The sequence below is a fragment of the Rhamphochromis longiceps genome, linkage group LG18, assembly GCF_057381845.1.
Source record: "Rhamphochromis longiceps isolate RC_006_pf linkage group LG18, R_longiceps_female_GT1.1, whole genome shotgun sequence".
Classification (NCBI taxonomy): Eukaryota; Metazoa; Chordata; class Actinopteri; order Cichliformes; family Cichlidae; genus Rhamphochromis; species Rhamphochromis longiceps.
In genome coordinates, this window is record NC_140574.1 from 17,976,341 (window position 1) to 18,094,293 (window position 117,953).

A 117,953-nucleotide genomic window follows, 5' to 3' on the forward strand; every position below is an offset into this window, starting at 1 on the left:
GCTGGATCAGTGAAAGCTAGAACACTAACAGCTGAGAGAGAGAGAGACACACACACACACACATAGTGAGAGCTAGGGAGGTGGAACAGAAGGCATGTGAGTGTCCTGGTAGCATGGTAGAGTGCTGGACTTTGGCACTGGCCATCAATCTGTCACTTTCTTACATCCTCTCTGGTACCGACGGGTCGTGGCAATGGCAGCCTGTGACGGATGACTAATCTTCTCCTGGTAATGAATGAGACACCACCCCCCTGAATGCCAAAAGAGTGCTGATTGTGAGGGTGGCTGCCTCATGGCAATACAGGAGTCTTATTATGAATGCTATGCAATCATGTTACTCTGTGTCTGTGCCAACCAAACGCAGTAGCTCCCAGTTTATGAGAGTATAGTCGTGTCTCGAACACGGTGACGTGCGGTAGCGCTATTAATTGCGCTTCTTTCTCTCATCTTCTGTGCTTGTGTGTGAGGGAATTAGGCAGAGGAAGGCAGCGCGTAAATGAATCAGAGCATAGTAAAAGTCACTGCACGGGCTTTAACGATGGAAACACGTCGTGTGCAGGTGGAAAAAGGAGACGTTGCTGTTAAGGATGATGCATGTGCTGTTCTGTCAGGCTGAAGGGGAGCTCTGTAGCCGCGCTAGTCAAATCGTCTTGACTGCGTGTGTTGAGTAGCCGAGACCTGTCTTATCTTCACCTCATAATGCGCAGGCGTGATCCTATCTGAGCCCCGCAAAAAAAAAAGAAAAGAAAAGAAAAAAAAGCTGTTACCGTCACAAGTAGACGACGTGCTCTTCAGTGGTGCTCAAGCGAACGCTGAATTCTTATTATAGTAATTATTTTTTAGTAGGCTACATGTATATGGCACATCGCCTGGAACACTGCTGGAAAATGAAGATTTGCTTGCCAGCTAATCTTTCCGGACAGCACAGTCCAACCTGTGGATAGTGCCGAGCGCGTCTGTGGCCACCGGCCAGTCTCCTCCGCTATCTGGGACGCTCTGCCTTGAGTCTGTTGTGCGCGTCTTTTTACGTTTGCATCCCGGGGTCTGTGTCGGCGCGGGATCCGCTGTTCTGTTTAAGCTAAGCTGTGAGCAGGTATTCAGTTTATGAATGGCACTGACATGGAGGAAATACCGTTTCAGAAAGTCAAAACCAGGCGGAAGAGAAGTCACTGTCCACCGGGTGTCCCTTTGACCACCATCGTATGCGAGGACGAGTTCGACTGCAAAGAACTCGAGTCTCTCTTCCAGAACTACAACCTGAAACTGGAGCAGACGTCCACTCTTAAAGCCCTGGCCGTGCTCATATTCTTGTCCTCGACGCTGGCTGTGGTGGAGTTGCTGTCCGGCCCCAGCATCACCATCTCCAAGGGGTCCCATCCGGTCCACTGTGTCATCTTCGTGTCCCTGTTTATTGTAACTAATGTCAAGTACCTGCAAGTGACTCAGCTCCAACAGATTGTTAACCTGACGCTGCTCTTCGGGTTTACTTTCTCCTTCCTTTGCTGTCCCTTCTCCCTGGGCGCCATGGGGCTAGAGCCCCCGACGTCCCCGGAGCAAGGCATGTGGCAGCTCATCCTGGTCACCTTCGTCGCCTATGCGCTGCTACCTGTACGGACGCTTTTGGCTGTTGTGTTTGGAATAATGGTGTCCATCTCCCATTTGATTGTGACTGCCACTTCCGTCACAGTGAAAACACAAAAACTATGGAGAACAGTAAGTACATGTTGCACATGATTATGGTGCCTCTAATACTTGGTAACCTTGGAGCTTATATTATTATGCGTGTGAATATAATAATCTATTCGTATGAGCTACACACTGCTGGAGTAGCCCGTATTAGGATATGAAGCTCAGGTAGAGAGAAGCAATTTAGATGTCAGTTCAGCACCAAGGATAGCTCCATGTGGTAAGACATGATGGGCTTTGCTTAGGTTTTAATCAAATCCGGCAAAACAATAACACGAGACAAGTTAGAGCATGTTTGCTCTCATAAGACAAAAAATGTTGAGAATTTGTAGCTTTATCTTGGTGGTATGTAGTGGAAGTGAATGTAACGGTGACTATCAGTTCACATAGTTTTTCTCCCTCTTCCACACAAATTCCATGCGTGTAACACATTTATGATATTTAGTGGTGTTAAGCTACTGTATATTATAGTGTGGTGAAACCAAGACTTCCCTGCAGGCACCCTGATTTAAAAATATATAGTAAAGCAAAACAGTCTACGACTGTTTTCTATGGGATATGATTCAATCCCAAAGGAGCAGGTCAGGAATGAAGAACTAGAGTGACATCCTCCAAGCACCAGAAGTAGGGCAAAGTGGAGGGACAAGCACACACACACATAAACACACACCCACCCACACACAGAGGAAGACCACTTTGACTACTCTACTTATGCTTCCGTTAAGAAATAGGGCAAAGTCATGCATGTCATTGCAGAGCCGGAATAGAAATTGGTACACGGCTCTCTGGAAATGTATAGCTTTTGTACCTTTTCCTGTCACAGTCAGACACATATGCTCACATTCCTGGCTGTCATCAGCTGTGGGAAAAGAAGATATGTCACATCAGTCAAAACCTACCAGGGGTATAATGGAACATGTCTGCCTACGTGCAACATATGACACAAATATTGGGCATTTCTTGGAAGTGAAACTGGGATTCTGTCGTTTCATCGTGCTCCCAAATGATGACAGCCTATTTACAGAGCTTTGTTTTCCTGTATGTAGGCTATGCGGTACCTGCATAGCCATGTGAAGGACACTGCTAGCTGTACTACCGGAGATAGCTAATCCATTAAGCTTAGAGATGAGCTGTGTGGCATGACCCTGCACAGTCCAGGCTTGCAACAACCACCCACCTAGGTCCCAAGCACTCAGCCTATGGTTGTGTCTACTTCTACATGAAATACCTTATTACTAAAGCAAGTGTTGACTATAATTTCAAATGCACCTTATTGTAGGGCCTCTTTGGTCTCATCATGCATCAGGTCCTTTTAGTAGCATAATTTATTCATTGTTGGTAGTTTAAATACCATAAAATGTTAAATGGGGTATGGGTTTATAGCCTTACCTGTCTAGATAAAGCTTAGATTACAAAAACAATAAAACTAAAAATAGGTACTTTATTAGACCCCATTGAAAGAAATGACAAAAATATAATTGTAAATAAACTCAGCAATCATTGGCATTTTTACTTATTAACTTATTGCTACTACTATTAATATGAAGTACAACAGCAAAAAAAAAAAAAAAAAAAAAAAAAAACTAAAGAAAAGGGGAGGAAAAAGCATTGCAAATAAAAACCTTGTATTGTATTCAGTGAATACCTGTATACATCATAATGAGACACCTTGGAATTAATCATGTCGCCGAATAAAAGTTAATGTACTCCTTTTATTTTTTTACTGCATCGTAAAAGTTTGAAGATCTTCATTACTGCCAGTGAATGGGTACAACAGCCGAGAATGAAAGATTTTGTTGCTAGTGCAGTAAGGTCAGTAATGAGCACACTGCGTTTAACACAACAGAGAAGCTCAAGAGTATTTTACACCAATTAACTCTGATGTCCACATTTATTCACTCCGGGCTATAAAGTTACTTGAGCATCGTTTGAACATGCTGATCCTTGCCAACAGTGCTGCCAAGCACAAAGCCAGACTTCTGCTGCCAAAAACAGCGTTCTCAAGGCAATCCGTTATTCGTCGCTCTGGGAAACGTGCCTGTCTGTGGCAGTAAAAGTTTCTTAAAATTTTACAAGAAGTGGATACATCATTTCAAAATATGACAGTGTTTTCATGATGCTTAGTTAAACATATAAGCTATATTTTAATAAAGTATAAGGTGTTTTGGGGTAACATTTCTTAAAGTCAAATAAGCTCCATCACTAAGTTCTACAACAGAAAATAATAAAGGTGAATGAGGATATGAGTTAACATATTTATTTTCATCAATATATTGTGTATTTATTACCTGCAGTGACTGCTTGTTAGTCTACACATCATAGGCAATCGCAGAACTGTGTCAAGTAACTCAGCCAGCCTCAACCAAGCAATAGGAATTATTATAAACAGTCATGCTGCTTTGTGTCTATTATAAGAGATGTCACAGATTTTCTCATAGAAAATATTGAATAAAAAATTATATATTTGAAAAATATCCAGGTAAATGAATTAACTGGTATAACACCCTTAAACTGCCATTCAGCCCGTTTAGGGTAGTGAAACTCCAGTTTCAGGTCCTTGAAAGCAGGGGTAACAAAACCTGGCAAACATCCACATGTATACATGTAGTTATATGAATGCCATGGATACTTTAATCAGTGTAGTGTATAGGCTGCTTGTTTTTATTTATTGTTATTCAGCTTTGATTTTAAGCATTATGATATGGGGTTTTTTTAACCATTAGCGTTGACTATATACACATCTGTTCAAGCAGCTTAGTGTTATAGTTCTGTGCTTGCCCCTTTTAAATAAAGTAAGAAATTGAAATAAATTACTTCCTGTGCTGCATTGTGCATCAATGCACACAAACAAATGCACAAAGATGCCAAATGACAAAACATATTTTACATTAGAATATTTACCATACATCCAATATATGGAAATATACATGAAAATACATTTTTCATTGATCATAACAACACACGTATAAATATTTGATCTAACTAAAGTGATGTAAATATTTCCTAATGGTTTCTTAAATATTTGGTCTTCAACAATGTACCAGAGAAGTAATAGTGTGTAATGTGTGTGTGTTTTTGCAGTTGGTTGCCAACACAGTACTGTTCACCAGTGTCAACCTGTCAGGGCTGTTTGTACGCATCCTAACAGAACGAGCCCAGAGGAAGGCCTTCCTGCAGGCTCGCAACTGCATCGAAGAAAGACTCCGCATGGAGGATGAGAACGAAAAACAGGTATAGACACCTTTTTTGCTGCACAAACTATGTGTAAAATTGGATGTCTACCCCCACCGCCCCATGCCTCAAGTCATTTTGCCACATTATTCATTTCTGTTAGATTTCATGCCTTTTTGTCTAGCGCATTTCTTATCACCGCCAACACTTTGCCCTATGATAACTTTGCCGCTTTCGACTGTATAAGTGACTTACTTTATCTTTTTTCCCCTCTCTTGCTCTGTTTCTCACACACAAATGTACACACACACACACACACACACACACACACACACACACACACACACACTCATATTCTCAGGAGCGCCTGCTAATGAGTCTGTTGCCCAGGAATGTAGCTATGGAGATGAAGGAGGATTTCCTGAAGCCCCCAGAAAGGATCTTTCACAAAATCTATATCCAGCGTCATGACAATGTCAGGTAGGACCCTATCATCAAGGCAACACTGCTGTGAACTTTTCCTAGAGACATTTGTGAATTAAATAAAGCCTTTCCATTTTAAAACAGTCATTTAGAGATTAGTATACTCATAAGAGATTCAGTGCTAAGAAAAACTAAATAATGTCCAGAGGAACAACTATAGAATGTTGGGGTGGTGTTTATGTTTACACTGAAGCCTTACTTGTATTTTTTACAGTTTTTTCTGAATGCTTAAACCCTAACTGTGATTCCTGTAGCACAATCTCTAAAACTATTCAGACTTATAGCAAAACCACTCACTGAGTTTGCAAAACTAAAAGCACAAAAACTGCTTTGCACTCAGTTTGCAATTTTGTAACACACACTTTGCAAAACTGTAGGCACAATTCACTGCACAACACTCAATTACCAAATTTCCAACACACTCCTAGCAAAAGTATACACATGTATGGCTATCATTAACACTAATTTGCCAACTGTCTGGCACACTTTCACATGTGAAAACTTTTTTAGATAATTCGTTCACTTTGCAATCTGCCTAAGCACTATAATACAGGTAAGCTGTGTGTGTGGAGTACAATGGAGGGAGCAGAAAGAGTGAGAAGAAGAGGAGGCCGAGGAAGAGGACGTGGAGGTGAAGAAGTAGGATGAAGAGGACGACAAGGACAAGGAGGAACAAGAGGAAGATGAGGAGGGGGGAGAGGAAAATGAGGAGGGGGGAGAGGAAAATGAGGAGGGGGGAGAGGAAGGGTAGGAAGAGTAAGAAATAGAATTACTGATGACATCAGAGCTACAATAGTGGACCATGTAATCAACCGTGGAGTGACCCTGAGGGTAGCTGGCCAATGGGTCCAGCCTAACTCGAGCCGCTACACTGTAGCAAGCACCATAAGGACATCTTGAAATGAGAATCGGTTAGTTGTGTGCTTAGTAGATGATGGCTTGTGTGTACTGTTTGATACGGAAACACCACTTTTACGAAGGTGTGAAGAGTTAGTCTAGCTGTGTTTGCTTTTGCAAGAGAACTACAATGTTTTGATGATTGGGTGACAGGTTTTCTTATTTGTGTGAAGAGTTTTGCAAAATTAGCCAATAGTTACAAAAAATGTGCTTAAGCAATCAGAAAAAACTGTAAATTGTCCAGGTAACACTGATGGCCTGGAAAAAGATTATGTTGCACTTTCTACTAAAAAGTTCCAAGCACTCATTCAAACAGTTCTGTTTGTGATATTTATTATATTACTGCATTTTTACATATGGCTGATGTGTTCACATCACTAAGGAGCATTTTAGTGTTCCAGCCTGTTGCTGCTTTCACAGCTTCATATGCTGGATAACTTAATCTGAAGTAACTAATTATATTTTAATGCAGAAATCTATAAAGTAACTATAACTCCTTCTAAATGTAATAATTCCCTTTGAAGTATGAAATTAATTTACATTTTATTTACGTAAATTTTCTTTTAAATAATCTGATTATTTTGTTAAGCGCGGTGCTTGGATATTATTTATTATATATAACTTCTTCCCTTTTCTTCCTCACTTTGTAGTTAGTTATGTCTGACCTTTAACCTTTGATTAGAAATGACTAAATATGTGTGTTTGAGAGTATGATTTTCACTGCTTCATTCTGTGGGGGGGAAAAAACAAAAACTTGATGTTCTGCATTCTCATTTTCATTACCCATTTTGGTATGCCTCGGTAACTGTTTTGCTACCTTTCCCATTTCATGCTCTAGCATTTCCTTGTTACCGTTTCATATCTTTTTCACTTCCTCCTTTCCTCTGTGTTCTCAGAGCAGCAGGGAGGCTTGAGGAGGAGAGTTTGCTTAGCCTTAGGATTAAGTTGCTACAGGGGATTAAATGCAATGGAGACCAAATTCTTGTTGCATAACACTTTGCCAGTGTGTGTGTGTTTGCTTTTGTGTGTTTGCTTTTGTGTGTGTGTGTGTGTGTGTGTGTGTGTGTGTGTGTGTGTGTGTGTGTGTGTGTGTGTGTGTGTGTGTGTGTGTGTGTGTGTGTGTGTGTGCTTTTGTGTGTGTGTGCTGGTTAAATATGGACAGATCTCAGTGGAGCTCTGCTGATTGCTTTTGTGCCTTGAACTTCTTCAGATAGCTCCACCCTTTGAGAGTGATCTGGACTGGATGCAGGCATGATTTATGTGATTTGGAGGGCTGTAATTAGAAACTAAACTGTGTGCAGCACAGTTTATGCAGTTTTATTTATTATGTTTTGAGACTGTGGCTAGTATCTTATTAAAACTAAGCCAGAGGGATATTGTAGTAATAGTCTTCAGCCAACCTGTGACCCTGAATTGATAAGCTGTTAGAAAAACGGATGGACGGACGGATGAATGTTTGGATATTGTAGTTATCAGCTACTAAAAAAGAATATATTTAAGTGTTATTTAACACAATACAAATTGTATTATAGAACCATACAGGTATACATTTGCAGTGAGTACAGTATACACAAACAGAAAATTAACTTACATAAACTTACAGTAATTCACTTTTTTTTTCAAGGTCAGTGATTTGTCAAGTCATTTTAATAAATTACCCTTTTTATTTTTATTTAGTGATAAATTATGATCAGAAATTAATACTGCCTACCTCTGGATCAAAGAGCCATCAGATTTATTAGGATTTAGCACTTAATTAAATATTTCTACCACTCTTTGTTTTTCCATATATAACATTTCCATAGAGTTGACATTTCCTTTATCCTTCCTGTATGGAGGATCAAAAGTGCCAAAATGAAACCAACAAATACATCTTTGGATAGTTTATCAAATGTGTCATGAATCAAAGTTATAAACAGGTAATTTATTAACACACAGTTAATTAGATATATAACTTAATTAATGAAAACATAAATTCATCATAATTTAGAACATATTTATTTATTTTACTATTGAATTAATTATTATTTAATGGTTCCTGATCAACAGACCTTAACATCTGATTAGCTATCCTGCAAGTCAAGACAAATCGTTCGCAGATAAATGATACATGCAGTATCACAGTCAGTTGGTGGTGGTGTGGATTTAAGACAGACAGGTATCCCAGAATGCTTATAAACCTAAAAATCACAATGGTGGAGGAAAACACCCCAAACTGTAAGTAAAATATGAAATACTGTTTCTGTGTCCATCTACAAGAGAAAAAAGAAGATAATTATATCTGCATTCATTTTTCATTCATTATTTGTCACTGAGAAGTAAGAGTTATGTATACATTGAGAGATTTGCCGAATAGTCTGTTGAATTATCAGCAATATTTAAGGAACTAGTATACAGCTTTTACCAACCTTTCCCAAATCAGCCCATTGTTTAAAAAAAATCACATAAATGGGCCTTTTATGAGCATTTATGATCAAATGTATTTTAAAACAACAAAGGTAATTAAGACTGTTGTGCTATTTTTATTGTAAATATTAATCGTAAGGGTAAAAAGACAGTAAAGGACAGAGTTAAAACGAACTGTTGTTATCAAGTGCACTGCTGTCTCACTGTAAGCTGTGCTTTTCCATCCAACCATCCCATCTAACCCTAAGTGTACTTACCAAGCAAGTATGCAACTCCAAACTCCGTATTTGGAACTAAGAAGGACCAACTGAAAGAATCGACTACGGACCAAAGTAACGGTTCTAGCTTTGGCCGGATTTGCCCCACACCCTGGCTTTGAGGTTGACAGATACAATAAATACATGATGCACTGCACTGCAGGAACTATGGAATAATTAATTAAATACTGAAATGTTTAAATATGTTTAAAATGAAATTAATTGATAATCAAATTAATTAATGATACATTGAATCAATTAATTATGTACATAATAATAATAATTTATATATCATTCAATTGTAATTCTTAATTCATTTAAGTCATGATTTAACAGTTTACTTATTTCTTTTATTTTGGCACTTTTAAGCTTCCAGATTTCCTCACCCCAAACACACACACACACACACGCACACACACACACGCACACACACACACACACACACACACACACACACACACACACACACACAGATACTGTTTATACAAAATCCTTATTAAGACAAATGTTCACCAGTAAACTTACTGTATCCAGTTTCATCTGACATTATAACTAATGATTCTTAGAAAAACAGCACGTGAGAAGAATCCAGGGAACATTGTGTTGCAATAAATGGCTTTGCTGTAAGATGACTTTTAAGGTCACCAATTAGAAGTTTTTGATGATGTGAAGTTTGAAGGTGCTCACTCACACTGAAGAAACTACAGTTTATTATTGCAAAATTTGTTGTAAGCATATTTCCCACTCCTCTGGGTTCACCCCTTTATTGGTCCAGCATCAGCACATCCACTGCCCACATGCTGTATCTCCAGATGGACCCATCCAAAATTAAACCTTGAGTTTTCACTTGGCTAGTGGCTTCCACTTTGTGATTAAATTGATATCACGTCATGCCATAAAGCAGTAATGACTCCCACAGGGAGAAATAAGAGATTAGCATCATTAGGGCAATAATTTTCTTCAAATATGTGCCATTGGAGAGAAAATGATGAAAGAGTATGTGAGAAGGATTGGATTACACAATCTTACATATAAAAGTTGCAGTTACCACCAGAGATGGGCAGTAACGCATTACTTGTAATGCGTTACTGTAATCTGATTACTTTTTTCAAGTAACGAGTAAAGTAAGGGATTACTATTGCAAAAACGGTAATTAGATTACCGTTACTTTCCCGTAGGAACGCTGCGTTACTGCGTTACTAAAACCGTGATTTTTTGCGTGAATGTCTCACGACAGTGACGTAAGCGAGTGCGCAGTTAGTGACAACAGCTGTGTGGAGATCAACAATGGATCACATATCGATTGTGGGAGAGAGTATGAGCGTGCAGCGTTTAAAGCGTGGAAGTACTGACCTTACTTTGAGTTTGATTCCATAAAAAGTGACAAAAACATTAATGTCCGTTGTGCGTGGGAAGAAAACTTCTTTTTACAGCGAAAAAACCCCCTAAACAAGCACCGAGTGCGCAACGACGTAATGGGAAATTCACAGAGAGAAATTCATAGGTTTAAATGTTAAACTAATTTATTCAAGTCAGAGAATGTTGCATATAATTAAATTTTTGCTTGATGCATAAAGTTAAAAGATTAAAACTGATAAAACAAGTTAAAAAAAAGAGACTTTTCCATTCGAATCAATCAAATCAAAGCACTTTTATTGTCACATCACATGTGCAGGTACATTGGTACAGTACATGTGAGTGAAATTCTTGTGTGCGAGCTTCACAAGCAACAGAGTTGTGCAAAATACAATAATGTAAACCAGCAAAATACAAGAATGGCTACATCTGAAACTAATAAATATATGTACAATATATAATAGTATACGCATTTCTGGATGTGTATACTAAATATTTTTCTACGTGTGTGTGTGTGTATACACAAATTAAATAGAGTAAACAATAAATAAAATATATAAAAATATACAGAGTTGAGACATGTGCAAAACAGTGGCATTACTGTACAGTATGGAGTGCATAATGTTAAAGTTCCAGTAGTGAAGCTGAGGTGTCTATGACGTGTTCAGCAGTCTGATGGCCTGGTGGAAGAAGCTGTCTCTCAGTCTGCTGGTACGGGACCGGATGCTGCAGAACCTCCTTCCTGATGGAAGTAGTCTGAACAGTTTATGGCTGGGGTGACTGGAGTCCTTGATGATCCTCCCCGCTTTCCTCAGGCACCGCTTCCTGTAGATGTCTTGGAGGGAGGGAAGCTCACCTCCAATTATCCGTTCAGAGCACCGCACTACTCGCTGGAGAGCTTTGCAGTTGTAGGCGGTGCTGTTGCCATACCAGGTGGTGATGCATCCAGTGAGGATGCTCTCAATGGCACAGTGATAGAAGGTCCTGAGGATGCGGGGGCTCATGCCGAATCTTTTCAGTCTCCTGAGAAACTGTTTTGTTTGTGTGTACTGACCACGTAAGATCCTCAGCCAGATGTACACCAAGAAACCGGAAGCTGCTCACTCTCTCCACAGCAGCGCCGTTGATGGTGATGGGGGTGTGTACTTCTCTGCACCTCCGGAAGTCCACTATCAACTCGTTTGTCTTTGCGACGTTGAGGGTGAGATGGTTGTCTTGACACCAGTGGGTCAGGGCGCTGACCTCCTCCCTGTAAGCCGTCTCATCACCATTGGTGATTCGATTACATTTTGTATGATGGATTATGCAGAAAAAGTAGAATTGGGCTGAAAGATCTATCACTTTATCACCTCTTCAGGTTGTAAATTGTGTTTTTAAAAAGTAACTAAGTAACTAAGTAATTAATTACTTTTGAAAATAAGTAATCAGTAAGGTAACGGGATTACTTTTTTGGGGAAGTAATCAGTAATTAGTTACTGATTACTTTTTTCAAGTAACTTGACCAACACTGGTTACCACAGGAGTAATTTTTTGTAACTTGCTTATTTAGGTTAATTTTAGCACTTTGCACTGAGTCAATGTGATGTGGTTCTGTAGGTTTTGGCAAAAGAGAGTTATAGCTGTTGATGGACATTTAAAATCAGACAGTTTGCAACCCAGGAGTAGCTAGCTAATTTAAAACTGAATGCGTTCAAAATGTCAAAACTTAACAAATATTTGGCAACATGTAGTGGTCCAATAATTACAGAACATATGTATGTTGTGACTGTAGCGTCTTTCAGTACAAATTCATACATTTCGTACACTGAGACTAAATGTATGTCATGTATTGTAGATATATTACAAAAAAAGAGATCTAAATCAGGATGTCTTCTGATTAGAATTCAATAAATTGATCCCCAGCTCCTCCAATCTGCATGCAGAAGTACCCTTAGGCAAGATAGTGAATAAAAAAAATGCTGCAGCTACATAGATAAAAAAAAAATGTGATACTTAAAAAGTGCACAAAATAAAGGACTGTGTTAATGCATCTTTGTGTGTGTGAATGAATGTGGTTTGTTTTGCTTACTCAATAATACCAGCCCATTTACCACATATATTTAGATTTTTCTTTTGATTTAGGTTGCTTGTCCATACAGATGTACAAGGGTTACAAACGTCAGTGTAATTATCCTAGTTACAGTTTTTTACAGTCGCTAACAAGCGCCTACCCATACTTCAGATACTTTTTCTAAACTCTTAACACAGACCCACACCTACAAAACACAATTGGCCAAATGGATAATATCCTTCCCAAAAATACACTTTGTTAAATATATACTAACTCCTCATTTCAAAATTAGAACACATCTTTCTCTGCACACACTAACTGTACAAAAACACTATAAATCTGACTCAAAATGAAATTAGTCTGTCAAAGAATAACACTTGTTTTCACTTCACAAGGTACATGCAGTCAATCAAAGTACACCAGGTTTCAAAATACTGGCTATTATTGACATTACAAAAACTGCATAGACTTTTATGTTTCAGTGTCACAGGTATTTGCATGCGAAACATGCAATCCACCATATTGACACCAGAAATGTCTTGGTTGGTAACTGTATGTCCACATGTACAGTAATGTTCACATTCAAAAGCATTCCAGTAAAAAGCAAACAAGTTTTTGTTTCTTTACTGTTTACCACAGGAGGTACAGTAGAAACACGGTATGATAGGACAGAGAAAGTTTTACAGTATTGCTTACAGTGAACAAAATATCCATGAAACACACAAGAGCATTCTGAACAAAAAAACAACAGCAAAAAGCCAAGATAAAAAGGGGGGGAGGGGGGCTAAAAAAAGGCAAAAAATTTGCATCTAATCTCTGCGATCTTCAGGGTTAGGCCACATGTTTTCATCAACATCACATCTGATGTTATCCAAGTCGATACACCTGGGATAAAACCGCCTGGTATGTCGGATCCACCCTTGGCAATCGTCAACTGTGATGTCCCTGGAGCCGGCATCCATGGCTTCAAGGAGGGACATCTGGTCATGTGGCTGATGGTCATAAACCTTCCACCTCCATGCAGAAAAGAACTCCTCTATGGGGTTGAGGAAAGGTGAATAGGGTGGAAGGAAGAGACTTACCAGTCTTGGGTGGACTTCAAACCATGTTGTTATTGCTTGCAAGTGATGGAAAGCCACATTGTCCCAGGTAATTACAAAGGTCCTCATGTTTTCACCCTCCTGACCCTGCTCTGGAACCAGGCACTGGTGGAGATCATTGAGAAAGGCAAGCAAGCACTCTGTATTATAGGGTCCAACCTGACATCTGTGAAGGAGTAATCCTGCATTTGCAATTGCTGCACACATGGTAATGTTTGCCCCTCTCTGTCCTGGCACATCAACTGTGGCCCTTTTTCCAATTACATTTCGTCCACGTCGACGCCTTTTGGCCAGATTGAATCCTGCCTCATCGATGTATATGAATTCATGAGGGGCCTGGTTGGCCTCCAATTCCATAACTCTCTGAAACAAAGTTTATGTAAGTCATGTTATTACTGTATACCATACTGTACTGTAACCTAGTATTGTGTAGGTTACCTACTTGCAAAGTGCAAAGCTTATAGAACTGGACATTGGATTGAATATACACTATACCTGGACATATTGTCGTCGTAGCTCCTTGACCCTCTCACTGTTCCTCTCAAAGGGAACAGTGTAGAGCTGCTTCATCCGCACTCTGTGTTTGGACAATGTCCGCGTAATGGTTGTGAGGCTGATTCTATCGATATTGTCAAATATCTCATGGTCCGCCACAATTCTAGTTTGAATTTCACGCAGTTTTATTGCATTATTTGCAGTAACCATTTCTACAATGGCAAGCTCCTGATCATTACTGAGGAGCTTTCCTCTTCCCCCAGAGGGTGGAAGACGTTGCATTCTTTAGAAAGACAAAAAATTCAACATATGCATTACTGTATGACCATATTGACATGTCAAGTGAGAATAGAAACAATCCATGTAAAATGCAATACTTACCTGTTGGTTTGTTGAAAGATGCGTATAATGGAGGCAACCGTTGACCGCCTCAAATTGGGCTGCACTCTTTCACCAGCCTCTCTTAGTGAAAGACCATGGTTGATTACATGGTCAATGATAGTGGCACGAATTTCATCACTGACTACTGTTCTTGCAGCCCTTGGAATGCCACCACCACGCATTCTTACACCTCTACCTTGCCCTCTCCTTGGGCCTGCTCTTCTCCCTGGGCCCCTTGCTCTTACTCTTCCTCGACCAGACATTACAGTGTTTGTCTTTTTTTTGTTTCCAAAAACATCACTCCTCAAGGTCTTGCCTTATAAACCCCACTGAGTCTAAGCCAGAATGGAAGAAGGTGTGGTTGGCCCAATTTACCCAACATAAATAAGCTGTGTCTCAATTATTCAGTTGTTTGTTTATTATCAGCTGAGATATATTTTTGATATTGATATTGTTTTTGTACTGATATCATTGCAGAAGCAGAGGCTTTTATACTGTATCTAAGGTTTGGAATATTGTTTTTGCTATTGTGGGATGTTGTGTGTTAACATTCGTAGATACTACAAGAACAGTCCATAGTTTTGTTGGGAGGTATAACTTGTCTGTTAAGAAAATGTAAGCATTGTGGAAATGTGTTCACTGACTGCATATTGGGTGAACACGACATGAAATGTGTGAATGGTATGGCCACAACAGACCGATCCTGTGCTAATTGTGTTTAGAGTTTTGCAAATGTGACAACTGTTTGGACAAACGCTTGTTAGCGACTGTAAAAAACTGTAATACATAATTAGATTTACGTGCCTTTATGATGTGCTAAGTGGAACACGTTCCTCACATTTTTCTGAACTGAGTATGTAGTTCCTCGTGCAAACAACATTTAGCTTATTCTAACTGCACCATCATATCTTTAACCGCAGTACACGTTAGCAATATATTAGATATTAGCAAATATCTTTATATCAGTAATGTTGTATGGTTTTATATCTGTATTGTTTGTTGCCTATAAAAAGGTCTAGCATTCTGATTTAAGCACTTTTCTGTCTTGTTTTTACAAGTAAGTGCACTGTGTCCTAAATGACCTGGACTTTGAACAGAACACAGGATTCATGCTTTGTGCATCAGTGCATGTGAGTGTTAAGATAATGGTGTGTGTGTGTGTGTGTGTGTGTGTGTGTGTGTGTGTGTGTGTGTGTGTGTGTGTGTGTGTGTGTGTGTGTGTGTGTGTGTGTGTGTGTGTTTCTGGTTGAAAGAAGGTAAAAATAAATAAATAAGTGACTGTAGCCAAGGATCACATGAGGTTATGAGTCATTAGGACTATGCAATCAATGGGATGCATGGCTGATTCATGCACAGACACTCATAGGGGCCACAGTGATAGATTCTTCATATGTCCTTATATTTTTTCAGGAAACATATGTGTGTGTTTTGAATATTAATTACCATAACAAGGACCATCTAAATAAAAGGGTACTGAAGGCAAGGAGACGTGTGCTCCAGGCAGACAGTTTAAAAATAATTAGCATTTTTGTGTACTCAGCCTCCGCTTCTAATACTCATTAGTGCATGTGTAAAGATGCTCGTAAGTGAGTGATGATCATGATAATAATAGCGTGTTTTGCAGCCTCTCTGTCACTCAACTGTTCTGTTCCACTTGTTTTTGTGGTGTCGTTTAAATTGAAACAATAGTGACTTAAAGGTTTAAAAAGCAGGTCACTGAATCAAGTGAGAATTCGAATCCTTGAGTAAAGTGTTGATTTTCACTCAGCTTTTCTACATTTCACTCCTCTGAAGGCGGCAAAAATGAAAGGAATAAAGGTGAAAATTCTTGCAAACAACTTAACTTTTAAGTGTTATTCAAAACTACTTGCATGAAAAATTACAACAGTTTTGGCTTGGAACTGAGCTCAAGTATCAAACAAAATTAGCTGTGTTAAGTTGAGGAATTAAATAACTGGGCATGTGTTGTGTAGGCTGATCACTCTAAATCAATTTGGTTCTTCTCCACCTTTTTCTTCAGCTGTTCTGTAATTCACTGCAAAAATTCCTCTGCTGGAAACACCTTTCCATTCATCAAAATTTGGCCTATAACTTCACTAATCCCTTTATCTTTGAGCTACCCTTGACTCCGTCCTTTCTCATATGTGGCACACAGCAGGAAATATTCAGTGTTTTCAGTGGGTGCGCTCTTGCTAGAGGTGAATGCATAGTTATGTTATACATCATGTCATGTTAGTTTTTTTTTTATCACATCTGAACAGTTCAGCATAGAAGAATTCTGTATATATATATATATATATATATATATATATATATATATATATATATATATATATATATATATATATATATATATATATATATATATATATATATAATCATAGTTGATGCATGAACATTTTACAGTTTTTTCTGATTGCTTAAGCACATTTTTTGTAACTATTGGCTAATTTTGCAAAACTCTTCACACAAATAAGAAAACCTGTCACCCAATCATCAAAACATTGTAGTTCTCTTGCAAAAGCAAACACAGCTAGATTAACTCTTCACACCTTCGTAAAAATGGTGTTTCCGTATCAAACAGTACACACAGGCCATCATCTACTAAGCACACAATGCGCCAACTGCACACTGATGGTATGAATACAAAACACATCTGGCGTTTGCCTTCCCTGTGCACAAGGTAGGCTATGTCAGTTTGAGCTCATACTTCTGTCATAGATCCATAAGCATGGAGGGATCCAAACTTCAAGTACTGGTGTTTAGTCAAACACATCAAAACAAACACAAGTGTTTATTTCCAAGTATAGGATTATTTGCAATCGCCATAATGACTATATGGGTTACGTGGTCTGCAGTGAACATGCTTCCTCTGCCCCCTCCTCGTCTTCCTCTTGCTCCTCCTTGTCCTTGTCGTCCTCTTCATCCTACTTCTTCACCTCCACGTCCTCTTCCTCGGCCTCCTCTACTTCTCACTCTTTCTGCTCCCACCATTGTACTCCGCACACACAGCTTACCTGTATTATAGTGCTTAGGCTGATTGCAAAGTGAACGAATTATCTAAGAAAGTTTTCACATGTGAAAGTGTGCCAGACAGTTGGCAAATTAGTGTTAATGATAGCCATACATGTGTATACTTTTGCTAGGAGTGTGTTGGAAATTTGGAAATTGAGTGTTGTGCAGTGAATTGTGCCTACAGTCTTGCAAAGTGTGTGTTACAAAATTGCAAACTGAGTGCAAAGCAGTTTTTGTGCTTTTAGTTTTGCACACTCAGTGAGTGGTTTTGCTATAAGTCTGACTAGTTTTAGAAATTGTGCTACAGGATTCACAGTTAGTGTTTAGGCATTCGGTAAAAACTGTAAAAGTAGTGAAGAGATGGGAGAAACACCCTTCACTGCATAGTTTGTCCACTAGAGGGCTTTCTGCAAATTACCTATTGGCTATGTATGTATTTGGAAATTCACAAACACAACAATCAGCTAGTCATTTGCCTTTATTAGGCAAATATCATAATAAAAACATGTTTTATATCCAAATTTGTGCCAACACACTTGACTGGGAAATGAATCAAGCATAGCATTCAACTTATTTATGTTCAGCCATGTTAGTAAATGACAAGAAAAAATAATCATAATGTCTTCTACTATTTTGTTCTTCCTTTTTGTAAAACAGAAAAGCTGAAAATTCGTGGATCACAACAATCATTATATTTTAGCATTAGCATCTACTGTAACCAGTAGATATTTATTCTAATGTGATTACAAATCTAGAATAAATGTAACTGATACTCTAACCTGCACTTTGCTCAGTTTAGTTCTCTTTAGAGTTTTAGTCCATTCAAGTTGAAGTGTTTACACTAACATGGTATTTAACATTGCAAGTATTTGTCAGCCCCAGATGGTTGCCAATTAAAACAGTAACACAAACTGAGTCCGCTGCCCCTCATTATGGTGACATCTGTGAGACAGCAAGATGACATTTAGCAGCTCTCTTCTCTCAGAGATCCAGCACTCTGTCACTTTGTGAAAACTCAAGCCTACATGAAAGCAACAGTCTGCCATCAGTATGAGATGCAGACATGCTGGTTGTTCGGGACAGTTAGTATTTGGTGACTGATCGAGTTCACACTCTTCACTGCCACATAGAACTCATTGCGAACACTTTTCATCACAGAGTTCTTTGGGGTATCTGCTCAAGCTGTATTAAATTATTAATGTGCACAACAGGATGTTAAACTCTTCACACTTTTGGAAAACAAAAATATAATCTGAAATAATTCTATGTCAGTTCTCTGACAGGGGACGTTTTGCCTATACACACAGGATGGACCTACCATTTGAACTACTATAGTGTTAATACAGAATATTTTGCGTTTTTTCTTTTTTAACCAAAGGGGCAGCAGGGCTGGTTTTAACCTGAACCATCCATCTAAACCATCAGGCTACTAAGCTTGTATCTCACTTACAAAGTCAAAACAAGTAGGTCTATGCTAACTACCTTACACTATGGAAATAAGTGCTATCTTTCATGATTCCTCTCACATTTTACCTGTTCAGTGTTATTATTGTCCAGGATTAGATAAAGACTGGGCCAGCTAAGTAAAGTAAGCTGTCTCTCTTTTCTGGGTCCAGTTGTGATGCCAAAAATCAGGATTAGACTACTCGATGATTAAAACACAGGTGGAATTATAGTTGTGGTTAGGTCGCAAACCACGCAAAGGGCAGAAAAAGCAACGACTGACATTATTAGTCTCGCCCGGGCTCACTGGTTTTCAGACTGTATCTGGCATGCATTACAGTTTTTTCTGATTGCTTAAGCACATTTTTTGTAACTATTGGCTAATTTTGCAAAACTCTTCACACAAATAAGAAAACCTGTCACCCAATAATCAAAACATTGTAGTTCTCTTGCAAAAGCGAACACAGCTAGATTAACTCTTCACACCTTCGTAAAAATGGTGTTTCCGTATCAAACAGTACACACAAGCCATCATCTACTAAGCACACAATGCGCCAACTGCACACTGATGGTATGAATACAAAACACATCTGGCTTTTGCTTTCTCTGTGCACAAGGTAGGCTATGTCAGTTTGAGCTCATACTTCTGTCATAGATCCATAAGCATAGAGGGATCCAAACTTCAAGTACTGGTGTTTATTCAAACACATCAAAACAAACACAAGTGTTTATTTCCAAGTATAGGATTATTTGCAATCGCCATAATGACTATATGGGTTACTTGGTCTGCAGTGAACATGCTTCCTCTGCCCCAGCATCTGGTCATCTAGCAATTCTGTAAAGTAACAATTTCAGTATTTTTACATCAATGGTATTGGTGTGTTTCTCATTGGCATATGGCAGTGCTACAAATCTTTGTGCGAAGTGACTGTACTAACCGACTCTCATTTCAAGATGTCCTTATGGTACTTGCTACAGTGTAGCGGCTCGAGTTAGGCTGGACCTGTTGGCCAGCTACCCTCAGGGTCATTCCACGGTTGATTACATGGTCCACTATTGTAGCTCTGATGTCATCAGCAATTCTATTTCTTACTCTTCCTACCCTTCCTCTCCCCCCTCCTCGTCTTCCTCTCCCCCCTCCTCGTCTTCCTCTTGCTCCTCCTTGTCCTTGTCGTCCTCTTCATCCTACTTCTTCACCTCCACGTCCTCTTCCTCGGCCTCCTCTACTTCTCACTCTTTCTGCTCCCTCCATTGTACTCCGCACACACAGCTTACCTGTATTATAGTGCTTAGGCAGATTGCAAAGTGAACTAATTATCTAAAGAAGTTTTCACATGTGAAAGTGTGCCAGACAGTTGGCAAATTAGTGTTAATGATAGCCATACATGTGTATACTTTTGCTAGGAGTGTGTTGGAAATTTGGTAATTGAGTGTTGTGCAGTGAATTGTGCCTACAGTTTTGCAAAGTGTGTGTTACAAAATTGCAAACTGAGTGCAAAGCAGTTTTTGTGCTTTTAGTTTTGCAAACTCAGTGAGTGGTTTTGCTATAAGTCTGAATAGTTTTAGAGATTGTGCTACAGGAATCACAGTTAGGGTTTAAGCATTCAGAAAAAACTGTAATTCAAATGCAAAAAAGAAATTTCACCCCCACCAAGCAAGTTTTTTTAATAAATTGGCAAACAATAAAAATGAGTTTAGAATGGAGTGTTTTTGTGAAATAAAATTTAAATAGCATCAAAAAAACCTCTGGGCCTCTAATCCACTGGCACTATAACTCACTAGGTGACCTCTATGACACTCTATTATGTGGTCTGGCCAGTCATGGGGTGAGAGGCAGGAAATGCCTTGGATAGGTGGACAACACAGGGAGACAGACAGCCATTAAAGATCCAATTCACACTCGACAGAATCACGAAAAAGAAAAAAAGTCAGGCACAGGGAGAACAAACAAACTGCACACAGAAAGGCATCACCCTAATAACATAATATTGATATAATAATTTGTATTTGATTTCTTTAGAAAACTGTTTAAATCAGATTCACATTTTGAATAAAATCCACACAAAAACACCCAAATGTGTTTTCAGCATACATTTAAAATGAGCTACTGAATCAGCTGACCTCAGGAAGGTTATTCCAATTCACTGACAATGCCAGAAGAGCAAGTGAAACTTAGATGGCTTATTTTGGGTAAAACAAATGCCAGACATGTCAGTTCAGGCACATTCAGTCCTATATGCAGCCTGTCAAAAGGGAATACCAGTACTCTTGATGGCTGCATTATATCCTAGAATGTCTCCTCTGTGATCCTCGTGAGAATGCTCTTGCTTCTATTTTGAGTGGCTCTGCTTGACTGCGCTGCCAGTCAGTTAGAGAATGGGGCAGGCTCTCTCTCTCTATTTATCTATCTATGTATCTATCTATCTCTGTATATCTATCTAGACTTAATTAATTTAAATGTTGCTTGCATCATTCCAAAGCAATACTCAAACTGATTTTAAAAAGTCATTTTAAGCACATTTCTTGCAGCTAATCTGACCAGGCTATTATTCTTGTTTCATTGATGCAGTTTGCTGTGATTAATTTCCTACATTGACTCAGATTGTTCTTTCCTTTGTCTTTTACAGTATCCTGTTTGCAGATATTGTTGGCTTCACCAGCCTGGCCTCTCAGTGTACAGCCCAGGAACTGGTTAAACTATTAAATGAACTGTTTGGAAAATTTGATGAGCTTGCCACGGTGAGTCAGTCTCCCTTCCTTGAAGACATATCCCTCACTTGCAGCCACTGTTGACATTGTTACAAAGTGGCTTTTTCTCTGTGTGCACACTTTTGCCGCAACACGACACAACTATAGTGTATTGTTGTGAGCATGTGGGGTTTTTGTGCGTATGTGTGTGTGTGTGTGTGTAATGCTTTGGCCACAAGCTGTTGGCACATTCCACTAGCTTAGCATGATGTCACTATGAATATTGGAAGCCCATATGATGCTTAATATGATTATCCAGTGCTTCATTTTGAGGAAGAGTTGACAGACCTCTTTAATCTGAGCCAGATTTACCCAGGGCTAAATCTTGCATCCTCTCTGGTTGTTTGAATGAACAAAATGAATGATTTTAAGAGCAAAGTTGTACTGGCCACAGTTGCTCTTGGTTTGCATGTGAAAAAGGTTTCAGCCAACCCATCTGTCGATATTTCACTCTTTTTGATTTTGGTGCTGAAAATCCGCTCGGCTTTTGTCATTAAGTTTTACTGCCACAGTTAATCTATTTGCTTTTCTATTTGACACCATCAGCACAAAATCTTTTAATCAAAACACTGTGCATACTCTGAACACATGCTTCCAAAAAGGTATGATATCACCTGTCATGTAAATTTGGTTAAAAATACTGGATGTTTGGTGAGGAGGTTGAGCCCCTGCAGATCACCCTGCCACAACCTTAGTAACATATAATCTGGCCTCTGTTACTTACACTAGCCACATACCCTTGTCAAATCCATTAATCCACGGGATTACAACCAACCCCTTTTTTGCTTTCATAGAAGGTTTTACTTGGCTGTGTTGAGAGCTTGTATTTTTAACTTGTTTGTTTACAGATTTAAATTTAGAACTGCCTAAAACGAGAGCTCCATGCATTTGACATATTGTCAAATAAATGTCATCGCCTTTCTAATTAATCTGTGTTCAGTTAGTTTCCCTTATTATTGTTGGTTTGAATTTCTGTTTTCATCCCATGGAAAGTTGCTGTTACTCTGCTATTTTATTAACAAAGTGATTCCTTGTTCTAAAACATACCAACTTGAAACGACGTGGCAGATACATTTTCATCACCCACAGATTTTTGGCTAGAAGACGTTTTTTCTACATTCTATATCTAGAAGATGCCAGTTTTATTGCTGTTGTGAGTTTTGCTGTCTCACTCATTTACTTACAAATAACGTGAATGGGCTGATCATCTTTCAGCCACTTCCTGGGAGCCTCATGTTACACCGAAAGGTTGTCCCCAGCCACGAAGCTTGTCATCAAATGCCCTGACCCAAAACCTCGCTCGTATTGATCGACTTTGGCAGGAAGTGGCAAAGCCAGTGACTCATAGCTGTGGTCACTGTGGGCACGCAGACTCCTCTTGCTCCATACGAAGAGCGGGCGATGCCACATGGCCACCAGGCATCATCTCATAATACCATTCCAGCACCATCCCCACACCACCTGTCCACGCTTTGGACTTGTCAAGCTGCACGGGAAGTGGGCCAGGAACACAGCGTTCTCCTAAAGTGCTGTGGATGTAGCAGACCAAGTCTTCTCTCTTCTCTCAAAAATTCTCAACACAAACGGAAATAAGGCATCAAATCTGAAGCACGCTTTATGAGAATGCCTATACTAACTGTAGTTTCATCTCCTTTTAACCAGAGGGAGCTTGGGAGTCTGAATTTTTATACCACATAAGCATTAGAGTGAAAGAAATACAATAAAATTTCAGCATGTCAGCTCTTTCACCACTTTTGAACTATGTCTTAAGATTATTTAGGACTAACATATACAGAAGTAATGGGATATCTCTGCTAGAAAGAGAGTGTAATTAAAGACGATAGCAGTGAGAATTGTTTTCTCAGAAAACGTGATAGGGAGTGGCACGCCTGTTTGGTGCTTTCATTGGTGCATCACCATGAAAAAAAAATTACATAAAAAAATTACATTAAGCATCGATTTGCTTCCACTTGTCTAATTCAGGGCGGTGGTCTGGCTGGAGCCCATCCCACCTGTCGCAGGTTGATGGGTGGGGTGCACACAGGACTGGTCACCGTTCTGCAGGGGTAGTGCATAGAAATACACAACCATTCAAGATCCACTTCACACTTAGGTCCAATTTGGATTTACCAACATGTTTTTAGATTGTGGGCAGAAGTCATAGTCCCTGGAGAGAACCCACACAGACATGGGGAAGAACATGCACAACGAGAGCCCCCGGCCAGCTGCTCGATGATGAATTAAATGTCAAAATTGATCATTTAATTTTTTTAAACAACTGGAGGCTATACTCTTTAGTGTAATTTGATTGGGATGGACTTTTATATGTATGTCTGTCGATATCAAAGGTGGACGTACCTACCATGAATCACCCATTAGTTTCTGAAGTTTTGTTTTGAACCCTTTGAAGCCATCTTGGTTTCAAAAAACCAGGTGTGACAAAAAAAGTCTGACTGTCAAAGTGGTTTCATTCATTGGATTATGACCTGTCAATCACAATTCACTAGCTAGCGAGCACACCACAGGAAATCCTCCATTTTAAAACACAGTATGGTCAGTATTTACAAAATAAACTTTTGTTTTTATTCAGTATTACCTAAAAAGACTGACTGAGCCCATTAACTCATCCGGAAAGTGTTTACAGAGGTTAAGACAGAAACCTATAGCCTTCTATAGAACCAGAAGTCTTTTTGAAACCACAGCTATCGCCACCTGGTGGTCCAGAATGCAGGTTTAAGGCACAGGTTGACCACAGTGGCATTAATTTTTCTTGATGCTCGCTTCTTGCTGGATAAAGGGTGACGAGAACAGTGAGGCTGAACAAAAACATAAAGGAGAAAATCCGAATGTGAGGCCTAATAATGCCAAGACACCGGTGACAGTTTTCTCTGAGTCTACAACCAACACCTATAACTGTGACAGTGGTCTGGGTCCCTTCATACTGTACCAAGGGCTGCATGTAAATAAGCACTGCCCAGATGGTAAGAAAATACAGTACATGTGTTGTCGCACAAGTTAATGGTAGTAATAATTTTTTTTTTTTTTTTTAAAGCTTCAGGTCTTGGATCAGGTCCAGATTTTCATTTTAAATTTGACGGTTTGACTGGAGCAGCTCTTGAAGCTACAGGTCAAGGTCAGGTTTAGGTCTCAGCTGTAGTCTTGTGCAGAATTCTGTGACCTGTCTATTTTATGACGCTACCAGATATTCGCCTCTTAGCGAGCTCATCTGTTACAGTACGCGTGCCGATAACACGTCATCAGATCTTTAAAGGTGTGATTCTTCGCTGGGCTGACAGGAGTATAACATATTTTATGCTCCTGTCCCCTATTTTTTTAAGAGACAAAGCCTGTATTTCTTGCGCTGTGTCATATTAAGTTGGTGTGTCTGTTGGAGGGGGTAGGGGGGTAGCTTGAAAATTGAAGTTTACAGGAAACCCACTCACACTGATCAGTATTTGCTGTTTGATTCCCACCACCCACATGAGCACAAGCTGGGAGTAATTATAACTCTTCACCACCAGGCTGACTACCACTGAGACCAAACACAAGGAGCGCATCTCAGGAAGGCTTTGAAACCTTATCGTTACTCAGACTTGGTGTTTGCTGAAGCTGTGAAAATACAACACACGATTGACACCCAGATTATTATTCCATACATAGCTGAAGTGATCAGATTTACTGTACTGTAGAAATCATCTAAACGTAGCTAGATGTTTTACAAATAATATAGAAAAAATATAGAGAGAGAGACAGAAAGATTGACATTTGCAGTGGTTGTTTTTTAAGGATATGAAGAGATGAGGGACATTTATTTCAAAGACACTAATGTCATTTGGCACACCAAATGGTCTTCTTGAGCCCCCCTCTCACTCTATAAACACTTCCTCTCCCTGGCTGAGTTTCCAGCAATCTGTCCAGCACCCAAAACAACAGTTTCAACTGTGAGAGGAACTGAGATTAATTTATGGTTGTTATGGGTGCCATATAACATTAATAGCTCTGTACTGGTTGAGCTTTTGTGCCCGTATGCGTGCGTGTGTCGTGGCTGTTTCTGCGACAAAGTTTCACAAAGCTTTTCATTCTTGTCTCCCTTTTCTCTCCTCTTGCAACACCTCCCTGCATCACAGCTTTCAGACTCCTCCGCTCCTTGTTTCTCAGCTTTTTGATTGACATGCAGCAGCCTACTTCTCTCAACTCTGTCTTTTATGCCCCGTGGTTCTCCGCACTCTCTTCCTCTTTCATGTTTCCATTTTTAGGATGGCTCAGTGATGTATCTATCTTCTGTCTCTTACTTCCTTGACAAGTTATAGGTTCCTTTTCATTCACTCATACATGACTGTTAGAGCTTATAAAATAACCCTTTTCTGCATGTGCAGGTCATGAATGCATATGATTTGAATGATTGATTATGATTTTAAGAGGATAGCAGTTCACCTAGCTGACAAACAAATGGCTGTACAATTATTTCCTAGTTGAGTTGTAGTAAAATATCTGCAAGTGATGACTCACCTAAGTATGCGTAACCTAAGATCCAACAATAACATACCTCAAAACCTGTTATTTTCTGAAAAAAATAACTTTAGAAAAGCTGTCTGTACGCCAGTTAGTATGAGCCAAATACAACTGAATAAAATATTAGCCAAAAACTGGATTGTTCTTAAATGGAGCACAGGAACTTGTCACTGCCCACATGATGACAGCTGCCTGCCAGAACGGAAAATCTGGGTGTAGACACAATTAAATAACACTGTTTGGGTTTGTCCCATGAGCAGATGCAAAGATTGCTGTCAAGTCCTGCTGCTTCCTTCAGACTCCTGTGCGCTAAACCCAAACCAAACAAGCCAGCGTGGGCTCTTGACTAGGAGAAAGTGGGAAAAAGTGTTTCTGTTTCAAGAAAAAAAATCACATTTAAGGTTTCTATTGCAGTTTTAACAAAAGCTAAACTTACATAATACCTGAAACACAGCATGGTGTAGATTTAACAGGAGGGTCAAAATGTAGCAGGATGAAGCTGAGATTTTGTGAGGTTTTATGATTTTTCTCACACTGTCTATAATGAATCTTTCTGTTGTCTCATTATCTCTGGTTTTAAACAAAGCAATACCACTTATAGAAATGTTTTTCTACTCTCCAGGATCATACACGGATCGTATTGTACTAGTTTACACATTTGTTTAACAAGCAAAATATCCCTGGTTCAGTGCCAGGAGGAGACACGAATCTGTCGGGGTCGGATCAGTGAGGTTATTTAGTGTGAAAAAAGAGCCAGCCAAATCAAACATGCCAAGCTGCCTGCTGTGGTGACCTCTTCCCTTGAATAAGCAACTGAAAGTAGCTCTCTTGCTATCATTTTGACCTAAGACCAGACAGAAAGCAAAAAGAAGCAAATGAATTAGGTAGGTCAAATAAAAGGAGGCTGTGTGCTACAAAATAAATGTAGCATCCTGTGAGCTGGATTTTAATTTAGTCCCATATATAATGGCTCTTACATTTTTTGTAACGATACTTCAATGAATGTTGTTTTCCTCAAAATAACTGATATCCTATGAGACTGGTCTTAATGTTGGTCTTAAAATGCTGCACGAGACTTAGTGTCCAAAACGACATTAGCTTCAACTCAGATACATTTTCACCAATTTCTTTATGTTAATTAAAGAAAAACGTGTGTGTTTCCAATTCTGATCAAACATTCAATAACACCAATGCCATCTTTGAAAATAAACCAGTCCTGAAACGCCAAACAGTTGGTATTTGCCATATCTGTTAAATGCTTCACATCTACATTAATAGATTTCTTTTTTATGCCCACTCACTCCAGCCCACAAGGCTGAGTTGGGAGGAGGAAGTGTTGATATATTTTTCATTTGTTGTTGCACAGAAATTAAATTCAATCATTAAAAGAGCTGGTGGCTAAAAGGGAAACATCCACGCATATGAAGGAGATGGAAAAGCATTAATGGGGCAGGGGAAATATTGAGTTACCCCTGTAATAAATCACTCCCTGTATTGATGAAATGTTGACATGAAAAACTTTATAAGCCAAAAAAAGGAACATATGTAATGGCCTTATGTAAAATTCATAAAACTGTTTGACTACTTCTAATTAGCTGCTGCAAAAACATTGCAACTACCAATATGAACAACCACAGGGCACATTCAGGAACACGTGTGGGGAGGGGCATTTGTCTTATGTCCTTTCAGCCCCCAAAAGTTGCAGGAATGGAATCTTTAGCTCATCAACACAGCAGTGATATTTGTCTTCGTACCAGAGGCAAAGAACTGTGTGTACTGCTCTTTAGGGACTTGTAGGAAATTAAGAGATGAGCTGGCTCATCTTTTTGCTTCATAATCATTTATTGAATGTTCCGCTTCCCTGTATTTGTGTCTCTCCTTCCCTTTGTCTGTGTAGACTGAAATGTGTGCTAAGTTACATTCCTGCTAATACTACCACACAATAGTTCTGATTGCAGTGCTCAGTATAAATCCTAATCACATTAAGACATGGCAAAAAAGGTTGTCTTAAAACTGCTTTTCTTTCTTTGTAAATTGAAGTAAGTGTCAAAATCTACCTAATGTTCTGTAACTAGTTACACTGATGACCACCCAGATTGCCCACAATGCTTCAGTCATATGACACTGGTAATCCTGCTTGGGTCTGAATCAGCTCCTAAGCCCTCACACTGCAGCTTAGCACAGGAAAAGTACAAAGTAGGAGACACTGTAAGCACCGGGGCTTTCCCCTGTTTCCTGTAGCTTCAGCTGTGTCTCACTATAGCCCCATCTGTTATTGCTCCACTTTGCCCAGAGTTAGGCTGAAGAGACCTCAGTGGCTCTGTTACAATATTTTTTTTTTTTTTAAAAGTTCTTAGTGGGAGTCTTTACAGTGCTGTGCAAAAGTCTTGAGTCACCTCTAATTTCTTATTTCTAATAGTTTCCTTCCAAGGAGGCTTCTAAGGCTGCTTTCGCTACTCATTTTCAGATGATTTTTATTTTTAAGCCACATTTCATTCACACACAAACACAAAAGCTAACACATAAATGAACCAGTGTTGTGGCAAAACAAAGAAGACAGCATGGCCACAAACTAGCTTTAAATCTTTAGGCACTCTGTTACTAGCAGCCTCTCCTTTTGTTTGTTTACAGATTTAAATTTAGAACTGCCTAAAAAGAGAGCTCCATGCATTTGACTTATTGTCAAATAAATGTCATTGCCTTTCTAATCTAAAAAGATTTGGGGAAACTGAACAAGTTGAGGGCTACTGTTTGCTGAGTCCTAATCAGAAATGGTCTCAATTGAAACGTGGCTGTTTGCAGTCATCCTTAAGGAAGGGAAACAAGGAGAAAAGGAATCCCAGCTCATACAAGAGCTGGACTGAAAATCAATGGCAGCAAATCTTGGAGCGATTCATCCAACTTTGATATTTTTGGTTCAAGTTTTGGAAATATGTACAGATGTTAGGAGACGGCACAACAGAGAGTGTCTAGTATAATGCTATATTTATCATTTAAAAAGAATAGAATTAGTCGCTGTAGAAGGGAATATGCTAGGATTCAAAAAAACAATTTTTTGTTGAAAGTTTCAAGAGTCCAGTAAAGGCTAGATCATGCTTCTTTCATAGTTGCTGTAGTAAATTCATGCTTTTCTTAATCAACTATATCAAGTGTCAAGAGCGACCAAGGCAGCAAAGGTTAATTGCAGTGCAAAAAAAGAAACCAGGAAGGCAGATAAAAACAGACCAAATTTAGAAAGCTATACATGTTATGTAGCACAATAATGTCATTTTATTTTCGTATCTATTTAAACTAGGCTATTTAAAATTGTAATCCTCATACAAATTAGTTGGTATTCTTTTGATCTTTAGTTCTATATATGGGGCTTTAATTTAAGAGAAAATGTCTTTCACAGAGCAAAACTGCCAAGAGCCGCTCAGCACACTGCTGCTGCATAACACTCGGTCTTTTGTAGGTTTGTGTCTAAGAATATATTTTGTACAAACAGCCGCCATGCCACTGAGTACTTAAAAAGCATGACCACAGCAGGTAAACTTGCACAAGACAAAGAGCAACTGCTAACGAGCCCTGGCTATCTTGCCGAATTTCACATGGCTCCCATGTTAAAAATAGAGCACCCGTCTTGTCATGTGCCCACCGATGTGCATAATTATGAGTCTTTGTGCTCTTCACATGCATGGCCAGCAATCCCATTACCTCCATGGAAACAATGAAGGGTTATGAGAAGGCACCCACGGTAACCTGGTCTCCCTGGTAAAATGAATGCCTGTTGCTCATATCCTGTAATAATGGGTTATATTTGTAAGCTGTTTTTTTCATGCCACTGCTCATTGTGTCTAAAGAGTGAGAGTGAGTAGAGAGTGACTCACCTTATTCCCTAAAATGAAACTGATCCTTTAATATATCACAGCATTGTGGGAGCCATTTTTAGTACGAGTCCATATTTTTAACATTTTTAATGAGATACCGATAAAGAAGCGCAAATATCTTTCTGTCGCAGTCTTGATTTGTTTGGCCACAGAACTGTCTCGTATACACCGCACAGTCAGTCTCATCCCGTCTTCACAATCAGCTTTTATGTTTTAATGTATGATTAGCACGACCATGTCACTTTCGTGACAAGCTCTCTAATTTAAGTTGCAGGACCATAGGTGGTGTCGATACTGAATGAGCATCAGGCAGTTTCTCTCAATAGCACAGAGGTTAAAATAGAGGGGAGAAAACTAAAAGCTGCTAAGCATCTCAAAAAAGATATAGAGCCACCAAAACATCAACTTTTGTCTTGGGAAGTTCTGTTTTAAAGCCTCAACTTCACTATTTAGTTGTTTTTTGACCTTCTCACCATGCAGTGCACCTTTGAAATGGTCAAAGACACTTAAGAACAAGTTAGAGGCATTGCAGGCCTGAGTTAACAAGGAGTTTCTGTAATGAATAGTGTATTTTGACATAATTTAAATGTACTCAAATCTTATATTAACGATGTTACCATTGCAAGTCTGCAAGTCTGAAACCACCTGCATCATGAACCTAATCAATCTTGGAAACCGAGCAGCCTGAAGCTACACTTAGAAATTAAACTGCTGGGTATGGATCACATTAATCAGTGTAAGGGAAAAATTATATTTGAATGACAGGATGTTTCAATCAAAGCATCCCTGCTCTTAGATGCCTCTCGTGTGACTTTGATTAAACTGGAGGAAAGTTGCTTTTTAATGTGTATTTTTTCAACATGACTAATTACTATTTTTTTGTATACGTTTAAAACTGCTGTAGCATCAGTTTGATTGTGTAAGTAAGGGTGATTTCTTTTCTTAAAAATTCTCCTTAAATTGTCTCTGTGACTGACAGGAGAACCACTGTCGCAGGATTAAGATCCTGGGAGATTGTTACTACTGTGTGTCTGGACTGACACAACCCAAGACCGACCACGCCCACTGCTGTGTAGAAATGGGTCTCGATATGATTGACACCATAACGTGAGTCTCTTATGCCTGTGGTTTTCATGTGTGACCCGAGAACACATTTACCCCTTCCAAACTCTGACGCAAAAGTCTTCAAAAAAACAGCAGTGTTCAAAGTCGGGAGGGGGGGGGGGGAGCTTTAGGGGGGAAGTAATAGGCTATGTTTTTCTTTTTCTTTTTTTTTATTTAATTAGAAAGTCGCTGTTTTCTTTGTATAGTTTGGAAGTGAAAAAAGATGCACAAGAAAGTTAGAGACGGAGAAGCTCCAGAAGATTACATCAGATGCTTTTCATGATTTGACTGTAAGTCTGTTAATTAAGATTAAGATCAGATTTCTCCACCAACACTGATTAAATAAAAATGCCCAGCTTTTCAGTCTTTTTGTTCTCGGTCTATTTTGGTATGTTAGAGCAGAGCAGAGCATTTCTGAACAGCTTCTGGTCCTTGAAGACATCGTGACAGATTGTTATATCTATTTATAAAGGACATTTGTGGAAACAGATTCTTAATTTTGGATGTGTGTATCACCTGCATTCGACCTCAATTATTTGTGATCTTAATGTTAATGAGATCGTTTGCTGAATGAATGAAATCAGCGCCGGGTGTACATTTCAAACCATGAAAGAGTTGGCAAATTAGTTGATGTAAACTTCTTATTTAATTACTATATGTGTTCATATACAGTCATACATACATGTAATACATTGTTATTGTAACACTGTGTTTTTTGTGCTGTTTTTAATGCTCTGCCAAATTATAGGCAAACTATTCGATTTAGACAGAGTTGGACAGTTGGGAAAAATGTAGTCACATTATTTGCCAATTTAAAAGATGACAGTTAAAAATTATGGAAGTGTTTGATATTGAAATGGTCCAGATATCATTTAAAAGTATTCAGATTAAAATACACATTGTTTTAAATCCAGTGGATTAGGTTATTAATTATTTTTTAAAGTAATCTGACCAAACTCTGGATATAGATAAAAATATATAGATATTGCCCTGCCATATTACCTCACTGAGACTCTCCATGTTTTTTGTCTGTACAGGTCAGTAGCAGAGGCCACAGAAGTCAACCTAAACATGCGCGTGGGCTTGCATACCGGTCGAGTGTTGTGTGGAGTGCTGGGTCTTAGGAAATGGCAGTATGATGTGTGGTCAAATGATGTGACTCTGGCCAATGTGATGGAAGCTGGAGGACTACCTGGGTCAGTACTCAGCATTTTAAAAGCATACAAGCCTGAACAGCTTCAGACTATTTGTCTCCGCTCTGTTATGGTACCCTGGAAAAAACATCTTGACACATTAAGTGATTTCTAACAAATAAGGTGTTAATATTTTTTGCTCTAGAATCAGTCTTGTTCCCTGTGTTTTTAAAGCATTAGTCGGTGATTTAAGCTAAATCAGGAAACAAGGCCAACTGCAGGGAAGACCCTTATGGTTGAATTTTCCCCACTGGACAAAGAAATAAAGAGAAGCACAGAAGCAGATTCAATTCATCCACAAACTTCAGGCAATGCAATTGTGTGTATCATTACAAACAAATTACCCAAAGAATCTTATTAAGACCCACCAAAGCAGAATTTCACAAGTTATTGTGAACACATCCTTTAGCTCTTGACTCTTCTGCTTATAAGACTTGTTTTAATATTTGCTCTGCTTCCCTTATCTGTACCACAGGAAAGTTCACATTACCAGATCTACACTCGAGTGCCTAAACGGAGACTATGAGGTGGAGCCTGGAAACGGCCATGAAAGGAGCACCTTCCTTCAAAAACATGAAATCGAAACCTTCTTTATAGTGCCATCTCACCGACGGAAGGTACCCAGTTGCACTTCTGTGTTTAGTAATATACTGTATTTATATCTTCAGTAAAAATGAATGAAATCACAGCAATAGTTTTCTATTTGTTTAAACCATTGCCTTGGATGAACCTTTTCGTACTGAGACAGTTTACTGTACATATTAGCTTCCATAGGTAATCCATATTAATTGACCTAACTGGTAAATCAGAACAGGACAGGTTGACAAAGCAGGTTTATCCTGGCCAGTCACTTCAGTAGAAGGATCTACTAGAAAACATGCTTCAAAGACTGTAGAAATGTAGTGCAGTTTGACTACAGAGCTCTCACCCATTTGTTGTTGAGCTGATCTCACGTTCAGCCTGTAATGGATTGGACTGGGGCTACAGAGAGAAAGAAGAAGGAAAAAAACAGCCCGTGGCATCTATCATCTTAAATTTGCACAGTCCGACAAACTTAAAGAGATATGTGTGTGTCAGTGCATCCACATAAGCATGCACATTTCCAACAGATGTGCCCCAAGCAGCTGGAGAGGGAATTTCAGTCTTGTTACTGTATAACTCTATAAAGCCTTCCTTCTCCTCTCTCCTCTCCTCTCCTCTCCTCTCCTCCCTTCTACCTGCCTAACAATATTTCTTGCAGCAGGTTTTATGTTATGCAAGCCCACGCTTGCACATAGGTTACATGGTGCCTTATATGAACCTGTTGTATCCCCGTTGCGTGTATTTTTCTTTGAAATGTGAGAGACTTGGCTAATCCTCTAGCTGATGGTTTAACTTCATCAAAGACACGGCTCAAAATAAGATAGGCACAGACTGTATTGTTGGATATGCTGATATTCTCACTTAGAGACATACGGTGGGGTTACAGATTAAAGGAAAAGCTCAACCCTTGACCCCAACAATTAAGGTTTGAAGTAGTTTCATAATGCTCATAATGTTGCTGGGGGCATTTTGCTGGCATGGTTTGGTTATTCTTGTGCCCTTACAAGGAAGGTTCAAATAGTTTTTAGCAATCACTTATAATATATATTAAATCATTTTGTATCTAAATAAGCGCGATCTCTCCCACAATTAGAGTGCCCCCATCCATTGGGTGTCACTGAGTGGTTTGATGAGTATGAAAATAATTGGCACCACCAGCTCTCAACCTTGTTGAATATTTATCAGCAATTTTGGACTGATTTGTCAGAAAAGGCTTGTCACTGTCATCACCTTCCAATAGCTTTTGGAAGAATGAATTTCTGTGTTTCCAGTAGATTTCCAGTGATCTGAAGCTGGTGGACAAATGGCCTTACTAAGAAATGCTATGTTGCATTTTCCCCTCAATTTGCCATTTGTCTCTATTTTCAGCTTTATGTGTTGATGATGACATATTTTTGTTGTTTCAAATGGTGCTTAAACACACGTTCTTCAACAGTTTACTGAAAGAGAAACGAGGGCATCAGAGTCACCAAAGGACTGATGTACCTTATTTTAACTGCATTGTTGAGCATGAGCATGATAATAATGACTGGATGCATGTGTCAAGTCCATAGTGCCTGTGCATGAATTATAGACCCTTACATAATATATATTACTGTATGGGATATCATGACTAAATACTTGTTCCCATTTCTTATCTGGTGGCAGATATTCCCAGGATTGATTCTTTCGGATATAAAGCCCGCCAAAAAGATGAAGTTCAAAACTGTGTGCTACTTACTAGTGCAGCTTATGCACTGCAGGAAGATGTTCAAGGCTGAGATTCCCTTCTCCAATGTCATGAACTGCGAGGACGGTGATAAGGTATAAACTCTCAGTGTCTGTGTTGACGTTTCTGTGTTTGTTCTTACTGTGATTTCCGAATAGACGCAACACTGAGTGAAAACCTGGTGAAAAAATTAGGCTTGTGTGTTCTGTGTCATAGGAAAAGGGGTAATGGAGCGTCCTTTTTTAAAGGTCCCTATCCAGTCAGTATGTTGGTCTTGGCAGAAATGTCAATGAGCCTGTTAACCCTTTCAGGCTCAAATTAAGTTTTTGTTGCTAATGCACAAAAGAATACCTGCAGTGGTACTTCTGAGTAAAAAACACTCATAAAATATGTATGTGGGGTAATCAGGTTGTTAGCTTTTAACTGTTGCAACTCTGCAACGCCTGCCTTGAGAGGGTTAATATGGCTAACTGTTAGAAGAAGTGTTGTGTTATTTAACCTTATATGTCTGTAAATTTTTGCACCTACTGCTTAAACAAGGAGTTTCCTGGGTCCGTGTGTGTGTGTGTTTGTGTGTCTGTTGTACATATTTTCCTGTTAGTAAGGTGTGTAGAATTTATATATAAACTTAAAGGTACAATAATGTTGGTTTGTGTGTAACATATTTTACAAGTGGCTTTTTTCCTAGAAATTTATGGAAGTTTCAGTTTTTAAGATGTTGGCCTTTTTAAGATGTTCAAATAATCTTTACCTCACACTGCATGATTATATGTCTCCCCATTAACGGTAATCACAGCATCCTCCCATCAGAGACAACAAGCAGATTAGCATAATACACAAAACAGTAAAAGCTTATGGCCTTTGTCATGGGCGGTTTAGTTGTAGTAAACCTTCCACTGAATGGTAAATTCAAATTCAGGCCACACACACTAGTGCTCAGTGAAAAGATGTATGCATTCAAGACACGAATGCAAGCAATATGAGGGACGAGGGATGAATGAATAGGATAGCTGGTGCAGCAGACACGGTTACATGATGTGTCCCGTGCCGCACTGAGCACAATATAGAACATAAGGAGACGTCAGGATCTGCAGGCCACTGTGTTTCTGCCTTATAAATAAACCAAAACAAGAGAGTGGGGAATGCAAAAAGAAATGGGGGGAGTGAAAATGGGCCAGATATAAAGACTGGACTGGTGAAGGGGATATAAACAGAAGTGAATATATGGAAGCAGGTAAGAAAATAAGGAAATAAATATGAAAAAATAAAGAATGAATATACATACGATGAGTGAGTAAGAGCAAGGTGAGGTAAGAAGATGGTATTACAAAAAAACTGAAGTTGAAAATAAGAAGTAAGCAAGTGGATACACTTAGAGAAGAGACAAAGAAAGGAGACAGTGGCACAGGAAACGAAGCAGAAGAAATCAGTGACATCCGTGAGCTGAGCACATCCATGTCATGTCACGAGCTCGTGAACACCGGTGATCCTTGATCATGCTCTGATCACCTACTGTGCTGTGTTCAGATAGCATGCTAACTTACATGAACAAACACACCTACACGTACACACACACATACCCAAGGTGTTTGCTAAGCTGCTCACTTTGGCTGCCGAGGACACAGCAGGGTGCTTTCAGTAATGAAGTTAAGTGTGAAGGCAATGTCCTAATTTGAAAGTATAATCAGCTGCCTGTGTTTATTGTTGACTCTTATTCATCCTTGTTCCTAATATGATAATACTCAGGCATTGCAGAGAATACAGGGTGCTGTATTCACCAAACTATTGTTGTTTAAGCTCTGCATTGTAAAGTGAGTGGAGATTTCTTTTCATTTTGTTTTCCACCAGCGGAGGGCCATGCGAACGGCTCCACAGAAAATGAGGAACCGCTCCAACGCTAACCAGGCTAATGTGATCCAGAGCAGCCCCAGAACACGGGTCAACCGCTACATCGGTCGGCTGATTGAAGCCCGTCAGACCGAGTCTGACACGGCAGACCTCAACTTCCTCACGCTCATGTATAAATGCTCTGAGCGTGAGCACAGGGTGAGGGATTTGAGAAACTGCACTGAGATGTTGCTCAATCATGTTACAATTCCACATTTTATTGTTTGGTTACTCGCTCTTTTTGGGTTTTGCCATTGTGCAGTACCACCAGGTGCCTGATGAGTACTTCACCAGCGCAGTGGTCCTCTCCCTGATCCTAGCTGCTTTGTTTGGCCTTGTCTATCTTCTCATCATACCACAGTATGTACCAAAAATGCTTCTGTGGGTCCCTTCTTTGTCTTTCTTTTTTTTTTTTTTCCCTTCCCATTATTTTATCTCTCCAGCTGCCTCTTTAACATACCGAAGTCTGTCTTACTAACCCCATCATTCCCCTCTCTCCTTTTTTCTTTCTCAGGGGCACAGTGGTGCTAGTTCTTCTCGTCTTCTGCATCTGTTTCCTTGTAGCTTGTATCATGTACCTCCATATCACTAGAATACAGGTAACTACAGATGCTTTCCTTATCCTATTGAAGTGAAGGTCTTTTTTTTTTTCATTTATTAGAGCATTAACCTACACCACAGATGCATCTACCTTCTGTTATCTGCAGTTTAGAAAACCTGGCAAGGGAAATGTTCTCCTGTATAGGTTTTTGCTGACCAAAGACAAATTATAAATGTATTTTGTGAAACCATGTAAGAACAATTTAATAACCACTAGCTTTGAGGTTACATCTATGCCCCTGTGTTGTATTTAAATTAAAATCGCTCTTCTAGAATTTGACCAGTTTAGAAGCTTTTTTAAGCTTTGTAGCTTCTCACATGCTTGTCTTTTTTCTCTTTTTCTTTCCTCAAACCCAAAAAATTCTTGTCCATCATAACATTTGTTCTTCCTCAAGCTGTACTTATAGTTATTAACACTCTGACAGATTATATTGGTGTTGTCTAAATGCATTCAAGGTATTCTAGGCAGTATTTATATAATAGTCTCTATATTTTTTTCTGTCAGTGTTTTCCAGGGTGCCTGACCATTCAGATTCGCACTGCTCTCTGTATTCTCATAGTGCTCTTAATCTACGCTGTGGCCCAGGCCTGTGTGGTAAGTGTAAATGCAACAGTAAAAAAGTGTCATCTGCCACAAACTACCCACCTGACTGGCCAGCCAGCTAGTAAGAAAAATCTCAGCGTGTTTTGAGCTGCTGCTGTTCCCTCTGATTTAACGGTGCCAGTGGGCTTATTTTAAAAATATGTTTAATTATTATTTTAGAGGTGTTGCTTTAGATGATGTGCAGTTGACTGTGAAATTAATAAAGCTAAAATTGTGGCGTTATCATAATTTAATTATCACATTTTTGCTGTGTTTACATATGTCATGTATAACATAAATCTGAAAGCATTCAAAGTTTGAATTATGGTCATGCTATGTATTTAAACAGCTTACACTATCCAGCTGTACAGTGCTGTTCAACTCATGTGTTTTGTTTTTTCTTTAATGAAATGTGCAGACAAGGCAGACCGTGAATGTAGATGAGCATTAAGCCTTTCTCCAGAAATATTTCTCACTTTGCATCGCTGTGTTTGCTTTTGACAGGTGGGCTGCATGCCCTGGCTGTGGGGTAGTGCCAATACAAACAGTTCCATCATCATCATTGATGTGGATAGCGGCGCCAACCACACCATGGCAGAACTTCCTTGTGACGGCGCCCGCTACGCCTTTCTCTCATGTGTGGTGGGCACACTTACCCTGGCGCTTTTCTTGCGCGTCTCCTGGATGCCAAAGATGGCGCTAATGCTTCTTCTGGGGGTGCTGTATCTCACCGTGTTGGAGCTCAGCGGCTTTCGCAAGACTGCAGGGTGAGAGGTTCACGCCACGACGTATTCAGAAAGCTCAGACACATTCCTGACTTTCCCTGAAGTTATATGACAACAATGAAGTGAGAGATCTCGCACAGTTGTTATGCATCATGCATTATGTGCGTCAGTCGGGTATCAGAGGTAATGCCTGGCTGTGTAATAAACAGATAGGCAAGAGTTGGAAGAGCATTTACAGTACATGTGCTGAGATGTATGTGTGTGGAGGAGTTGTTGCTTGTCTTCAGCCCACACACTCTTTCATTTTCCACCCTTTGAAGCAGCACACATGCTTATTAGTTCCAAATCAGAAGCCTAAAAGGACAATGTGGGCTGCATGATGGGACCACGTTAGCTATTTCAACCCAGTACTGAGGGACCATGCCAATTTTATTAGAGCTCAGATCCCAAATGTGCAACTGAAAAAAAATGATTATTCTGAATTTGTTCAGGTCAAGGTAAGGATTAGTTTTGAAAAAAAAAAAAACTTTTAGATTTAATCATGCACAAGTTAATAGTAATATTCCATGATTTCAGAATACGTTATAAGCACAATAAAGTTGTTTTGTTTTGTTTTTTTTGCTTGCTTTGTTTCCATGTCCTTCTAAAAAAGCCCTTGCTTTCATACTTTTGTAAAGTAACTCTACTTGTGATCACTCCCGACGCTGTGGGGGGTCCATTCAACCCTCCTGTGTAGTTTTCTGTGTGGTCTGGTCCAGTGCTGACTTGTGCAATTGGTCTCTTCCGCAGTGGGGGGTCCTTCCACATCCGGGGCTATGAGCCCATCCTGTCTCTGTTGCTCTTTGTCAGTGCCCTTGCCCTCCACTCCAGGCAACTTGACCTCAAACTACGTCTGGACTTCCTATGGGCTGTACAGGTCAGGAAGTGTGCAATGATATCTCTGTGCATATGAAAAAAGGCTATGGATATACATTTCTGGAGGATGTGCAACCATGCTTCCAAAGTAAACTCTGAAAAACCTTTTCTAGTTTTTGTTTAAAGGTGTTGCAGGGATCACATTTAAAATGAGCAAACAAATGTTTGTGTGCATGTTTGATCAAACACAACAAAAAAAACTTCCGTTAAAATGATTATTGAATCATTGCAATTGGATTTTTAAAAAATTATTTGGTTTGTTTTTTTTACTTTTTACAACGCAACCCAACTTCTTTTGGAAATGAGGTTGTATATTTATAGGCTGCCAGATGTCTGTTCTTGGCAACAAAAAAAGAGTAAGAAGCTTCTTCTAGCTCGGTTTCATTTGGCACTGAGCGTTTTGCATAGGGGGATAGAAGTGTTGAAGCTGAATTTAAGCCATTTAACCCTTTAACTAGCAGGATTAGTCATGTAATGTACCCAAGTCTATTAATCATACTCTGACGCTTACAGCAGTCTGATGCTCACAAGTCATTTTAGTGACACCATGTGGTGGAAATATGAAGCAAGCTTTGGTTCTCACAGCTATATCTGGATATTTTGTGTGCTACTTTTCCTGCCAGGCGGAGGAGGAAAGAGATGGAATGGAGAAAGTAAAGCTGGACAACAGGAGGATCCTCTTCAATCTGCTGCCTGCACACGTGGCTCAACACTTCTTAATGTCAAACCCAAGAAACATGGTGAGCCACGATAATAGACAGGCAGGCAGGCAGACAGACAAACAGGTAGATAAAAAGGCTGAAACCAGAAATGACTAATGATCACATCTAAGAATATTTTTTACTGTATTGTTTTTCTTTTCCTTTAGGATCTGTACTATCAGTCCTATGCACAAGTTGGCGTCCTATTTGCCTCAATCCCGAACTTCAACGATTTCTACATCGAGCTGGATGGCAACAACATGGGAGTGGAATGCTTGAGGCTACTGAACGAGATCATTGCTGACTTTGACGAGGTCTTAGTATTTTTTTATTTCTTTACTTTGTAAATTTGGAATTGTTTTTGCCTTGTAGTGTCAGGTGTTTATCGAATGTGTGCTTCACAGCTCATGGATAAGGAGTGCTACAAAGACATAGAGAAAATCAAAACCATTGGCAGCACATACATGGCAGCTGTGGGACTCGTCCCCACCATTGGGACCAAGGTTTGGATTTTCCTTTTTATTTATGTGTTTATCTTCTGTCCTAGTCTTTAAAGGGAATATGAAGGATCCTTTCTCACATGTACACTAACTGCTTGGTGCTCTTTCCCTCTGTAGAACAAGAAATCTGTGTACGACCATCTGAGCACGATAGCAGACTACGCCATTGAAATGTTTGATGTTTTGGATGAAATCAATTATCAGTCATACAACGAGTTTGTCCTGAGAGTTGGTAAGTAGACATACAATATAAACCACCTTGTTGGACTGTTGGGTCCGATTTGATGCTATATAAATAAAATTGAACTGTTTTGGTTCCCTGGCAAAGACAATTTAAATGTGACTGACTTTCAATGACTCTGTTTTAGTTTAATGTTTTTATGTCTGTGCACAGGAATCAATGTGGGTCCAGTGGTTGCAGGGGTGATTGGAGCACGGCGACCTCAGTACGATATCTGGGGTAACACGGTCAATGTGGCCAGTCGAATGGACAGCACTGGAGTACCTGGGAAAATACAGGTACTTGTTTTCAATTACAAATGATCCACAAATATGATGGAGTCAAGTGTAACCAGCTTGCCAAGCTCCGCTGTCACATCTACCAACACTTACAATAACAAATATCTATATTTCCTATGCCTCTATTATCCAGGTGACTGAGGAGGTTTATCGGCTACTGAATACCAACTATGACCTGGTTTGCCGCGGCAAGGTCAGTGTAAAAGGCAAAGGTGAGATGCTGACCTACTTCCTGGAAGGGAAGGTTCAGGGAGTGGGCACTGCAACCACTTCTTCGGTGATGCGTTCCGCCAGCCTGGCACGTCGGATCCACTCCTGTGGAAAGACGAGCGTCCCGACCAATCTGGCCAGCGTGTCCTCTGCTGCCAGCCTCACTGCTCATCCCGGCATGGGTAGCAACATGCAGATGAACACTGCCAACAGCAGCAGCAACAGCCAAGCCGCATGCCAACCCTCATCCTGTGTGCCCGCAGTGGGTAAGGTTGATGAAGAGAGGGCTGTAGAGGTGACAGAGATTGAAATTGAGACGGTGGCAGCTGCTGCAGATGTGTCAGTGTAGGAAGAAAGAAAATATATTCATCTTAAATAAAGCAAGAAAACCTGGTTGGAGGACTAGAAGCGTCTAGTCTGTACTGGCACAACCCAGGATACACCCATTCAGGATGTGAACTTCCAGAAATATGAAGTCATTGTATGGATAATCATACTTGCTTTAGGGATTTTTAACTGCTTGCCACTTTTCAGAGACAAAATGCAGAGTGCAGAGACGGGTACCCGGAATCTCAAATCCTCTTTTAACATCTCTGTAACAGATGATTAGATGTGTGGTTTTGTTGGGTTCCATCAGATCCAGGTATAATGAGCATATTTATTTTTTACTATGTTGTACATATTCCGTGTTCGGGGGATATGTGCGTTGATATCCAGAAAGAGACTGATCATGCTATTGCTTTTGCACTGTCTTTCTTATTATGCCAAGGATTCATTGCGTTATTTAGCGTAAAATGGTGTTGTTTCTTTTTGGTGTATGTAAGCATGCAAGTGTGTACTTGTGAGTGTGCGTATGCATGTGTGGTCAATTCTGAATTGTAACAAAACAGCACAAAACAGTCTCTTTTCTTTTTCTTTTTTTTACTTGGAGCTCACTGGATGAAATATGCTTTTTATGATACATATTTACAATTAATAGTGCATGACTTTTTAAAAGTTGACAGCCATAGTAATGATACTCCTGTTGAAAGAAAACCAAAGTACCGAGCTTTCCATAGATCACTAGCGATACTTATATTGCCTCAACAAAGATGAGAGAGAAAGTTGCAGTAGATGTTTACCACATGCTCGATCACTGGTAGAAGACAAAGGTGTGTTTTAAACCCTGGAAAGACAAAATCAGTTTTCCTTAATACATGACATTCTTTTGTATTGTAGTGCAATATGGCATGTACACATAATACACAGATAGGGGCAGCTTTGTTGATGAGGAGGCAAAAAGATAATACGAGGAAAAGACAAAGGTTAACAAACCTAAACAGAAGTCATACTGAGTTGGATTTGTGGTTCTATGGATGCTAGTTTATGCCAAAATGGGACCAGCGATGGAGTATTGTAGAACATCACACAGAGGGCCCACGCATCCTTACATACAGATATCTAAAGGAGTTAAGAATGGCATTCATCCACACAGAAGAGAGCATATACTATAAGCACATGACTTCCACAAATGCATGACTAACTCCTTTAGCCTAAACATTTCAAATGCTGTAAGTACTTTCAAACATTTCCTTGAGGCCACAGAAGATTTCCTGCAGTGTCTCGCTGCTGTCGTCTTTCAGGCATACACATTACTGTACTATTGCTTTTTGTTATCTAGCAGCTACATTTTTGAGTTTTCCTCGAGAAATTTTAGCTTTAGCACATCTCTCAGATATACTGGCAGAAACATGATGCGCTTCAGATTATCTTTATAGCCTGTATCTTTATCAGCACATAGAACTTTCACTCGATCTGCAAAAGTGTAAATACATCACGTTTCAAGTTCTTGCCTTACTCAATAAGCTTACAGTGATTGCAACTTGCCTTTTTAGATATATTCACTTTGATATGCAGATCATACTTTTTGTAAATAGTCAAAAGTTGTAAACTATGTTGTATCTTGTACAGTGTAAAGTTGGGTTATTGAATATTTTGTAATAAAGACAATATTGGTGTATAAAATATCATCAGTATCGCTATGATAAAGAAAGTAGTTTCTTGAGTTTTGGCTACAAATGTGAAAGATCACCTTTTTTATTTTTATTTTCTCAGACATTATTTAATCACTTTCGCTGTAAAAGTTTTCTTTCTCAACAGGAAACTATTTAAGACAATAACATGTTTATCATGTCGGTCAATGTACTTTGACAGCCCACGGCTAGATGGATGTCATCATGTGTCAAACACGGGGCAGGGGCCAAAACTGTTTTCCTGGTACTGATGTAAAGTTTGTTTAAGGTTCACTCAGTGTAACAGTTAAGTCAACAAACACTTCATTTGCTCACCTATTTAGCTCTTTTATGGGCTTGGAGAGAGGAAACAATGCTTCGTTTATGTAGTTTTATGTTGATTTACCTTGATGAAGTTCTTCATTTACTAAAAGGGGTGATATCATTGAGCTTTTAAGTTCATGTCACCTTCACTCTAATTGAAGTCGAGCTCAAACAGTAAAGGGAAACTACTGCAAATAATAGTTAAGGAGCAAGTCTCGTCATGGTGTCATCAGGGCCAAAGGGGATTGAAATGAGTAATTTGGTTGTTGCACTCCTGAATGGTTGGAATTACATAAAGACAAATAGCATATGTCACAAACAAGAAAATGTAACTTGATTATATATATATATATATATATATATATATATATATATATATATATATATATATATATATATATATATATATATATATACCCATAAATTAATGATTTATGTGAACATTTTTCTGTGAACAAAGAAAATACAATTTGCTAGTCTGTATTAAGAAAAAAAAAGAGCATTTGTAACACATTTCTACTTCAAAATGAATTTTGACCACAGTTTATATGCATTCATTCTCTCCTCATCAGTAGTCTATAGAGATGCAGAAATCCATGATAGTCAGACAAATTTAATCTTTGATGTGTTGGCAACCAAATGGAAATCTTGCACACTGTCTGCCTTCTGCCTGTATATTTATTAAATTACTGTGGTTAAGTCTATTGGACCTTAACCAATAACTCCACATCCTGGGTTATATACACAACACAGAATTATTATTTTATTTATTGATATTTTAATACATAGATCAAAATCTTCATTCCTGAACAATGCTGTAACATATTGATATATGACCTTTTTTGCTTTGATACCTATTAATATGTGACATGATGGAAAAGTCTGAAGTTAATGATTTCACTGATGCTATAAGTTTACAACTGATATATACCTGAAAGTATTCACTAATCAGACTAAGTAATTGGAAGTCATTTGATACGATGTTAGACTAAGGCATTTGCTATACTAACCTCAAGAATGCTTATTAGTTTCTTTTTTTAGCCAATTGGAATTAATTAATTTTTAAATGGTAAATGGCCTGTATTTATATAGCGCTTTACTAGTCCCTAAGGACCCCAAAGCACTTTACATATCCAGTCATCCACCCATTCACACACACATTCACACACTGGTGATGGCAAGCTACATTGTAGCCACAGCCACCCTGGGGCGCACGGACAGAGGCGAGGCTGCCGGATACTGGCGCCACCGGGCCCTCTGACCACCACCAGTAGGCAACGGGTAAAGTGTCTTGCCCAAGGACACAACGACCGAGGCTGTCCAAGCCAGGGCTCGAACCAGCAATCTTCCTATTACAAGGCGATTACACGGCGAACTTCCAACTCTTGAGCCACGATCGACCCGTAAATGGTAAATGGTGCAAAATGGTGCAAAATTAACATTGCTGTCACAATAATAGTCACAATAAGCTGAGTGACTTTAAGCTGCATTGCTTTATTTTGCATGTATATTGTAAAATTAGGCAATGCAAGTAATTTTCTCATGCACCTGCAATGACCTGTCAAAACATCTGTGAAAAATGTTAAGCCTCTGCACCTGATTTCAATAATCAACTGATGACAAGGAGGCCACACTCACACCAGAGACTGCAGTATCTTTACTCTGGTTCCAAAAAGCTCAGCCATCCAGCTAAATGGACATTCAACAGCCAAATGTAAGCCTAATCTGTTATCACTATTCTTTGAATAAAGCAAATCAAATGATAAAAATGGTAAATGTCATGAGTAAATAGGCTTTTTGATGGAACAGAGACCTGGTCTGGAGCCCATCCAGGAAGAGTCAGAGCTTGAGGATGAAACTGAAGGGAACAGAACAAGAGAAGGAAATGAGGGCGATTTTCCATTTCAAGTAGGTGTGGAGGAAGAGGATGCGCTGGCAGAAGATGAGAGCGATAAAGATGATGATGCTGCTCAACTGAGGGTTCTGAGACCTGGGAGGCTGTCTCGTTCCCTGAGCCAGTTTTCAAACCATCCACACGAAGGAACCGAGAGCTTTTCCGTGTCTGATGTGAGCACGCTTTCTTTTCATCTACGTGGTGAAGCTACAACACCAGGACAGCCGAAATTTACAAATGTAAGGAGATCCAATAGCAGTAAGGTGAAAATAAAGGTAGGTGTTACTGAGTATTTACTATTTGCTTCTATTTAAATAAATAATAATAATTTTTAAAAATCTGAAAAAAAGACTAGTTTATTTTTGCTTCAAGGCCTCCAAGATTAAGTGGCAGAAACCGAGAAGATCTAAACAGCCAGTCCCGAAGCCAAGGGAACGCTCTAAGAAGAATTTAATAGCTGTGAGTATAATTTTAAGCAAAGCTGTCTTGACTTAAAAAAAAATATGGACCTTAATTAAATCTCTTTTCCACTAATGCCCTCTAACATATTTCAAAGGAGGAACCGTTTCCCCCCTGGCTAGCGGATCTGATGGTCAGCATCGAAGAGGCAACAACTCATCAGCTAGTGATTGAGTGACATCTCGTGAGGTGAACGTGAAACATTTGGGACACACCAACCTGGGACCTCATTCGTGACAAACTGAACGTTGAACAAATTCTGCCTAATGTGCCTTATTTAAGGAAGCCACTGACAAGAGAGTGAAGTCCATGTGCGGGCCCGTTTCGTTTGTTGTTATACGTGAATAAACAAAAGGCACGATAGCTGGTTTCATTACACAAGAGTTCAATGCTTAGAGAGAACATGATGTGTATATTTTGTGCAAGAGTTAATTGTGTCATTGTGTTATCTTCAGTTTGGTATTTGTGCTTCTATCCCGCTACTGTCTTCGCTGTATTTTTATTTTGTGTATCAATCCCTTTTTCAACCAGCACTTGCTGCTGTTAGGTTCAAGCTGAACCCGTTTACCGTTTCTTAAGTTACTAGATTTGGATGCCAGTGAAGAATGTAACACGAAGAACCAAAGCTCTCTTCAGCAAGCATAGCAACGTCAAAGCTGACCCCTCCCCTGCTGTGTGGGAGCAACATGGCTGGTGCACTTTAGTGTACCGTCAGTCAGAGTTGACTCAAAATAAATCAATAAAATTTATTTTTCTATTTTTTACGAAAAGAAAGTGTTTTCACCCAACCTATGTAAGCTAAAGTAAATCTGCATTAAAATACATATTAAAGTTTCAGTTCATGCACATGCAAACGTAGTAACGCCGTGGTCCTTTTCTTACATCATGATTATGTTATTAAATTAGTAAAATGTGTGCGATTCACGCATAGTCTGCAGTACTTTAAAGAGGCGCTAATGCAAACTTCTTTTATATACTGCTGGGTGTACACATTTCTAGCAATTTAAAGGTATAAAGGTTTCATTTAAAAGCATATTTTTCTCTAGTTAAGATTAAAAAAAATTTAAGATATTCAAAGACAACATATTTTACTTTCCTATTAAATGCAAAATGTACACACACAATGTGCTCATTTTTGTTATTTCTCATTGTGCCCATATCCTCACATTCATCAGCATTTTATCTCTTTAACTTCATATTTTTATCCCGGGACTGTACACATAGTTTTGTTATTAAGACCTGTGTTTTTAGTAATTGGTCCTGATGACTGTATCTGTTTCCATGGTGAATAATTATTAAATTAAAAAAAGCAATTAAAAGTTTGCAGGGTAAAAGCAAGTTCTTCAGTGAATGAAAAGCACGGGATCACTGCCTATTGAAATTTGTGTCACACATCGTATGACTAAAGGTATGTGGCATTTGACTTAGGTATTTATGACAAATATTACAGCAAGGAAACGGCCATTTACTGCCATCTTTTCCCAGATAAATGTGTCGTTTCACCATTTCTGGGTTATGCAAGGCAGACTGGGTTATCACACAGGTCGATAAACAAGGTGGAGGACCTTGTTTGTTTGCATGTGTGATAAGAGGAACCTTCACCAACAAGACTAAAAGGACAAATAGGACTTTTTTCTGTCAAAACAGTGTCAGCACCTAACCTGTCAGAATTACTTCACAAGATAAAGTTTTGACAACACCCATAAGACAGTTTTTAACATTAACAAGCCATTGTAGCAAAGCCTAGAGCTCCTTGGATCACGTGATGCTCTCTCTTAAAGACGTTATTCACTATTCATCATTGTACTGAATTTCAGCAGCACTGTTCAGTTGTTTTCATAACTCTAAAGTTAAAGAAAGATGACTAATGCACGTCAAAAGTTGTTTTGATGTGCATTCCAGCGTCAATATTGACAAATGACCTCAAACTACGCAAGGCAAGCGGGGTCATCCACCTTTTACAGCAGCTTTGTGAAAAAATATTTTATATCTGTGCTGAGTCAATTATTAACCCTTCTGGAGGCCAAAGCTTTCATATAAATACTGCCAGTTCAGAGAAGACTTGTTAGAAGAAACTGACAGTTTTAAACAACGTCTAAAAAGCTAAAGAATTTCATCAGAAGGAAATGTTTGGATTAAGCGAGAAGCTGACGTTTGTGGCAGCGGCGGCTCTGGTTGTCTTGTCCGTAGTGAGGTCATCTCCGGTGGTGGGGCCAGAGCCCATCCGCTGTGCCCCCTGTACTCAACAGAAGCTGAACGACTGCCCCGCCATCCCAGCAGACTGCAAGCAGGTGTTAAGGGAGCCAGGCTGTGGCTGCTGCATGGCCTGTGCGCTCGAGGAGGGGGCTTCCTGTGGAGTTCACACAGCCCACTGTGCTGAGGGTCTCCGCTGCACTCCCAGGCCTGGTGAAGCAAGACCACTGCACGCTCTGACCAGAGGACAAGGAATCTGCACTGTAGACCTCCGCCAAGGTAGCCTGGCTGTTTCATATGTGCTCATATTGATATTCATTAATTAAAAAAAGTTCACAGCATTGAAATTACATCTTTAGTGCAACCCCATTCCATTTCATGTGCCATGTATGCTCTCTGTTTCCTAAAAATTCTACAGAGGAAGATGGAGGAGTCCCTGACCATGGCTCGTTGCAGCATGGTCCCTTTGATCTTGGTGACCTTCCCTTTGATCACCAAGATTTTGCTGAAGGCCAGGAGAGTCTCAAGGCTAAGGTCAATGCCATACGCAACAAACTGGTGCAACAGGTGAGGGAAAAAATAAACAATCCGACTAACTGGTTATTCAAAGTAATTCATCTCTCTTTCCACAAGAGGGAGTAGATGGCTCTGAGGGGGTGTAGATAATTTGCTGGTGCATTTGTGTTTAGGAGACTGTAGCTCTCATTGTTTCTCTTCCTACACAGGGTCCATGTCACACTGAACTGCACGAAGCACTGGACACGATAGCCACCTCTCAGCAGAGGTTAGGAGAGAAGTTCACAACTTTCTACCTTCCCAACTGTGATAAGCATGGCTTCTACAAGGCCAAGCAGGTGAGAATTTAACTTTTTGTTTGTTTTTTCAGAAATTTCACCATAACAAAATGAATTTTGACTCCCAAAAGGGATTTATTATAAAATAATGAGTGATTTATTTGTGAGAGATGCCATTTTTATTTCCTTTTCAGTGCGAGTCATCTCTCGTTGGACCACCCGCTCGCTGCTGGTGCGTCTCGTCTTGGAATGGGAAGAGGCTCCTAGGATCGAGCGACTTGGTCGGTGACTCAGAGTGCCATCAAGAAGTTACTCACTGAAGGATGGACTCTGTTGTCACTCAAAAACCAACTTTCACACACACAAAGGCACACACATTAACAGCAACAGGAGGTCAGCCGCCTGATGAGCCGGCTCTCCTTTGCAAAAATGAAACTGTGAAAACTTATTTGAGTGGAGGAAATTTCCTCCCATCTTATTTACGTGGTGTATGTATGATCAACTTATTTATTCGCTGCCTGTATATTCTTACAAGCATTAACCATTTGTCATTTTTAGATCTTTTATATGTTTGCCTGTTTTATTTTTTTCAGTTGTAAATATAGGGCGACACTGTATACATTTGTGTTTCTGACTAAATAACTCCATTGCTCAAAACCACAGGTCCATTACGGTGCCAAGCCCATTTGAGAGACTTCAGGATAAATTTTTGTTTAATTCATTCATAACTAGAGCTGTGCACGGCAGCAAACAACACAGCAGCTCATTCATTCATTCTGTTGACATTGTCTGAATGTATCTCCATTGGCGTTTCCTCAATGGGTATTGGGTGAAATGCTTAAAGTGCCACAAGTATGTGCATGGTGGCCTAGCACAAACATATCAGTGCTCTTCCAAGCCACACTGAGGTTTGGGATGGGTTGTTCATCATTCGTCTACCTCTGCTGGTCTCTGCAGGTCCACAGTTTGAGCAGAGGATTTCTGAGACCTCTTCTCAGCTACATCTTCTCACATTAGGGACTTTATGTGACCTTTTCTTTATCTGACTACCTACTCTAGTATTTATTATCATTCACTTGTGTTTAAAGATTTGTTTGTTGTTGTAGCTATGTGCAGTAGATCCAGTTTCAACTGAATGCTAATTGCCCTGGAATGCTGCTTTTTCCATTATTGGGTTTGTTGTATATACTCTAATTCTGTGGATGTGCATCTTAATAAAATCTTATTTTATCACAAAGGAGTTTTGTTTTGTGTCTATCTACAAAACATTAAAAACAACAATACTTGGGTAACTTTATACTGCCTTTATTAAGTAAAAATAGACTTCTGAGGGTTGCATTGTACATGCAAACAGCATATTTAAACTGACCACTTAATCCAAGACAAGTGCTAAAAAAATATCACTGGCTACACAGAGACTGGAGATAACTGTAAGGACCCCTTATCTCTTATATTCAGCTTATGCAAAGCGACAACAAAACAAACAAACAAACAAAAAAACCCACACACGCACACACAGTACAGATCATGAAACAAAATCTCTTTTTCCGTGGCGTGAGACCCAGAGTAAAAAATAACTTTCTATGCGCTGTGTTGTCTGAGCCGCACGGTCCCAACCAACTCCCTACTTGGAGCAGGAAGCAACCGGAATAATGGAATTCATACAAATAGGAGTTCATACTTAAATCACTGCATGCTTACTTATTCAAATATACATACATTGTCAAGACAAAACACAATGGCTTTATAACAAATCACAAGCATACAAATAATGATTACAAATCACAAGCATTTACACATATGCAATGCCATTTAATTGTGCGTAAATGAAGAGCTCTCTTATCACTGCTTGTGACATGTCTTTGTGCTTTAAAATCAGAATAAGGCCTCTGAGATAGTTTCTTTAGGTGTAACATTATTCCAAAAGGTGTCCGGGTTGAATCTGAGACAAACAGGTTATGAAGAATCCATCCATGTACAGAGGCTACAGGCTTTTTCTGCCCGGTACTCTTCTGCTGCGCTCTGCGCTGTGCCTCAGAAAAAGGTCCCACAGGCAACAGTTAGAAATAGCAAACATCCATATATCGGCTGAGCCATCTCTTGACCTCTCTTCCAATATCCTCGGTTTCTTCATTTGTTTACAGTTCTTGCCGTTCAATCTCAGCCTCCCTCCCTCCCATCCTGCTCTGCTCCTATTGGCTGTCAGAGTTGTAGTACTGGGTATCTCCTCGCTCCCTCCTATCAAGACCTGGCAGAGGCTGCCCATATTTGTCCACACACCAACAGTAGCCTCGCTTTCTGCCTTTGGAAGGACGGCACTGAAAGTGAAGGAGAGAACAAGGTGAAGCGAGGGAAGACCGGTGGGGGGAGGTGGGAAAGCTGAATGTACAAATCCGGTTGAATATGAAGCATTATGGATAACAGGCCACTTTAGTCAATGAAGCAGAAAAGCATAGTTAAGAGTCATTAATGGTCAGATTGTGCTGAGCCTTTGCTATCCAACACGCTGTGGTATTTTGAGCTGCTTTTATGGTCTACCTCCTGTTACACACACATATAGAGACCTTTAAGGTAAACAGAAACCTGGTAAAATATTTGCTTAGTCCCGTTTGTGAACAACTGTGAACCAAGATCTATTTTCAGAAGCTGGTGGCCAGTACGAATCATCTGTTGCTGATTATACCCCACAGCTCCAAATTATGGGTAGGCCTACTACAAATGACTTACAGAGTCTGTGGAGCTACCCAAGGGCTGTTATTTTACTGCCAATTTTACTAAAGGTCAACCTCCACTCTAGTTAAACATACAGCCATTCATTTCAAGGGCTAAAGCAACACTTGCTGCTGCACAGAAGAGACTGGTCACGCGGGGAGACATCCTTACTCAGTGAGGTCTGATCTTAGGTGGAGAGTTTCATAAACAGTCTTTATCATGATGAATGAAAAATTCTTAGTGAACCATAAATTTTGGCGGCAAGTTAAAAAAAAACAAAAAAACGCAGGCTGTCTATTGGGGAAACAAATACATTAATCAATTTATTTATTTATTTTTATAAATGCATCTTCTTCAACACCAAAATCATTATTGGGTAGTTTGTTATGTTCCCTCTAAGAGGCATTTACCGTTAATAATCATTGTAACAAGAGCTGTTTTCCCTTAGAGTCATCCGAGTGTTCAAATTCAACTGAACACCACAACATCTCTGCCACTCCTTCAGTGCCTAAAGGCTTAGCGCGGTGCAGAAGGTCCGTTCTGCATAAACAAAGACAATGAGCCTGGCGTTGTAAGGCTGGTTATGAGATGATTGCAGGTCAATAAGAACACTTCTATTAAGCGGGAGGGACTGCTATGTAATAGGGGAAGCTGCCTCTGTGATGCAGTGGTGCGGGAGCCCTAAGTGCCTCCATATGAATGCGTCAGAACCACTCATTTATTACAACCCGATCGTGGGTGAACCATGTGAGCGTTGGGATGGCTTCGGCTCTATTTCTGTGTCTGCCTCTCAAAAGTCCAGCAATTATGGGGCAAGCACATGGGGTGCCGGCGGCCACCTTGACGTCTGTCTCCCTGGGAGGGTTTCCGTTAAATGGCCATCGTCCCTGCCGTCAACCCCGCTGGGGTTTGGTCCCTGTGGTTCCAGTTTCCAGAGCCAGTGGCTAGGGTATACCTCACTGGTGTGGTGGTGCAATGATGAGGCTCTAATAACTACCAATGAATACATGAGGACAGCAACAAATCTGTAATTGGGCTGCAGGAGACCTTAAGTTTGAGTCATTCGTCTTGTAATCATTATGAATGTACTCCGCAAATGCTGATTTCCTTTTTACAGCATTTTGATTCCGTAACCAAGTTTGCATTAAGCAGATCGTGAAATAATGCACAGCCCTTCGTGTCCACTGAATAAGGATGCACTAAGCCAATGATTCTCAAACTGCTGGGCAGGTCCCACTAGGGGGGCAATGAGCCACTGGTGATGGGCACAAACAACTAGGAGAAACTAAGAAGACTGACTGTGATGTGTTTGCTGATGAAACTGCACTGACATTTTTTTAAAAGTAAAATTCATCTTGAATTCTTTTAGATTGTTAAATGTCGATAAACACTGTAGGGTGTGGGGTGCAAGCATTCTTTTGGCTTTTGTACTGAGGCCTGCCAGAAAAAGCTTGAGAACCACTGCACTACTAAAACACTCAAATATCAAATTATTAGGTATACTTTTTCTCACCTGCTTTTTCTTATAGAAGCCCTTCTTATCACAGTTTGGTATGCGGAAACCTCGGGGGTTGAGAATGTTGGAGATCTTGAGGTTGCTGAGAATGCTCTCAATCTCTCTTCGGCAGGGACCCTGTGAATGAGGGAAGACATCACCAGTTTTTAGTACCTTCCTTTAACATCAGAAATTCTATAGTTTCATTTTGAAGACAGATAAAAAGCGAATAAAGCGTTTATACTTCCTCATTAGCAATGCCATTTGGCAGTGGGTTTTTGACATTAATGTTTTGGTGAATTAACACTTTAATAAAGCTGACTCACGCTGCCTTGCTGTAATACCTAAACAATGGTGGCTGCAATATGAAAGAGGTGGCAGATGAGGAATGAATTCATCTGGCTTGTGAAGGTTTAGCAGTTTGCCAAAGCTGCTTAGAAGTCTTACACAAAGACTGGGGGGGCTAAAGTGAATTCAAACAGCTCAAAGACAGAGTCAAAAGGCTTGTCCTCAAGTCCAAGTACTCAAGTCACTAATCAGAACAGCCAGTCAAAGCCCATTACTACAGTGTGCTCACTTCTTGGGCCAAAGAGAAGATCAAAATAGCAGCAGGGCTTCCCAACAGGCACTCACATAAGCCAATCCATCATTCGCTGGCTCTCAGTATAGCCGGCACGCGGACGCCTTGTGGCCAAACAACCGCCTGACCCAGGTCAGCCGCAGGGCTATGGCACCCGCTTGCTGCCATGCCATTCTACTGGCTCACAATCTCTGCCAAACGTCAGCACCGCTACCCAAAGCATTTCATCACCCGCAGGGGGAAAAAAACACCAAAGCACAGAGGAAGAAGAGAAAAACATTCCTCCAGTGTGCTCTGAAGACAGAAAAAATATTGGTTGTGGTACTTACATACTCAGGCTCCCGCTTGGTCTCTAGAGAGTTTTGTTGATCTGTGACGAGTGGTCCCGGTAGCTCCCCCGTTTTAAAGAACTGGGTTCTTCTCTGTTGTTCCCGTCTCAGGATGTCTGGGGGGATGAAAGGGTGAAGTCGAGGCTTAAATGGTCCAATAGGTCTGTGGGTGCTGTATGTAGTGGTCTGAACACCCGAATCAGTGGAATTGCGCTCTTCATCCTGAGTATCAGCATTCTCTGCTAAAAAATTGTGAAAATAAAAATGTGTTTATAAACAAACATAGCAGAGTGTTAATTTCACATTTTTTCAACAGGCTAGGGTTCAGGGGAGGGACATGGGTATTGTGTGCTTTAAAAGCATCTTCTGAAAAACTTTAGAAAACCTTGACTTCCGGAAAAAAATAAAAAATAAAAAGCCCACCTTTTTTGTTTTTTTAATTTGATTTCATTCAAAAGTACAAACTAGAAACCATGCAACCTTGAAGATGCAGGCTAGGCTTTAACATTTATCTGACCTGAATTCTTTACAATGAATTCAGGGAGGGTTCAAGTCTTCCCTCTGCGGCACAAAGAGGCACTTCTTCTTTCCACAATCGAAATCTCTCCAGTGCGCACTGCTTAAAGCCTTATCCACCACCTTCGTTCCTCTGATGTAAAGACGTTTTAAACACATCAAAGTGTTTTCACATATTAGCTGGATTTTTATTGCTAAAAGAAAAAAAGTTTTCTCTTTTTATACAACATCTGGTAATTCTTACATTGCCCGACGACCACTGGCAAAGATTTACCAGTTCTTCTGCAACTACCGAAATTGTGGTCATTAACCAGTGATACGTAAGGTGTCTAAAAGAGCGCACTTTGAGGCATAAACACTCACGCTGATGAATTACCTGGTAGCTCATTGACTGGCACTGTTGGTCTGGTAGTTTGTCGCTTGTTAGTAGCGTTTGCACAAATACCCCGTCCCTCCAGCAGAGCCTGCAGAGGTTTCGTTTCACCGGGTTGATGTTGACAAATCAGGCCGGAGCCACATCTCCCGGTGTACACGCCGCACGGCTGGCCGAAACTCAGCGCGCAAGTCATGCAGCAGCCGCAGCCCGGTTCGCGGACCTTCTCCGAGCAGTCCTTGGGTAAAGGTTTGCACAGAAGCCGTGCAGCAAGATCACATGGTTCGCATCTGATAACAGGTCCGAACGCACCTGACCTCCAGGTGAACGTTGCCAGGACAAAAGTCATGCAAAGTGCGCGAAAACAGGAATCCATGGTGCTGTGTCTGAGAGCGAATGAAGTGAGGAGGTGCGCTGTCCTGCCGTGGGGACTTTTCACTGGGCAGCTTCTCTCCCATTCACATAAAGACAGCGGACAAAACATCTCAATATATAGACCCCAATGACCGTAGTCACACCCCCGAATAGCTTGTGGTGTGCTGCTGAATTGCGTCTACTCCGTTATTCCTTCAAGACATCAGAGAAATATGCTGGGGTTTTGCTGAAAAGCAAGGCAAGATTTATGGTGTGGCTCTTTAAGACAGATATTAAATAACATTAAAAAGGAAAAAAAGAAAATCACAGGCCAAGGCATTTATTTCCTTCACCCTCTCACTCATGACTTTTAAGTGAACAATGTAGTTGAGAGCTTTAAAAAAATGGAATAATCAAAATGTAATCAAGAGCATTAGAAGCACGGTACTAATGATGTTCCACAAAAATAAATTAAATACTAATCAAACACATACATATTTGCAGTTTACTGACGGTGCATATAAAGTCTTAAGTCCCCACACGAGAGGAAACTCAGCAATCGGCTATGTTCGCCTTAATCCATAGGGGGAGCCAGTTGTCATGTGTGTCAAGCATTATTATTACAATGTGCCTCTTCGACTTTTACAGTAATTCATCAACACTTACTACTAAACGCTATTTAACATTGAAAAGCCAGAATCATTTGTTTCTTTCCGTTCTTTTACGTGGTAAAAGGTCACATGGCTGCACTTAACGTTTTGTTCCAGTAGACCAAAGGTGTCCAATAGGGTGATCCAAATCCTTTGTAAATAATTTAAAGGCCTACATTATAAACAATCAAACAGTTACAAATTTTAGTATATTATTTGATATATTATTATGTATTATTAAATTATTATTTATGCAAACAGTACACCCTGAGGTCTAAAATATTAAAGAATAACCAAAATCAGTGGTGGCATATATATATATATATTTGTCTCTCTGTTTTTAATTTCGTTTTATACTTCACAGACTACACAGACTAGATGTATATGCTGTGTGCATTAGCTGCACATTGACCATATTCATTTATCAAATACTGCTCAATGATGAACTTCCTTGTGCAGATAATGCATAATAATTCACATCCACTGATTTCATTCACTTATCAGTAGAGTTGCATGTCCAAGGCTGATTTTGGGTACAGCAAAGACCTGACATGACCAGAACCTTTCTTCTGTGAGCCACTAGTGCCAAACACTGCACCATAGTGCTTTCCCCACACTATACATCGTCTTTAGAAATATTATGAATAACAGTAAACTTATCATTTTTTTTAACTTGTTGTTTTGCCTCTATTTGCATGAAGTAAAACATTCCATAAATATAATTAAGGATCCCATCTGCTATTTGGTGTTATTGTGTCATGCAAAAAGTCTACCTTGTGTACCTGCTCCTCACATGTACAGCCATGTATTTGTCTCTTGACTTGTTTGTATGGGCGACATAGCTGGTTCCGTCCCGGTCATTTGTCTCCGCTACAAAGCAGTCCTTAAAATAAGGATGCATACCACACATGTAAGTGAGAAAATTCCTGAGTAATTACATCTGTGGTGTTTTTAGGTCCACTATTGGTTACAGACGAGAGAGCAAATACCATAGCAGAAATTGTCCAAAATACCTCAACAGAATAACAGCAGCAGAGTTGAGGTGTACAGTTCAGGGTTTTTGGTTTTTTTTGTATTTTTTACATTTCTGAGAAGTCAGTGTCAAATCCATTGCCAACCAGCCCTGCCATTTGTTAACAGACAGGCCTACAGCAGAGCATTTGGTTCATATGCTGAAAAAAGAAAAAGCTTGCTGATTTTCTGCCCTTTCCTCTACTCATAGCTCTTTGAAAGGGGGTCTCTCAGCCACCTGTGCATATTCAGCATAGCAGAGGAGACTAAGAGTAATGTACTGGAGGAATGTCGTCTCGCAGAGCAGCCTCTCAATAAAGAGGGAGTGTGAAGAATGTACGTTTGCACACACAGGATATTACTGTACATGTGTTTAACATAACCTGCTGTCAGAGGCAACTATGGCCAGCTGCAACAGCTTGTCAAATGGTACTATGGAGCAATTTTCCACTGTTTTAAGACGATTTGGACAAATCAGATACACTTGCTTGAAGACCTCAGACTGGGCTGCACTAGCTCCAGCAACCCGACTGTAGCTCACATTAGCCATAATGCCCCACTTCCCACAGGTAAATATAATCTATAATAAAATAAGTAGGTTTTATTTCACTTTAAAACCTTTACATAAGTTATACCAAAATTTTCTCCACAGCTATTTTCATAATTCTTCTTGTGATTATCTCTGGTATTGTATTTGGCATTTTAACACAGCAGCTCTTTTAGTAGCTTAAAGGATGTAAGGAAGTAAAAGCAAAGGAATGTGCAGTACCAACATTCATAGATAAATAAATCACGTACTGTAATCAGATGGATATCTGCAAAACATGCCTGAGTTAGCCCAGAAGAACAATGTAAGAGAGAGTGTGTGTGTGTGTCCCTCACTCTCAAACACAAAACAACCCTTTCCCTATTTTTGCTTGTCAGGGTCCAGTGCGTCTGTGCTTGTGGAGAGAGTGTGTGGAATACATACAGTGTGGAGGTGTGCTGGAGTAGGAGAGGAATGAGGCGGTTGCAGATCACATGACAAGTCTGGTACATTTAAAGTTATTCTTTTCCCTGAATGGTCTCATGACTGTCTGTCATGTAATTGCTTCTGTCTGAGAGCTTTTTGAGCCGACTAAGATCACAGATAAATTGGAGTCTCTATAGTGATTAATATGATAATTGTTTCTCTTTGATTCTGCTCTGACCTGGACCCATAAATAGCTTCAGCTATTATGTGATTATTGGATGTTGGTCGAATGGCGAACAAACTAGAGGCCAGCTTTCATCTAATTCCAAGGCCAGTTAATCATTTTCTTTCTTTTTTTTGTTGGAGTGGTCTATCGTGGTCCCTGTTTCTGGAGGCTTGGCCCCTGAGGCAGTCCAAAGCTGTAATTAGGCCTAAGCAAAGTGAAGGACACAGAGAAAGAGAGAGGAACTCTCAGCACTCACCCTGACAGATTACAGAGTAGTCGGAAGTGGGCTGTGAGTGGCACCACTCAATTTGACCCCAAGTCCCCCCAAAGACAGTTACACTTCCTATGTCTCTGTCTCACCTAGACTTATGAGGATAGTTGAACATGTATTCATACATCTTAGGGACATTTTCCCACATGTGTAAAATACCTCTCTCTTTTTTCTCACCACTGTTATATGACAAGAAACAGATATTCAAATGTGACTTGGACATGTGTCATTAAAATTAAAATTGCAAAGTAGTAGACATCATGCATTAATCTACAAACAAATGTGCTTTTGGTTTTGAGGTAGTTTGGGTAGATGAGTCTATGTTGGAAACCACAATCATCCAATTAGCACAAATTCTAAAACCCTGTTGTAAATGCAAATTTACACCACGAAGGAAGCTCTTTATCCCACAGTTTTTTGTTTCTTGTTCGGAGACCATGACCTAACTGAAACCCCTCCACAGTCTCAATCAATGACCTTGGAGTATGCCCAGTTTCACCACGCATGTATGAGCGCTGTGATGCCACAGACTCAACCTACTACCAATATTCCGTTAGTAACATTACGAGTTATGATGAAGAGTTATGATACTTGTTTGTCATCTCAATGTGACCTGGACTTGCCTCAATTTAACAAGCGTTATGAAAGCCTACAGTTTTCTCACGGTGCCTTTCCAGGTTTTGGCCTCTGCTGAAAGCCAAGCATGGGCCTCAAATTGTGCAGCCATCCCAGAATCCAGTTTCTATTTCTGTCCACAAACCTTTGTTCTGGTTCAGAGGAAAGAGATGGGCCCTGCCCCGCCAATTAAGTGGCTGTAAAAAAGCTTCAGAACTGGGGTGATCGAGGAATGAGAACTAGTTCTGTCAGCCGGGTAAACAAGGCCTCCAAATTATCTGCAAAATGAAATTTGGAGAGGCTGGTGTAAATCTGTAAGGGGTTATTGCAAAGCTGGTATTTGCTGGGAGAAGGATAATCTATGTGACTTAATCTTCATCATTGTTTCTTATAGTTGTTTTTTTCCCCATAAGGTCAACTAGTTCTTATAGCTTCAGAAAGTTGACAAAGACACCCACATGCAGTGTCTGGTTTTAGCCATTCTTATATAATAAAACATAGCCTGGGAATAGTAAATGTAAAGATGTATTAATTAATCTTAATGGGAAATTATTGCTGCATTAGACCTACATATCTTACATGCTAACACACACTTATTTTTCCCATGTGAAATGGTGTTTCTCCTGACAGTTTCCTTTGTAATCTGATAATGTTGGTTGCTTCTCTGGATTTTCCCCTGCTCCTTTTATTTCAAGACCACTCCACACTAAATAACAGAGGAAGATGGGCTCTATGCAGTCGCCACAACTGGGCCTTCACTTCCTTCCTGCCCTCCCCGGGAATTCTTCACTTTCACCACCTGCAGACACACAGTAATGTGGGTGGAGGGGTCCTTCACTGCACACCTTTCCTCCTTCTTATCTCTGCAAATGTATTCCCTCTCTGTACCTTAAGAGCAACCTGCCCAGGCTTGCCTGGAGGGAAGAAACTCTTTTAGTGCACTTTGTAAATGAGGGTGGACATGTGCATTGGATATGTGCACACGCAACAGGTAAGAAAGGTGCATTCACACTCTACAGTGATGGAATAATTTGCCCATGCACATTAGAGAGGCCCCTTCACTGTCCACTTTTAAATCACGTCTTAAAACCCACTTTTATTCCTTAGCTTTTAACCTCAGTGAGACTTAGTTTCTCTTTTAATTGAAGTAGTTATTTAATTAATGATTTCACTCTTCTTTTATTTGGTTTTTATTTATATCTCATGTAATTTTATTTTACAGTTCCAATGTACAGCACTTTGTGTCAGCTGTGGTTGTTTTAAAGTGCTTTATAAATAAAGTTGATGATGATGATGATGATGATGATACAGACATTTGTGTGTCAGACGCATCAAAAGATGTGGTGTTACACTTCAGTGTGTAATAATTGCTAGCCTGTTTTGCTCTAAAACAACAAAGGTGATGTCGACTTGGGACTTTCACAGTCACAACGGTTTTGTGTCGCTAGTGTCCTCTGCTGGCCACAGATTGACATGAATCATACACAGTGTGTCCACTTTAATAGGTTCAACTGTCCAATGTAGTCATGTAGACTCGGGGAAGACAACCTGCTGAAATTCAAAATGAGCATCTGAAAATGGCAAAAAGGTGATTTAAGTGACTTTGAACGTGGCACAATTGTTGGTGCCAGACAGGCTGGTTGCTTCAGAAACAACCAATATACTAGAAATTTCTTGAACAATCATCGCTGGTGGACCATCATAGAAAACAGTCCAAATAACACAACATATCTAGTTAGCAGCAGTTCTCTAATAATAATGGATTGGATTTACATAGCGCTTTTCAAGGCACCCAAAGCACTTTACAATTCCATTATTCATTCATTCAATCTCACATTCACACACTGGTGGAGGCAAGCTACAGTTGTAGCCACAGCTGCCCTGGGGCAGACTGACAGAAGCGAGGCTGCCATATTGTGCCATCGGCCCCTCTGGCTATACACCAGTAGGCGGTAGGGTAAAGTGTCTTGCCCAAGGACACAACGACCAGGACAGAGAGCCCGAAGATCGAACCGGCAACCTTCCGGTTACAGATGCGCTTCCACAGCGCCACGGTCGCCCTCTAGGCCAAAATATCTTGTTGATCTGGCCCCTGAGGCAGTCCAAAGCTGTAATTAGGCCTTAGCAAAGTGAAGGACACAGAGCAAGAGCACACTAACTCTAAGCAGATGAACTGCAGCAGCATAGGGCCATACCGGGTGCCACTTCTTTCAGCTAAAAACAGAAAAGGCTACAATTTGAACAGGCTCACAACAGAAGATTGGAAAAATGGAGCCTGGTCTGAGTCTCGATTTCTGCTTTAACATTCAGATGATGGGACTAGAATTCAGTGTAAGCTACATGAAAACATGAATCAACTATATCAATGGTTCAGGCGCTGGTGGTGTAATGGTGTAGGGGTTGTTTCCTTGGCACACTTTGGGCTTCTTAGTATCCACTGAGCATTTCTTTTAGATGTCGTTTGTCCTCACGTCTTGTCTCCCTTTTCTGTTTACTTGTTCCCCTCCTTGTGTCTCATTCCATGTCTCCCCTGTCTGAGTTGTGCGTTGATGTATGTTCTCCCCAAGCCCATCATGTCCCTCTCCATTTCCTTCCGTGTCCCTTGCTCCCTCTCGTCACTCCATGTCTCTCACTCCTTGTTCTCCGTATCCAGTCATGTCAGTATTTTTGTCTCTCGTTTCTGCTTCGGTGTTCCAGTGTCAAGTCTGTGTGTCTTAGTCTGCGTGTTTCCCATTTTATTTTGATAGTATCACGTCCTGTGTGTTTAGTTTTGCTTCCTCCTCTTTCATTATGTTTATTTGCCCCAGCTGTGTTCCCCGTGTGTTTCCTCTTCCCTCGTCACTGTTCAGATATTCATGTTCCATGTTCCAGTATTTAGTTTTCCCAGTGTATTCCGGTTAGTTTTGCTTTAGTGTCCTCCTGTCTTGTCTTTTGTATCACTCAGCCTAAATAAACGGCTCACTCTTGGTTTAAGTTAAGCTTTGGTTTCCACACGTCTGCTTTTGGGTTCACTCGTCAACCATCGCCACACAGTCTGCCACCCCAGAATATGACAACATGTGTATTGTTGCTGACCATGTCCACGTCTCTTTATAACTACACTGTACCCATCATCTGATGGCTGCTTTCAGCAGGATAACACACTATGTCACTAAGCTCATCTCATCTCAAACTGATGTACTGGCCTACAGTCACCAGACCTCAATCAAATAGAGCAAGTTTGGAATGTGCTGAAACAGGAGATTTAAATCACGGATGTGCATTTAACAATGTACATTATCAAATGCATAATGTAGCGGCACATAGTACATGTGTGACACTATCATGTCAGCATGGACATGTTAATAAGAATTAAAACAGCTCTGAAATTTAAGGGGATCCAACACAGTGTACCTAATACACCGATCTCTGATTGTATACCATTTATTTCCACTGATAAAATAAATTTACTGGGTCCACAGCCTTTTTTTTTTTACTTATCATTTATTTTCTGAGAAAATAGCCAGATACCAAATACAGTGGAATGTTTATATAGAAGCCTAAAGCTAAAATGCCTTAGCTATCAGTTCAGCTGATGTTGCTAAGACCTGAAAAGCTGGAATTGTGCTTAGAGTCTTTGGTTTAGCAGCATTCATCTGCAGCCTCCCTGCAGTTATGACAAACTCATAATATTCAAATGTATTCAATATATTTCAAATGTCACAATACCAATACCATTACATTTACAAAGTTACTCTTAATAATCCTGAACTATTTATTTATGTATTTGTTTACCGGATTGAAGCCAACCAACAGCGGTGTATTCAAATTTCATTTATTTGCTCCTTTGCTGGTAGATATTACCATCCTGGTGTCTCTATACTTACATAAGGCTGCACAGCATAGCTTAGCACAGAGATACAAGGACACAAGACAGAGCTAACCCTTTTCTAATAAAAGGGATTCAATTACCCAATCTACCACCGCTACAGTTCATGCAAAAACCAACAAACAGCCTGATATTTACAGCTCTGGGTACAAGGCTAATACTCCCACTAGTTGCTGAATCTAGTGGATCAAGATTAAATAAATGTTTCATTATGATTAGTATTTACAAGTCAACAAAAACATGGAAATGCCCATATACAAATAAATCGTTCACATGTAGCATGTTTTACACCGAGGCACAGTATTGAATGAGATAAGGATGAGGTACACATAATAGGTCATGGAAAGTGATAATAAGCGTGCACTTGATGCAAGAATAACACCAGCTGTTAGTGTGGTTGTCGATCCCTCTCTGGATAAAATGGTCAGGAGCAAATGTGTATCACTGACAGATGACTAGCTGAGTGTGCTAAACACTAAACCTATTTGTGCAAATTCCAACACTGACCTCTTTCTTTCTTCTTTGTTTTCTTTTTAATAACAGCATTTGTTCTTGTAACATAGCAGCCTGTGTGTGGATGTGTGCTTTTACACATTTAGTATAAATATTAAAAAAGGGGGGAGGGGGGGGGTATGTGTATACTGCTTTATTTTTGACACTGAAAGATTGCAGTGTTGATCTCAATCTTCAATTTGTTACATATTTGATATGTACAAGGATAATCCCAATGCTATTCAGGGCGTGTGGACAGACACTCTGGCTCACTTATAGAGCACCTGTGCTGGCGTGAAATCACTGATAATTTGATCTCCAAGCAGCCCTAGAATTGGCACAATCGACTCTTTACTCAGAGAACCGAGGTCACAAGGTAACCCTACATTCTTAGTCTTTTGTACCATCTACAAAAGTACTGATGTGTTTTTAATCGGTTACTGTCAAAGCAGAATATATATCATAAAAGAATATTATGGTTTCATTAAAATATCTTTCTACAATTTCTCTCATTCAAACACTCGCAAATGCACGCTCACACTTTCATTAAAATGTTGACAGCTTTAAAAGTGGTCATACTCCAATACATCTTATGGCAAAATTGATTTAACACCTTCAAAAAAGCCACTTACATGCAGCACATTTTACAAAACTACACGTTAAAAAAAAAAGAAGCAAAAACAACATTTACATTGCATAGATAAAATAATCATGCATGTGATGAAGTTAGGCACAAAGTCCAAATCATACACATTTGCAACACTGCTTTTGCATGTTTTTAAATCCACAGAGAAATCCTGCCTGCTTGGTTAGATGAGGTGTTTCTACATCAGATACAACTAAAGAAATCTTAATGAATGCTTGCATGAAGTTTTTTTTTATCCTTTCTTTTTTGGTTAAATATGAGAGAAACATACAACAATGTAGGGTTTTCTTGGTTGGTCCATAAAATGCTATGAATGAGTAAGAAAAGCAGCTTTAGTATGAGGAACTTAAAATATGTTAATAATGATTGTATTACTGTGTAAGACATTACAGTTGTAAACAATGTGAAAATGATAATGATTTTGTTATTTGTTATGTAGCTAATTTACAGTTCATGCACTGAAAGGAACAAAATTTTTAAAAAGTTATTTATACTTTTCGATTAAAGGTGTCGCTGAATGTCCTCGTACAGTGATCACTTTACATTTGCACGTTTTTCAGTTCAAATTCAGATCATCACCATCTCGAGTCATTATATTTAGTCCGTTCTTCAGCCTCTCAGTCTTTCATTCGTTGTTCTAGACGTTGCAAACGTCTGTCCAAGTGATCTGCTTTGTCCTCTACTTACTCTTATGTGAACCAATCATCACCTTTGACACAAAGTTGACAATAGCGCTTGCTGGCTGCTCGGGGTCATGCTCAGCAAACAGGTGGCATACGTTGCCCGTCGAAGTGCCAGTTTTCCTCGCCACAAAGCCGAAGATTCTGCAGAGGAGGAGCAGTGTAGTTAGTAGCATTACTGTCATCTGCCTCAAACAGGCAGTGCACCTTTAAAAAGAACTGCTTTCATTGTCTCTGTGCAAAAATATAATTATCTACATACCTTGCTGATGGGCAGCCATCTTTTTTCCACCTATTGGAAGTAAAAAAGGGATAATAGTGTCATTTTTGCTACACTGAATCCACCTAAATACTTACATTCAAAAGTGTCAATTAGATTTGCATGAAGTTATTTAAATTAATCTTTTGCCATATTTTGGATTTTCCTAGATACTTTAGAGAATAAAGGCCAGTCAGTGCGACTTGTAGTGTAAAAGGGATTCAAGTGGTCAAAAAAATGAAAACCATATTAAATAAATACCCATCACCCATTCACAACATGCAACTGACATACTTCTCTATAATAACTAGTGAAACACAAATAGCAAGTGGGCATGTGTTTTGACATTAAATCAACAATACTTACTTTCTATCTTGAGGGTCCAGAGCACAGTATATTACTGTATTGACATTGTAATGCCTCCTGAAAAAGAGCCTAAAAGAAGCCAAATTATGGTAAGAAATTGCTAAGCTATGCATATATGAAGAATGCAAAAACTATGTTTACTCACTTTCTCTGGTTGTCAGTGAGGGTGATTCCCTGAGAAGAAACTTTGAAGTGGACCACAGTGGAGGTTGGTGTAGCGTTAGAGTTCAGGACCATAGTGGTGGCCTTCTGCACTGCCTGGACACCCGTTAGTGACTCCATTTCCACAGAGCCCAGGAACCAAACATTACAGGCTGCAGCAGCAGACAAATTCAAAATTACACTTGGATTTGCAAAGCGCAAATAACGGCAAAGCGAGTGCATTGGGTGACACACGGCATAATAACAGGACAAGGAAAATGGCTCATTTCTACAACAGAACAGCACACAGAGATTGCGTCAGCGTTCGTATTAAGTCAGGCCACCTGTTTGTGACAGTGTCTTTTCATAGCAACTGATATAAGAAACCTGATTACCTGCTCCCTGTTTTAGCAGCTCAGCGGCAGAGTTTGTTACTGATTGCGAGGTGTTCTCACTGACATCTTCAAGAGGATCTGCGAACAAGAAAACAATGAGATTATCCAGCAAAAAAAACCCTCAACAGTTACATCAGCAGATGAAAACACTAAGCTGGCAGACAGTTAAACATAGAGAGGCAGATGTTGGTAGCCACAACTTGAATACTACCTTTGTCAGGTATGATAAGTTTACAGGGCAGGGCCAGAGGAGTGATTGAATGTTGGTAGACCAATGCGGTTAAGCTTCCTGTAAAACAATACCATATTAAATTAGAATTCTAGTTATAAATCTGTTTTGGTTAATGACATGTTTATTTAAAAAAATGCAAGATTTCATGAAAAATTGCAAACTGTCAGAAAAAAGAAAAAGAAGGAGAAAAAACAACAGAGAAAAACTTCTATCACCACGATAAAATAAAATTCTCATCAGTGGAACACTTAATTTGATTATATATCTTCAATAGTTGCTATATTTGAAGAAAGCGGGGCACAAAAAAATGCCACAGAAATCAGACATAAACCATGAAACACTGTATGGGTAAATTCCAGTCTATCACAGTCTATGATCTATCGTTATTTGGCGTTCATGAAATTCTCCTGCCCTCTACTGGTGGTGGTACAATACAATTTCTGTAGTGTAGCCAAAAATCCAGATGGTGTCACTGATGTTTGCTAACCATGTAAAAGTCTTACCAAAATATGGCTCATTGGGGCAACCCTTCAGCCGCACTCCTTTCTGTGTGCACTCAATCAGAAAGTGGCGCACTAATTCATTGGCCAAATCTCCTCCTGTTAGAAAAAGAAAGAAGAAATACGTAACTAGCTAGAATAGTATACTTTCTTTTCAGCAAACTTTCTTGTATTTGAAAATCTAGAATTGGGGGTGTAAAACTTGGCGCCCCTGGAGCCTGCCCAAGAATCCTGTCTGGCCTATGGCAAGTTTGAAAACTGCAGGGAAGTCATTAATTATCACTTTTTCTTTCTTTCTGAATAAAAAAAAAATACTCGTCTGCACTGCTATTCCTCGTTGTTCGCATTACAGAGAAGTAAATTACTAGTTCCAAAATAGTCAAAGATGATGGAAATCTGTTGTGATCTTTCATTAGGAACTCATAGCTAATGAAACATATTGTTAAAACTGCGCTTTTTAAAATTTAAACTTGTTCATCATCATTTTTGTAAAGGGACAGTTCAAGAAATGCAAACATTTTCCAGAAACGTCTTTACACAAAAAGAAAAAAAGAACATAAACATATGAGTTATAGTAAAAGGTTTTTTCGACCCACTTCACATAAAATTGGGCTCTATGTGGCATGCAAACCAACAAATTAACCTCTGCTCTACACTTACTCTGACTTGCATAACATCTCATAGCAGTTATCTCAGTACCACACATAATTTCCCAGCCTTTAAGTGTTGCGTCAAACACATTAAATTGCTACATTCATTCTCTAGAGAGATTAGGTGGATTATGATTCAACAGAAGCTCTTCTGAAGGGGCTGGATGAGCGTATGTGAGGAATGTCTTGATACAAAAGCTTGGAGAAAAGCCTGCTCCACAAAGTGGGTTGGGTTTCACACTTATAAGCAGTCACAATACCCAAAGCTCAAAGTCTGGAGATGGTTTGTGTCATGATGTCACCACAGGTGCTGTTGGATTGAAGAAGGGTGAAATCAAACAAAAGGGCAGGTGTGAATCGGGGAGAAGGGAACATGAAAGGACTGCAGACAGGGCATAAGGGCATCCTTTGTGCCCCTCAGAATAAGCAGACTTTTTCCTGACACACTGTGTGGGGTTTAGTGTTCTTTCCTTTCCTTTTCCAAATAAGAAAATTGGGTCTGTATTGTAATTCGGTCAGTACTTCCTTACATGTGGAAACAATCCAGAGAATGTTTGACCAGAGTCCTCTAGAGACTGCGTGTTTGTTACCAAAAAAACAAAGAAACAAACAAAGAAAAAAAAAAAACTTTAGCCTATTTTCTAAATATGCTAAACCAACAAACCAGGAAGTTGATGACCAAACAAAAATCTTGTTTTGACTTCAGTTGTGGGACTGACAGACTTCTCAGAAAGACAGTTACAGTATGTGGGAAAGTGCACTTGCACAAGAAGACACTGGGATTATAGCAGGCTTACAGACCCAGCACATCTTTTGTTAATGAGTGAAACGTTAGCTGTACATCTAAGAGTATCAGGCAATAGGGGTCCCTTTGGCATCGTGATGATGATGCCCAGGAGAGAGAAACAGAAAGACAGGAGTTCACTCACAAGCAGAGGGAGAGAGGGACTCTTAGGTTCCACTGTGATGGTGCGCACAGTGGGCTGTAACTGAAGATGGCTTTGTCTGTGCTTATGCTATGCACCATTCCCAGGATTGTCCAGACCACTGGACCAATCTCTAATATCTTAACTATCAATGAAATTCTGTAATACTGTGATGTATGTTTATTTCCCAGAGATATTTATGTATGTTGTGTATGTGTTATGTACAATACAAATACAAACTGACCCGAATGATCCACTTAAAGTATATTGCACATTCCAAGGGAGCTTTAGGTTACCTTTGCACGATTATTCAAAGCAGAAGGACCGGTCAACTGGTCGCAGCAGATGGCCGCCAGAGATTTCTCCTTGTTTAAAGGGAGTTTTTCCTTTCCACTGTTGCCAAGTGTTTACCTTAAAGTGACTGTTGTTGTTATTTGACGCTATATAAATAAAACTGAACTGAACAGAACTGTATTTAATAAAATTAAGTGTTGGATTGCTTTGCTTGTTGGGATTTCTGTATTAGAATCGCTTCCACCCACTTCCAGTGTCTTACGCAAAGTTATTCACACAGATTTTAACTCAATATTTAACACACAGACATAAAAAGCCAGCAAATATGTCTGTCCCAAATGTTGAAGTGCTCATGCCGTCTTTTAATCACCCACATGTACCATACCTTTTTTGTTCTGCTGAAGAACTGAGGGAGGGGGTGTAGCCACCTTCATAGCCAGACCGTAGGCCCCCCTGAAGGAGTGGCTGTCCCGCACAATAAAGCAGCCTGGCTCCTTGTCTTTCAAGACTGAAATAGCTGAAGAGAGAGAAACAATGATTGAAGTAGCTCGAGAATTTTCTTAACAAAAAAGTGTTTACATTTGGCACCTACCTTGATCCCTTGAGATGTCTGGCTTGTACCAGAATTTTGATGTATCCTGCACAAATTTTACAGTAACCTGCTTGTTGGCTAGCACATCTGGAAAATACACAGACAAAGAAAACAACAAAAATCACTCAACGAGCCGTATGACACCCACGAGGCTTTCAGTTTCTTTAGCAGACCCTAGCTTACCTGGCAGAGGTGAGGCTGTGCCTGGCGTCTGAGCTGACAAGTCAGGCAAGATGTTAGGGAAAGGAATACTCAGGGAGCTACCACTGTGGGGACTTGAGAATCCACTGAGGGCTGGAGAGGCTGTTCCCAGCGAATGCTCCCCATCTGACGTCCTCTTCTTTTCAGGCAGAAGTGGAGGCTGCATTTGTGCTAACTGATTCTGCCCATCCATTGAGGGTAAAAGATCCCTGTCCAGGTTTGGACAGTCTGCGCCATAGCCGAGACACGAGTCATCCTGTTCCTCAAAGCTTTGAGCAGGACTATGGTTGAGAGTATAGTTAGCCATATGGCTTCGCTGGTTGCTTCGAGGAGAGCTGTGAGCATTCGGGGCAGGGTGGATGTGGGGGTGGTTAAGGGGAGGAGAGTGGTGGCCATAGTCCAGTGACACGGAGTGTGGCAGAGGTTGTCTTGCAGAGGGGTAGCTACTCAAAGAGGAGTGGTGGCTCAGGACAGGATGCTCTGGCCAGTGCTGGTTCTTGTTTGAACTGGGGAAAAACAGATTATGGGAGCATTTTATTACTGCTGGTGTTAACACAGGATCTAAAAAAAAAAAAAAAAGGTGCTTGGAGTTTTTGTGTAAGTCAGAGCTCTACCTGTCTGTCTGCTGAAGGCTCCCAACAATAGAGGCAGAGTATGAGGAACTTTGTGTCCTGTGGCAGTTAATGGAGGGGTCTGGCAAACTCTCCACTCCGAAATGGTTGATCTCTGAATATTCCCTGGGTTCTGTGTAAGACGAAATACAGAATGTTAGAAAGCACATTTCTGCACAGAGTCCGAGTCAAGGTATGCATTTTATAATTTTAAAAGAACACAAACATAAGCAGGGATAAGTATGGAGAGAAAAGCTGCAAAAAGAAAAAAAAAAAGAAAAGAAAAAGCAGCTCTGAAAAGTTTAAAAGAAAATTTCTGCAACACGTGAAATAAATCACAGGGAAAAAGGTTGGTGTTCATTCAAGTAACAAATACTTACAATTGTAGTTGAAATGTAACCAGAACTGTTCGTATGGCCTTATACCCACCCAGGTGTTCAGCAAATAAGACTTAACGGTAGCTACAAATTAAACGCCTACACCAACAATTACCTAAAGCTTTATTTCAGTCAGTCTGGGCACACTGACATCCCCAAAAACTCAAACTGTGTCTTTGCAGGCAGGTTTTCTCTGGGTTTATGGAAACAAGAGGTGCAAAGCTGAAAGAGTAACTGGTTTCTTCTTGTCCCCATTTCCGCTCGTGTACACAGAGACACTTTCATGGGGAGGAGAAGTTGTTTTTCTTCCTGACCCACAGTAACCATGGAGATGTGGCAGGGCTGAATGCAGCGATTCTTGCCTGAATACAGTGGGGCAAAAAAGTATTTAGTCAGCCACCGATTGTGCAAGTTCCCCCACCTAAAATGATGACAGAGGTCAGTAATTTGCACCAGAGGTACACTTCAACTGTGAGATACAGAATGTGGAAAAAAAATCCATGAAACCACATGGTAGGATTTGTAAAGAATTTATTCGTAAATCAGGGTGGAAAATAAGTATTTGGTCAATAACAAAAATACAACTCAATACTTTGTAACATAACCTTTGTTGGCAATAACAGAGGTCAAACGTTTACTATAGGTCTTTACCAGGTTTGCACACACAGTAGCTGGTATTTTGGCCCATTCCTCCATGCAGATCTTCTCGAGAGCAGTGATGTTTTGGGGCTGTCGCCGAGCAACACGGACTTTCAACTCCCGCCACAGATTTTCTATGGGGTTGAGGTCTGGAGACTGGCTAGGCCACTCCAGGACTTTCAAATGCTTCTTACGGAGCCACTCCTTTGTTGCCCGGGCGGTGTGTTTTGGATCATTGTCATGTTGGAAGACCCAGCCTCGTTTCATCTTCAAAGTTCTCACTGATGGAAGGAGTTTTTGGCTCAAAATCTCACGATACATGGCCCCATTCATTCTGTCCTTAACACGGATCAGTCGTCCTGTCCCCTTGGCAGAAAAACAGCCCCATAGCATGATGTTTCCACCCCCATGCTTCACAGTAGGTATGGTGTTCTTGGGATGCAACTCAGTATTCTTCTTCCTCCAAACACGACGAGTTGAGTTTATACCAAAAAGTTCTACTTTGGTTTCATCTGACCACATGACATTCTCCCAATCCTCTGCTGTATCATCCATGTGCTCTCTGGCAAACTTCAGACGGGCATGGACATGCACTGGCTTCAGCAGCGGAACACGTCTGGCACTGCGGGATTTGATTCCCTGCCGTTGTAGTGTGTTACTGATGGTGACCTTTGTTACTTTGGTCCCAGCTCTCTGCAGGTCATTCACCAGGTCCCCCCGTGTGGTTCTGGGATCTTTGCTCACCGTTCTCATGATCATTTTGACCCCACGGGATGAGATCTTGCGTGGAGCCCCAGATCGGGGGAGATTATCAGTGGTCTTGTATGTCTTCCATTTTCTGATGATTGCTCCCACAGCTGATTTTTTCACACCAAGCTGCTTGCCTATTGTAGATTCACTCTTCCCAGTCTGGTGCAGGTCTACAATACTTTTCCTGGTGTCCTTCGAAAGCTCTTTGGTCTTGGCCATGGCGGAGTTTGGAGTCTGACTGTTTGAGGCTGTGGACAGGTGTCTTTTATACAGATGATGAGTTCAAACAGGTGCCATTCATACAGGTAACGAGTGGGGGACAGAAAAGCTTCTTACAGAAGACGTTACAGGTCTGTGAGAGCCAGAGATTTTCCTTGTTTGAGGTGACCAAATACTTATTTTCCACCCTGATTTATGAATAAATTCTTTACAAATCCTACCATGTGAATTCATGGATTTTTTTTTCACATTCTGTCTCTCACAGTTGAAGTGTACCTCTGGTGCAAATTACTGACCTCTGTCATCATTTTAAGTGGGGGAACTTGCACAATCGGTGGCTGACTAAATACTTTTTTGCCCCACTGTATCTGAGGTAGTAAGAGGCACAGCAGGGACACAGATCTGCTCCCAGGACCTACAACCTTTAGACATACTGTAGATCTCTATGGAAACAAACGGGTTTGATCTATTTTATCTCTGTATTGGATCAAACACCAGACTTTAGATTGATGTTTAAATCAGTTTCATAGTTTTGAGAGAGCTCTATGACAAAGAGTAAATATAAAAAAGGTAACATTTAAGAATTCTGGAAAGTCCACCAGGCCTGTAGGAACAAAGTGCTATAAATGCACTCTTTCTTAAACTCCATCCATCTGTCTCTAAAAACAATCTCACAGTCTGGATTTTTTTTCTGCACTGGATAAAGACCAAAGTAAAACATGAAGAAAAAAAAAAGATTTTAATATAAAAAAACAACACAGTTATGTCCCAAAAAAGGGGTTTTCTGTGCAGGTTGTGACCATGCAGACATTCTTTAAAAACCAACCATGAAGGGCAGACAATGGTTAGGAATCTCCCTGCTTTCGAGACAACTTTTACCATCTGTCTCAAAACGGCTGATGTTGCACAGAAAACAATGCAAGCATTATTATAATATAACGCAGAAAAAATCCAAAATGCCTGTCCTGTCTCTTTTGTAATGAAAACATGCTTAAAAAAACATACATGTATATTATTATTGGTGTGTTGTTTTTCTGTCATTTCATTTTAATTTCTCAGAAAATGGACAAAAAACCCCCAAAAACAAGCTCAGTTTGAAGAACTTTGAAGAACCCACCGTGGTCGGTTCTGTAGCCTCCAAAAGATTGCATGCTGGGAGATGGAGTATTCCTGTTGTGAGTCACTTCTGAGAAGATTTTCACTGAAAACCCAAAGCACATGAGCATGGGACAACACACATTATCAACTGCACTGAGAAATCCGGTGACAGTTACAGAGACAAATAAGCTGTTTCCCCACGCTGGTAGGATCATCGCCCACCGCTGCCTGTATTCACATGGAGCACACGACACAAATCAGTCACATTCTCAATACTGGAAGTAATGGATTGGGTGAGGGGTGCATCTGAGTAAAGCATCCAGCAGGCAGGGAACAGACCATAACTTGAATATTATGTTATTCTCACACTGCACAAGCAGACACAGGTGGAAATCACATGGGTGCCAAACTGCATTTGTATCAGAGGGCTGGTTGATCCTTATTCCAATTCGTCTATGGTGGTAGGCATCTAGATTATTGCAAACATCTCCCTAAGGCCTTTAGTGCATGTATGAAAACTGAACTGCAGTGTACTCACCATAAGGTGTTGGTGGAGAGATGGGGAATGCAGGAGTGGGTGGAGGTATGTCACTATTATCTACATCTGGGCCGTTGGATCTGTAATCCGCACTGTCACTTCGACACAATATGGAATGCTGAAACAAACATTACACACGTATGTATAACCGGAACTGAAAGTTAAGAGGGAAAGAGGTCATTTAAATATACTGCACACATGTGCTGTATCTACCTGGGACTGTGGCACACAGGGGGGACATCTCTGCTGGCCTCTGTACTCCTCTGCTTCAGCCCATCTTGAGTTACAGAAGCCTGAATGATCTATGACGTCCCTTCCTTGGCAACTCAGAGTCTGTGTTATGCCCACTCGTCCGTCACTGGATTGGACAGCTGCATACACACAGGTAGACAGCAGCAAGAAGGTCATTAAATGTTAACAGATTTACATGCATCACTGCTTTCAAGGAAGTGAAGTGCCTTAAAGACACCAATGAGAAACAGTGGTGCTTTGACCTTTGGTACCTTTGAGGAAAGTACGCACAGTGCAGACAGGGTTTGTCTAAACTGAATTCCTAAAAAACTTTTTGAAGCAGTATGGTTACACAGAGTAATCACAGTATTTCTAACACTTTTTTTTCTGATTACAATGAATCAAATGGCAAATTTCTTCAATATCAAAGCAGTTTAATGGAACCTCCAGTCTTCACCTCTGTCATGTTGGTAGTTTTTAATTACATCTTACTTAGCCTCCTTAAATCAGACACAGTATAGCACAGGAATAACTATATATTATGATAACACAATTAGTTTGGGAATGTGTTACACCTGAATTTGGGCATGCACAAAAGTGAAAAGGTTTGCCACTTGTGTAATGTTTTGAGTGGACAGCTGAGGAATGCCGGAGGTCTAGCTAGATGGTGTTCATTGTGTATTCGGGGTGAAGGGTGTTCAGTGTTGTGACTGCTCTGAAGAGTGTGGCCACTCAGCACCAGGGTGTTAATTTGAGCCCTCCCAGTGAGTTCTGACCTCTCAGGCCTGAAGAATGCTAATGCCTGGCCTCATTAATCACTTTGCCTGATCTACAGATGACACAGACAGAGCTGTATGCATAGATGACATTATTTCTTCTTACTGCAGGTCTATGTAGAGTACTTTGCAAAACTCTTGAGCCACCCCTTATTTCTTTATATTTTTCGTTCTAGGCGGCCAAATTTGTAATATGATCTTGAATAGTTCTCCAGGCTTTCTGAAGGTCTTTTAAAGTTTTTCTTTGGACATTGGCTGCTTTTCCCCCCTTATGTTCTAGTCCTTGTAGCTGATCATTTTCAGATGATTTTTTTTTTTTGCTTGTTAAACCACTTTAACAGTGATGGGAATAACGGCGTTACTTTTTTCAGTAACGAGTAATCTAATTCCTAACGTTACAACGCCGTTACCGTTACGAACAAGAAAATGAGGTCGCGTTACTATTTTTCAACAAACAGACGGTTGAAACTGTGTTCAGGTGACCGCACCTTATATCAGTTGCATGGAAGTAGCTGACTACGTAAGTAATCTGGGCACTACAGCTTTCAGCGGCTGCGCGCGCTCCCGCAGACGACAATCACTTTCTGGCAGATGATCACTTTTTGGCACAACACCTGGAGCTAAGGGGGGCAAAACAATCGCATGAGTGTTGCTGTTTGACTGAGGAAGAATATCTTAGTCGTGGTAAGCCAATCACATGACCACTTTAAGATGACAAAGCAACAATGTGATATATACCAGTTTTTAAATTGTGTTGATAGGCCACGTAAAACCAGAGTCATGGTAAACAATATATACGCGGCGTTTTTTCCTCAATAGTTTTGTCACGTTTAACGTCTAAGGACAGCGCTAGCAAGCACTCTCTGCTTATGAACAAACAAAAAACAGCTCGATCGTGTTCGTGGAAAAATGCACCATATCGACCATTATTTCTGCAACCTGTCATGACTTCAAGAGTAAGGATGGGATGGGAAGTATAATACATTATCTACAGTATTGTGGAGGGATACCTAGACAATAACCGATAAGGCAGTTTGTGCCATGTTGGAATTATGTTGATGAATGCCTTTTCATGTTGCTTGTCACTTGACCAGGCTAATAATGAATTTCAGATGATCATTTTTAGTTAACACTATAAGCAAAAAAACACAACTTCTCTCCTTAGCCCTAATATTCTTTTTACGCCTTTTAACTCCGTTAAGGTGTAAAAACAGCTAGTGTTATGCTTAAAAGAGTAACAGCATGGAAGCTACAAGCAATAACATGATGAACACAAGCAAAAAAGACGTCTAGCTGCATAGATCCTAGATGCAACTTCGAAAGTGCAAAAAACAAGGCCCAAAGCATGAACTTTAAACAGACATCCTATATCGTGAAGAACTTTTATAAACAAACACTCTTATGCTTCCCACAGGTTATTTGCAAATTAGAAAAGTTAGCGCCTTTGGCATTTTTTTTTTTTTTTTTTTTACTTGGAATGGTGCACCCATGTAGTGGATATGTGCAGACAGGTATGCCTGTTGAATCAAACGGAAAGAAACATCGCCTGCGGGCTGACTTGTTTCTCTTCTGGAAATTCCTCAGGCCTCCCTATTTTGCACCCCCCTCCTACAACCACGCATGCATGCTGTGATTTATCCACGTAGATAGCTTTCTGAATTACCTCTGCATTACTAGTTTTTAGTAAAATTGCACTAAATGAATAAAAATGTTGCATTTTAATTTTAAAAAAAAAATGCTGTATGTTTTTTTTTCTGGTTTCTGAATATATTTATCAGAAATGTTAGGCTCTATTAAATTTTACAGATGTAGACAGAAGCAGAGAGGTACGGAAGGAGATAATGTGAATTCTTTTGCAGCTTTTCAAGAATCTCAGCATGACTCCAGGAATCAGTTTCAACTTTAAGAAAGAGGAAATAACTTTATCGTTGTAGATACTATAGCCATCGTGTTGCATAACCCGTGTTTGCTCAGCAAGTCTAACAACAATCAAAGCAGATGTTTCAGCGTCACAGAATCATGGATAAGAACTCAAAAGAAAAGATGGAAGCGTGATGCTGACTACAACCGGCACGCAATAAAGATGATTAATGTTAAATGAAGGAATGAAGTGCACATTTCAAATGTGGTGCTTTGAACATCTATACACAACAACGAGCTTTCGGTGCACGATAGTCACTGATTGTGGACATATCTGTGTGCACACGATGAAATCTCTATTAACAAACACTGAGACGGTAAGGTTCAGAAGAGAGGACGATAGCTGCTCTGTCTGTCTTCATGTACCACATTGATCCCGCCCTCAGATAGCTAAACACACAGCTAAAAACAAGTCAGGACAGCGCTCTTTCCTCTGAAAATATCTGAAAACCTGGCAACAACCCTGCTATTTCTGCCCCTAAAACACGCCAGGTGGGAAGGGGAGAGAAGGTGTGCTTTGTTATGTTCGCTCTTGAGTGAAGTGGAAGAAAAGTGGATGGTGCTGGAGAAAAACAACTTGGGATGAAATAGGTCTTGCTGCTTATATTTTTTTTTTCTGTGTTTATTTGCTGTATCAAGGCAAACAACTTCCTGTCTGAGATTAGTCACACGTTTTTTTCCAGGACAACACCACATCAACACCATCACCACCACCACCACACCCAGACTGACTATCTTACCTGTCTGCTGTGTGCTTTTCAGGTCTGCTGAGTTATTATCGCTGAATCTGAGGTTGATGCCGTTTGAACATTTGCCGACCGAGCCGTTAACCGGTGTTCCACCTTTTCTCTTAATGGAGCTGCCGTGGCTCGGCACAAACGTGGGATCCAGGTCCATGATCAGCTGATTGAGCTGGTCGATGGAGTTGTCGATGTCCTTCGTGAGAGATTTGAACTCCTCATCCCGTTTGTTGTTATTGTTGTTGTTTATCGACGTTTGTTCTTTGTGGGGTGCTGCGTTTCTAATAAGATCTGCTGCGGAGTCCCTGGTAAGGCCCTGTGGTTCAGTGGGCAGGCCTGCTTTAGGTAGACTACCACCCTGCTTGTTCCGGTGGAATCGATCTGCATCGTTTCCATCCTCTGGCATATAGGTAAAGTGTTGCGCGGCAACCATTTGCTGCTGCCGAACCCAGGACTGTGTGGAATAGCTTCCCTGTCTGTAGACATGCTGCTGGGGTACAGGGGCATTGCTGGGATTAGAGGAGGCTATAGAGTTGCTCCTGTAGCTCAGACAGCCCCTTCTAGCCTCAGCATAGGATCTCTCATAGTCCTCGATAGGATGAGGTGCGATATGGTGGATGTGGTGCTGGCTTTGGCTTTGCTGCTCCTCTCCTCCAGGACTCCCAAAGCCATCTGACAGCAGGGAGTTCTGGCTGCTCTTGTGGCACGATGACGACAAGGTTCCCAAGCTGTCCACACTGTGCAGATCGTGACCTGTAATGACTTCATCATCAAGAATGTCTGTTTCCCTCTCTCGGGGTTGTGGGTCTCCATTGATGTGCACCTGCGCTGGGACTACCTGCTGGACGCCCACTCTAGCGCCTTCGTCAGTCATCTCCTCCAGTGACGGATCCTCAAGGCCAAAACCACTCAGGAGGTGCTTTAGCTGGACCTTTTCCTGCTGACTTGGTCCCTGGTTAGCTTTGACGGAGGTGGTGGTGGTGGTGGTGGTAGCACTGGCGACAGGCGTGGGTTTGTCCGCCCACAGGGAAGTGCTAGATAAGCCTGAGTCACTACTGACAGAGAGAGCGTGGTCACTGTGGTCAGGGCTAGAGGTTGCGGAGGTTGTGCGCGGCCCTTGGGCCAGCGCGACGTTTCCTCTGGTGGGGCTCCTCTTGTTTGCAGTCCTGTCCTGTGTTAGGCCTTGAGATCGTGGTGCTGCAAAACAGAAGAGATGCGGCGCTTCATACAGTCAGCTGGTATGGGCACACACAGAGACGCACAAACAGCAGAGACGCACAAACGGGACAAGAAACCACAGACAAGAGAAGACTCTGTTAACGAGAAGACTCGCTACAGACGCCAAACACTCACGCCTCACATGACCATGACAACAGAGACTACAACACAGAGTACAAGAAGAGAGAGATGTGACTTATAATACTGAACTGAGACAAGCCATTAAATTAGATGTGTTGGGAAAAAAGTGTAATGTTATGTAGACTCAACCACATATTTTTTCTGTAATCTAAACTTACTTCAACTAAAGATATTCCACTCATCCATTCCCAATAGGCCAACTGTTAGAGTGCTTGTTTAGTAGTAGCAGTAGTAGAGTAGCGTGTATAACAGGCAAAAGGTGTTCTTCATTATATAGATTATATATGAGATGTGAAGTCTTCTATCTGCTGCTGCAACAGTCGGACAGCTGTGGATCTTCTCTGACCCCTGCATTCCTCACCCAGCTGTGATGAAGCCACCCAACTCCCTCGCTCTTGCCCCTTGACCCTCAGCATATGTCCAAACAAGCTCCTTAATCCTCAGAAGTAACAGATAAATCTCAAGAGGTCAGTCATTTTGAAAGGCCGAGCTAAATCACGGCATGCACGACAATAGAAAAGTCTGGTTTCAGCCACGCTAGACATCTTGCAAAATGAGGTCTGGAGTTGAATTCCAAGGGTGAGGGAACAACGTTGCCAAGTAAGCAGAACTGCCGTCTCACTGTCACTCTCCCTCCGCTACAACAAAAGAGAGCAGGGAACATGACTCCTACAATTCTTCCTTAGCCTACTGCTTTAAAGTACTTGCTTTTCAGTCAATCCACAACCAGAGGATTTGAATGCCAGACATGCATGATAAAAGCCCCCCTCCCTCTCTCTGCATGATTTGTCCCTCCCGTCACACAAAATGCACTTTTTAACACTGCTTTCAGGCATGTGCTGCTGGGATTTTTCCCCCCCAGTCTTAGTGGAAATTCCTTCTACTAAGGTTTAAGCGGGTTTGAATCTGAATACTAGCCATCTTTCTTCATCAATCCCTCTCATCATCACCACCCCCCCACACCTTGCCTCCTCCTTCATGGCCACCCATTTGGCTGCAGAATAAAATCTCTTACCTTCACGGTCCCTGCCAGGTAAGCAAACAAGACAATCCCAGCCTCCGGTGAAATAAAACTTGAAGAGCTGAACAGGCGATGAATGCACAGAGGAGCAGACATTGTTTTTAACACGCAGGTAATCGTAAGGGGCAAATTCAGAGACTTCGAATAAGTTGGCCCTGCTTTCTTTCACTGCCAGGAAGGTGTTTGCACTCTATACAAGGGAAGAGGGAGGGCTGGGGTGGTGGCGAGGGGAGACCTTGAGTTTTCCAAATAAGGGCAGAGGAATGTAAACAAGTGAGGCGGGACTAAGGAGCTGAGGCGGGCTGGAGGAAACCAGCCCGCCTCAACCTCTTGCCTTGCGTTAGGGGACTACCCCATAGGGGAGAGAAGAGGGGGAAGAAGAAAAAAAAAATCAGGGAATGAAAGAAAAGAGAGAGGGCAGGCCAGAGAAGATCAAAGAATGAAAACAACATTCTTGTACTTCAAGAAATTTTCGCTCCTCAAAAAGACACTTTTCAATTAAAGCAGTCATTAGCGTCTGCAGGGACCTCGGGGCAAATTTCACGAAAAGTGGCAGCCAAGTTTGTTTTTCTTTTACTCTTGTGTGTCGTGAAATTACACGCCCGATGCCTTCATGCACAATGCAGGCAAGAAACAGATGTGCCTCAAACCCAATTACGGGGTTCACGCATTGTTTTCAAAACAGTTTTACCAATCTTGACATTAAGAAAGCCATAGATGGTTTACCAAATGTGTTTTTAGGTAGCAAACCTAAGAAAATCAGTCAAACCATTTACATCAAGCATTCATCATTTTGGCTGTTGTGGTATGGTCAGTCTCTGAATAATCTACCAATTACAGTGCACGAAAGCAGCGAAACCAGGACTGCTCCTCCAGCTGCTTTTGTATCACAGGAGGAGGTCTGGTTGTGTATGCCTATGCAATTACCCAACCCTTTCCATTCCTTCTCAGTTACTACCATCCTGCACCCCACGAATGCCAAAAATGTGAGTCAAACACATAATGATGATGAGCATCCTCATTTGCTTCCACCCAGCCTTCTGCATGTGCCTACGATCTGTATACTGCCGCACACAGGGAATCACTTTAAATTCCACTGTACAAAGAGATGAACAAATAATGACTATTATTGAACAATACTCAACCCTAGCAGTATCTCACCATGAGGAAAGTTTTATTTTCTTAGTTTTGGAGTTGACATGGTCAACACAGTAATCAGAAACAGAAGAGATACAGTCTTTCAGTGCCTTAAGTCAAAGGTTTCATTTTATAGGTGTATATCTGATGCTAGTCTTTCCTAAAATTCAATATACTTAGTTAAATTGAGATTCTCCACGCTTCATAAAACCAATGCACAAGTGTTGAAAATTAAAGTTCATGCGATTCTTCCAAATATGAGTCAATCTCCCATCTCATGTTAAGATGCTCAACTTTACAGAGGAAAGAAACACTAGACACTCAACTAATATGTCACTGAACTTGACCTTTTAAACAGTTTTATAGGATTTGTGCATTTTGTAGCTTATTTTTAAAATAAAGTGAATGTAATTTGGCAAATAACACAGCTTGCTCCATAGTTAATTTGACACTTCACCCTCAAGTCCAAATCATCACTTCAGAAGAAGACAAAAACAAAATGTAACCGTCTATGATTTAAAAAGAAATAAAAAAAAAAGACATCTATCCATTTTTTAGTTAATTTGTCAGAGGATTTCAAGTATCAAAGTATCATTCAAAACCTTTCCAAAACCATTTAATCAACTTTTACAGGATCTGCTTTCATTTAATGTGGACTAACATTTTTGAACTATTTGTATTCTATGTTATAATTAGGACATTATATATTGGTTGCTGTGACCATATTATACAGAAGTGCATTTAATTAGGGAAAAAGTCCAATGAAAAATGCTGGATTATTTACAGCAAAGAGGAGACATTTCCATGGATATCCGCCTTTCTATTTAAATTTAAAAACAAAAACAAAAAAACAAACAAAAAAACAAAAAAAACCAACACTGCCGCCACATACATTTAAAAAAAATAAAATAAATAAATAGTCAACAACCTTTCTTGAATTAACAATTTTGTTAGCCATCAATTCACACAAGGAGATAAACACACACTGACGATTGAAGAAAAGCCACTGAAGTAAATGAGGTTTTCTTTTCAAAATATTAGCACTAAAGTGGCAAACGTTTCCTAGACTTCCTCCTCCTGAAGAAGCTCCGAGTGACAGCCTCACGGAGGTAAACTAGTCCTGCCAGAAGACGGGGTGGTAAGTGGATGTAGAATTCCAACAAAGCTCCTAGTCTTGCTTCTCAAATGTAGCGTTTACATGAGAAAAATAAGGCTGTAAATATCCCACATGAATGCTCGGGAATCGAGGCAATAGAAAAAAATGCTTCTTTGTTGTTGTCATTGCTTTGCTTTGATGAATTCTTAAATTTGAGTGGTTGTGTTTTTATTGCATTCCCACAAGTGAGCATGAAGAAATCTATTGGAGTATTTCAAATGAAAGCAAAAAAAAAAAAAGCAAAAAAAAAAAAAAAAAAAAAAAAAAAAAAAAAAAAGGCATGCTGAACTTAGCTTATAAAAACACTCAATGAATTCTGGAACAGGGTGGATCTGTGTTTTAATGCCACTACCACGTTGCTCTATTCTGGGAGGTTGTTGTGAATTCTGTGGTCGAGTGGAGAGCAACAACCACAGCTAGGACGGGACGCCCTGACAGGGTGGCTCTGTGTGTGTGTGTGTGTGAGAATGTATATATACCCGCACATATATATATATATATATATATATGTGCGTGTGTATGTGTGTGGGCGGTAGTGAGAGTGTGTATGTGTGAGTGGGTTAAAGCATGCCTTTCATTTCATGAAATAACAAAACAGAAATCTCCTGAGAACTGACTGCTCTTCCTTTGAACCCAGCATTTCCTGCGTACAACAACAATCCTCCCTCTCCCTCACACAGACACACTCCATGCCATCTCCATCACCCTGAAGTCTAAAAGGTAAGTTTAGCTTCGAAAGTGTCATAACTTCGATTGAAGTCCCACTCCTATAGAAACACCCATAACATGTAGTGGTGACTGCGTCGATGTTATTGCGATCACGCTGTAGCCACTCACTAACATGCACAACAGGCCCTGTCAAGGGGGGTTAATAACCAAGAGAGGGGAAAAAAAAAAAAAAAAAAAAAAAAAAAAAAAAGGGTGCATGTGTTCATGTAAATGTAAAAGAGAAAGAACGCACTGCAAGCTGGGAAAATGATAAGGAAATAAAGTTGGATGAATACTAGTCTTGTGAGTCATGTAAAGACCACTGAGGCATCACAACAGTACCTTCGCCATCACAGATGTTCTGGTACGAGTCCCAGCGAGTTAGAGGATCTGCTGTGTTGTAGTCCACAATAACATCTCCTCCATTTTTCCACTTGTCAGCACCTGGAATAAAAAACCCCCAAAAAAAACAAACAAACACACACATTACTATCCAGTTTGCATGCTATGTTAAGCTGGCTGTAGTGTCATATATATCGTAAAGTGACTGGAAAGTAGCACTGACCCTTCTCATTAATCTGATAGCAGGAAAGCCATGTCATTTCTGAACATTTTTATTTTTAAATTTTAAAGAAACTCCATCCATCCATTCACTTCCGCTTATCCTTTTCAGGGTCGCGGGGGGGGGGGGGCTGGAGCCTATCCCAGCTGTCGGGGTACACCCTGGACAGGTCGCCAGTCTGTCGCAGGGCCAACACACAGAGACAGACAACCATTCGCAGTCACTTTCACACCTAGTGGTAATTTGGATTATTCAATTAACCTATCCCCACAAGCTGCATGTCTTTGGATGGTGGGAGGAAGCCGGAGTACCCGGAGGGAACCCACGCAAACACGGGGAGAACATGCAAACTCCACACTGATGGTGGAATTGAACTCAGGACCTTCTTGCTGTGCGGCAACAGTGCTAACCACCGTGCCACCGTGCTGCCTTTTAAAGAAACTATTTTATTTAATTTGTGGGCTGACTACAAACTAAGATAAAATAAAATTAAGGTTTTTATTTAAGACCCCAAATCATCAGCAAAAATATTATTGGTAGCTCTTTCTATTACAGCTTGGTAACCTTGGTAGAATATGTAACTTCAAACAAGCTGAATGCTATTACAAATGAAAACGCAAATTCATATTCAGAGAAACTGTTTTATTATTAAAAGGCAGCCAAGCTGAGCTGTCATATGGTCAGGATGTTAAAGGGTGCTCATTTTCTTCTTGCATTTACTCAACTCTTGTCAGAACCAGAGTGGCCTGTATTCTATTAGTGTAGCAACAAATAAGCTGTATAGCATAAACCCACGCTTGAGTCATTATTATTTACTTACATCTAGCAAATACTGACATATTTTTAGAGTCCTAGGTTTAAATGCAGGAAACATTACTAAAAATGTGAAGTTTTGTATTTTACACTCATGATTGCTGGTTATTACACAAACTACTGCTCATTGTCCACGTCATTAGCCACAGCGGCAAAAACAATATTTAAACTGCTACCTTAGAGGAGAAACAAAGCACAATCAACTAATATTAGTATTCAGTATATTTCAGTATATAAAAATTCACATGCTCAGATGTTACTATGTTATTGCTAGAAGGTGATTATATTGTTATTATATAACTTATAGCCCTATTTTATTACTAAGTAGTGCTGTCAACCAATGCAGTTTGTTTCCACACTTCTTTCCTAAATATGTAAATATCAGTTTAATATTACTCAAGTATAACCACTGTTGACAGAACATATTACCTAGTTATTACTCGGTATTCTTGGTATTTAAGTGTTAATAACTTGTTATTTCCATATTATTACCTTCTTATTACCCCTCAGGAACCACATTATTACCAAGCTGTAATAGAAAGTGCCACCACAATATGGCTGATGACCAAAAGACTTAATCAAAAACAGAGCAGACAATAGAAATATATACATTTCATTGTATACCAGACCTGCACAGAGGCCCCACATAGTTTGTGGGGCCTCTGTTGCAGCTCATGCTGTGCTTCTTTGCCTCTCTGTCAGCACACACTTCACACTACATTTCCCTTCTCATCAGGGGGCAGAGGGAGATGACCAGAGGAGGGGACAGCACGTAAAAAAGTAGAAGAGAACATTGTATCTGGTTTTCAAATTTTCCTACTACTCCCTATAGTAATTTTAAATAAAGATAAAGAGTTAGAAGTCTACCTGGGATCTTCTCTGGTCCCTCGGAGAAAACCAGCTCCACTTTACCATAATCTGGAAATCTGGGGTCTGAATTGACAGCACAAAGGAGAGAAGTGCATAAATGAGAGCCAGAACCAGTAAGATGAAAGTTGCTGTTAGTTTGCAGCTCTCTCAGTAATTGTAACATGTTTGGGGAAACCAAATTATTGGTCTAAAAGCAGCATGTCTAAATTAAGTTCAAGCTGAACCTCGCAGATGCTGTGCAGAGTTGAGGAGTTGCTGTTTACTATCAGCGGGGTGATGAGATCTGTTCATGGGATTTTTTTTTCTAGGTCTACCTTTGTTGGCAGTCTCCATGTCCTCTTTTTCAAACATCAGGTTGTAACCCTGTACTGCTCCCGTGTGAAACTGCACCCGGAAAATAACCTCACGCTCTGAAGTCACCTCACTTTTATGATAGCATTTAATCTACGAGAGACAAAAAAACAAATGTCACAATGAATACAAAAGCGCAGATTTCGCAACTTCTGAAAACGCAGTTTGTTTTTTTTCCCTACCATGATGTCCCCTTTTAGGAGCTGCGCAGGCTCCAGCATGATGCATACACGGTCTCTGTGGCCTGGACCAATGTGACTTAAACAAAAACAACAGAAGTCTGTCGCATGGAGCCGGAGTGTGGAAGCAATTACAGATATTTACAGAAAGCAGTAACTAATTCAAATTAACATTAAACTAACTAAGACAGAAAACTGCTTTAAAGCCTTCCTACATACTTTGAAGTAAACTATAATGTTCAAATTACTGTACCACATGTGTAAGCTACTTACTAGAATCCAGATGAATACACTGCTTGCATTCCCTGGTAGACCTTGATGTAAGGACAGCACACTATATATAAAAAAAGGACAAAGTGTTTTCAAAATGTTAGTCACAGGTTCCTTCTTATCAAGACCTCGAGAAACCAGTTAGCTAAAATATTCAGGAGATGCTTCCTGGCTTGTTTTGCTCACAGCTGAAGTGTGATAAGCTGCTGCTGTGAGAAAGGGATTTGAGCTCCACGATGTGATGAAAACCTTTTTGTTGTTTCAGTAAAATTAGTGAAAACAGCAATTTACGTGTACACACGAAAATGCGCATGTGTGTGTTCCCATGGTTTCACTTGGAACTGGAAAGTTCATTTCTTCAGTTCTGTTTATGTAAACAACCTCTATCTGTTTGAGCATGCTTGTGAGAGTTGGAAAAAGAGAGACACGGTTCCAATCAGACTCCACTTTTGTTTACCCCTCGAACTCTGATGTGGCTGTCTCCGAATTCCTTTCTTTGTGCCATGCTAGAAGTGATGGTATTTTCTTTGAAACAATATACAGTGATAAACAATATGTGTTTAACCTCTTGCGGAGTTGAAATCTGGAATCCCGTGAAGGATGACGCAGTGCATGAACAAGGGGGAGGCATTGATCTTCATGGATCCGCTTAGCAGGCTGTTGAGGATCCAAACGTACCTGAGAGGAAAGCGGAGGTGGATATCAACATTACACAAGACTTTGTATTGCTTCAGTGATTTAGTATTACATATTCAATGCGAAGGGGGACTGAAAAGTGAGATATAAAAAGAACAATGTCATTGTTCATTGAAGCCAAGATATCCTGTCGTTTAGCCACTACAGTCAGTCTCCAAATGTTGGCTCATTCAACACCCATAATGCAACTTGATAATATCTTTTCATTACATTGACCTTGCCTAGTAAATACCCCTGATTCTATTACAGACCTTTCTGTAAAAAAAGATGTATTTTTCACAGGTAAAGTGATATCGCTAAGATATTTTTTCCAAACCTGACAGCACTTCAGCATTTTGGAAAAACAGGCTTATTTGCTTTTTTTGCAAGGTGAGAATGGCACATCAGCTTTGCTTATGCTAAATATGTGAGGGGGGGGAAAAAGAAAACGGCCAACACGACTCTGTTGAAATAAATCAGAATCTGCTGTCTAGCATCTCTAGAAAACAGTAACTGTCATCATTACTGTTTATCACTGATAAGCAAAGAGACTAGACAGAAATGATAAACCAGTTTTGCCCAAGAGCCATGAGTGCGAGCGAGATATGTAGGTTTACGATTACATCAGGTTACCATGGGATCCTATTAAAATGATAAACAATGACTAGCTGTCAGCTCAAAAAGTAAACAAACAGCATGGGGACTGAATGAATTGTATGGTATCAGCTGGGTCTGGGATCTGATTGTTTGGATGGAGAGGTGGGTCAATGAGGAGCCAAACACACTGCTAGAGCTCTATTACCAAACGGAAGGGCGTGCTTATGTTTTGGGTCTTACCGCTTCTGTGAAGGTGTCATCAGAGCTGAGACCTTATCATCGTAGTATTTCCTCATGGCGAAGCGGTCCAACGCCTGGTCAGCACTTTGACAGAAAGAGAGAGACGCGTAAAACGCTTTAGGTAATTATGACTCAAGAGAAAGATTATACTCTCCTCTATAATTGAATAGTGTGGACTGTAACATCCAATTAAGGCAATGCATACACACACACACACACACACACACACACACACACACACACAAGAGGGAAAGTAACCAGAGAAACAGAGGATTCCAACAGAGAGGAAGGGAATGCCAGCTTTAAGTAAACACAGAGGGGGAGAGGAGGACACAGAGAGGCCAGAGTGTGTGCGCAGCTTGGCTATTCAGACAGACCTAAAACCAACAGGCTCTGGAGCCCTTTCACCAAAGCTCTGTTACTGTCATCGGCCATCTCGCTCATCTCCTCCCCCCCACCCCGGAATCTATTCCTTTGTAAATCTGTCCCATTGTGTTTTCCTGTCTCTTTCTCTACCTCTCTTTTGCCCCCTGTCTTTCACATTCACCTTACTGCAATGGTATTCCTCAGTGGGAAGTGGGAAAGAAAAGTGCTAAGAAATGCACAAATTGTCTGAATTAAGAGCCAATATATGGCCATGCCACACTGTCTGCTGTGTGCAGAAAGAATCTACGCAATGCCATATCAGCAGGTCGTGTCAATATCAGCCCTTACTTAAACCTTCGGCACTTCCGAATTTGCTTGCTTGGTCAGAAAATTATAATCCGTTTTCTTCATGATAAAAAAATACATTGAAACTGACACTGTGGCTAGAAGGCATTTAAGTAACTAACATGTTTCTAAGTTGATTCACGCAATTCAATACGGGGTGATTCATTGCTTAAATTGTGTGGCTTTTCTTTGAATCGGAGAGAAGTGACTTTTCTTTTGACTCACTTTCTGATTCACCTTAACCCGAAATTAAAGGAGGTGAATAAACCACTGGTGGTTGGTTTGACATTGCTTATCGTCTACAAAAACACAACATATCGAGTCTTCATGAACTGCTGTGGTTTGTTGTTCATACTGCTTCACCACCAGAAGTGAGCGGTCGCACATAGCATGATGAGCCATGACTTCAGAGCAAAAAGAAAAAACATCATTTATAGTAACAAAACATGAGAAGTGTGTTGGTTACCTGGCTGACACGTCAGTGAAATGCACAAACGATGAGATGACAACGCCAATTCGACCCTTGCCACCCTAAAAAAAAAACCCACACAAAACAACAACAAAAAAAAAAAAAAAAAAACAGGAGATGATTCACTACACACGCAGCAGTCTTACTAAAAATGAAACCAAAGCCAAAAGGCCCCCCACAGTCTTCATAAACACAAGTTCCAGCCAAACGAACAGTATTGTCCAAAAGTCATGAGTCACCTCTCATTTCTTTTATATTTTGCTTCCACTGAGCCAAACTTTTTTTTGTAAAGATTAAATGTTATTTTTAAGATAAAATGTTTTAAGGTAGTCTTGAGCAACATTTCTCCAGGCTTTCTGGAGGTCTTTCAAGCTTTCCTTTGGCTATTTGCTGCTTATTCATTTTCAGTCCAGTCATCCAGTCCGTGTACTTAGCTATTTTCAGATGAATGTTTTTTTGGTTGTTTGCCAACCCATTTAACACTGACCTAAGAATCATTCAAGTGTAAAAATGTACCAACTTAAGGGGTGAACCAGTGTAGTGTCTACACATATCAGACAACTTAGCAAAGATCTTTATCTTTAGATACTTTATTATTAGCAAACTGCCAGGGATAACACAGTTATATATACATTAATAGTGTTTACACATATAAGAAACTTTCCAAAGAGCTATAAGCTCTTTGGAAAGCTGATCCATCTATTGTTTGTCAAATCCTCATCAGAAATGGTCTCTGTGGATGAAAGGTGGCAGTCAAGAAGCCCTTCTTAATTAAGGCAAACAGAGAAAAAAGGCTGAGGTGTGCCAAATTACACAACAACCTAACAGAAAATGAGGGGCAAATTTGAGATTTTTAGTTTCATCTGTTGTACGGAGGTGACCAAACTGCTGTGGAGTGAGTGTTTACAGCAATCTATGAGGCACGGCGGAGGTATTTTCAGGGTATGAGGCTCTATTTCAGCCAATAGTGTTGGGGATCTTACCAAAATTGATGAAATTATGACTGCAGAAAAATACCATCAGATTTTGATTCATCAGATTTTGATCAATTATCTAATACCATCTGGAAAGCATCTGATTATGCTTTATCGCACTGTAAATGCAGTAAAAGCATACCTGGATAGAAAAATACAACATGGAACACTATCAGTCATGGAGTCACTTCCCCAGAACCCCGACCTCAATATTACTGAAACAGTTTGGGATCATCTTGATTAAGAACATCCAAAAATGAACTTTGAATGTCCTTCAAGATGCCTGTAGAACTATTCCTGAGGACCAGTAATAGAAATTAGAAGAAATCTTCCCCAATCGAATTCTGGCTGTGTCAAAGAATAAAGGTGGTCGTAGCAACTTGCTGACATTCAAGTTTGTAAGAACTGCACAAACTCTGTTTTTTGTTTATTTGTTTGTCTATATATTGTATTTCCAAGCATTTTTGCACATATTCCAATAAATCACTGTTTCCCATAGCAAAACATTAAAATGAACAGGTGCCTTGTGACTTTTGCACCACACTGCAGAACCACATTGTTTATTTCACATAACTGTTTTCTGCTTATTGTGTGTTTTTCCTTTCTTGTTTCACTGGTTTGCACTTACCCAGATTCAGCAAACATGTAAAACCACATTCTCATGACAGACAGTTCAGTAGATGTTAACCGAATCTGATCGAATCACACTTAGTCTTAAACTGTTCTATGTTTTACAATATTATATTTGTATAAAGGTTCTGTAGGTGCTCACCCTGCAGTGTATAACAGCCACATGTAGCGGATCAGCATTGAGCCAGCTCTCCATGGCCTTACAAATGGTGCAGATCTTATCCAAAGGTGGAGCATGCAGGTCAGGCCAACCTGTATCCAGGGTCTAAAAACAACACCATTAGACACACACATACACACTCATCATCCTCTGTCCCTATGCTTTACAAATCAATAATATCTTGCTCACATTAGCTCACTAGCCTGAGTTAATCAAGTAGACTGACAGAGGTGTACAGTTGCGCTATTTGAAGTAAATGCCAGATGCCTTACCTTTGGGTTCATTCTAGAGAGATCTTGTCTTTTCTCTGACAGGTTTATGATCTAAAGAAAACATAACACAACAAAGCACAAGTCTTAAAATGTTGTCTCTAAGATTTCTGCATTCTTCCTTAACAAGAGTTCTTACAAATGCATGAAATCACTCTGGGATCAAGTCAACATTACATCAAAGCCCACCACCTTTCAACACTTTCAACACAGTTACAGCACTTTCCAGGGGAAAGCAGCAAATGGACCGGCACTGACCAGGTAATTGTCTGCATGCTTGGACTTGAGCATACGCGTGACATCCTTCAGGTTGTGTGAGTAGATCTCCTCGGAGCACCCCCGGGGGAAGGACACAGCTATGATACGCTCTGTGATATACGTAAGGTCGAGTTCATATCCCTCCTCCATTATGAATCTTTGGCTTTCCTGTTAAAAAATATCCAAGCAGAGACACAGGAGGAAAAAGCCTTTCAGTCTCACAGCACTGCAGGTGACTCAGGTCAATATTTGACGCTCAAAGTCCTCAGCTTGTGTCATTGTGTACATGTTCTCATAGATAACTTTAGGGAGTGACTTCAATGCCAGATTGTATGACACAGCATACTGTGTTTACACAGCAACGGTCAGCAGTGTGTGCCACAGATACTACTCTTAGACAATACAACATATCGCAATCTTTTTAACCTTTTGAGCACGACAGATAATTAACTTCTCTGGACTGCAAAAAGACACACAGGAGAAGACTGGACATGAGCAATCTAGGAACCGCAGTCAGTGATCCACAGCAACAATGACAAAGACAAAGAAAACTTTCAAAGAACTCCGGTTGAAACCAGTTTCTGTAAATCCCTGAGTGACGGCGTGTCCCTGTGACCTCATGGCCATGAACTTCCTGCTATGGTGGTCTAGGAAGAGCCAGTCTCCCACTGCTACTCAACACATCCCACAGACTCTTCTCTTGCTCTCTTATCTCGGTATCTTAGTACGGCCTCTTTGTCACTTTGTACAGCTCAGCAGCGAGAGAGTAGCAAGTTGTTGCCAATTGACCTCATAGTCATAAGTTAGTGTGGAAAACCTAAATCCAGCTTGGTTACGGAATTCTGTCTCCTGCTTGTGACAAGAAATTTTCAAATTAAATGGGAGTAAAATCGTTCCAAAAATTACGTTTTTGATTAAAGTCTTCAATTCTTAAGCTTTGTTTCTTTCGTTCTTCATGTGCTCTTACATTTTAAATTAAAGCCAGTACTGATCTGTCTTTCAATTTAATTTCCTATCAGTGAAGAGTTAATTAACTAAGATTTGAGATCTAGATTTTTTTTCTTTTTGGAAAACTGTGTTATGTTAAATTTTATAAACAGAAAACTGTCTGTAAATGAAACCAAATCCCGGGTTAAGAAATGATTTATACTCCTGTCTTGCATTTGTAAGAGACTACTGTTCAACAGAATCTGAATCTTATATTCAATTTTTCACAAGCACACTCACAAAAACAGAAGCACATTGCTAAAGCTGCCAAAGATATCATCATCGCTCTTCTTGACTGAACCCAGTTGTTTGTTGTGATTAAATGATCCTGTCGAGAATGCGTCCATTAATTAACTCTGAGACGACTGCAGGCTACAGCCCATCACTTTGAACGGGCACAGTGAGGGAGCCATAAATCAGGGACAGTGTAGCCATGGCTTAAATGAACCCTCAGAGCGGAATGAAAGAGGCCATGTGAAGAGGTCATCACTGGTAGGGACTGTGCTGTGTTTTTGTGAGTGTGTGTGTTGTTGGAGGAGGCGCTCAGGTCCTCAGGTCGTTGAAGCTAATGACCGGGTTAGTTTATTTCCCTAGTGACTTTAAGGAAAAATTGTTGACTAATGGGAAATTAATGAACAGAAAGGCCAGGACTTAGGCTCTGCGTCAAGGGCATAGCAATGGGAAGAAGGCCCCGTAATATTTTGAAAGTGTCAAAGTACTGTGCTAACTGTGTGGAAGAGGTATCAACTTAACCAAAGAATGATACTGGCTCAATTTTCTGCAAGAAGCAGTATAATTGTATTTTAAAGCATAACTCTAACGTGTTCCCTTCTTCTTTAGAGACATAGCTTTTAAGTTCATAAAGTAAAAAAAATGAAGCTTTAGTCTGGCTTTGTTCAAAAGTTAAAAAAAAAAAAAAATCTGCACATTTTCCAACAAAAAACTAATAAATTTTTAATTATACCACCAAATTGAATAAGACTAAACAGAGTGAAAAAGGAAAGGTTTCCACCCAGTTCAAATGGGCGGATCTCTAAAGATGTGCAAATGTAGCCAGTATCTAAAAATGACATAACACGTGACAGAACTTCTAAGTAGTATTCGATTTTTCATATGAAACATTCATGTGTAGCGGCACTGCAGTAATCGGCATTTTCCTCTCAATTCTCCCACCCTTCACTCAGTCCACCGAGAGCAGCTTGCCCCAGCACGCACTAAAGATAATTGGTCTTTAATTTGCACTGACTGCTTTTGTTCCTGGTTTGAGGCACAGCATTAGCTCACAAAGACAGAATAAGCAGTACCAAGGAACTCAAATCCAGAGCCCACCCATGGCACTGTGAGAGCAAGGCTGGTAGAGGAGTGCGGGAGACGGAGAGAGATTCGAGGTTGCCAGGTTTTACGGTGAACAAGCTGCAACAGGTTTACTAAGGTCAGGATGTTGGGGGATTAGGGTGTGTCTGGCTCCCCAAGCTCCAACCCTTGCAGGTAGGTGCTTGATTAGGCTGCATTGCTGCTGTCAGCCACGTTCACACACGCATGACCATCACTTACGACTCATTCCAAATGCCTTTCTTACCTGGAACCTTGCTGAAATTGAATTAATCAAACGTTCCTTTATGAGTAATGAAATGTTGAGGAGTGTACGGTGAAGCGTGCTGGGATGAAGGCCTCTTTAATGGGCCACACCCGTCACCTGGCCATCACATGGAATCTTCCACTCTGCACGAGCAGGTGAACCATGAGATAAAAGAAGCGGCATCGTGGAATAGGGCATAAAAACCAATGAGGACCGTCTTTGTATCCAGACATGGGCAAGCCCTGTGGGTTAAATGACAGCCTGATCATGTGAGCAATGACCTCATGGCTGTTTATTTTAAAGTCTATTGTGATAACAAGAGTTGGCAAAAACTTTACATACTTGTCACTCACAAATAATAAGACTCTGCAGAGCCTCGGCAACTAAACTGATTTATGTGCAACTTTGTGATTAAGCTGTCTACAGTATCCCTAACTGGATTTTCCATTAGTGAATTTAATATGTAACGTAATATGTGCACAAGCTAGCAGAAGAAATAGGCTTGTTGAGATTAAAGAAAGAAAAATGTAATTTTCAAGTTTAGGGTGAATGCTGCATTTTTTTTTTTTCTGAAAACATCACTGCTACAATGACAAATAAACCCTAAGCTTTAAAATTTGTGCAGGATATGCGATTTTCTGAACTAATCAATGCATTATTTTCTTGCTTGTAAAAGCCTATTGAAAATATGACACATTTCCATTACAAGCCATTATTAGAATCCAAAACAAATCGGTATTACCTAACTAAATTCCCCAATGCATAATCAAGCGAATAGCTTGCAAATCACTAAGAAACAAGATGAGACGGAGCGAAACAAACAAAAAAAAAAAAAACAGCGCACATATGAAAGCAATCAGGGCAACCCTTCCCCCATTCACACTCCCAAATTGGTTCTGTTGGCTCAAACTTCAGTCCTGTGATTGACATGCTGCGGCAACAACCTCCATTTCTGAGACAACTCGAATATTTTCACAGGTCAATTAAACTGAAATGATGGGACTGAAATGAAAAAAAAAAAAAATCATCAAGCTTGCTTTATCTGGTACAGAGTGAGCGCTGCCTCAGCCAAAGTTGATGTGATAAACCTCAAAACTTCCCAGCACGCAGAAGTCCTCTATTAAATACCTATGGAAAAAGCAGGTACACATGCATAACACTGCTGTCTCTTTGGGAGAATTTGGAAAGATTAACAGCCTTTGAAGCTGTTGTCTGCAAACCTGAGTAACACCTAAAGTGCCATAAATGCTTCAGGAAGTCTGGCTGCAGGCTGCTGCCGGACAAAAATGTTTTCCTACACTGCATTTAGCTTTAATTCTTTCTTTGCCCTCTCCAGCAAGCAGAACCCATTTGTTTTTTTCTCCCTCTGTCGTGTGGCTGGAGTCTCCTGATAATATTTAGCGATTACATCTAACAGCCTTCTAATAACTCTGATACCATCAGCTTCACCATTCGAAAACCGCCATGTATTCATACTTGGCGTGAGTGTGGCACCATGCTGTGGAATAACATGCTCACAGAGACATGACAGGCTTTAAGAGCCCAGAGAAGGACAAGGCCACAGTTTGTTCTGGCCTTTTCCTGTCAGGGGCTCTGTATGTTTATGCTGTGGCTTTGACACCCATTCACTGCTGAAGGACTGAAATAAACAAGCCCTGAGAACTATTGAAAAAAGCCACAGACGTGGATGCGGAGTATTTTTAGTACGTTTATTTTGTAACTCTGGAACTCTAGCATGTATTTGTCTCACATTTTCACGAGGCATTTTGAAGGAAATAAAAATGACAGCCCTGGCTCTGAGCAAATCTGTGCACCCAGAAGGCTCCTAAAGCAGTCCCTAATTACCATTTTCAATCCCAGGGTCAGCGTGGAATGTGCTCCAGAATGGATTACGTTAGCACTCTCCCTTTTTCTATCCCCGCCACCCTCTCTTTTTCTTTAAAACAATTTTTGCCACTTTATTGCTTTCATACTCCAGGTCTCCTCTCTGTTTAATGACTTGCACATGTACAAAGAGTGGTGCTGTGACAAAATGAAATGCCCCACTGCTCTGTCTCCTGCTGGGATCACAGTGTTCTGCTTACAGTACATAGTCCCAACCCTCTGCCAACCCACCTGTCCAAACTACACTATCGGGATCCCCATTCATGTGTTGCTCTGCCAGCCCTTTCTAAGTGCCTCCTGTTACCAGTCATGCAAAATAATAATAATAACTCTTTGTGTTTCTGACTCATTTCTTTTCGCCTGGAGGGTTAGATATTAGTCATGCAACTCTAAATTAAACCAAATCTTGGAAGAGTTCAGCCTGTAAAATGCTCACAACAACTCACAAACTAGTTGCAAGAGGGTGTAAACGCAGGAAGACGTAGACTCTGTACCTGCTATCATGTAAGGACACTTGTGCATGTCATCAACAATGGCTGCCTGAGAATCATAGCCTTAAGGCTGCACATACCATGCAGCAGCTCTAGCTCAAAAGACAGACAGAGAGAAAAAAGACAAACTTTCTTAATCAGTCATGTCTCTCGAATACCTGTTCACGAGTACAACACCCCAAACAGAAAGGTAGGCCCTATCTCTGTTGAAGCTTTCTGGACTACTGGACGCAAGTCCTCCATAGTCCCATATGTTTCACATTATAAAAGGTCTTCAGCAGACCATAGCCCACAACAGCAAGGAACCCCAAATTATAGCTATTGCAGAATACAATCCACTGGGGTAAACGTTTAAAAGCTAAAAAGACTACTAAGCCTGACTTTAGGAAGTTTCAGTAAAAGGCATTTAAATAGTTCTATTTAAAAACATGATGTAAAAATAAAGACATTAAAAAAATCTGATCAGAATGAATGACTCGCTTGCCTGTTTTCAGAATTTTTACACCAGAGCGCGCACACACGCACACCCTGTTTCTAGCCAAAGTAAATACAAAGCATTGCCCTGTTTTACTCTGTGGACGACCTCACTGCAGTGTGACTGTTGAAAAGTTCTCCACAGAGTGGAAGTCTCATCCCGCTTTTTAAAGCGCTGACCAGCCCCAGTTAAAACTCTTGTCTTCTTCTGGCGAACTGTTTCGGGTAACATGCCTTACCTTTTTAAAGTGAAAGCAACGACTTGTTTTTTTTCGGGGTGAGTCTTCTTTTCCTCCTTTTTTAAGCAAGTTTAAGCTGTAGAAAGAAAAGGAATATGATAAAGTCCGGAGTCTCAAAGAGCCCTCAGCCGTCAAACAGGCTTACTGCGGGCTGGGAGGCTCATTTTCCTCTGCTGGAATGCGCTCTGTGGCTATTCGGAGTTTGCTTGGACCCAGGGGCTCCTTTCGCTCCTTTCTGTCACTGCTGGTAATAAAATAAAATCTTGCTCGTATCCTGAAAAAAAAGGGAAAAGCTGCTGCTGCTATTTCTCCTATGCCTCCAAAACACTTCCTCTAGTCCAGGCTACCGCTGCAGCCGCCACAAGTCCTGGCATGGGATAGTCCTCCTACCGCTCCGCCGTGGGTGTCTGCCTTCTTCCCTCCCCTTTCAACCTACCTCCCCTCGCTTTGGCCTCCTCCCTCTGCCCCCTTCCATTTGTTTGTTCTCACCCTCACTACTCATACACAGACTTTAACTTCCTGCCATCCCACACCCACATAATCACCTTTCATATGGCTGCTGTACAAGTAAATACATATTCATGACATAATGAAATATATAATTGTAAGAAATTATAACCTATCGTTTAAAACCTTTAATATATAAGTAAGTTTAAATTAGGCAACAACTTTTTAATGTTTCATAAAGGTACATTTTATTTCCTCAGTAGTTCACAGGTGTATTACGAATATTCAAACCGTTAGTTTTTTGTTTTTTTTTGTTTTTTTAGAATAGTCACTTTATTACATTAACATAGACCGAGTTCAAATTACACATATGATGATCTCCAGTGATCCAAATCAACCTCCTTCAGAAGGTAAATCATGGATCTTTCATGATATCTTATGCAATGTTTTTATTTATTTATGTAGTTTATTAACAGATATTTCAAGCCACCATCAATCAACTGAAGAGTGAAACTTCACTCTCAATCTGTGTAAGATCAAGGGTAATATAGTGAGTTGCATTTAAACAGGGATCCCAGAACAACTTTAGCATTACAATCAGAGTCATCCTTATAAACAATGCTGTCTAGCTATCTTCTCCTCATACACGCAACAGCTAATTTAAATGAACCAGGACAAAAAGGCATGTAAAATTCTGTAACAACTTTATTTTGATAGCGGGCAACAGCATTTTAGTAGCAACAATTTTCTACAGTTACAATGTAAAATATGTTGTATTGCAATGTAAAACATATATTGCTAAGCCTCAGGATTTCCAATTAACAACAACAACAAATGTTCTTTCAATAATGCATGAATTAACCTGTCATGTTCACACAACACAACAAAAGCGAAATTTATTCAGAGGTCATGTTAAAGATGAAATCAACAGGCATTTATTATATATTGTTATAAAAAGTCATCATGTAGTAAAATGAACTGAAATAAGGTTATATCTACTAAAAATCTATTGTGATAAAGGTGTAAATAGCACTCAGCATCTAATATTGAAACTTATCATTACAACCTGCAAACAAAAAAGGTCTAAAAAAAATAAAAAACAAAACAAAAACAAAACACCTCCCCAATCTTTTAAGTACAATACTTCTTTTTTGTTTTTTTGTTTTTTTAAAAATGGTTATAAAAAAAAAAAAGCAAACAAGCAAACTGCAAAAGACATGCTACTCTTATGTGATTAATTATTATCATTCTGTGGAGTGAATTAAAAGTGTGTGTTAGAACTATAAATGGTACTGCTGCTGGATGTAAAGGTCATAGTAGAGGTGTAATCCACACTGCCTCTACGTGATCCACTCCTCGAGCCGGTACGAGACCCAGCCCTTGAGCCAGAGCGAGATCCTGGGTTAGAGACATTGTAAGGGCTGCTGATTCCCTTGGTAGACACAGATGAGGCTTGCAGCATCTTCATGCCATTGCTTTCCTCCACCATGCAGCTGTCCATGGCTTCTTTGTAGGATATTTTCAGTTTAGTCTTGGGACAGGTCAGGTTCTTCTGGTGGTTCCGAGTGTCTTGAAGCTTCCGGGCCCCCTGACCATCTAGCCATTTTCTGCGGATAGCCTCTTCAATACTGACGCGACGTCCAGTGCCAGGTTCAATCAGGCCCCCTGTCAGGTACTGAAACTCCAAAAATCTCTGGCCAGCCTCATAAGGCAGCCATGTCTCCTTGACTGCTTCTGCCGCAGACATCCTTCTTTTAGTCTTCACATCCTCAAAGCCAACATAAGCTTTCTGGGCAGGTTTCAGTTTACTGGCCATGCTTTCATCAATGATGCTCTGATGGACAGCATCTTGCAGTGACAGTCTCTCACCAGTAGCAGGGTTGATGATACCACCTGTGCATGCCTGGGCCTCCAGCAACCTCTGTGCTGTAAGAGTGTCAACTATGCCTCTTCTAAGCGCTTCACTAACAGTTATTTTCTCCAAGGTCTCTGTGTCAAATATAGCCCCCACAGGGCTGTGGTCATCAAACATCTCAGGGGGAGAGACTGTAATAGATATACTGTTGAAGCGTTTACGGACAGTAGGAGAAGATGGTGTTGTGTGGGTGGGGCTGCTGCAGGTGATCATGTCATCAACATTGCTGGCTGCAATGGTCATTTCAAGGCTGCTGCTTCTGCTGGCAATTTCGTCAGCAAATTGGGTCAAGGTCATTGTTCCAGCACGATACTTATCCAAAGTGCTCTGGTTAATGACACCACGCTCTAGGCAGTCTTGAATATCATGTTGGATTCCAGTTTTTCTATCTACTATAACCAAGCGTGCAGAGCCATCTGACCCTGTTATAGTTATTTCCTCCCACTCACACTCCTGCTCTGACAAGTCCAGGAAAGTATCGTAGTCAATCAGCTCACGGTGGTAGGCCTCTCTCACTGACATTTCAAGCCCAGTGTCTGGATCAACGATTACAACCCGCCTCTTGCGTAGGACATTTGTGCGGCTTTCCTGCGTCTTCTGGGGCTTTCTCTTGTCTCTTAGTGGCAGCAGTAATAGACCTGTTTTTTCATCTTTGATGCACCTTTCCTTCAGCTGAAGATATGTCAGATTTTCCTTGGTATTAGGATCAAAGAATCCTTTTGTGTCATCCCCTTCATAAGATAAGATTTCATTCATCTCCTCATCAAAGTATCCTCTCTTATAGGCAACAGCAACATCAATACGATGGCTCTCTTTGGGGTCAATAATCCCACCACTGGCAATCTGAGCCTCGAGCAGTCGGATTCCATGACCCTTCTCAATAAGATCTTTCTCAATAGCTTGGAAGAGGGATATAGTTTTTCCTGTGTTTGGGTCTCTGTATCCTATTACTGCCTTCTCTGCAGACAACAGCTTGTTCTTAAACTCCTTCCCTATCAGACCCCTCTTGCTGGCGTCTTCCACTGTCAAGAAAACATTGTTGACTGGATCAACTATGAAGCCAGAAGCAGCCTGGGCCTCAAGAAGCTCCAACGTGGTGCCTCTCATAAGCAGACCCTCCTTCATTGCCTGATAAAAAGGTAGTATTCTGTCATTGGCTTCATCATAGATCCCGGCAATACAGGTAGAGCCATGGAGATAGGTCTTTAGCTTGTCTTCAATATCTCTGCTAGTGAGTTTGCCCTGACTGAGCTTCTGCAAGTCAGTTTCATCCAGAAGTTCAGATTCGATGAGTTCCGAGACAGAGACTTCACCACGGAGACCTTTCACTGTCAAGGGTTTTTCTGGACCAGAGATCAGAAGCAAGCCAGAAACAGGTTCCACTGTACACTTCATCCGAAGGTCATTGTAAGTTGTCTTCTGTCCAGTTGTTGGATCCAGATAGCAGGTTGGTTTTTTAGTCAGAGCCCTGTAGAGGTCCTCGTCAATAAGATTGCGGTCCAAGGCCAGATCTTTTGGTAGGAAGACACCCAAAACAGGATCCAGTATACCCCCAACAGACTCTTGAGCCTGGAGCAAGCGGATGGTTGTCTCTTTGTCTATGTGGCCTTGTTTGCAAGCCTGACCCACAGATAACACTTTGCCAGAGTATGGATCTTTGAAACCTGTGCTAGCAGCTTCAGCTTTCAACAAGGTATCTCTGTCTTCCGTGTCTACAATCCCTCTTGAACAGGCGGTATCCACAGGCATCTTCTCATTAAATGCAGGATCCACTATGTAGCCTGTTGCTGCCTGAGCTTCCAGAAGCTTAAGGGCACTCTCTGGGCTGAGCATATTCTTGTTTTTGGCTTCAGTGAACGGGATTTTCCTTTGAGAAGTAGATGTCATACCAGCAATGATGCCACTGCCCTTAAGGTTAACCTGGATGTCTGCAGCTACCTCGCTCACTGTCCGTCTTCCCTTTAGGAGTTCATCTAGAGTAGCTTTACTAATGATACCACAGTCGCAAAGCTGATGGGCTGTAACTTTGCGGCGCACGCTGTCAAACAGAAGCTTTGAAGGATCAATGGTTTGGACCTTCTCATCTGTCTGGGTCTGCATATTCAGAGTGTTGGGCCTCTGCTGCAGTCTGCGTATTTCTCTTTCCAGGGACTCCTTCTTGAGAGCCAGCTCTTTTGCCTCTTTCTCTGAGCTCAACAGACGGCTCTTGTACCTTTCTTCAATACTCGTTAGCTCCCTCATGAGCCTCTCGATCTCGCTCTTGAGGGAAAGCCTCTCTCGATCGGCTCTATCTCTGTCTGACTCGCACTGCCTAATCTGAGAACTTTTCAGCTCATACTGGCTCTTTATAGTGCTTAGCTCCTTGAAAATTGAATTTTTCTCTTCCTGCAGCTGTTGTTTGTTTCGACGCTCGGACTCTAGTGTGACTTTGATGCGATTGAGCTCCTCTTCTAACCGCAGCTGACGAGTCTTGTCCTGCTCCAACAGTTTAATCCTGGACAGAAAACTATCCTTCTCCAGCAGCAGCTCACTGTATTTGCTTTGGGATTCTTGCACCACAAGCGAAGTCTGTGAAGAGATAAGAAAGTATATTGTCATGTATGCAAGACATTTTCCCACATATAGAATACAAACAATTTAGATTAAATTACATGTCCTTCATTTGTTAGACCTGTCTGAACTAACGTACATATTTGTGCATACCAGCATGTTAGTGTTAAACTGTTTAATGGTAAGAATGAAGTTCATAAGTGCCATAAGTGAATGGGTAAATGAAATGCATAGCTATTTTGTAAGTAAGTAAAAACATGCAAAAATGCTAAGCTAAAAGAGGCAAATCACAAATTATAGACGGCTACTCTGATATCAGGCTCACTTTTATTGCATGTATACCAAGTCATGCAAGGAGCGCTTATTATCATTAGATGTGATGATTGGTAATGATCCGTCAGTACAATCAAAAATACCTCAATTGACTGCTTTTGGAATTTGTTTATTTCCGATTTAAGCTTTTCTCTCTCGTTGGTTAGGTCATTGATGAGACCCTGGAGCTCTGACGTCCTCTTGATGCTACTCTGGAGTTGGACATGCAAGGCTGAAATCTGAGTAGCACTTTCTCCATCAATAGCATCTTTGCTGAGCTTCATCTCATTTTTCTCTTGTCTAACGGTTCTCAGCTCCTCCTCCAATTTCAGTCTCTCCTTTGTGAGGTTCTGTGTCAGAGTCTTTAGCTTCTCAATCTCTGTGGTATACTCATTAAGTTGGCGGCTCTTCTCCTCAATAGTCTTATAAAGGCTTTCATTACGCAGGTTTAGTTCTTGAATACGGGTCAATTCCTGCTGGAGCTTCTGTTTCTGTATCTTCAGCTCAGCTGTTACACTTGCCAGTTCCTCCTTTGTAGCTTTGTGATCCCTCAGACTCTTATCCAGAGCCTCCTGAAGAGCCTTGAGATCCTGCTCATACTTTCTCCCAGAGGTGGAAGCCTCTATCTGAATTGATTTTAGCGAGCTAATTGTGGTGGTATGCTCTCTGCAAGTATGTGTCATCCTCTCCAACTCAGCCTCCATTCGCTTTCTACGAGTGAACTCCTCCTGAGTTGCCTGCTTCTGCTTTGCCAGCTCAGCTTCTTTCCCATCCAGAGAGCTTTGAAGTTCCCTGACACGGCTCTGCAGCCTGGCATAATTCTGCTCAGCCTTAGTTTTCTCACTGGCCTGCTTTTCCAGCTCCACTCGAGTGATACGGATCTCCTGCTCAGACACTTTCAGTTTGTTAATTGTCTCCTGATATGAAGTGTTCTTTGTCTTCAGCTCTGCCTCAGCTTGTTTCAGGTGATTTATTTCCAACTCCAGAGCTCTCCGCTTCTTCCCTTCTTCCTCCAGGTTAAATGTTAGGACGCTGATTTCCCGGGACTTTTCCTGATTGTTTCTGGTGGATTCCTTCAACTTGAGCTCATTCTCTTCTCTCTGCTGCTTGAGTGTTATCAGCTGCACCTCCAGCTCACTGCGCACCCTAGTCTCTTGTGCCACTGAGGCCCTCTGCTGGTTGACCTCCTGTTCTGCCCTGCTTTTCTGCTCCTCTGTAATAGCAATCGCCTGCCTCAGTCTCCTCAGCTCCTCCTCTACATCTCTCTTCTCAGCAGCGAGTCTTTCAAGTTGCAGCCTCAGCTCTGTTGCGTCTTCTTCTTTCTGCTGTGAGGCTTTCAGGATTGTGGTCTTGGTAACGTGGATCTCTGTCTCGTATGTCTGCTTAAGTTGATTAATCTCCTGGGTGCACTGTGTTCTTACCTTTGACATTTCAGATTCAGCATTTCGTCGACGTGCTGCCTCCTCCTCCAGCTGCATCTTCATCCTCTCAACTTCACGTTCCTTGTCTTTCACTGCCTTTTCTAAGTCAATCTTAGTCCAGCTGAGTTCTTCCAGTTCTTTCTGTCTGCGGCGAACAGCCCCTTCATACTCCTCTTGTTGGCTGTTGTAGCGCTCCTCTGCCAGCCTCCTTTTCCGTTTTTCTTCATCAAGTTGGTATTTAATACGCGTCAGCTCATCATTAAGCTCATGAAGCTTGCTCTGTGTGCTGTCCAGGCTCTCCTTGGCAGCATTAACCTGTATTACTGAGGTTCTCTTCACTTCCTCAGTACAAATGACTTGATCTTGTAACTGACTAAGCTCCATCTTATACTGGGCCATAGCATCCTCCAGAGACTTGTTTTTCTGGTTACGATCATTGAGGTCCTCCTTCAGACGCCTCAGTTCCTCCTCAAGCATCTCAATCTTGGTGTTCCTTATCTGAGGAAAGAAAGGGCGAAAACAGAAAGCACATCAGTTACATCCTGTCATACTCTCACATAAACCTCTTTTTAAATTTATCATTCATTCTTTTCTAATATTAGAATTTATTATTAAAATATCATTAATTAACAGAAATACTAGTTTTTAAACAACAATATGCAAATTCAGTAACCACCTTCAGCTCTTCCATGTTCTTCAGCAACTCCCCTAAGAACTTGTAGTAGTCACTAGAGCGGGTAAGTAGCTCTATATAATGAGTCTGTAGGTCACCTGCCTGATGAGACAAAATGAACAGATGATGAGTAATTTGGTAATGATTACATGTTTAAAGGACACAAAGAAATAAGGGAGTAACTTTAATTATATTATATAAACCTATAAAGAAAGTATCCACTGTTCAATTCAACAAACAAATGGCAATTAACCAATAACTCCAAAAATATACAACGGCTAACTTGTTTTCCAAATGTACAATACTAACAATGGCAATGCTCACAATAAACATAAAGTTAGAATATTAATAAATATGCATATGAAAAGGTGATTAGAGCAAAGTGTTTGAAGGCCAACGTCCATACCTCTTGTCTGACAGCAGAAGCAGGGGACTGCAGCATAGTTCTCTTGATGGGAACATTAAGAAGAGTTTCCAGGCCTGAACTGTAAGAAGCCAGCTGCAGCTCATAGTCCTGAAAACATACAACGCAACATAAACTTTCATTTTGCTGTCTAGTCTAGCACACTTTTAGATGTATAACTGCATTTTAAATTCAACTACCGACCTTTATAGAGGCTGCACATGTGTCTGCATTTTTCTGTACATCCTCTACTTTCTCTTTCTTTCCTTTGATTTCACTGTGAAGTGCCTATACATTAAAACAAAACAAAACAAACAGAGTTGTTGCTGAATAATACAAAATCCATGAAACACATAGCAGTAAATAGTAGATATTTCCAAGTCAAAATCAGACCAGGCCAGTTCAAAACAATACAAAACAATAAACATGATGTAAACAGAGAAAGACATACCTTCTGCTGATTAAGGTGGTCCATTAGGGTCTGGATGTCACTGATCTTAATGGTCTGAAGGGTGTCCTGGCGCTTCCTGGCATTGTCTATCCACTGTTCCAGGGAAGTGCTGCCCTGCTGATAATGCTTTAACTGATTCCCCTGCTTCTCCAGGTCCCACACTCTGAAGGAAAAGGAAGTGGAAGGAATGAAAGAATATTTTTAGTGTTGTTACCAGCAATGATGAATGGGCAAAAATAAGTATTGGACCAATATGAACATGGACGAATAATTCTACCATACCTGCTATCTATCTGTGATTGGATGCGGCGCCAGCGGTCAGTCAACTGACGCACCAAGACTGAGTATTTGGATAAATCTATGTCGCATTTGTGGAAGGAGTCAGAAATTTGACCATTCAAGTGCACTGCTGTAGAAAGCTCAGACTCCATAGATGTCAGCAGGTCTCTTTTCTGTTCCAAATCACTCTTCATTTGCTACAATACAGAATAACAGACGCAAAAAAAGAATACTTAGAACCATTTATCTAAACCACATTACATTTTTAAAACTGGTGCTGCACACTTGGACAATGTATGTCATGATTTTGATATATTAAAAAAAAACAAAAAAAAAAAACTTAACTTGAGACAAAAGCAGACATTGGCATCTGGTTATTTCATACACACAAAAAAGGTATCAAAAGACTAAACTCTTAATAGTGTTGAGTCAAAGTAAAATCTCAGGTTTTTATCACCAAAATGAACTGGTTATTATTTGATCACTGCTAGTAAAAAGGAGCCAAGCAAAATGATTGTAGATTTCGATCCCTACATGCAAAAAAGCAGCTGCAATGTCAAAACACTCCTATAAAAATTTTAAGTGTGCCATTTAAAATGTGTCATAAAGAAATGGCAGCAACTCGTCATGCAGAAAAATGACCAGAATTATAACATTGTTATAACACATTTTATAGCCTGATGAGCCATTTAATACTGGCTCTGAATTATAACCTTCAGAGCAACTTGCTTTCAAAGAAAGCTGAAAAGCTTATTAATAATACACTATTTTTACATCATTCAAGCCATATTAGTAGCCTATATTACTCTACCACAGACATACTGATACTGGAATATAGGCTGATATTATTTATTTACTCATGTATTTTTTGTTCTTGCCCGCCTAGATGATACAATTCTAAGATACAGATGGGAGCTCAGAGAAGGATTACATTCCAGCAAAGCAAGAGACAACACTTGTGAAAATATAAAATGTGCATCAAACCTTTAGTGTGAGGCGCTGGTTTTCCAGCTCCCGAGGATCCAGAGAGCTGGTCTCCTTCTCGGTCAGTCGGGCCTCGTGAACTTTAATGATATCCTCGACCTGGATAAGGCTCTGAAGCAAGGCCTTAAGTGCTGATAGTCTGTTGCAAAAATGTAGTCAAGACATTAAAAAATAATGTTAAGGATATTGAACTTGTGAGAACAACTACAACTTCTGTTCCTACACTTTATCACTTTTTTTTTTTTTTTTTTTTTAAAACAGCATTTACTCAATCATGACAGAATGGATATAACGTACCTCTGAAGGTAGGTTGACTGGAGGTCCTGCAGGCCTGCAAGTTTTTGACTGATTACATCTAATTCAGCGCGAAGGAACTTGGCTTGCTCCGAGTCCGCAGGAATCCCTTCCAGCTGCTTTGTAATCATCTCTCGGAGGCGCAAGTACTCATCGTAAATTGAGTCCAGGTCTTGGTTCATAGTCTAGAAATTATTATCTGATATTCAGTTAAATCAAATCTTGAAATTTCTTTTTTTTTCCCTTTCAAAATGAGGGTTTCATGATGCTATCATTGCTAATAGACTGCAAATTATCTTATGTAATACAATGTGAGTATTATCTATATTTTGTATATTTTATTTATACTTTATAAGAATAAATTACCTGGAGCTTCTGAATATGCACTGAGCACTCATACACACTGTTATCCCCCAGAGGAATGTGGAGATGACTGGTAAGACCGGATTCAGCCAACTCCAGCCTGCGTCGAAGCTCATGCAGACTAGTGAGCAGTGTGAGACTTAAGGAGGAGCTCGGTGGTGCAGTCTGGTTATTGGGTTTTGGGGTAGAGATTTTGGTCACCTTGACCTTTTCCACTTTTTGGGATTCTGTCTCTTTCTCCCCTTTATTGAATGACAAAGATGAATTTATTGACATAAAAGCACTATTTTCTTAAAAAATCAACTTCAAAGAATTGTGCTGGTTTGCCCTTATACAACATTCATGGGTGAAGCATACACCCTGGTCTTTGGTTTTGGATTTTTGTATTACACTTTTAACAATGGCTCATAATGACTAATACAACTGCTAAACTCCAGAATATAAACTGATTACAAAATACTGATTAAGATTAATATAAATGAATAAAAGTAATTTTTATTCATAGTTAAATCTGCTGCTCAAAGCCAGCTTTGCTAGCATGGTAAAGCAGGCAATTGTAACGAGAAGAAAAAGGTCATAACAATCCAAAGTAACAAACTGTTACACTCGTAGGAATAGGGCAAAGAGAATTTAAACTCACTGTACGCAGGCAGCTGGATGACCAGTGTATCATAGTGGGCCTGGGCCTTGTCAAAGTTGCCCTGGATTAATTTCTTTTCTTCTTCCCCAAACATTTCAGAACCTTGACTGGTACGCATGAACTCCTGGTAATGAGTCTCCAGTCCTTTGATGACGTTGCGGTACTCCTCAGGACGCATCTTTGACAGCTGCAGGACAATTGAGAAGGGTTAGACACAGCACCAGGCACGATGAAACAATGGAAACAGGAGCAAACAGAAACTTTGCTTATTATGAATGCAACATTTCATTTTAATGTTTTTTGTGATCTTACCATGGTGATGGTGAGAGAGTTGATGTAATCGATGTCTTTCAGGCAATACTGCCAGGAAATGAGACTCTTGATGTTGATGAAGAGTTGATTCCAGATGCTCATGATGGCTTCATAATACTGCTCATTTCTGGGGAACGGCACAAGCAAACAGTCACTTTTTAAAAGAAACTGCAAATGTAGAAAGAATTATGACAAAGTCACCACAAGGAAGAACTGGATAAAGCAAAACTGCAGAAAAAAATGCCCCACAATGCATCCAGTACTGTATATGAAGCAAAGCATCACATTCTATAGAACAGAAGAATAAGATGAGCTTCAGCAGGCTAAATCAATACGTGACTGAATGTTTCTTACTTGGTGGCGATTCCGATGCTGAGAGGGTTTGGCGGGGGGATGAGCAGGCACACCGAGGGAATCATCATGTCGAGACCTCCTGGCCCCGTCACAAGCCACTTGCTGCGCTGTGAGTTGTCCTTCAGGATGCCCTCATTTCCTTTCATAATACCTTTCTGAAACACGCAGATCATACTGAATTATACCTGCAAGATTTAACTCTTCTATTCTATTCATATGTGCGTGGGTGTAAAAATGCATCTTACCTGGTCTTGTTTAAAGTCACATAAGGCCTGGACCATGATCGGGCCGCTGCTCTTTTCCTCGGGGTTGCGAGGCTTCAGCCTGACAATAGACTTGGACTTGCTGACCAGACTTTGGACCTGCCTCTTATTCTCCATGATGCGTGCTTTCTCTGTCTGTGTGAGAGCAAATTGAAGTTCTTAACTGAGCTATAAAAGTTAGATACTTTCATGTAGTCTTTAAAAAACTGGCCTTAATGATTTCCATGTCACTTAAGAGGAAAAGTTTGAGTTTAGCATGTACAGGAATAACATTTAGGTTTTTCCCGTGGTATTGTAACCAAGCACTACAAAAATATACCTCCAGGTTTTTCAGGAGTTCGGTGAGTTTGTCCAGGGGTGTGTTCTTGTCACAAGTGAATTTGCTTCGAATTGTCTCGTGCTGCTTCTGTAGCTTCATATAGGTCTCATTGGCCTCCTTGAAAAACTGAGGAATAAAGGTTTGTTATTGGTTACATAAAAAAATACAAGGCTATATACTTTTTTTTAATCAAACCAGAGGTAGATATGAGCTTTTACTTGGCTGTAGGCAGAATTCTCTTTCAAATGAACATGGATGCATTTAGTGATCTGCAGAAGCCAGCTCCACTGGGTCTGTAAGGTGTCCATGTAGGCCTGTGAGCACAAATGGACATCTCAGCACAAAACTGCAGAATAATGCGCTGTTTGAAATTAAAATGAAAAAGAAACCAGAACACCTTACATCAATCTTATCAGAGGCAGGATGGCTGTTGGCCAGAAGGCTGTCTGATTTCACCTTCAGCTTGTTTAAATCTTTCTCCTTCACCTCCAGGTCTCTCATCAGCCTCTGTCACAAACCGAAACAAAACAGAAAGTAAGGACTCCATAATGCCCAGAGAACCAAAACACACAAGACATAAGGAAAAAAGAAAAGGCGATTCTCACAGAGTAGCTCTCTTGCTTCTTAGGGATGTAATAGTCAATGTTCTTGTCTCCCCAGTCAAAGATTAGTTCTTCCTCCTCTCTCTCGTTCACCCAAATGATGGCCTGGGAGATCTCCTCGATGATGTTCTGAAGCTCACGCAGCTGATTCAGACGGCTGTGGGACATTTTCTGAAACAAAGCAAATTTCAAATTGTAATAATGATAATGATGTGAAAACTAAAGACTCCAACAAACTAAAACATGTTTCTAAGAGGTTATTTATTTATTTAGGTTTTATTAGTATTGTTATTATTGGTTTTTTTTTACCATCATGCTTTCCCATTCTTGGTCCAGTAGGGAGAGGTGGTACTTTTCACCATTTGCACTCTAAAGAAAGAGATGTTTAATTTAGCTCCGTTTTGAAAATGCCCACAAAAATACTTAATGCACAGTGGGCATAGAAAGCAAGGGGTAACTTACAATACAATAATATCACATTACGCTACAAATGCAACACTTAATAACAAAACATTAAGTAACTCAAGACGGATGCATTATGGTATTCATTTAGTCATCTATTTTTCTGTTATTCAGTTAACTGTCAGATTGGCTCCCTCCCCTGAGTTTCTTCTTCTGCACCATTAATGCACCCCTAATGCAAAGAATGGCATGGCATTTTTATGTTTTAAAGAATAACCTTTGAGCTAAAACATAAGCTTTATGAGAAACTTCATAGCGTGGGTCAGGCAGAGGACAAAAACTTACCAGTTCATCTCTGGCACGTTCCACTTCTGAGCTCCTTTGAATGGAGCTGTGGAAGCTGTTGTGACTTAGGATTTGCTTTTCTATGGCAGCGGAGTCATCTCCCCATGGAGCGGTCTCAACCATGCGCTATAAGATGAAGAATAACAGTTTATCTAACATGCTAAACTACACACTGAACTGGAAAATAGAGTGTTATGTGGAATACCCAAATGCTTGGCCCTATGAAGGTTTATTAAGTATTAAAATGAATGAAATAATACGGTAAAATTCATGTCTTGACTTATTTACCTACCCTACCCTGTAGGTCCTCTAGGTGTCAGTATAAAATCATTAAGTGCATTGTTAAGCAACTATTCCAACTATTCCCCCCTGTTGAAAGCACTTAGCTTTGATAGGAGCTCTGCCAGCAAACCAACTCAAGTCAGTCTCTGTTCTTTACTTGAATGTTTTCTCTCTCTCTCTCTCTCTCTCTCTCTCTCTCTCTCTCTCGCCTCTCTCTTAAGGCTTTCGTTCTTTTGCCACTCCCTTTTTCTTTTATGAAAACTTAACTGACGCTACAGACAAAGGGTCTGACATTAACCAGCATGGTTTAAAGTCTAACAGGAAAAGGTCAACAAAGGCATGTACTGGAATGTCAGCACATTAGCTGAAAGCCTAACTAGCAGCACAAGGCCACATTAGGTGATCTGTCTCTAGCTTTGTAGCCATTTAAGAAAAGCAATGCATAGACTGATAGAGAAAATATGTTTTGACAGCAGGTAAATGAATTATGACACACAGAAGGGTGAGGCTGGACAAGCTGAATGAATAATAGGGTGTGTTTCTAGTGAGGTGAGAGGTCTGGGGAGGCCATTTTCCCACGAGCATGTTAAGAGATAGGCTAAACTGCCCTGTCCAATAGCAACTGACTCAGTGAAGGGTGTCATATATCACACTCCCTTACTTTTTGCAGCCACAGCTTTTTCACCCTCTCTTTTCCTGCTCTATTTATTTCTACCTCTCTCTTTCTCTCTCTCCCTGTCTATCATTGGCACTCTCTTCCCTGCTTTGTTTCAATCCTCCTACACCCCTCTCGGCTTCTTTCACTCACGGATCAGGTTTTGGCAGGTTTTGTCCAGATGGTTTCAGTTACGAGTGGTCAGAAAGCCTGATAGAAAAAGAGCACAACCTTGCCTTCCTCCTTTTGCATAAAAAATGATGCACACTAGTGCACCCACGTAGGCATGCATACACAAAGAGTTACAATTATTCAGCCAGAACAAACAGCTCAACTCGCACGATGACCCTAAAAGCGTCAGACGTGGATTCTGATGCTAGTAAGAAGGAATTGGTGTGCAAAAACTGTAATTGTGACAACTGATTTCTAAAGTTTTTGCATTTTTTAAAGTGGCACAAAGATCCCTGAAAGGAAGGCAGGGTTACTCTGCAGAGATCACGAGTCTATCCCATGGCTGAGTTTAACCATGCAGCATATATTTGTTGTGTTTATTGTCTCTGAACATGCGGGGCTCACCTTTTGTTGGGAAATCCAGCCCATAGCATCATTAAACAACTTCCCCCCCTCAAAGCTTCCACTGCCTCTATTTCGTCTTATAGTCACACTGCCCACAAGCTGCTGAGCAATAGTGCCATGCATGTGCTGGAACTGTTCGATGCTGCAGAGTTTTACAAAAGAAAGAAAGAAATACTTTGAATCTTTTAAAATAAACACTAATACACAAGCTGATTATAAGTGCATGTAATCACTAAACCCACATACATATACAAAAGTGTATTCAGGATTACTCATACTGCTACACAGTAATGAATTAATGCATGCAAATGCAAACCAACACAGTACACAGACTCACTCACACGAGTGTACACCTGCACTTTGCAAAGACAAACATACTGCATCCTGTTTTACCTTCTGAAAATACCATTTGGTATACGCAATTGATTCATGGTTTGGCTACAGTTCCTCAGCTGCTCGATGGATTCTTCAGCAAGAAGTAAAAACCTCTCAGCATCCTTCATGGAACCCCCCTATAAAATCACATAAAACACACACTGACATCTTACATGCTGCAAAATTGTGTTAAACTACTGTCACACCTAAATTAAGAAGACTTTTTTTTAGTATTCTATATGATATTTTCCCCAAAACAAAGGTTAAAAAACACAAGTCAAATCTGTTGGGTTCCGCGTAATATGCCAAAAATACTTACAGTCCGGAGAATCATGTTGGCTCTTTCCAGCTGTTCATGACACTGTTGTTGCAAGAATGCGGCTTTTTGCTGAATAGCATTTGCACTGCACATGGGGGGAAAGGATTATTATTCAGAAAACAATGAAGCAGTATTTATTTCTTTATGTACACAGAGAAAATTTGTTTAACATGATTGTAAACGACTCGCGTAACAACATAAGCAGAAGAGGTAAAAATGAAGAAAATGAATGCTAGGTTCTGGGGATTTTTAATGCTTTGAGTACACAAAGTTTCAAAGACAGATGCTGTGAATTGCTTTTCACGGAAACTGAAGTGAACAGACGCAGATCTAACTTTCTTGAAATAAAAAGGACTTAAAAATGACTAGTCTGCATTTTATTCCCGTCCACAGTAGTTATGGAGAAAAAAGAGCGATTAGTGCAAAAGGGAAAAACAGACGCTGTAATCTTTCAACTCCACCACATCCACCGCAAAGTATTTTTCTTTTTATTCCACCACATTATTGGAAGCGAAATAGCTCGACAGTTTTTGGTGCTGACATCACCATGAATTACAGTAGTGGGAGGATGTTTCAATGTGACTCGGAAAATTGCGCAACACGTCAGGATTACTTGGGTACGTATTCCTGGGGGAAATGAGAAAATGACGACCCAGGTAAGGAGATCGAGGCTGTGTGACTGACGAAAGACTAGTTTTAACCACTAATGCAGGCCAACGTCAACTGTGCAGTTTCCATTTTATGTGTGCTTGTTCTAATCAAAGGTGGGCTTCCAGTGATCCCCCCCCCCCCCCCCCAGTTATCTGCTTGATTACATGTTCAATTATATAATTTAAGAACTACTTCATCAAAATAAATAAATGCTCCCAACTTGCCAGTAATCAGCTGACAAAACCTTGCACACTATATAAACTAGTTTCGCTTTCTCCCAGGTAATTCCATTCTTTTCTTTTTTTTAATGCGTCACCCAAGACCCCGGCTACTTTTCTCCGTCGTATATGCGTATGCATTTCACACTTTACAATTACAAATACACCGGCAATTTTCCCACCACTCTCAAAAGCAACAGGTGATTTCAGGGCACTTACCTGATAGCACCGCCGCCTCCACCCATGCTAACTTGCATGTTCTGCCCTCCGACACCTCCGCCGTGCACGGAGTGCCTGGAGAAGGTGTAGGTGACTCCGCCGTCCCCTGCTTGGTATTCCCCTTGGAAGCCGTTTCCACCGAACACGTCGTTTCTGTAATTCGACAACTCCGGTCGTGAAGTACTTCTGCTCATGCCGCTCATGGGCAGTTTTGACTGGGATCCGTACAGACTCATTGTTTATGAGTTTGTTTTGGGTAGCTCTCTATATTTAAAATTTTAAAATAATAACTTTTTCGTTGTCTTTTTTCTCTGCTTTTCGGACAGCGGACAGACCTTGCGCCTCTCCCCGCCCCGTCTCCTGTTGCGCAGATAATGGTGTGTTGAGAATAGACGGAAGCTGGCTGCTTTTGGACTAAAGAAACCACACCTTGGTGTGTTTACGAAACACAAGCGAACACAGTCCTGTGTGGGAAGATAAGTGCTGGGCATGTCCTTTCACTCTGCAGAAAGTGCGTATTTTATGTTGTAATACCACTTGATAGAATTATAAAGTACAGTAGAGGTCCAACTTTACGCAGTAGAGCTGGGGAGGCGGGGGGACTAACCTGACTCCAATAATCACATAGGCTTACATTATATATTTTGCTATTCCGTTTATCCTGTGTGGAGTCGCTCCATACAATTCACATTTTCCATGAATTTAATTCTTGAAATGTTTTTGTGTGTGCTTGTGAAGCCTCCCTGTTACTTTATTGATCTTGAGGGTTAACTGTAACTATTTTTCTTCCCACAATTAATAGCTCCTTGTGTCCTCCTGTTTGCTCCTTGCCTCCCTTTATACAGACCAAAAATAAATTTAAATGAAAGCCTGGCAAGTACTGACAGTAATTAAGACGCAATGCAATCAGCTCACTGAATCCCCAGAGGAGTGCATGGAGGTTGTGGTTACATGAAGCATTTATCATCTTGAGTTCAACATTCTTGAGGTCAGAATGAAATTCATGTGAGTTCTTAGTTTTCCAGAAGTGCTGAAGAAGACACTTGTGCCTGAGCTCTGAAGAGTGAAAGGGTGTGAGAAAGACAAAGAGGCATAGTAGGGAGGGGTAGACACCTACAGTGTCTGTGTTTTAAAAAAGATGTTGGTGCAGATTTGTAGGTGCAATCACTTCTTGGAATGTGATTGTATCTTATTTTGCTGATAGGTGATAAAAGTAAATATAGATAGATCTGACGAGGACAAAATATCCCGTAAAGTGTGTGCAATTATCTTTTTCAGCAGAAAGTGACAATAGTTCACTTTGCTGATTGAGTGTGCCCTCTGGTGTTTTAACCTATAGCCAACGGACACATACTTACTCCCCGACCTTCCCCTCAGACATGCGATAACAGGGAGGAGGAGATAGTTGGGGGAGGGAGGCATGGACGCCGGTGACTTTAAGGAGCCAACGCCCTAAACTGGAATTTTCATACCATTTTCAGTCGCTTAGTTTCCCACGTCAAACTTTTTGATTGCGCTTGACAAACTTGGCATAGCTTGCCTATGCAAAATATTTTCAGCAGTAGTGCAAATGTTTCACCGAGATATGGTTTCATTTATAAACGCAAAGCAACACAAAATAAATATGTGATAATAAATGTTTCTCGAAAGTCCAGAGTCCCACTCTGGAAAGACACACCCTATATCGAAGCTCAGGTGGGTTGTGTGTGTGTGTGTGTGTGATACATGATACCCAAACAAAAGACACTGCAAGACTGAACTTGTAGAGTTTGTCTAAAACCAGTCTAGTAACAGCTTTTGTTTTAAAAGCAATAAAGTGAAAACTGGGATGGTGGACTTTCTGTACTCTGTCATTAGATATTCTGACATTTTACCCTGCAGGATAATTCCTCTGGAATCTTTTTGTTGCATCAGATAAGTCAAGGTGTTGCAACTGCTGCAGACATGGTTCATTAAGTCAGATTTGGTAATACTCATCTGTCATCGTGCAGTGGAGAAGCCACCCTTTATTCTTTCCGTCTGCATGATTCATTCAGATATACATGGAAGAGACGCTGGTGAAAGTAAGCAGGCTGTTGACTTTCTCTTTAGTTCACCTCATAGTAAATATATAACCTAATGTTTGTTTCCAGGTCTCAAATCCATCATGGACTTTGCTAGTACACAGATGTGAAGGTCACTAAATCAAATGCAAAAGCTGAATAAGAATAAGTTCACTCAACCATCCAAATACGTTCCAACATTATGTCTAATTAGTCACACTTACCCTGATACCAGCTAATACTGTAACCTCACACATTTGATATCATTTCCAGACACTGATACTGACATCATGCGCTGAGTAAACAGGAAAAATGAACCCTGACAGCTGGTATATTTAACTGCAGGCAAGTGACACTGTGTCACCCATTAACCTCTTGTCCACACAGATGGTTCTTCAGACTTTCCAGTGCGCAGAACAATACTGTAAAAGAGACATTTCCTCAAGATAACTTACAAGAAAAACAAAAAACAAAATGCTGTAGTGCATGAGTCAGGGATCTGGGATTGTCACGCTTGTTAACCCAGCAATAGAAAAACAGAAACTCTGCTCACTTTTTTTAAGGCTTTGTTTGGAATAAAAATAAATAAATAAACATAATTAGCCTTGAAAAGGCCAATCCTTTAGCAGGTCATTAAACTCCCCCAAATTCCTGACACTATAACAGAGGACATGACCTTAGCCAGAAACAGCATAATGACCATGCCTCAGTCGTCAGTTCCCAAAATAGGCTATTTCATAATGAGCCTCCTTTTTTTGTCATTTCATTTCTTCAATAATATTTGAAAGAATTTTAAAACCAAGATGCTTTAATGTCATGATGTGTGTTTATCATTTTGCAGTGATAGTGTCCACAATCATTCTCATTGTCTATGATTTTATTACTTTACTTACTTTGACGATGACCCCTAAAGAATAAATCAAACATTTACTCTGTGTTAAGACTTTGAATCCAAACTGCACTAAAACACTATCATGATGGCTCTTTTTGTCTCTGTGAAAGGTTATCCTATGGTTTTGATCAGGACATTATTGGATTGCAGTATTTGAGCACATTAAATGTGGCCTACGTGAGATTACTTAGTTCTGGAATACTGAGTGCTGTGAAACTGCAGTGATAACATTTTGCAGCTCATGTGTCACTAGCTGGTTTGTGATACAGACACCGACAGCCAGAACAGCATCACACCTGTTCATGCAGACATGAGCTGACTCATATCATCATAAGGGGCGGATCCTGGACACACCTGTATGAGTTGCTAGGGAGTAATAAGCGAGCTTGAATGATAACAAACAGCACCGCCGCAATGAAGTGATGGTACAAGGGTTGACTGGTTTCTGTTGACTCACAAGCATGCTGGATTACAATCAAAAGCATTGTGTGAATGGAACATTTGGATAGGATACAGAAAATAAACCCTGTGATTAATGATTTATTTTTTTGTTACCTGGTAGACATAGTAGAGTACATAAAAAGACAAAAGAGGAAAGGTCAAGATAAAGTAGATTTCTAATTCACTCATTAGATGTTGCACAATACAATGATAATTAATAACAAGCCTTTAACCATGAGAAATATGTTTTCCTGTATTTTGGGAGAATTTTAGACTGTATGTAACAGTCAGGTGACACCACAAACATTATGAACATGTTCATATTTCACCAGCACTGACTTTTCTGTAAATAATAATAATAATAATAAAAATATTTTTGCTTTGGATGTTGCGTGGTTTAAAAATGGTCTGCATACACTACAATGAGAAAATAGCAGTGCTGTTGTTCCAGTCTGCCGCCAGGGGACATCAGTGTGCAACAAAAGACTACAAGACACCGCAGCCCATTTGCACCCTTAATCGTCCTTCCATTGCCCTCCAAAAATGGTCACGCTTCCAACCCACGGTAAAATGTATAATGTACAATATGGGTCATATATAAAAGATGTTTGCATGACATCAAAGTTTACCTAAATATATTTATTATAATTGCTTTATTATTAATCGTTTAGGAGGAACTGTACACACCTGAAATAATAATAAAAACAAACTAAGTAAGTAGTAAATGCCTTATTTGAGAAACGAAGAAAAAATACTGTTAAAAAGTTTTAAAAAAGATTTAAAAAAAGAGAGACAAAAATAAATAAATAAAAATACACATGCACTAGCACATAACGGCCAGGAGGGTGAGGCATTGCCAAATGCACATGTGGTGTAGATAAGGAGTCTACCATCACATGGTCAGATAAATATAGGTTATGAAGATATGAATCGAACCTCCCCGACAATTAACCGAGAAAAAAAAAGTTATTTATTCAACATGTCTGTGATGTTGAATTTGTATATTTGGGGGGGGGACTAAGTGACCAAGTAAATGTAGTCTTTAATTTTGTGACTGTGGGCCCTGATAATAATTATCATAGTGAGTTATGAACATGTCTTCAAGGTTTAAAAAAAGGGATTTGCTCAAAATTTCACTGAGTAAAATGGTTGCTATTTAATGTGGTGATGCTTACTAGTGATTACTGCAAAACCGTTTCTAAGCTGTAGTCCATGTTTTGATTAAACATTTTAAAAGCAAAGTAATCATCCATCTGGGGTTCTGGGGTGATGTTAGGTTGATATAAGGCGCTAAAAAAAATCTGGAACACAAACCTGAGCTGCTGGAGGTGGCCAAATCATTTATACAATTTAATAACCTCAAATCTGGTGGTGAAAAAAAAATCGATGATTATTTTCACTACTTTAAGAAGAAAAAAAATAAAAATATTTTATCCGTACCATATGAGCATTGGTTTAAGTACACTTGAACATACTAATTTATATCTTAGTTATAAACATACCACACAGGGAATCAGGGGCTGCCAGTGTTTAGAAGAAAACCTACGTGAGTTTTTAATTACAATAAGACAGCAGTTTGTGGTCATCGTCCCAAGCTTCTAAATAAACGTTGTTATGTGCTACAGTTCAGTCTTAGACAAGGTAAATTATTGATTTCCCCGTCTCTCTTGGAGTCAGGCTACAGTTAACTAGGAGAAAACGAACTCCGTTTACTTTCAGTTTGAAAGCAAATTAAAACCTGCTCCCACTCACTTAATTGTCCCGAGTCATCAGTTAAAAATCAGCCCACTAATTGGTCATATTTGTGTAGACCTGAAGCACTACTTCTTATTGCGCGTAATACTGTTTGCTCAAATTGCTGGCACGCACAGTTGTTTTGTTTGCTGGAAATATAGGCGGGGACAACACTACAGTC

General features: G+C 40.3%; 5 protein-coding genes across 8 annotated transcripts; 2 read left to right on the forward strand and 3 right to left on the reverse strand.

Moving 5' to 3' along the window:
• The first annotated feature begins 872 nt into the window (after window positions 1-872).
• Window positions 873-42,986, forward strand: LOC146648066 (adenylate cyclase type 1-like). The gene is made up of 20 exons (XM_085389897.1): window positions 873-1,713; window positions 4,768-4,917; window positions 5,219-5,337; window positions 21,368-21,479; window positions 30,849-30,976; window positions 32,011-32,169; window positions 32,642-32,783; window positions 34,396-34,551; window positions 36,305-36,502; window positions 36,606-36,703; window positions 36,858-36,942; window positions 37,449-37,538; window positions 38,031-38,293; window positions 39,041-39,167; window positions 39,790-39,951; window positions 40,035-40,181; window positions 40,272-40,370; window positions 40,485-40,599; window positions 40,762-40,886; window positions 41,020-42,986. Exons 1-20 carry the CDS (start codon window positions 1,105-1,107, stop codon window positions 41,443-41,445), a joined length of 3,510 nt encoding a protein of 1,169 aa, XP_085246023.1. The 5' UTR covers window positions 873-1,104; the 3' UTR covers window positions 41,446-42,986.
• A 4,861-nt stretch (window positions 42,987-47,847) lies between these two features.
• Window positions 47,848-49,130, forward strand: LOC146648067 (insulin-like growth factor-binding protein 1). Its single transcript, XM_085389132.1, has 4 exons — window positions 47,848-48,236; window positions 48,376-48,524; window positions 48,683-48,811; window positions 48,946-49,130. The coding sequence occupies exons 1-4, from the start codon at window positions 47,891-47,893 to the stop codon at window positions 49,069-49,071; spliced, it is 750 nt and encodes a 249-aa protein (XP_085245258.1). The 5' UTR covers window positions 47,848-47,890; the 3' UTR covers window positions 49,072-49,130.
• Window positions 49,131-50,033: 903 nt separating this feature from the next.
• Window positions 50,034-55,240, reverse strand: LOC146648068 (insulin-like growth factor-binding protein 3). The gene is made up of 4 exons (XM_085389131.1): window positions 54,760-55,240; window positions 53,868-54,109; window positions 52,977-53,096; window positions 50,034-51,069 (listed from the first exon to the last, which is right to left on the reverse strand). Exons 1-4 carry the CDS (start codon window positions 55,238-55,240, stop codon window positions 50,944-50,946), a joined length of 969 nt encoding a protein of 322 aa, XP_085245257.1. The 3' UTR covers window positions 50,034-50,943.
• Window positions 55,241-63,290: 8,050 nt separating this feature from the next.
• On the reverse strand, window positions 63,291-96,446 carry LOC146648069 (tensin-3-like). 3 transcript variants are annotated; one of them, XM_085390371.1, is made up of 27 exons: window positions 96,040-96,445; window positions 90,386-90,553; window positions 90,131-90,181; window positions 89,841-89,963; window positions 88,092-88,156; window positions 86,915-86,998; window positions 85,968-86,080; window positions 85,406-85,466; window positions 85,136-85,211; window positions 84,917-85,046; window positions 84,600-84,665; window positions 82,700-82,801; window positions 76,977-78,173; window positions 73,523-73,680; window positions 73,310-73,427; window positions 72,791-72,874; window positions 69,692-69,821; window positions 69,060-69,583; window positions 68,877-68,963; window positions 68,670-68,801; window positions 66,418-66,513; window positions 65,894-65,971; window positions 65,683-65,760; window positions 65,292-65,460; window positions 65,147-65,215; window positions 64,784-64,813; window positions 63,291-64,665 (listed from the first exon to the last, which is right to left on the reverse strand). In XM_085390371.1, exons 2-27 carry the CDS (start codon window positions 90,533-90,535, stop codon window positions 64,521-64,523), a joined length of 4,116 nt encoding a protein of 1,371 aa, XP_085246497.1. In that variant the 5' UTR covers window positions 90,536-90,553; window positions 96,040-96,445; the 3' UTR covers window positions 63,291-64,520. The 3 variants fall into 3 exon arrangements, 2 of the variants coding, with proteins under 2 accessions (XP_085246497.1, XP_085246499.1); XM_085390373.1 differs by lacking the exon at window positions 76,977-78,173; XR_014908647.1 differs by lacking the exons at window positions 63,291-64,665; window positions 64,784-64,813; window positions 65,147-65,215; window positions 65,292-65,460; window positions 65,683-65,760 and having other exon boundaries at window positions 66,418-66,515; window positions 68,671-68,801; window positions 96,040-96,446.
• Window positions 96,447-97,173: 727 nt separating this feature from the next.
• On the reverse strand, window positions 97,174-113,065 carry dspa (desmoplakin a). Of its 2 annotated transcripts, none has more exons than XM_085388010.1 (24): window positions 112,664-113,065; window positions 111,576-111,660; window positions 111,275-111,393; window positions 110,882-111,023; window positions 109,369-109,494; window positions 108,931-108,990; window positions 108,625-108,792; window positions 108,422-108,526; window positions 108,238-108,333; window positions 108,020-108,145; window positions 107,683-107,835; window positions 107,438-107,592; window positions 107,084-107,210; window positions 106,772-106,958; window positions 106,135-106,373; window positions 105,772-105,953; window positions 105,475-105,613; window positions 104,494-104,687; window positions 104,212-104,374; window positions 103,965-104,048; window positions 103,764-103,871; window positions 103,361-103,459; window positions 101,368-103,182; window positions 97,174-100,969 (listed from the first exon to the last, which is right to left on the reverse strand). In XM_085388010.1, the coding sequence occupies exons 1-24, from the start codon at window positions 112,897-112,899 to the stop codon at window positions 97,748-97,750; spliced, it is 8,130 nt and encodes a 2,709-aa protein (XP_085244136.1). In that variant the 5' UTR covers window positions 112,900-113,065; the 3' UTR covers window positions 97,174-97,747. The 2 variants fall into 2 exon arrangements, with proteins under 2 accessions (XP_085244136.1, XP_085244137.1); XM_085388011.1 differs by having other exon boundaries at window positions 102,685-103,182; window positions 112,664-113,060.
• Between the last annotated feature and the right edge of the window lie 4,888 nt (window positions 113,066-117,953).

Excerpts from the sequence above, each read along its gene's own strand:
- LOC146648069 (XM_085390371.1), bottom strand. The coding sequence starts at position 90,535 with ATGGAGGAGGGATATGAACTCGACCTTACGTATATCACAGAGCGTATC. Across the intron at positions 73,428-73,522 it reads CCTGTGTGCCACAGTCCCAG|CATTCCATATTGTGTCGAAG; the intron begins GTAGATACAGCA and ends TGTTTGTTTCAG. Across the intron at positions 65,761-65,893 it reads ACTTATCATACCTGACAAAG|ATCCTCTTGAAGATGTCAGT; the intron begins GTAGTATTCAAG and ends TCTTGTTCGCAG.
- dspa (XM_085388010.1), bottom strand. The coding sequence starts at position 112,899 with ATGAGTCTGTACGGATCCCAGTCAAAACTGCCCATGAGCGGCATGAGC. Across the intron at positions 108,991-109,368 it reads AACGTGCCAGAGATGAACTG|AGTGCAAATGGTGAAAAGTA; the intron begins GTAAGTTTTTGT and ends CTCTTTCTTTAG. Across the intron at positions 103,872-103,964 it reads CATGTGCAGCCTCTATAAAG|GACTATGAGCTGCAGCTGGC; the intron begins GTCGGTAGTTGA and ends GTATGTTTTCAG.
- LOC146648068 (XM_085389131.1), bottom strand. The coding sequence starts at position 55,240 with ATGTTTTGTCCGCTGTCTTTATGTGAATGGGAGAGAAGCTGCCCAGTG. Across the intron at positions 53,097-53,867 it reads CCAAGCGGGAGCCTGAGTAT|GGTCCCTGCCGAAGAGAGAT; the intron begins GTAAGTACCACA and ends CCTCATTCACAG. Across the intron at positions 51,070-52,976 it reads GCTTCTATAAGAAAAAGCAG|TGCCGTCCTTCCAAAGGCAG; the intron begins GTGAGAAAAAGT and ends CTTCACTTTCAG.
- LOC146648067 (XM_085389132.1), top strand. The coding sequence starts at position 47,891 with ATGTTTGGATTAAGCGAGAAGCTGACGTTTGTGGCAGCGGCGGCTCTG. Across the intron at positions 48,525-48,682 it reads GCAACAAACTGGTGCAACAG|GGTCCATGTCACACTGAACT; the intron begins GTGAGGGAAAAA and ends CTTCCTACACAG. Across the intron at positions 48,812-48,945 it reads GCTTCTACAAGGCCAAGCAG|TGCGAGTCATCTCTCGTTGG; the intron begins GTGAGAATTTAA and ends TTTCCTTTTCAG.
- LOC146648066 (XM_085389897.1), top strand. The coding sequence starts at position 1,105 with ATGAATGGCACTGACATGGAGGAAATACCGTTTCAGAAAGTCAAAACC. Across the intron at positions 32,170-32,641 it reads GAAGCTGGAGGACTACCTGG|GAAAGTTCACATTACCAGAT; the intron begins GTCAGTACTCAG and ends TCTGTACCACAG. Across the intron at positions 40,600-40,761 it reads CGAGTTTGTCCTGAGAGTTG|GAATCAATGTGGGTCCAGTG; the intron begins GTAAGTAGACAT and ends GTCTGTGCACAG.